We start from the raw sequence: 144,179 nt of genomic DNA on the forward strand, positions 1-144,179 counted from the left end.
TCCGGATGCGCAGGCTCAGCGGCCCTGGCTCACGGGCCCAGCCTCTCCGCGGCATGTGGGATCCTCCTGGACCGGGGCACGAACCCATGTCCCCTGCATCGGCAGGCAGACTCTCAACCACTGCGCCACCAGGGAAGCCCTATTATTCCCATTCTTCATGGGGTTTTGAATAATGCATTTTTCCTCAGCCCTTAAAAAAAAAAAGCCTGTGCTTAATAATACTAGAGTAATGACCTTGTGTCACACTTGAGCCACTGGGGCTCTTAATCCACCGCTGCATTCAAATATTATGAAATGTGTTGCCTCTGACATTAGTTAGCAGGAAAAATACCGTGCCAGAGAGGAGGAAGGAGGATCTGTTTTGCGGTCTACCTCGTAGCCTGCAGCAGCCCCAGCAGAACATCCTCTGTCATAACAATGTTGTACGGGCAGGTGACTTTCTGCACGCCTGCTGTGCACCAGGGCCTTACACATGGGCTCTTGTTAATGCTCGAGACAGACCAATGTCGTAGTCACTCTGGATTATAAAAGCACCCACCCGGAGGCAGATTGTGAAAATTCAGTGGGATGTAAAATGCCCATAAGGGTCTTGGAATAGACCAAGTGCTCAGAAAGAGGGATTTCAAATCAGTGCCATCATCGCCATTTACAGAGGAGGAAAGTGAGGCCTAGAGAGACCTCAGGACTCAAAGCCAGGTCCACCGGACTCCAGGGCCCAGACTCACTCATCACCAGTGGGAATAATTATATGTTACAGAGCTGCCCCCCCAACCTGCCCTCGCCACCCCCCCCCCCCACATCTGAACTCCTCATTGGCTATGGGGCCACTTGTAAAGTCATGTGGGCCCTGTGTCCTTCCCCTTCCCCCTCTGGGCCCCATGTCCTTCTCTGACCCCCAATGTCCTCTAGTCTCCGCTGAAGGTCTGGGCACATGCCAGTCCCCTGCCAGGTCCACGTGACCTCCTTCCTCCTGCCAGTTCACACCTCCCTGGCTCCTTGGCTGCCCCTGACCATTTCCCCCTTGCTTGTGGGGTGTGTTCTTTGGGTAATAATTACATGAAATGGCTCACTTGCCAGTTAGATCAGTAAATAAAATAATTCCCCCCAGTCCTAGTAGGTGAAGCTCAGAGTTAATGATTGCCAGGAAAGATTCTTAGGATGCAGATCATCTGAGGAGGTCAAGCTGAGCTTGATGGCTGGGAGGAGGGGTGCACCCAGGGGCTCCTGTGCCCCCCTCCCTGCCCCCTGCCGTCCTCCCATCTCTTGTGTCTGAATTCAGCACCAGCAGGCCTCCCTGTTTGCAGCCAGCCCATTTCCCCGCGCGGGGTCTTTGCTCTAAAGCTCGTCTCCTTTCCCATCTCTCTGCCGGAACAAGTACTCCCCCTCATTTGGGGTCCACTTCTAGCGCTGCCTCCTCCCAGGGGCCTTCACTGACTGTGCTGACATCCTTGCTCTGGGCCCCTTCTCTGGGCTCCTCGGGGCCATTGGGCAGGTCTTTTCTGAGTGTTCTCCACCGTGTCAGGGGCAGTGCTTGGTTCTGGGGACCCAGCAGTGGGCAAGGTGGGGTTGGACATGCTCCCAGAGTACCCACACAGCTTGAGGTGTGGCAGGGAGGCCCCGAGGACCTGGGGGCAGTGGGCAGGTGAGGGGCACTGGAACCTGATGAAGTGGGGCTCGGGCAAGGATGAGGTGGAACTTTCCAGGCAGACACGGAGTGAGGGCAAAGGCATCTCGAAGCCGAGGGAGGGGTGTGTACTAAGTACAAAGGCATGATCTGGTGGCTGGATGGGTGATGCCTCACCTGCAAATGTGTGGCATTCCAGACACCTGGGAATCGCCCAGGTGGGTGTGTCCAGGAGGCTGTTGGTCCCTTGGAGAAGTCTGTTTCCCTCCCTCCTGTCGCTCCCTCATGGTTTCACTACTGGACATGTCTGGTTTCTCAGAAAGAAGGGATTCTCTGTGCGGGCAGCCGTGCTTTCCTATACCCTGCTCACCAGGGACCTGGGGTTGTAGCACCTGCTCACCGAGCGATGTGGATTTGAACCTGAGTTCCTTCAGTGCACAGTGGATTCTGGGCCACGTGAAGGTGACCGATCCCAGGAGCTCAGGGCAGTTGCTTACCCCCTTGGCCATGCGCGGGAATCCCCACCGGCGCTTGATACTGGGGATGATTCCCAGGCTCCCACACTGGGGATTCTGATTGAAAAAGCACGAGGCACGGCCCCTGGGTTATTTGGATGCACGGTTGGGTTTGGGACTTACTGTTTTTCCAGGCTCCTGCCTCTATCCCTAACTTCACCCCGTCCCCAGAGTCAGCACCCCAGACCCCACCTGGACAGTTTCCGGGTGGGGAGCTCAGTGCCCATAGAGCAGCCCTTCCTCATTGGGGGACAGTGCCTCTGTGGCTTGAGCTGACGCCTGCCTCCCAGAAGCTCCCATCTGGGGGGGCGGGGCTGTCTTGGTTATGTATGGCCTCCTCCAGGCTTCCAGGGCTGCTTCCCCAGGATGTGGGAAGGCGTTCACCCTTGCCCGGGGCCCTCACTGGGTCTCTCTGCCTTCCTTCCTCTGTGGTCTGGGCTCCATCTCACAGGCTGACAGCCTTGTCTCAGACTTTAAGCTTCTGATCAAATTAGCAGCTTGGGAGGAGGGTGGAGATAGGATCGTGCCTTCCTCAGCAGCCTGACATTTCCTGTTGCGGGGAGGGGAACGCCAACAGTCAGGGCCTGGTTCACCTTGCATCAACCTGGCAGGGACTCACCATTTCCCAACTTTGGGGGAGGGAACTGCCTGCTGCACCCACCCTGGAGGCCAACAAGCTGTGTAGCCTAGGCACCCTGGTCCTGATTCTCCAGGGCTCAGTGGAGGACCAGCTCAGCTCTCACCTTGGCCTGGAATCTTAGCGGCCTCACCCTGGCTGTGCTGTAGAGTCACCTGGGCTCCTCCTTTGCTCCCTGATCTTCGGAGGCCTCAGTTAACTGAGTAGTGGGTCCAGGCATCAGTATGTTTTCAAACTCCCTAGGAAAATAGTCCTTTATATTCTTTATCATATCACTTCTTGTAAGTACTGAATATATTCCTGTTTATTTTTCTATGTTGTTTTGTAGCCTTAAGAAGTGTTTCAAACATATCTGAATGTATAAAATAAGAGTAAATGCCCTACATGGTGTGATGCTGCATTATATATAAAACTGTGTGCATATATTAAATTTTGTCTCTTGAAAAAAACCCGGAAAAACTCTCTGGGTAGTTTTAAGGTGCATCCAGAGTTGACAACCATTGGGCTAGGTGCCCAGCACCCACCTGTCCAGCTCCTACAATGTGTGGAAATAGTTTCACTGGAGTAAAACAGCCAGGGCCGTCTTATTATGTATATCACCTAATACTAAAGTACGTCTTTGTATTTTGTTGTTGTTGTTGTTGGAAGATTTTTAATCACAGTTTCAATTTCATTACTTGTGATTGGTCTGTTCATATTTTCTGTTTCTTCCTGGTTCAGTCTTGGAAGGTGATACCTTTCTAAGAATTTGTCCATTTCTTCCAGGTTGTCCACGTTATTGGCATAGAGTTTCTTGTAGTAGTCTCTTAGGATGCTTTGTATTTCTGCAGTGTCTGTTGTAACTTCTCCTTTTTCATTTCTAATTTTATTGATTTGAGTCCTCTCCCTCTTTTTCTTGATGAGTCTGGCTAGTGGTTTATCAATTTTGTTTATCTTCTCAAAGAACCAGCTTTTAGTTTTATTGATCTTTGCTATAGTTTTCTTTGTTTCTATTTCACTTATTTCTGCTCTGATCTTTATGATTTCTTTCCTTCTGCTAACTTTGGGTTTTGTTTGTTCTTCTTTCTTTAGTTCCTTTGGGTGTAAGGTTAGATTGTTTACTTGAGATTTTTCTTGTTTCTTGAGGTAGGCTTGTATAGCTATAAACTTCCCTCTTAGAACTGCTTTTGCCGAATCCCATAGGTTTTGGATCGTCGTGTTTTCATTGTCATTTTTCTCTAGGTATTTTTTGATTTCCTCTTTGATTTCTTCAGTGATCTCTTGGTTATTTAGTAACATATTGTTTAGCCTCCATGTGTTTGTGTTTTTTATATTTTTTTCCCTGTAATTGATTTCTAATCTCATAGCGTTGTGGTCAGAAAAGATGCTTGATATGATTTCAATTTTCTTAAATTTACTGAGGCTTGATTTGTGACCCAAGATGTGATCTATCCTGGAGAATGTTCCGTGCACACTTGAGAAGAAAGTGTAATCTGCTGTTTTCGGATGGAATGTCCTATAAATATCAATTAAATGTATCTGGTGTACTGTGTCATTAAAGCTTCTGTTTCCTTATTTATTTTCATTTTGGATGATCTGTCCATTGGTGTAAGTGAAGTGTTAAAGTCCCCCACTATTATTGTGTTACTGTCAATATCCTCTTTTATAGCTATTAGCAGTTGCCTTATGTATTGAGGTGCTCCTATGTTGGGTGCATATATATTTATAATTGTTATATCTTCTTCTTGGATTGATCCCTTGATCATTATGTAGTGTCCTTCCTTGTCTCTTGTAACATTCTTTATTTTAAAGTCTCTTTTATCTGATATGAGTATAGCTACTCCAGCTTTCTTTTGATTTCCATTTGCATGGAATATCTTTTTCCATCCCCTCACTTTCAGTCTGTATGTGTCCTTAGGTCTGAAGTGGGTCTCTTGTAGGCACCATATAGATGGGTCTTGTTTTTGTATTCATTCAGCAAGCCTGTGTCTTTTGGTTGGAACATTTAATCCATTCACGTTTAAGGTAATTATCGATATGTATGTTCCTATTACCATTTTCTTAATTGTTTTGGGTTTGTTTTTGTAGGTCCTTTTTTGTTGTTGTTGTTGTTGTTTTTGTTTTTTTTTGCTGTACGCGGTCCTCTCACTGTTGTGGCCTCTCCCATTGCGGAGCACAGGCTCCGGACGCGCAGGCTCAGCGGCCATGGTTCACGGGCCCAGCCGCTCCGCGGCATGTGGGATCTTCCCAGACTGGGACATGAACCCGTGTCCCCTGCATCGGCAGGCGGACTCTCAACTGCTGCGCCACCAGGGAAGCCCTGTAGGTCCTTTTCTTCTTTTGTGTTTCCCACTTAGAGAAGTTCCTTTAGCATTTGTTGTAGAGCTGGTTTGGTGGTGCTGAATTCTCTTAGCTTTTGCTTGTCTGTAAAGTTTTTGATTTCTCCATCGAATCTGAATGAGATCCTTGCTGGATAGAGTAATCTTGATTGTAGGTTCTTCCCTTTCATCACTTTAAGTATATCATGCCACTCCCTTCTGGTTTGTAGAGTTTCTGCTGAGAAATCAACTGTTAACCTTATGGGAGTTCCCTTGTACATTATTTGTCATTTTTCCCTTGCTGCTTTCAATAATTTTTCTTTGTCTTTAATTTTTGCTAATTTGATTACTATGTGTCTCAGCTTGTTTCTCCTTGGTTTTATCCTGTATGGGACTCGCTGCGCTTCCCGAACTTGGGTGGCTATTTCCTTTCCCATGTTAGGGAAGTTTTTGACTATAATCTCTTCAAATATTTTCTCGGGTCCTTTCTCTCTCTCTCTTCTCCTTCTGGGACCCCTATAATGCGAATGTTTTTGTGTTTAATGTTGTCCCAGAGGTCTCTTAAGCTGTCTTCATTTCTTTTCATTCTTTTTTCTTTATTCTGTTCCACAGAAGTGAATTCCACCATTCTGTCTTCCAGGTCACTGATCCGTTCTTCTGCCTCAGTTGTTCTGCTATTGATTCCTTCTAGTGCAGTTTTCATTTCAGTTATCGTATTGTTCATCTCTGTTTGTTTGTTCTTTAATTCTTCTAGGTCTTTGTTAAACATTTCTTGCATCTTCTTGATCTTTGCCTCCATTGTTTTTCGGAGGTCCTGGATCATCTTCACAATCATTATTCTGAATTCTTTTTCTGGAAGGTTGCCTATCTCCACTTCATTTAGTTATTTTTCTGGGGTTTTATCTTGTTCCTTCATCTGGTACATAGCCCTCTGCCTTTTCATCTTGTCTGTCTTTCTGTGAATGTGGGTTTTGTTCCACAGGCTGCAGGATTGTAGTTCTTCTTGCTTCTGCTCTCTGCCCTCTGGTGGATGAGGCTCCATCTTTGTATTTTATAAGAAGTTATTTAAAAATTTAAATCAGTAAAAGTAAGTATTTAATAATTTTAAAGACAAAAAATGTGTAACATTTTGGAACCTCAAGTAAATATAAACTTATAAAAACACACCTTGTAATTCTGGTCTATATTAGCAGATAAACAAAAATGAAGTATTCAAAACATTGAAATCTGCACACTTCAAAAACATAAAATCTGGGGCTTCGCTGGTGGTGCAGTGGTTAAGAATCGCCTGCCAATGCAGGAGACATGGGTTTGAGCCCTGGTCCGGGAAGATCCCACATGCTGTGGAGCAACTAAGTCCGTGCACCCAACTACTGAGCCTGTGCTGTAGAGCCTATGAGCCACAACTGCTGAGCCCTTGTGCCTAGAGCCCATGCTCCCAACAAGAGAAGCCACCACAATGGCTTGCACACCACAACGAAGAGTAGCCCCCGCTCGCCGCAACCAGAGAAAAGCCCGCGTGTAGCAGCGGAGACCCAACGCAGCCAAAGATAAAAATAAAAATAAATTTATAAAAAAAAAAAAAGATCTTAAAAAAGGGTAGATATATGTATACGTATGACCAATTCACTTTGCTGTATAGCAAGAAACTAACACAACATTGTAAAGCAACTATACTCCAATAAATTTAATTAAAAAAAACAAAACAAACCCCAAAGCATAAAATCTAGTCATGAAAAATGGAAGATGAATTATTTGATCCCTTTTAGAGGAGAATCTTAAAATCAAAGTTAGCAGTATAATTATGTCACAAGTATTTTTCTTCTGTAACATTTTCTAGAAAAAGATTTCCCTGACTCTACCCTAGTTTGGGAATGGTAAGAAGATATATTTGTGAGATATCGTCGAACATTTTCCACTGACAAGGCCTTTTGGCTTTTTTTTTTCTGGGACTGCAGTCTTTTATTTATAAGGAGCCATAGTTTTTGTTTCTAAAGCATTTCTGGTTTGTCCTTAAGTTCTTTAGTTTTATCTTGTTCAGATGGAGATTCTGATGCAATACTTCCTGTGTCAGTTTCAAAACTGTCGTGTTGATATTCCACACGTTAGGAAAGTCTGTGAATAGAGTAATAATTATTCTTGCAACAGCATTTTGCTTTGTCTACTGCTGTGCAATGTCTGAAAAGGACTTAAGACATATTTCACATTTCAGCGCTTTTTTGTTTTTTTTTTTACATTGTGATTGTCTCTTTTAAGAGCATACCAAAATTGAGAGATGAGTATAATGAATTTCCATGCCTGGCCTCAACAGTTATCAACTCATGGACAACCTTATTTCACCTATACCCATACCCATACACCCTGCTCCTGCCAGATTCTTTTGAAGCCGATTCAAGACATCATCTCATCTCTTCTGTGACTACTTCAGTATACATCTCTAAGTGAAAGGGCCCTTTAAAAAATTTAACCATCATCCTATTATTATATCTTACAAATTGATCATTTCTTGTTATAAAAAATTCTGTGTTCAGATTTTTCCAGTTGTCTCATACATTTTTTTCACAGTTGGTTTGAGATTTCAGATCTTAAAAATTCTGAAATACAGCAGAAACTAACACAACACTGTAAAGCAATTATACTCCAATAAAGATGTTTAAAAAAAATTCTGAAATAAAAATTTTAGACCAAGCAAAAGAGACCATTTTGGCATGGAAGTGCAGGATTCACCAACAGAGCCTGCAACCACTGGGTAGAAGTTTCTAGACAAGTGGGTCAGACCCTGTCTCTAGGTTTCAGAGTGCAGTGGACGGCAGTATCGTTCAGTCATTCAGTAAACATGTGTTCATTCCACAGTGACGCGGGGCCCAGTCCTGCGCTGGGCACCTCGGACAGAGCAGTGAACAAGACAGACTGGGCCAGTCTTGAGGGGAGCCAAAGCTCATTTCACCGTGAGGTTTGCAAAGGGGATGATATAGACCCTTGCAGGTGGTATTGAGTGTAGCCCGGAGCAATGGGTAGAATTCCCTCAAGAAGAGAGTGTGGAGGGAGTGGTGTCTCTCCCCGAGTAATCAACAAGGGCAAAAGCATGGAAGTGTGAAAGCCCGGTGCATGCGAGGAGAGTGATGGGTGGTGGGCGTCGGGGGTGTCTCAAGGCTGGGGACGGGTGAGGCTACTGCGGGCTCGAGGATATGCCTTATAAGGAGCGGGGGCCTCTGGGGCCTTCCAGAAGGGACCCCACAGTTTTGTGGTAGGAGCCTAAGGTGTGGACCATGAGTCTGGGAGTCTTGCAGGAACTCTGAGGAGTTACTTGGAGTTCCTGGCCCTTTGCGGGGCGGGGCCTCCGCGAGACTGGAGCCCCTCCCCTGGGGACTGCCAGTGTCTGCCTGGACCTCCACGTGCCTCCAGGGCAAGCACGGTGCCCTGCACGCAGAACGGGCTCACTGTGTGTCTACTACTGATGACCTTCCGGCACTCCCAGTGCAGGGCACCCCTGTCCCCCTACCCCTTCACCATGGCCGGCACATAGGGAGCCCCCTAAGGCCTTCGGCTTGGGGAAACGTGGTGGCTTTTCCAAAACGTGTCAGCTATTTGGCTTTGGAACCTGGGCCCCAGCGACCCTGAATGGGGGACTGCAAGGCCAGCGTTGCCCCAGGGCCAGCAGGCAGGCGGGGGGCACGTGGAGGAACCCCTGGGCTGGCTCGCATAGCTAGTTTATCCAAGACTGGCCAACGGTTGGAGGGCTCATTCATTTATTTCATTTTAATAGCATTGGCGCTTTGGTAAAAAAAAAAAAAAAAAAGAATGAATTAACAAATAAATAAATAGTTTGTTTGGTTTTTTTTTTTCGGTACGCCGGCCTCTCACTGTTGTGGCCTCTCCCATTGCGGAGCACAGGCTCCAGACGTGCAGGCTCAGCGGCCATGGCTCACGGGCCCAGCTGCTCCGCGGCATGTGGGATCTTCCCAGACCCGGGCACGAACCTGTGTCTCCTGCATCGGCAGGCGGACTCTCAACCACTGCGCCACCAGGGAAGCCCACAAATAAATAAATAGTAATGCACATGCTCATTGTGGGCAAATTCTAATGTTACAGAAAAGTAGAAGCGAGAGAATAAAGCAAATCCCAAGAGCTAAACCCTACCGTCTAGAGAGAACAACTGTGAACACTTTGTGGAATCCTTTCAAACACTTTTCTGTCCATAAATACAAGCACTTAAATGGAACACAGTTTTATATAGATGGCATTACAAGATTTATGCTGTTCCATAACCTGCTTTTTTCATTCAATAGCATGTCACGACACCGTTTCCTGTCCATAACCACAGATCTGTAACATTTTTGTAGCCCACAGTACAATTTACATGGATGTACCATAACTTACCCAGCCAGCTCTCTATTGCCAGAAATTTGGATTGTTTCCAGTTTTTCTCTACAACGTGCTAAAGAGTATCATTCAGCTTTTTTTAGATGTGCAATAATTGCCTAGCAGTAAATATCTAGAATAGCTGGGATAGCTGGAACAAAGGAAAGATTCCTTTCATGCTGCACAGGAGGTCACCATGGCAACCCCACCCCAGCGTGGCGCACCCATTAGCCTAAGCTCCAGCCAGGGAGGTAGGTCAGAGACAAGGGGAAACAATCCATTTTCAAGCAGAATTATAAGCCAACACAGAAGCAGCATGAAGGAGCATTAATGCAGAATTGAGATGGTTTAGGATGCAGTAGTGGTAGACACCTTGGCTTTTCATTCTCACAAGAGCCATCAATACTTTTATTATCCTCATTTAGCTGATAAGAGAAATTCAAGTTGAAGAGGTTAAGTAATCTGCCCGGGCTCACAGTAAATGATGGAGCCAGGGTTTGAAAGTGGCCTGCATCCACTCCTCGTAATTCTCGTTACCTGACCTAGGGTCGCCAGCCACCCTCTCTTCCCTTACCATCCCTGAGACTTCCAGTCCTGACTCCGCACCCCTCCAGTGCGTTCATTCCCACCGCATCAGACGGGGTCCGCACTGAGCCTTCATCTGGGCTCTTCCCAGGCTCCGCCCTGGCCACCTGCCACTCCACACCCTATGCCACCTCCACACTGAACTATAGACAGCTCTTTCTTCCTCCATGCCTTGGCTTCTGCTACACCCTCAGCTTAGAATGCTCGCTCCTCCGTGGCTGCTGGGCTCCTGTTTATTCTTTTTCTTTTTTAATAAATTTAGTTATTTTTTATTTTTAATTTTGGCTGCATTGGGTCTTTGTTGCTGTGTGCGGACTTTCTCTAGTTGTGGTGAGTGGGGGCTATTCTTGTTGCGGTGCGTGGGTTTCTCATTGCGGTGGTTTCTCTTGTTGCGGAGAAAGGGCTCGTGCGCAGGCTTCAGTAGTTGTGGCTCGCGAGCTCCAGAGCGCAGGCTCAGTAGTTGTGGCACATGGGCATAGTGACTCCGTGGCATGTGGGATCTTCCCGGACCAGGGCTCGAACCTGTGTCCCCTACGTTGGCAGGCGGATTCTTAACCACTGCGCCACCAGGGAAGCCCTCCTGTTCGTTCTTCAAGGCTTAGCTCAAGCTTCGTTTCTTCAAGAGGTCTTTCCTGACTCCCTAATGTGATGTCTCTTCTCTGTGTTCCCCTGGAAGCATCTGGTTCTAACTACAGTTTGACCATCAGATGTACTTTGTGTCAGTTGTCAGTGCCGAGCTCCGAAAACGTGAGCTCTTAAGGGGTGGAATCATCATATTCGTTTCTCCATCCCCACATCCTACCATAGCCTTGGACACAGAGTGGGTATTCAGTAAATGTATGCTGAGTGAATGAGTAAATAATCAAGCATCTTCCCGTTCACCCTCCATTTCTGCTTCCAGCCCCAGGGACTACTTTAACCCAAGCAGATTGGATGAGCACCCTGCCCACCAGGGGCCGCTCGCTGCTTCCCCGCCTCTCACCTGGCTGGTTCCCCAGTGTTGCCCGACAACAGCTAGCCCCAAGCTCCATCCTCCTTAAGCCCCAGTCACCTCTTTTCCTACCCTTGCCTTGCCAGGGACACTGAGGTACTGGGCGAATCCTTTATATCACCGCCTCTGCCCCACCTCCCCATTCCAACTTTGTTAGTTTTGCCCCATTAGTCCTAGGAACCCTTTTCTCATTCCTTGGGCTCCTCTGCCTGTGGCTCCTCTCCTTGAGAAACCTCAAGTGCTTTGCAAGTCACCTGTCTCTGCCTCCTAAATTGATATGTAGCCTCAACTTCTCCTCCAATATGTGGTCACATTTTTAAATTGCAATCTATGCGAATCCAACTTGACTGAAAACTGCCCTGGTCTTCCTCCCTCCCTTCATGGGTGTCACCATTTCCCAGCCCTTGGGACATGACCCTCTGAGACCCCTGTGATCAGAAACCTGACCCTTATCACCAGGTCTCCAAACGCAGAGCTCCCGGCCATGCCTGGTTGGCACATGGGGGCTACCGTGAACCTCAGAGGCTTCCCTCGCTTTCCCCATGGGAAGGGACAGCCAGCTGCTGCCATGGGCGAATTTGAACCAGGGCTGTAGATCTTTAGATTTGTCAAGAGAAACTGGAGTCCAGGTTTTTACGTGAGGTCCCTTGATTTTTTAATATTGGCCTAGGTTTTTTTTTTCTTAATAGACTTTTTTTTTTTTTTTTTTTTTTTTTTTTGCGTTACACGGGCCTCTCACTGTTGCGGCCTCTTCCGTTGTGGAGCATAGGCTCCGGATGCGCAAGCTCAGCGGCCATGGCTCAGGGGCCCAGCCGCTCTGCAGCATGTGGGATTTCCCGGACCGGGGCACGAACCCGTGTCCCCTGCACCGGCAGGTGGACTCTCAACCATTGCGCCACCAGGGAAGCCCTAGACTTTTTTTTTTTTAAGTGCCGTTTTAGATTTCTAGAAAAACTGTGCAGAAAGTAAAGGGTTCCCAGTGCCCCTTCCCTCCCCCCACAGTTTCTTCTATTATTAATATCTTGCATTAGTGTGGTACATCTGTTACAAGTGATGAACCATATTGACACATGACTGTTAACTAATGTTAGGGTTCACTCTTTGTGTTGTATATTCTGCGGGCCTTCACAAGTGCATACTGTCATGTATCCATCACAGCAGTGTCATGCCATTTAAGTCTGCTTTCCACACTCTCCTCCCACTATGCCCCTCCTTTGCATTGTCTCTACCCAGCCCTGTACGCAGGTCTTCTCACCTCTCTGGACTCCTTGGAGCTCCCTATCCCTGATCATGGACAGTTTCCTGTCCCTCTCACCTTTCCATCAGACTGTAAGTTCCCTGAGGCCCTCAGAGAAGGCTAAGAAGTCTAGAAGGCTGAGTCTCCCCAGCGCCTGGGGCAGGGGCTTGAATGCTTTGGGGACTCACTATAGCCTGTGTCAATGCTTGCTTATGGGCCGGGTCTGGGGCTTCCAGGGAAAATGCTTTGGGTGCAGTTGACGACAGGGAGAGGGCAGGGGGCAAGCAACGGAGACTCGGGCAAATCTCAAGTGTCAGTGGCTGCACGGAGGGGAGGGAGAAGAGATGTCCCAGTAAGTCCGGTTTTAGAGAGGGGAACGTTGAGGACAAACACAGCTCTGGGTGGTGGGATGTTCGAATACTTAGCAGGAGTGAGCAGAGGTCTCCAGGGAGCAGGGAAGGAGATGCCCCCAGAGAATGCCCCCTGCTCCCCCAACCTGTCCCTTCCCCTCCCGCCCAAGCAGCTGCCTCCTGTGGGAAAATGGGTGAGCAAGCAAGTATGGGAAAACAGATCAAAAACACCTCCCTAGGGAAGCTGACCTTCCCCCGACCCCTCACCCCCAGCTGCGATGGCAACCCTGGGGTCCCTCCTACTGGCACCTGCCCAACTCTGCCCCCAGTTAGGCAGAAGAGGACACACACCTCCCACTCCGCTGACGGAGCCCAAAGCAGTAACTTACTGTTCCTGTAACATGCCTCTGGGCCTTTGCACGAGCTGCTCCTCCTGCCAGCTGTGCCCTCTCCAAACTGACGGATCCTCTCTGACCTCTTATGCCCCAAACAAACATCACCTCCTCTGTAAAGTTGGCCCTAACCTTCTCCCCAAGCCTGACAGCACCCCATCCTCCCCCAGATGCTTCCACAGAATTGTTTCCATTATCCACGTAGCATCTAACCCACTGGGTTACTGGTTTGTGCGCCTCCCTTGTTCTGTGTGTGCCTCCCACAAGGCGCAGCTTGTGGTTACACCCTGCATCCCAGCTCTCAGTGGAGTGCCAGCACCTAGCAGCCTCATTTCATGGATAAATGGATGGACACATGAATGAATGGACCCCTTCTTTTGGTTTGTTTTTGGGCTGTGCCATGCGGCTTGCAGGATATTGGTTCCCTGACCAGGGATTGAACCCGGGCGCAGTGAAGACGCCAAGTCCTAACCACTAGACCGCCAGGGAATTCCCAATGGACCACCTCAGAGTAGAACAGTCAACATGCTTCAACATGCTATTACTGGGTCTCTTCTTTTATATTAAAACAGATCCAGGCCCTGTCTTCAAGGAATCTAAATTGTGGCTGCCTAAACAACCACACCTAAAAGAGTCAGAGGGCTTCCCTCTGGTTGAGAGTCCGCCTACCGATGCAGGGGATGCGGGTTCGTGTCCCGGTCCGGGAAGATCCCACATGCCGCGGAGCGGCTGGGCCCGTGAGCCATGGCCGCTGAGCCTGCGCGTCTGGAGCCTGTGCTCCGCAACGGGAGAGGCCACAACAGTGAGAGGCCCGCGTACCGCAAAAAAAAAAGAATCAGAGAACAATATACAACCGGGCGCTGGGACTGGAGCCCAGGTCTGCCTGAGCCCAGAGTCTGTGATTGCCACTCCCTCACTTCGACTAGAGGTGCTCAGGGAAAGGAGCGAGAGGGGGTGGGCGGCGCGGTCTGGGGAAGGCTCCTTCCTGGAGGAGCCCTGCTGTGGCGATGCTTGAGGCTCAGGGACGGGCCTGAAACCTAGACAGTGTGGAGAGACCCCAGGAGTTTCAGGGCCTGGGGTCGGAGTGGCCCCGCCCCAGCCTGTGCTCACTCTGGGGGGCCCACAGAGGTAGCGGTACTAGCAGTGCCCTGCTGGGTCCTGGTGGCCTTCCCCTGGCCGGGCCCCGGGGAGAGCCGGGTCTGTGTGAGCGGCACACTCCCTGCGCCCGTGGGGTGGGGCTGTGTGTGTAGGTGTTCCCACGTCAGAGGCTGCAGAGCCGGCTCCTCTGGGGAGCACACCTCCTGAGGGGGTGCCCTGCCCAGCCCATGGGGCCAGTTTCCAGGGTGGGGCGGCGGGAGCAGGAACAGCTTTCTGGAAAGAACACGGCCCTCATACACTGACTGGTAGACACACCCAGAGGGTCCAACTGTTTCCTACGGCTTGGAGCCACTCCTGGCCTGCGGAGGGAGGGGGCGGATCCTCTGAGGAGCTGGCGTGCAGCCTTCCAAACATCCATCAAGCTCAGGCCGTCCAGGGGGCTTGTTACAGTATATCAAGGGGGGTGGGATTCCCTGGTGGCTCAGTGGTTTAGAGTCCGCCTGCCGATGCAGGGGACACGGGTTCGTGCCCCGGTCCAGGTCCAGGAAGATCCCACATGCCGCGGAGCGGCTGGGCCCGTGAGCCATGGCCGCTGAGCCTGCGCGTCCGGAGCCTGTGCTCCGCAACGGGAGAGGCCACAGCAGTGAGAGGCCCGCGTACCGCAAAAAAAAAAAAGGGGGGGGGGCGCTTCTGGTCCAGCTGTTCTTCTGTCTAGAAACCTGGCAGCCTTGGTCCCCCCTAAACTCCATGGACACGTCACGGTGTGTGTGACTCTAGATGAAAAAAAGCCATAGCTCCCCAAAATCAGTACAGGTGACCTGTGACGTTAGAAACTTTTTTGACTGTGACCTTCAAGAAGAAATACCTTTGTGGCTGGGCTGGGCGGTGGAGAGAAGACATGAGGATGTGTTTGTCAAGGGCTACAAATTTTCAGTTATGCAAGATGAATAAATTCTGGATATCTACTGTGCAATACTGAGACTGTAGTTAACAGTACAGTATTGTACACTTGAAATTTGCTGAGGGGAGATCTCGTTAAGTGCTCACATCATAAAAAAATATATGGTAACTGTGAGGTGATGGATATGTTAACTAGCTTTATTGTGGTGATTATTTCATGATGAACATGTAGAGCGAATCAAGTTCTACACCTTAAATATATATAATTTTTAATTGTTAATTATACCTCAATAAAGCTGGAAAAAATAATTAGTAAAAAAAAGAAATACCTTTTATGTTACAACCCAGTACACACATATGGTCATATGTAATACCACAAATATACATAACATACATAACAGAAATATCACAAAATGATACTTATCTGTACTCTATGCAATACGCTGATATTTTCTGTTCTTTTATTTTGCAAACTATTCTATTTTTAAATGCTAGTCATGATCCACAAAATTGATTTTATGATCTACTGACAGGTTGTGACCTTCAGTTCGGAAAACACTGCATTAACAGACTCGGTAATCGTGGTTTTAATTACTAGCGAGCTATCTGGAAGTTGTGTGTATTTTGCTGAGGTGGGCATGTGACCCTGGCCGTGGGCAGGCTGGAGTTCAGGTACAAGTCATCCAGCTAAGGAGAGACGCTCTCACTCTCCTGGGATTTGGTTCTCCTCTCCCTGTGCTGGGTTTCGGAACTGGCACTGGGACTGCTGGTCTTTCAAATCCTGTTGTCCATCTATGTATGTGTTCCCACTGTTCTTTACAGACCTCTTTTCATCCTGACCTTGCCAAGCCTACGTTGAGTGACCTCAGACAAGTCATTTCCTATCTGGGGTCTTTATCAATAGAATAGGATTAAGGGTGGTTTTACTAGTCTGTGCTTCTCAAAGAAGGAGGGATTTTGCAGCAGTAAGTTGTATATAATTCCTCTGTATGTATATGTGTGTGTATGCATGCTATGGTCTGAATATTTACATCCCCCCAGAATTCATATGTTGGAATCCTAACGCTAGTGTGTTGGTATTAGGAGGTGGGGCATTTGGGAGGTAATTAGGCAGAACCTTCATGAATGGGTTTAGTGCCCTTATAAAAGGGGCCCAAGAGAGCCCCCTTGCCTCTCCTGCCATGTGAGGACACAGCACGAAGTTGGCAGTCTGCAACCTGGAAGAGGGCCTTCACCAGAGCCCAGCCATGCTGGTACACTGGTCTTGAACTTCCAGCCTCTAGAACTGTGAGGAATAAATATTCGTTGTTTATAAGTTACCCGGGTAATGGTATTTTGTTATAGCAACCTGTAGGGACTAAGACAATATGTATATTTATGATTTATACTTTTTCTGGAAGATTTGGAGAAAATAAAATTTTATATTAATACAAACATAGCTAGGTTATGGAGCAGACTGTAAAACTCACAATGCTTTTTAAAAAATATACTTCTTTTTATTGCAGTAAAATATACACAAGATAAACTTTAACATTTTAACTTTTTTTTTTTTTTTTTTTTTGCGGTACGCGGGCCTCTCCTGTTGCAGAGCACAGGCTCCGGACGCGCAGGCTCAGCAGCCATGGCTCACGGGCCCAGCCGCTCTGCAGCATGTGGGATCTTCCCGGACCGGGGCACGAACCCGTGTCCCCTGCATCGGCAGGCGGACTCCCAACCACTGCGCCACCAGGGAAGCCCTTAACTATTTTTAAGTGTACAATTCAGTGACACAAAGTACATTCACAGTGTTGTGCAACCATCACCACTATCCATTTCCAGAACTTTTTCATCATCCCAAACAGAGACTCTTGTACCCATTAAACAATTACTCCCCATTCCTTCCTCCCCCTAGCCTCTGGCAACCACCATTCTACTTTCTCTCTCTATGGATTTGACTTTGTACCGGATATAAGTGAAGTCATACAATATTTGTCCTTTGGTGTCTGGCTTATTTTACTTAGCATGGTTTCAAGGTTCATCCATGTTGTAGCATGTGTCAGAATTTCACTCCATTTTGAGGCCGAATAATATTCCATTGTATGTATATACCACGTCTTGCTTATCCATTCATCTGTTGATGGACACTTAGATCGTCTCTACATTTTGACTATTGTAAGTAATGCTGCTACGAACATGGGTGTACAAGCATCTGTTTGGTCCCTGCTTTCTATTCTTTTGCATATATACTGAGGAGTGGAATTGCTGGATCATATGGTAATTCTATGTTTAACCAGTTGAAGAACTACCATACTGTTTTCCACAGCAGTTACACCGTTTGATAATGCCATCAGCAATGCACTATGGTTCCAATTTCTCCATATCCTCATCCACACTTGTTCTTTTCTTTCTTTCTTTCTTTCTTTTTTGTAATAGCCAACCTAATGGGTGTGAAGTGGTATCTCATTGTGGTTTTGATTTGCATTTTCTTAATGACTAGTTGTGCTGAGCATCTTTTTGTGTACTTATTGGCCATTTGTATATTTTCTTTGGAGAAAGGTCTATTCAAGTTCTTTTGAACTGGGTTGTTTGATTTTTGTTGTTGTTGCGTTGTAGGAGCTTTTATATATTCTGGATATTAATCTCTTATCAGATATGTGGTTTGCAAATATTTTCTCCCACTCTGTGGACTGTCTTATTACTTTCTTTTTTTATCTGTCAGTATTTTTTTCTTTTTTTAAAAATTAGTTATCCATTTTGTACATATTAGTGTATACATGTCAATCCCAATCTCCCAATTCATCCCACCACCACCACCCCAACACCGCTTTCCCCCCTTGGTGTCCATACGTTTGTTCTCTACATCTGTGTCTCTATTTCTGCCTTGCAAACTGGTTCATCTGTACCATTTTTCTAGATTCCACATATATGTGTTAATATATGATATTTGTTTTTCTCTCTTTTTTCTTTAATAGATGTTTATTGGAGTATAATTGCTTCACAATACTGTGTTAGTTTCTGTTGCACGACAAAGTGAATCAGCCATATGCATACACATGTCCCCATATCCCCTCCCTCTTGCATCTCCCTCCCATTCTCCCTATCCCACCCCTCTAGGTCATCTCAAAGCACCGAGCTGGTCTCCCTGTGCTGTGCGGCTGCTTCCCACCAGCCAACTATTTTACATTTGGTAGTGTATATATGTCGATGCTACTCTCACTTCGCCCCAGCTTTGCCCTCCCACCCCATGTCCTCAAGTCCATTCTCTGTGTCTACATTTTTATTCCTGCCCTGCAACTAGGTTCATGGGTACCATTTTTTTTTTTAGATTCCATATGTATGTGTTAGCGTACAGTATTTGTTTTTCTCTTTCTGACCTACTTCACTCTGTATGAGAGTCTCTGGGTCCAACCATGTCTCTACAAATGACCCACTTTCGTTTCTTTTCAAGGCTGAGAAATATTCCATTGCATTTATGTACCTCATCTTATTTATCCATTCATCTGTCAATGGGCTCTTATTGGTTTCTTGATAGTGTCCTTTGATACTCAAAAGATCTTAATTTTCACGTCTGAAGGTGGTGTGGGGCCGCTTCTAGGTTCTGCCTCTCACCCTCTTCCCCAAGGGCACGTTAGTCCTCTGTGGTACTGAGGACCTTTGGTGGTCCTCTGGTACAGTGATGGGATGGAAACTCTGCCCAGTCACCTCCTGGGCTCAGGGCTGTTTTCTGTTTAACATGAAGGACATCTCGACAGGCCTGGAGGAGGCAGAGGGTCTGAAGTGTGACTCAGACCCCGAGCCTCACCAGCAGCTGCCCCTTAGCCAGCAGCCTCCTGCCACATCCAGGAAGCTGGGGCCTTATCAGGACCAGTCAGCGTTCAGACAGCTCTGGGGCCCACCCAGCCTAGGACGGACCGATGAGTAGGGGCAAAAGGTGACTCTGGTCCCCTCTCCACTTACTCCCCACTGGCTTCTCATGGAACCTGAACTCGTGCTGGTAACCTCACTTCTTTGGGTCAAATGTATGACCTCTTGTCTGAAATGCCCTCGGTGACATCCACGCATCCGTTGGTAATTTGGACTAGATGGCCTCTCCTGAGCTTCCTGATCTCATGCTTGTAGTTTTCTAAAAGCAAGCAATGGAGAGATTCCCTACCAAACAGCATTCTTTGCCTTTGCTATGTATGCCCAGGAAGGAATTTTATGTTTTCCAACATAACATTTTTCAGAAAAGAGGGAGCTGGGTCCATCCAGAGTTCTTCCTATTTAGGGTCACTCTGTTCCTGTATTTTGAACAATGGGCTGTATGGGCTGCTTGAAGGAAGTCACGGTCACCTGAAACTCTCGCTGTCAATGCTCGTTTGGGATCCTTTCAGAAGACACCTGACATACACAATCAATTTAAAAAGAGAGAGCTTCCCTGGTGGCGCAGTGGTTGAGAGTCTGCCTGCCAATGCAGGGGACATGGGTTCGTGCCCCGGTCCAGGAGGATCCCACATGCCGTGGAGCGGCTGGGCCCGTGAGCCATGGCCGCTGAGCCTGCGCGTCCAGAGCCTGTGCTCTGCAACGGGAGAGGCCACAGCAGTGAGAGGTCCTTGTACCGCCAAACCAAAAAAAAAAAAAAAAAAAAGAGAGGACAAAAAATGTAATACAGATTGAGATTTATTCCCAGGAATCTGGTCTTCCATTTGCAAGTACTGGTTTTGTTGTAAAGGAGCTTTTAATGATCCCTGTAAAAAGCAGAGTAGTGGATCTGGATAGAGTAGCTATGCAGACTGACCTGAGCCAATCACTCGTTTACCCTCACTGTATTTCATCAATTACTATGTGCACTTTTTTTTTTTAAACATGAAAACAGCTCTGAAATCAGGATTCATTTCCAGTCACTGCTGTCTCATGATTATAATTGGCGACAATTTCTTTTCGGTCTTAGTGGTACACGAAGTGGTGGTGTGACTTCCAGCCGAGCACATGTGAAGTTCCTGGAAATACAGTCTCAGGCACTATCAGTACTTCGAGGTCCACGAGGGCTAGAGGACCTCCAACCTGACCGGCAGGTGGCGCAGCACAGTGGGAGTCTCAGGCTGAGTCCCACCCCCCAGTCCCCTCCCCCCATTCAAATATTTTCCAGCAAGCGGGCACAAAAACATTAAGATGACCTGTTTTGTTGGCAGAAGTCCCTGCAACCTACACTCTTAGGGGCTCTTACGCACCTTTCTTGAAAGTTCGTGTGAGCTGATGTGAGAGCTGTCTGGTGGCATGTGTCAGCTGAACTTCTTGTGGGTTCAAGCCCAGAATCCTCCTTATAGGGCTCATCTGGGCTCATTCAGAGGGGAAGCCACTTTGGGGCACCCTCTGCTCATGCAGGAGGGAGGGTGCCTGGGCAACACGTCTCATCAGTGTACATATCTCTAATTCCACTCATTTCTCCAATGAGACAGCATCCATCTGGCTAATTAGTAAACCCTCTAGTGTTGATCAAAAATAACCCCAACTGAACCAAAGTTGTGGCCTCTGGAATATGAGCTTAAGGTTTGTCTTTCAAATGCTAATGAACCACCACCCCAGGGGTATGGGTTAAAACTAACATTTTCACATCACACTGTCTTGTGTGAAGTGTTTGAAAGCAAATTGCCTACAGTGTCATAATAGCAAATGAATACTTGTGACTTGGGTACATTTTTAGCAATAGCATTAAACACAGCTTCAAAACGTGTAGCTTTCGAATAACTTAGATGGAAATGAGAATATTTTACTTAAACTGTGTTAGGTGACTCCAAAAAGTGGCTGTGTTATGAAGATGCTGTTGTCAAAGATGCATGCAAAGATTGTGAACACACATTTCTATGAACTAGGAGTGGAAAAACAATATTTTAAAATTAATACTGGGACTTCCCTGGTGGTGTGGTGGTTAAGGATCTGCCTGCCAATGCAGGGGACACGGGTTCGAGCTCTGCTCCGGGATGATCCCACATGCCGCAGAGCAACTAAGCCCATGTGCCACAACTACTAAGCCTGTGCTCTAGAGCCCACGAGCCACAACTAGTGAGCCCACGAGCCACAACTACTGAACCTGCGAGCCACAACTACTGAAGCCCGCGCGCCTAGAGCCCGAGCTCTGCAACAAGAGAAGCCCTCATACCACAATGAAGAGTAACCCCCGCTCACCGCAACTAGAAAATGCCGGCGCACAGCAACGAAGACCCAACGCAGCCAAAATAAATAAATAAATAAATAAATTAATTAATTAATTAAAATAAATAAATAAAATTAAATTAATACTATGTTGGATATGGTAAGGGATTCTAAATAGGTACGTATAACTAAATTAATAAATTAATGTGATGAAGAGAGTGTGTACCATTTGCATCCCTAGAAGTTGTATATTTTTTTGGACCCTCTCATTGGGGAAACAGCCCATCAGTTTATATTCAGCCACCTAATATGTAAACATATTCATTTGGGAGGTGATAAGTTTTGCTGGCTATGTCCTTTAAGGCCTGAGATACACAGTGTGTAGGCTAAAGTTTACTGGGGGAGGGTCCGGGAATATGGATGGAGCACTAGCCTGAAACAGGTAAGAAGTCAGGTGCAAATTTCACCTCTTGTTAATTTCCCTTGGTTAAATCTGCGAGGACTAGCCTGAAACCTCCTGGTGGTGGTTTTGTTGTGATTTGTCTTATTATTATTATTATTTTTTTAGGGCTAAATCAGGAGAACTTGGCAGGTCCCTGAAAGTGTATAACAGCCCATTTTCCTTTTTTTAAAAAAAAGCTGCTTTAAAACATATTTTAAAGCTGTGGATCCTCTTTTAAATGAAATCCTATATGGAACACCAATATACTGTTGAAATATTAGCAAAGCTTCACATTGTGGGTTTTTAAAAATATTTATTTATGTATCTGGCTGTGTTGGGTCTTAGTTGCGGCTTGTGGGATCTTTTCATTGCAGCATGCGAACTCTTAGTTGCGGCATGGATGTGGGACCTAGTTCCCTGACCAGGGATCGAACCCAGGTCCCCTGCATTGGGAGCATGGAGTCTTAGCCACTGGACCACCAGGGAAGTCCCTCACATTGTGTTTTGATTTCAGACTTCTCTGAAGCCTTTTGTTTTATTCAGTCTTACTTCTAGACCTCTGTGAAAAGAGACAACAAACCAAGCTGCAATTTGAAATACTGGAAATTACACTCTGGTTTTTACAGTGTTGGTGAAATTAAGAGCTTTAGCTTGTGATGGCTAAAAAGACCAGTGAGTTCATTTTATGTGCAGTTAATCTGAAATGATTAACAATAGGCACAACATACAAATCATCAGCTATGCTTTAATCACTGCCCATGATCATCCATGGATGTTTCACAGTATTGACAAACATAAAGGTTTACATTTTACATGCAAAATAACAATGTATTAATGGGAGAGTCCTTATTTCTTTGAATGGTGGAAAAACACCACACAAGAAATCTCCAACTGTTGAAACAGCAAGGTCAAGTTTGGTCTTACCTGAGAGTTTGTCTCAACCTGATTAATTGGCAAAGAGGGTCATTGTTTAGCATCTAGGTTATAAACATCATAGTGAACACTGTATTTTTCATCTTTTCTCAGTAGCAAAGAAAAATTAAGTCCTAGTGCTTTGTGCTAGGACTTAATTCCCCTTAATCAAAGTTACTTCTCTTCTTAAAAGGAAACTTTTGCCTCTTATATTTTCTTTCTCAAAGAGAGGACTTGTGTTATTATATTTTTACTATAATTCAGAAAAATTTCAACCAAGACATTCTTCTGGTTGAAATAGGGGTAGAAGTAACCTTTCTGTTTCTCCTAGTGACTGCAGCGTCCACCCCCAAAAAAGTGGTCCCTGGAATGTAACTTCGGGTCCTACAGAATGCAGTTTCGAAGTCTCCAATCTCTCTACGTAGTCTGTAGTCCTCAGATCAAATAACACAACTGCAGAAGCATCCCCATCCCCACCCCAACCTCCCTCCACAGACATCCACGCAAACCGGAAATCAAGTGATAGCATCTTTGGCAAGCCCCCTAACTTTCCAACGCCTCGGTTTTCCTGCCTGCAAAGTATAAAATCAGTTTCATATCTGAAAATGAATAACAATAGCAAGTGTTTGTTGGATCTTTACTTTATGGCAGGCCCTTTACATAGGCTCTCTCTTTTAATCATAACCACCACCCTATGAAGAAAGTAACTGCTGTTATTTCCATTTCACAGATGGGGAAACTAAGGCACAAGGAGTTAAGTTCCTTGCCTGGAATTGCACAGGAAATGGCAAACCAGTCTTTAAACCCATGTGGCTTGAATCCAACCCCGAGGCCCTTAACTGCTCTGCCTTAATTCCTGAGACGGGAGTGGTGAAGGTGAAGGAGACCAGGTGGGCAGGCAAGGTGACCAGCACAGGCTTGGCACAGAGTGGGTGAGGGTTCCTGTCCTTTGAGGGTGACTTGTCCTGGTTAGTTGGGTGCATATCTGTCTCATCTTTTCCTTTATACATTTCTTGGGGACAAGGACTGTCTTTTCATCTTTTTAAAAATTTTTTCCTGTGCAACATAGGAATACAATGGTATGGAGGACACCTATTTTCCTCCATTCTGTGTGTCACAAACCTATGCAGTTTTTATTTCAGTTAAATTCTCCTTTTCCCTCCAGCTGCTGCAACTCACAGTGTGTAATCAGCTCTACATTGAGCCCTTAACCTTATTCGTCACATGATAAAAATGCCAGACACACTGGTTGAATGAAGTGTGTGAATTGTATGCTACTAAGTATTACCCTCCTTTTGTATGTTTCGTCGGGTCATCCTTCCTGGATGGTGTGTGCTGTGAGAGTAGGGACCATTTCTTTCCTTTTTCTTGCCCATGACATTGAAATCCAGGGAGAACCAGGGGACCAAGGTGGGCAAGTCCGTGGAAACCCAACCTTAGTCCCATTATTGCTAGAGGTTTTTCTGATGTGCCTGAGTCTCCCCTGGTAGCAGACCATTGCCTCTCATCCTGCCACCAGGTGAATTAGTGGTACATCTGGGAGTGAAAGTGTCTTGGTGATTTAGATCAGAAAACCAGGAGGACCAAGGCGTGCCAGGCCCACTTACATCAGTGTTGTTCATTTGTTTGCAAAGTATCAACTTTTATTTTTTAACCTGGGTAAAATGTACATGTGCTTTAAAAATTATTTTCTTTATTATTTTGCATTCAGAAATATTTTGTAACTTTTTTTATTGTGGTAAAATATACACAACACAAAATTTATCATTTTTAAGTGCATTTTACGTTTACAGTAGTGAGCAACCATCACCACTACCCATTTCCAGAACTTTTTATCCTTCCAAACAGAAACTCTGTACCCCTTAAACAACAACCCCCGTTCCTCCCTCCCCCCCAGCCTCTATTCTGTCTCTTCGAACTTGCCTATTCCAGGCCCCTCACATAACTGGAATCATACAACATTTGGCCTTTTGTGCCTGGCTTATTTCACCTGGCATAATGTTTTCAAGTTTTCATCCATGTTGTAGCGTGCATCAGAACTTCATTCCTTTTGGGGCTTCCCTGGTGGCGCAGTGGTTGAGAGTCTGCCTGCTGATGCAGGGGACACAGGTTCATGCCCCGGTCCGGGAAGATCCCACATGCCGTGGAGCGGCTAGGCCCGTGAGCCATGGCCGCTGAGCCTGCGCGTCCGGAGCCTGTGCTCCACAACGGGAGAGGCCACAACAGTGAGAGGCCCGCGTACTGCAAAAAAAAAAAAAAGAACTTCATTCCTTTTGAAGACTGAGTAATATTCCATTGTATGTGTAGACTGCATTTTGCTTATTTGCTAGTTTCTCTGTTCACCTGCTGGTGGACACTTGGGTCGTTTCTGAAGCACTCCTTCTTGGATGGTACTCTAACCCAGCCGCACCTCGGATTGGGACTTGAACCCACGAGCTCTGACTTAGGAGGGGTCTCGAACCCACTGTCTTTTTTTTTTTTTTTTTTTGCGGGCCTCTCACTGTTGTGGCCTCTCCCGTTGCAGAGCACAGGCTCCGGACGCGCAGGCTCAGCGGCCATGGCTCACGGGACCAGCCGCTCCGCGGCATGTGGGATCCTCCCGGACCGGGGCACAAACCCACGTCTCCCGCATCGGCAGGCGGACTCTCAACCACTGCGCCACCAGGGAAGCCCCAGCGCTGTAATTTTATGATTGCCCTATTATGATTTAAGTACCTCCCTCTATCACTCTCGGAGTGAATGACTCAGCAGTCTGAGAGTTTCACTATTGTTTTTAAGGAAGCCTGGTTATTTTGCCATCACAAGCAAGGGTATGTTCCTTAGGTAAACAATCTGACAGTCTTGATCCAGCTGGAGTTAGGCTGACACTCACTGGAGTTCTTCACGCTGTATTCTTTCAGTGAAGCAGCTCGGACACCGGCTGGCCAGAGGCATCCGGAGCCATGTCAGAACTTTGAGCGAGGCCTGGTGACAGGGACCGGCTGTCACCCACCAGTCTTCCCAGCTCGGCTTCAAGATGCTGAGCCTGAAGCTCCCCAGGCTGTTCAGCATAGAACAGGTGCCCCAGGTACGTGCTGTTGTTCCGGTGGTTGAGTTCCAGGCTGGGACTAGGGCTTGGCCTCTGCAACATGGCGACTGCTATGTCTTCAACCAGTCTGCCCTGTGTACACCCACTCTCTTCAAGGAGCCCCTCCCAGACTCCCTTGGGGAATTCGAGCCTCCTGTTTCCCTCACCTACACCAAACCTGGAAACGGAAGTGATCCTAAAACCGTTTAAGTTGTAGCCCTTCCCTGTGACATCTGTATTTTTTCCCGAAGCAGAGTCATTATTGAGACTACTGATTCAAGCTACAGAGGTGAAGCTAGCAGCACTTGTCTGAGTGACAGTTTTTTAAGGACACTCCCGTGGGTGCTTGAAAGCAGGCCAGGGGCAGAGTCACCTCAGAGTGTGGCTTTGTGGTTGTCCTCATCCCTTGCAGGAGGCCCAGGCCAGGTGTGTGTTGAGGCGATGAAGGGAGTTATTGATCCGCCTGTGCCTGGGTGCTCAAGGGCAGCTACCCCGAAACACCTGGGATGCATTGATAATCTGCGTTTCTAATAAGCCTTAGGTGAGGTCATGCTGCTTGTGAGCTGTGCCAGTGGTGCAGCTCCTCCTTCCCTTGCAAAGTAAACGTCATCTCATTACACCCTTGTTTCGGTGTTATGTTTCCTTCTTCTTTGACTGAACAAGAATAACTTGTTTCGTGGATGTTTCATCTGGAGGATATCACGGAGGGAGGGGAGATCTCCTTTCCACCCAGCCGACCGCCAAGCCCTTACGACTTTCCCCAGAAAAATAAATCCCAAATGATCTCAGCATCATGAATGGAAGGTTAAGAGGAGACAAACCACCAAACCCTCTTCCTAAAAGCCTGTGCGGCTAGGTGATGCCAGCTAGATGGCATTGGGGGAAAATCAGAAGGATGTGGAGCTGTTGAAGGGCAGAGATGAGGATGCAGCAGGTAACAGACACACTGGAAATGAGACCAGGTTCCCACAATGCTGTTGGGCAGGTGGCCCACCTCTGTTCTCACAAGGCTGTAGGCATCTCTTCCTGGTGCACTGCCCCGGTTGGTCCTACTCACAGAGAACTAGTGGCTGTGATTAGCGGGGACACAGTGATCTTTTGAGTCATTCACTCGTGACATTTTTATTGACTGCCTACTATGTGCAAGGTGTTACTCTGTGCAGGGCCCAGAGAAGAATCACATACAAATCCTGCCCTTAAGGGGCTCTGTGTTGGTTGGGAAGATTTAAAATTGTGCAGGAGCACTTCCGTTGCAAAGTGGATTAGGGTGTGTGCTCAGAGAGGGACAGATGGCTTCAGAAGAGGGATTGGTCACTTCCATCATGGCGGAGGAGGGAATCAGGGATGTCTCCACAAAGGGGGCGATCTGTAAGATTGGGTTTGAGGATGGGTAGAATTTGGGAGGCGGGGAGAGCACTCCAAGTGAAGAAATGGCACAAGTAAAGGCCTGGAGCTGGGAAACTAGGGGGCAAGTGTGGGAACTCTTGGGGCGGGGATTATGGGTATCTGCTCGGGTAAATCCCTGGGAGTTTTGGTCAAGGTTGGGTTCAGAGACTGTGCCCAGGAAGGAAGTGAAGGAGAGAGAATGGTCTCACTGGGGACCTTGGGTAAACTGCCAGGATTCTGAATGTATGGGGTTTCTGAGGGTGAGGACCAGACGGCCCCTGAGGGCTGAAGATTAATGTGTCTTCTCTGTCCAGTTTTTCATAAATGATGGAGATGACAATTTTCTTTTTAGTAAAATGGCACTAGTCAGAGGCAGAGAACCAACATTACACCTCACATCCGTTTACTTCAGAACCTTCCTTGGGCTCCTGCATCCGCTGCTGGGTTTCCCAGCATCATGCCCAAGGTTCATGTGGCCACGGAGGAAACACAGTGGCTCTGCCTGCCTGGAGGGTAGTTTTATTTGAGGATTTAGTGGGGGAGGGGGAAAGGCATTTTAAAAATATTCAAACAGATGCAAACATATTAAGGAGAAAATGTGTAATTTTCATGAGTATTTAAAATAGGAGACTTCATAGAAATATTAAGTTTACTTTTGGTGGTCTCTGTGGGTTCCAGTACTTGGTCTGCAGAATGACCTTGGGCAGAGTGCCCTTAGTCTCCCTACCTCAGTTTCTGCATCTGTAAAATGGGGTGGTGCTAGAATCTGCTTCCTCGGGTAATGGTGAGGATTAAATGAGGTAACCCATGGGAAGTGCCTGGCATATGGTGAAGTCAGTAATGTTGGCCGTTATTATTATTATCAGCTCTCCTGTGCACTCCGCACTTGGAGGGGTGGTGTGTGTTGGGAGGAGACATTAAGCAGTACCTCCCACAGACTCCCACCCCAGCTCCCTGCCTGGTATTCACAGGCCCAACCCCAACCCACCTTCCCCACTGTTTTTCATCTGTAAACCCTCTTCTCCAGCCACACTGGTGCTCTCTCTAGACTTCCCACCAGATTGGACATTCACTTCTCTTGATCTCTGTTTGAAGAAGGCTTACCTCCCCTGCCCCTCCATCCCCCTTTCTGGCCTCCTCCGTGGAGCTGCAGGTACCCTCTCCCTTCCCTGAGCCCCTTCAGCTGTTGGTTGGCACCTCCGCAGGCTGCCCTATATGGCCACCTCTCCCTTCGTATATCAACCAGCTGTGTGGCCTGGGCCACTTCCCTACCCTCTCTGAGCCTCACCCATCAGAGGAGAGTGGGGCACCGCCTCTTGGCATCCTCAGGGTTCTAATTCTGGTGCTTTCTTCCTAATGGACTACTCACAGGAAAGGACAGTTCTCCCTTCCCGGAGAAGGTAGGACTTGGGTACATACCTCACAATTTCAACTCTCCCTGTGTCTAACAACAGACCTGGGTACGTTAGGGAGTTGTGAAAGATGTGAGCAAACAGCTCAAGGAATGGAATAAATATCTAGGTGTTGATTCCTACACAGACCCAAGCTAGAGACAAACAGGGAAGTCTAGACAGCAAGTTCATATGGAACATGGCATGACAGTTGGCCAGGAAACAAGAGTATTTTGTGTCAAATTGAGAATCTTTTGTTAACGGTAGCCTTGGCCCCCAGGCTACAGGTAAACTCACCATATTGTCCTGGAAGCCTTAATTTAGGGGCACAGGCAGGAAGATCCCAGAGATGCTACAAAGCATTTCCCAGCCTGGCACTGTAGCTCTGCCGCTTACTGTGGGAATTTGGACAAGACTTGTAGCCTCTCCAAGCCTCAGTTTCCTTATCTGTGAAATGGAGATAATATCTGTCTCCCAGAGCTATTGTGAAGATCCAAGAAAAATGAAATAGAGTAGTGGGATAATTATGAAGGAACGGAAGCAGAGCCAGATCAGTGGCTGGGAGTGGTGTTGGGTAGATGGGCTTGGGCACCTGAAACAAGAAGCCATCTCAATAGGCAACTGATTTCTCCAGCCGAGAATTTCTCAAAATGGGCGCTTAGATCACCACCACGAGAAGACCTGGGAGCTTACGAAAGGGAGTCATGATTGCAGGCTTTTTGTATTGTTCTTGATTTTAATCCAAATGAATGCTTTCAACATTTCATCATTTAATATAATGTTAGTTCTTTCTGTGTGTATGGGTGTGTATGTGTGTTTGTGTGTGTGGGTGTATGTGTATAAATAACCTTTATCAGGTTAAGAATATTCCTTTCTATCCCTAGTTTCCTAGGATTTTTTTTCCCTCTAATCAGTAATAAATTCTTTTTTCTATCAGTATATCTTTTGAGATGGCCATATATGATTCATTTAAGTTATTAACGTGGTGAATTACATTGATTGATTTACTAATGTTAAACCAACCTTGCATTTATTTATTTATTCTTTTTATTTTTACTTACTTACTTACTTACTTATTTATTTATTTATTTATTCATTCATTCATTCATTCATTCATTCATTTAGGCCGCACCGCGCGGCATGTGGGATCTTAATTCCCTGACCAGGGATCAAACCTGTGCCCCCTGCAGTGGAAGTGTGGAGTCTTAACCACTGGACCGCCAGGGAAGTCCCCAACCTTGCATTTAAATATTACTTGGTCATGATGGAGTATCTTTTTAATCTGTCACTGAAATCAGCTGATATTTTGTCTAGGATCCTTAAAGCTATTTATTGAGTTGGCCTGAAATTTTTCCTTCTTATACTGCCCTCCCCTGGACTGGGGATTAAGATGGTGCCAACCACAAATGAGTTGGAGAGTGTTGCCTATTTATTCTATGGAAAATATATGTAATATTTGTATAATATTAGAATTATACATTCCTGACAGCTTGGTAGAATTTACCTGGAAAATTGTCTGATCAGGGCCACCATGTTGCCCACCCAAGGGAGCATCGTTTATCTCTTAGTCTACGTGAATGACAGACTGTGGAATTGTGCAAGGAGCAACTCGATGCTCCAGCTGCATTTTCTCTGTAGAAAGTTTTTTTTATAACAGTTTTGTTGAAATATAATTCACATACCATAAAATTCTCCCTTTAAGAGTATATAGCTCAGTGGGTTTTAGTGTGTTGACACACACAAAGTATGTTGTACAAAACCATCACCAAATTGAATTTTAGAACATTAACACTGCAGAAAGAAACTCTGTACCAATTAGCAGACATTTCCCACTGCCCCCACTTGCAGGCCTATGGCGACCACTTATTTACTTTGTCTCTATGGATTTGCCTCTTCCGGATATTTCATATAAATGGGGTCATGCAGTAGGTGGCCTTTTGTGAATGCCTTCTTTCACTTAGCATAGTGTTCTCAAGGTTCTTCTGTGCTGTAGCGTGGATTAGTACTTCATTTGTTTTTATGGCTGAATAATATTCCATTTATGGATATACCAGTTTGTTTATTCATTCTTCAATTGATGGACACTTAAATTGTTTCCATTTTTTGGTTATTATGAGTAATGCTGTGAACATTTGTGTACAAGTTTTTCAATTCCCCTAGGTACACACCTAGGAGTGGAATTGCTGGGTCACATGGTAACTGTATGCTTAACTTTTATTTTTATTGTGGCAAAATATACTTAACATAAAATTTACCATCTTAACCATTTCAAAGCGCACAGTTCTGTGGTATTAAATACATTTACCTTGTTTGGCAACCATCACCACCATTCATTTCCATTCTTTTTATCTTGTAAAAGTGAAACTCTGTACCCATTAAATAAGAACTCCCCATTTTCCCCCACCCCAGCCTCTGACAACCACCATTAATACTTTTTGTCTTTATGATTTGACTACGTTAAGTACTTTATGTAAGTGGAATTATATAATATTTGTCTTTTTGTGACTGTTTTATTTATTTTACCTAGCACAATGTCTTCAAGGTTTATCCATATTATAGCATATACCAGAATTTCCTTCATTTTAAAGGCTGAATAATATTCCATTGTATGTACATACCACATTTTGCTTATCCATTCACCCATCAATAAGTACTAGGTTGCTTGTATGTTTTAGCTATTGTGAATAATGCTGCTATGAACATAGGTGTAGAGATATCCCTTCAAGACCCTGCTTTTAATCCTTTTGGGTATGTACCCAGAAGTGGAATTGCTGGATCATTTGGCCATTAAAAAAAAATTGTTTTTTGAAGAACCACCCTGTTGCTTTCCACAGTGGCTGTACCATTTTACATTCCCACCAACAGTTCACAAGTGTTCTAGTTTCTCCACATCTTCACCAACACTTGTTGTTTTCTGTTTTTTTTTTTTATAGTAGCCATCCTAATGGATATGAGGTGATATCTCATTGTAGTTTTGATTTGAATTTCCCTAAAGATTAGTTATGTTGAGCATCTTTTCATGTGCTTATTGGCCATTTGTACATCTTCTTTGGAGAAATGTCTACTCAAGTCTTTGGCCAATTTTTAAGTTGGGTCATTTGTCTTTTTGTTGTTGAGTGGTAAGTGTTCTTTATATATTTTTGATACAAGTCCCTTATCAGATACATGGTTTGAAAATCTTTTCTACCATTCTGTGTGTTGCATTTTCATGTTATTGATGGTATCCTTGGAAGCACAAAAGTTTTAAAATTTAATATTATCTATTATTTTTCTTTTGTTGCTTGTGCTTTTGATGTTATAGCAAAAAAACCTTTGGCTGATCCAAGGTCATGAAGATTTACTCCTATATTTTCTTCTAAGAGTTTTATCCTTAAAATTTAAGTCTATGATCCATTTTTTTGCATTAGTTATTGCATGTGATGTGAAATAGGGGTCCAACTTTATTCTTTTCTTTTTTTCATGTGGGTATCAAGCAGTCCCAGCACCATTTATTGGAAAGACTATTCATTATTTCTTCACTGAATTATCTTGACACCTTTATTGAAAATTGATTGACTATAAATGTGAGGGTTTATTTCTGGATTCTCAGTTCTATTCCATTGATCTGTTTGTCTCTTCTTATGTCAGTACCACATTGTCTTGATTACTGTGCTTTGTAATGAGTTTTGAAATTGGGAAGTGTAAGTCCTTTAACCTTGATCTTCTTTTTCAAGATTGTTTTGGCTGTTCAGGGTCCCTTGAATTTCCTTATGAATTTTAAGATCTATTTGTCAATTTCTGCAAACAGACAGACCAACAAAAAACCAGGCAGGATTTTGAGAGGGAATTGTACTGAATCTCTTGATCAATTTGGGGGGCATTACCATCTTAATTATATTAAGTAAATTAAATCCATGAACATGGGCTGTCTTTCCATTTGTCTAGTTATTCTTTAATTTCTTTCAGTGATGTTTTGTAGTTTTCAGTATACAAGTCTTGCACCATTAAAATGATTTGTTAAATTTATTTCTAAGTATTTTATTGTTTTTGATACTGTTGTAAGTAGAATTGTTTTCTTAAATTCATTTCAGATTGTTATTGCTAGAATATAGAAAACTGAGTTTTGTATATTTATCTTATATCCTGCATGCTTGCTGAACTAATTTATTAGTTCTAATAGTATTTTAGTGGATCCTTTAGGAATTCCTGTATGTAAGATCATGTCATCTGCAAATAGAGATAGTTTTTCTTCTTCCTTTTAATTTAGATGCTTTTTATTTCTTTTTCTTGTCCAGTTGACCTAGCTAGAATCTCCACTACAATGCTGAATAGAAGTGGTGAGAGCAGACATCCTGATCATAGGGGAAAAGCATTCCATTAAGTATGTTAGCTGTGGGTTTCTTGTAGATGGCCTTTGTTGGTTTAAAGAAGTTCTATTACTATTTTGTTGAGTATTCTCTTATCATGAAAGAGTATTGGATCTTGTGACATGCTTTTTCTGTGTCTATTGACATGAATATGTCATTTTTATTTTTCTGTTCTCTTCTTGGTTAATCTTGTCAGTTTGTCTTTTTTTAAAAAAAATTTGAAAAGAAGATGATTTGGGCTTCGTGGAGCCTCTTTATTATGAATTTTATATCTCTAATGTCTTTTTGTTATTTTTATTATTTTCTTTCTACTTTGGGTTTATTTTGCTGTTACTGCTCTAATTTCTTAAGTTAATCACTCTACCATTGTAATGTAAGCAATTAAATATATATATATATATATATATATTTCTCTCTAAGTATTGCTTAACTACAGTCCACATATGTAGTTCTAATTAAGTTCTAACTTCCATTTTGATTTTTTATGCAACTTAACGATTGCTCAAGGTATCCATAATTGAAATGTGTTAAAATCTTTCCTAATGGTGTCAGATTTGTGAATTACTCCTTGTAGGTAAGTCAATTTTTGCTTTATATATTTTGAGCCTGTGTTTTTTAGTTCCATCCAAGTTTGTAATTGTATCTTTCCGGTGAAGTAAAGTTCTTATTATTTCTAAAAAGTGATTCTCTTTATATCTAATAATGCTTTTTGTCTTAGCATCTGTCTGATAGTTGTACAGTGACTCTAGTTTTGTTGTTTTTGTTATGTGTCTGGTTTATTTCTTTCCTTACTTTGACTTGTAATCTCTCCCAGTCCTTATATTTTAGTTGTTGCTCATGTAAATGACACATAGTTGGATTTCATCTAGATTGACAATATTTGTCATTTAAAGGGACGGTTTAGTCTGTTTATATTTGTAATGAGTATTGAAATGTTTGCATTTATTTTGATCATCTTATGTGCTTTCTATTTGTCCTGTTTTCTCTGTTGCCCTTCCCTTCCTGCGCTCTTTGAATTGAGTTTTACATTCTTCTTTTCTTTTTCCTTTTGAACATGCTGTTTTCTCCTGCCCTTGTTTTATAATTAATATACTAGAAATATTCTCTGAATTTATCAGCTTAATGGTTACTCCAGCTATCTTTACATGAATAACTACAGGAAGCAGGAAGGGCTAGGCTATGCTGAGTTTAAACATTACCCCAGATAGCTCAGTGACTTAACAGAGCAAAGGTTTATTTCACCCTCACATTACATAGCTAAGTGGTCAGTGAGGAACTGTGAAGGGCCCAGGCAGATGGAAGGTCTGCCACCTCACAGATGCTCCATCTGGAATATGTGGCCTTCTAGGTCGCCACAGAAGGGGAAGAGAGAGAGGTGTCTTAGGTTGGGTCTCCCAGAAACAGGCTCTGAGACAAAGATATACATGCAGGAAGTTCATGAGGGAGTGTTCTCAGGAACACCTGTAAGGAAGTGGGGGAAGCAGGCTTGGGTAGAAGGAGAAGTTGCATGAGAGGCCTCTGCTGACCACCCAGGGAGCTCTGGAGTGGGGTTGACCCTTCAGAGTTGTCCCCAGTGAGAAAAGAAGGCCAGGACTTTGTATCCATCCTTAGTGGGTTTGTGCTGCCCCTGGACAATGAGCATAATGTGGTCAAGGTAGCAGCCTTTGGCCAAAAGTGATTCCCAGAGAGGGATAGTGTCTCAGTTCTGAAAAGGGGAAGAGTTGCATCCCCAGTCCATCATGACGTCTCCTACAAGAAGGCATTGTTCTTCAACTGCCCTGGCCTGGAATTAACTTTAACTAGAAATAGTCAACATGGCCCCAACCTAACGACAAGACAGTCTGAGAAATGTAAGAAAGCACATGTGATATTTGGTGAGCGCCAATTGTCTCTACCATGCCTCACTTAACTTCTTGGATCTGAGGACTGGTGACTTGCAACAGTTCTAGACATTTACCAGTTATCTCTTCAAATATCACATCAGAGCCATTATATTTTCTCCTTCTAGAGAAATATTCATTATGTCTCGTTTGCTTTTTCACATCTTCTGTCTCTTAATCTCTCTGGACCGCATCCTGGATACTTTCTTTGGATCTACTTTCAGTTGACTAATTTCCTTGTCAGCTTGGTCTGGTCTGCTATTTATCCTTTCAGTGACTTTTTATTTCAATTATTATTATTTTTAATTCCTAAAAGTTATATTAGGTTCTTTTCAAATCTGCTTGCTTATTGTTCATATTTTTAAGCTCTTTCTTTAAACATATTGAACACAGTTATTTTATATTTCAGTATCTGTTCTTTGATCTCTCTTTCTGCTCTCCTATTTTTTGCTGTTTCTCATTCATGGCATCTTGTTTCTGGGTGTGTGCATGCTTGTTTTAACGTAGAAATCCTTCAGAGAGGATTTGCATTTGTTTTGTTGCTTACCTGAGGGAACTACAAAACTTTGACCTCTATCTATTTGTAACCACTTTAAATTTTCCACTTGAGAGTTCTTGGACTGCAGTGGTAGTGTGGATTTAGGCCACAAACCCCTGTGAAGATGAACTGATGGTTCTGAATTCTTGACAGAGATTTTTTTTTCAGAGAGACAACTTTTATAATTGTATTGTTCTGTCTGGTAGGATTTATTTTACATTCACTTATCTTGAAAGTCCTAGCTTTATTGATGAGGTCTCCTATTAGATTCCCTGCCTTTGATGGGCCTTGGATTTCATCTCTCATTTGCAAAGGCTGGCAGCAGATAGATTTATCCAGCATAGAATGTAGGCTTCATCCAGCATTTTAATTGTTTTCGTTGGAGGGATCCTTCATGACATCTAATCGACCATCATTCTGCCAGAACCAGATGTTCTCCAGCTATTCTTCCAGGTCCTTCCTGCATCACATGGGTCCAGTGATCCCTTCCTTCTGAAAACTCGTGTAACATCTAGTATATCCATGAAATGTTTGTAGCAATCCTTGGTTCCACTAGGCTGGGTGCAGTGAAGCATCCTGGGCTTTTCAATCTAACAAACTAGGAGTTGCATTTTGGTTCTACTATTTCTTATGAAATAGCAGATGAAGCTCCATCTCACTGAGCTTCAGTTTCCTTATCTGTAAAATGGGCTTGACAATCCCTACCTTTCAGTGCTCTCACGATGAGCAAATAAAATCGGGTCTGCCCCTGCCATGTGCTGGATCTGAATCAGGAGAACAAATAGAGGCCACAGACCATATGCCTAAATATGTAAAAGTCACAAATGAAGCTCATAGTTATATAAATTCTACCTTGGCAAATATTCCTTCATAATGACAAAAAACAATATGTAAAGCTCTGATTTTTGTATAGCTAACGCCAGCAAAATGTCAAAGACAACTAAACTTAATTATTATTGCACATGTCTGGATATAATGTTGATGGATTAGTGATGTTTAGATGGGCATAACATACATAATTCATAAATTTACATGTTTATTCTATAAAATTTATTTTTCTTGCCTTCAGCAAAATTTTGAGATGTTGTAATCCACATTATCACATAATTTGTGTTCTGTTAACAGTGATGCCAAAATAGACCATTATTCTTGAATCACTGTAGTTCTTAGATTTTTTTAAATTTTAATTAATTTCATTTGGGAGAAACTTCTGTTGAGTTTTTATTCAATTCTGCTGAGGCAGAGCAACTGGAATTATCAAAAAATCTTCTTAAAGCCACATTTAGAATCAGGAATGAGTATAAAATTTACATGCCAAGGGCTTCCCTGGTGGCGCAGTGGTTGAGAGTCCGCCTGCCGATGCAGGGGACACGGGTTCGTGCCCTGGTCTGGGAGGATCCCACATGCCGCGGAGCAGCTGGGCCCGTGAGCCATGGCCGCTGGGCCTGCATGTCCGGAGCCTGTGCTCCGCAACGGGAGAGGCCACAACAGTGAGAGGCCCACGTACCGCAAAAAAAAAAAAAAAAAAAATTTACATGCCAAGTTCAAACATTGTAATGAGGTTTCGTATGATAGTTAGAATTAAGCAGGAAAATTATAAAATATTTTAATTTCATATGGATCACCATCTTTTATGTTGCTGTTTTCACTTTCTTAAAACAATATCTAGATCTATATAGTACTTACTTGATTTTTCTTTTTCCAAGAAAAAAATATAAAGAAAACAAAAGAGCATCTTGCTCAGTCAAAATTATACCTCAGTCTGCAATGGCCAGAAAAATAATTTCTGTGGGAATCAACTTCAGGATTGTTTGTATGTGAATCTTCTCTTTCATAGTCCACGGACATTTTTGTTTCCTTATTTGAATTTTATTTTATTGGAATATCATTTTTGTTGCATATTTCATGTGTGGCTCCTTTAGAAAAGTCCTAGACATATTTAAAATAATAAATATGCATTTTTAATCCCTTTAAAAGTGAAATAGCCAAACTAGATTTTTTTTTTTGTAGGCTTTTGCTAACAACATCCCATAACATATATCTGTGGACAGCTCAGGTTCAAACCTAATGCCATATCCCACCAAAGATGGAATTTGCTCTGTATTTGAGAACCTTCTGTTGTTTCAGTGATTTCTTTCAGTCATCTTGCATCTTGCCTAAATTTTACCTAAGTGTTTAATGATATTTATTTGGCATTCCCATTGCAAGAATAAGAGTAGTTTGTGGTCAAATTTGATATGTGTTTCAGGAAGATATCCCATATTGGGGAAGATTCTGTGGATGTCATATATAATCTTTGAATTGTTCCAAAGGAAGGCATCGATTCTCCTAGTAAGAAATTGAAACCATGTGCTGCCATCTCCAGCTCTAAGAATGCTTTTGGATTTTTGGACAAATCCTGACCTTGTATTAGTTTTCTGTTGTTGCCATAACAAATTACCACAAATTTGATGGCTTAAAAAAGAAGATAAATTGATTATCTTACAGTTCTGTAGGTTAGAAATCTCACATGGGTCTCACTAGGCTAAAATCAAAGTGTCGATGGAGGCTCTCTGGGGAGAACCTGTTGCCTTTTGCAGCTTCTGGCAGCCACCTACAGTCCTTGGCTCCTGGCCTGCTCCCTCCATCTGCAGAGCCAGCAATGTTGCATCTCTTGATCCTTCTTCATAGTCACATCCCCTTCTACCTCTCCCTTCCACTTTTAAAGGTTTAAAAAATTTTTTAATTTATTTATTTCTGGCTACATTGGGTCTTCGTTGCTGTGCGCGGGCTTTCTCTAGTTGTGGTGAGTGGAGGCTACTCTTCGTTGCGGTGCGCGGACTTCTTATTGTGGTGGCTTCTTTTGTTGCGGAGCACGGGCTCTAGGCGCGCCGGCTTCAGTAGCTGTGGCTCGCGGGCTCTAGAGTGCAGGCTCAGTAGTTGTGGCACATGGGCTTAGTTGCTCCACGGCATGTGGGATCTTCCCAGACCAGGGTTCGAACCCGTGTCCCCTGCATTGGCAGACGGATTCTTAACCACTGCACCACCAGGGAAGTCCTCTCACTTCCACTTTTGTGTGTGTGTGTGTGTGTTACGCAGGCCTCTCACTGTTGCGGCCTCTCCCGTGGCGGAGCACAGGCTCCAGACGCGCAGGCTCAGCGGCCATGGCCCACGGGCCCAGCCGCTCCGCGGCATGTGGGATCTTCCCGGACCAGGGCACAAACCCATGTCGCCCGCCTCGGCAGGCGGACTCTCAACCACTGCACCACCAGGGAAGCCCTAGACACTTATTTTTTAAAGAACATCACCCCAGTGTTCTAAATTGACCTTTATCTGTAATTGCTTAATACCAACAATGGTTGGCTATTAATTCAGCCAACTTACAGTTCTAGTAATTGCATGTGGGTTGTGTACCAGTGATGTTTTATGTGTTTTAGATTGAGAACCTAAGGCTTCTCTTTTACCAGGACCAAGCATGGTCCGTCCTGCATGAGACAGTGGCTTGGTGTCCGACCCAGTGTCAGGCACGTGGCAGATACTCACTAATGACGGTAATACTCCATACAGCAATTTGTGGCCTGCTCTCTTCCTCCCCATTCTATCCATGCCTCTGCCTACCAGCACCTCACCAGACTCCTCGCTGGTCTCTCACTGTCCCCTCCCTTGCTTTTCATGCCTGTGTCTTTGGGTTCATCTTAACATACCTAAAGGGCACCTTCTCTTCTGTGATGAACTACAGATTCTGGACAGGGAGGTGACAGCGCGATGCTGAGGCAGGAGCCTGGGCTGGGAAGCCGGAGATAGCTGCAGAATTAGCATGTGCTGGGAGCGTGTTGGAAATGCAGACTCACCCCAGCCCCACCGAACTGCAGTAAGATCCCTAGGTGATCTGCAGACACCTGCAGAAGAAAGCTGGAGAGGCACTGGCTTCGAGACTTTGTCCCCCAACCTTACCACTTGCACTTTGTATTAGCTCGAGCTGCTGTAAAAAGTACCACAGACAGGGTGGCTTAAACAACAGAAATTTATTTTCTCACAGTTCTGGAGGCTGGAAGTCCAAGATCAAGGTGCCGGCAGGGTTGGCTTCTTCTGAGGCTTCTCCTCAGCTTGCAGAGGGCCACCTTCTTGCTGTGTCCTCACATGGTCATCCCTCTGTGCACGCACATCCCTGGTGTCTCCCTCTGTGTCCAGATTTCCTTTTCTCATGAAGGACACCAGTTAGATTAGATTAACTGTCTTGTTTTGACTTAGTCACCTCTTTAAAGACTATCTCCAAGTACAGTTATATTCAGAAGTGCTGGAGGTTAGGGCTTCAACATATGAATTTTGTGGGAGATGCAATTCAGAACAATGACACCACTTTAAAGAAGAAGCAACTAAGGTTCAGAGATGTGTGTGACGGTCCACAATCACACTGCAGGCTGAGAGGTGAGAGCTTCATCTCTGACAAGCCCTCTGGAGTGGCAGGTAGGATAGTGTGAGAGACCAGGACATGGAGTCTGATGTCTCAGCTTTGCTCCCACTCCTTCTGTGATCTTCGATAAATGCCTTAACATCCACAGACCTTAGTTTCCTTTTCTGTGAAGTGGGGACAGTAAAAGGCTGTCCCTCACGAGGCCGTGAGGATTCAATGAGATCTAGATGGGAAATGCAGATTACCACGCCGAGGCCAGTGGCCTGCTGACCCCGCTCTGACAGCCTCTGTGCTTTGCCTGCCATCAAAATCCTCTCTTATTTACTGCTAGCCAGAATGCCGGATTATTTTCCCCAGGTGATTTGCAGTTTAATAGCTGGAAAAACCAAGGGTTTAAAATGGTCACAGTGGAATTTCAAGCATCAGCTGGCAGGGGCACAGGGCTGTTCTTGGAAGCCGAGTTCGTGACAGGCAGTAAGAGAAAAACCCGCTGACATGCCCTTCCACCTGGCTGCCTGGGGGTTCTTGCTCCTAAATTATAGGCCGCGCGCAATTTGATTTCATTTCATTCTAAATTGCCCAGCCTGCAACCTGGGAGGCAAGGTGGAGTCAAATCAATTCTGCTGTGCAAATATGCCAGCGCCTGCTAACTTTGGGCTGCTTACAAATGAGGCCTAGCTACGGAGTATTAAGGCAATGACCACAGTTTGCCTTTGGGGGGTCAAACTAGGCATGAATGCAAAATTGCTTTCAAGTGTTTTGCTGTTCAGATTTATGTAGCATGCATCCTGTAAGGATCTACTCTATGCAAAGTGCTTTGATAAGGCTGGAGCCGGACAATGGAGAGAACACGTCTCCCTTCCTGTGCTTGGAGGGGCTCAGAGCAGGAGTGGACATAGCAATGCCGGCTCATGAGCGGTGGAGAGGCAGGAGGCAGAATCACTCTTCTGGGACAGAGGGGCTCCCTTTCTTTTATCCATCCTTTATCCATCTGTCTGTTTTTTTTTTCTTTTTGGAGGGGCTGCTTAAAATCCTGCCCCATGTCTGGTGTCAGGATAGCCGGTCAGAGGGAAGCAGGTTCTTTTAATCTGCGCCAACCCTGGCCTTGGTGGTAAGGCATTCTCCCCAGGTCTGGGGCTAGATTCTTCAGTGTGGTCAAGTTGTCCAGTTTGTGGACTTCCCAGCCCCTCCGTTCCCCTCTGGCTTTTGACTCTATCAGCATCCTCTCTTGCCTCCTAGAATGCAGGGTCCAAAGAGAGAGGGGCAATAGTCATATCCTGAGTCACCGTGGACAAAATGTGGGAGACTCCCCCCTGCTCTGGGTCCCATCCATCCACCATCCAGCTGTGGCTGTCACTGCATCTGAGCTGTCCTGCAGCCCCACCCTGCTTCCTCCCTGTGTGTCACCCTCACATGCCCAGGGCTCCATAGGCCCCTTGTCGTAAGATCTCCTGCTACACGGGATCTGCTGAACTTATTCACATGAAGCGGTGAATAATTAATAACAGTTGCTCCTTTCTGGAGTTCTTGCATTTTAACAAGAGGCCAATGCTTTAATAAAAAAAAAAAAAGGCGGCTTCCCTGGTGGCGCAGTGATTGAGAATCCGCCTGCCAATGCAGGGGACACGGGTTAGAGCCCTGGTCCAGGAAGATCTCATATACTGCGGAGCAGCTAAGCCCATGCACCACAACTACTGAGCCTGCGCTCTAGAGCCTGCGAGCCACAACTACTGAAGCCCACTTTGCCACAACTACTGAGTCCACGCGCCTAGAGCCTATGCTCCGCAATAAGAAGCCACCACAATGAGAAGCCCACGCACTGCAACGAAGAGTAGCCCCCGCTCACCAAAACTAGAGAAAGCCCACGCGCAGCAGCAAAGACCCAACACAGACAAAAATAAAATAAATAAATTTATTAAAAAAATTTTTTTTTAGGAAGAAATCAAGAAACATTAACAGGTAGAATGATAGACCTGTAGTTTCTGCTGGAGGGCCTTACGCGTGCCTGCCAAGCACGCGCCATCCTCCTCACTTGAATCAAAGGCTGAAGGCCATCAGCCCGTTTGCCGCCTTGTCAGCAACCCTGGTGGGTGGGCAGCTGCAATCCGAGATGCCTGCTGCCCATTAGAGAAGCTTGTCCACTAAAAGCCGGGGATGTCAGCAGAAATGCACAGTGAATCAAAAACTGGAACAAATCGCTTTAATTAGCTAAAACCCAAACCTAATTCAAACAGTATTTCTTCACTGGACCATGAACCAACTTCATTCTCCCCCTCTCCCTAGTTGACTAGTTTCACCCGGAATTGAACCAAGATGGGAATGTGCTCACCGTCTGGTGAGCAAACGCCCCCCATTTCATAGGTGAGGACACTGAGCCCTGAGAGTTGTGGCCCAGCTCAAGGTCATAGGGCACCTAATGGGCCCAGATTTGACTCTTTACTCTGATATCCCCTTACTAATTTCTCCACTCTTCCATGAGACCTGTTGACTCAGAACCTCAAGAGATAGTCCAAGTTATGCCATACATTGTGTATTCTTTAAAAAAAAATTTTTTTTTATTTTTGGCTGCGTTTGGTCTGTGTTGCTGTGCACGGGCTTTCTCTAGTTGTGTTGTGCCGGGGCTACTCTTCCTTGCGGTGCACAGGCTTCTCATTGCAGTGGCTTGTCTTTGTTGCGGAGCACAGGCTCTAGGCGTGCAGGCTTCAGTAGTTGTGGCTCACAGGCTCTAGAGCGCAGGCTCAGTAGTTGTGGCACACAGGTTTAGTTGCTCCGTGGCATGGGGGATCTTCCCAGACCAGGGCTCGAACCCGTGTCCCCTGCATTGGCAGGCAGATTCTTAACCACTGTGCCACCAGGGAAGTTCCTACGTTGTCTATTCTTGTGGTTTTGGTTTTTGTTTTGATTATTTATTTATTATTTTTTAAACCATTTTTAAAAATTGAAGTATAGTTAATTTACAATGTTGTGTTAGTTTCAGGTGTACAGCAAAGTGATTCAGTTATTATCATATATATTCTTTTTTGGATTCTTTTCCATTATAGGTCATTACAAATATTGTATATTTTTGAATCAAGATCCTCTCTTAAACTAAGAAGTTGGTAACCCAAATGGGAAATGGGTGGTTAGGTAGGAATTCTCGCAGCCTTCCATTCCTCCCACAGCCCTAGAAAATCAGAGGGAAACCTTTAAAATTGATTGTGATTCAATTTACATCACGATTACTAATATTGTCATTGTTATTATTTGCCTCAGTTAATCTACTCATTTTTACTTACCTCTCAAAGGTTATAACAACATTTGACTAAGTCAGTGGTTCTTAACTGGAGGAGATTTTGCCCCCAGGGACATTGATGATTTCGGGAGACATTTTTGGTTGTCACATTACTGCTAAACAATGCCTAGGACAGCTCCCCACCAGCACAAAGAATTGTCTGACCCCAAATGTCAACAGGGTCAAGATTGAGAAACCCTGATCTGATCAACACAAAAGGGGGAGAAAATCTCCTGCAAATCCTGCTAGTTCAACAAATAAATCTCTTTCCTTTTCCGTGTTTCTCCCAGTCTCCACCCCACTATGTGTACTTAAAATGTCTATAGTTCTAATCATCATGGCAGGAATACAGTTGACATTCCACTTTTTTTCACTTAATATCGCATCCTGAGCTTTTGTCCCTCGTGCTTCCTTGTCTCCATAATTACCATTTTTAATGGATGTGATGCAGTCCTCCAAGCAGGTTGACACCCCCTATTTTACCTGACCCGTCCAAGTTCTCATCCAGGATGGTTACTGAGAGCCTTGCCAGGTGGGCTGCGTGGGGTGGGGAGCTTGCGTGGGCCCTTCTGTGACCAGCCTTCTCCTCCACCTGCAGCACAGGCTGATGCCATCATAGTTTTCATCGTCAACAGGCCTTTATGAAGCGCCTTGGTGAATATATCCTGGCCCCGGCGGGGAGGGATCTTCCGCAGAGATCATCCTACCAGCCCCTGGCATCCAAGGCTTGTTGGCTTGAACAGGCAGCATATATGTCAACCAACCACAAAGGCATCTGAAGACTGGGCTGTAGGCCCCAGGCAGAGGGTGCAAAAGCAGATTCTTAGGCAATATTCATGACAGGAGTAAGTGCATCTGGAATGCAAAGCCAGGCTGGATTCCCAAAGGGAGTCAGGGCCTTGAATCCTCTCCTCCCCCTGACTGCAGGCTTCTGGAAGGACATGGGAGTTTAGAAGTGATGGGAGGGAGGCAGGAGCAGCTTGACAAGGACTTGGGGTCAAGGACTCAGAGTCAAGTGTTCCAGGCTCCAGTGTACAAGTGCACAGCCTGGGAGAAAGCTAGAGACTACCGGAGATGTTCCTCCTGAGACCTTCCCGCCACCCTCTCGTCTCACCTCAGCGCCCCTTTCTCTTCCCCCTGCAGGTGTTCCACGAGCAGGGCATCCTCTTCGGCTACCGACATCCACAGAGTTCCGCCACGGCCTGTCTCCTCAGCCTTTTCCAAATGACCAATGAGACCCTCAACATCTGGACGCACTTGCTGCCCTTCTGGTACCTCCCAGCCCCCTTGACCAGCTGCTCATTCAGAGCCTGGGAACTGGGGCTTCTTTAAACACAGCTGGGGTGGAGAGAGCTGAGATTCCGTGATGGGATTTGGGGGACTCCCCCGTGGTGCTGGGAGGCGTGGCGGTCTGCTGCTGGGGTGAGCTCTAGGACCCAGATTGTAGTAGGATTCGAGGGGCTCCTGGACCCTCCCTGGTCTTTCCCTGCTCCCCTGCTTTGGGGCCTGATCTGAGAGGATTGTCTTATTCAGTCTTGGAGGCTTTCTGGGTCTTCTGGAAGCCCTGGCTAAAATTCCCTAGCTTGAGCAAGTCACTTAACCTCTCTGGGCTTCGCATTTTCCCATATGCAAACAGGATAGTCTGCGCCTTTCCTGGGGTTGCCCTGAGGGTTAGGGGATGAGGCATTGGAAAAGACATCGGGCACAGAGCTGTGGGTGCCTGGGACCACAGCAGCTGTGAGGCATTTGGTCAGGTAGCACTTTAATGGAGCCAGCCAAGAGAACGCTCCGGCACGTGCACACGCACAAATGGGAACTGCCAGGAAGGTGAGGAGGGACCTGGCTGAGAAAGGTGGGGACCGAAGACCAGCTTCACATACCTGGTGCCTGTGCAGAGCGAGTGAAGGGTGGAGATGGGGTCATAGCATACGAGAGCTGGGAGGACCGTGGGAGTCATGCAGGCCACCAGCCGACTCAGACCACCACTGGCTGACACAGATGCGGCCCAGAGAAAGGAGTGACTTGCTTACATCCCCTGGCAAGTTCTGGCCCAGGTTGGTCTCTGGACTCCCCCTCCCAATCATATTGAGAAGCCAAGAGAGTAGGAAGGACCCCAGGGTGTGCTGCAGGCAGAGAGGGGCCCGAGGACGGCGGCCTGCCTGGCCAGCGGTCAGAGACAGACCCAGGGCAAAATGCAGGGGAAGGCTGCTTGGTGCCAGCAACGTCGCCAGTGGAGAAGAGGGAGAGCTCAGGCTTGGGGTGGGATAGGACCACCTGGAAAGAAGCCCTAGAGCCTGCAGACCGGTCCAGGTGGCAGCAAGATCTGCTCACGGAGGCTGTTTGTTGTTTTAAATGTAAGTAAACTTAAGTAAAAGGTCTAAATGATGATAAATTATAACATTGTAGCAGGGAGTAGAGTCGGAGTCTTCCCCCGGCCCCTCTTCGTCCTCTCTGGAGCCGCCGGGGTGACCTGCTGCTTGTGCATCCTCCCAGAATGCTTTTCTAGAGACTCGAGCATCTGTGACGTGTGTGTACACCCAGCACCTGGTTCTTTCCTCCCTTGCTTTTCCCTCAGAGATCTCTGTCTGACCTTCACAGAAGCCTCTCTGGCTTTTGAACAGCTGCGCGGTGTTCCATTTTCTGGATGAACCACAGGTGACTTAGGCTGTTTTGAAGTTTGTGCCACTACAAAGTGCCAGCCTGACCATCCCTGTTTGTGGGGCTTGAGTTGCTGTGTGCAGATCCCATTGTAGCTGTTTTACAGCTGAGACACGCTGGCAGGGGCACCCCACTGGGCATGACGCCCCTGTACCGCCAGGCCCTGAGAGTGCAGCACAGAGCAGCAAGGGGGGTTTGGGAGAGCCGGAGAAAGATGCCCCAGGGAAGTGGGACTCGGGCGTAATCTCGAGATGATAAAAGGGTACATTTTGAAAAATGGCAGATAGCTTAAGCTTGATTTCTGCTGGGACAGGAGGGAAAAGATCACAAATGTAGCCAGAGAATTTAGCGATGCTCTTGGGGTTCCTGCGTGAACAGCTTTTAGTCCCTTCCCTGGGAGAGTTTGTGGGCAAGGGGCCTGGCTCTCCAGTAGAGGTTTGTGGAAGCGGGCAGCTCTACAAGCAAGAACCCCACACATGGGTTATAGGTTAGGCAGATCTGACACAGAACTGTGCAGTGTCTCCATGTAGAGAAGAGTCTGGAGGCCCAGGCTTAGCCGAGACTCAGCCGTGGGACCAGGCCCCTCAGAAAAGAGATGGTGATATTAGTGGAGGAATAGCATGGAAGAGTGGGGAGAGAATCGTCCTGTTGTCTTCCAGACTTTCCAGACCCCACAGAGGGGATTGCTTCTCTTTGAGGCGCCCTCCTGCAAGGGGAACTTGGACCAACCACAGAGATGAGGACAAGGCCAAATTTGGATCCCGTGAGGAATGGTTGAATACACTGAGGTTTTCTAATGTGAAGCTCAGAGAGGTGTGAGGGATTATGAAGACAGCCTTGAGATATTTGATGGGTTTGTTTTCTGTTGTGCTGATGGGGAGAACTAGGGCTGATCCAATGGAGAGAGATTCCAGGGAGACAGATGGAGGCTCAGTGAAACTTTGCAACACTTAGAGCTGCCTCAAGAGATGGTGAGCTCCCCATCCCTGGAAGCGTGCAAGCTGAAGCTGGGCAAGATGCTGTAAAAGGGATCTGTCACCACATGCGGGGGTGGGGACTGGACCATTGACCGTCCTGCATATTTCCAACCAAAAAGGACCCCACTCTCCCTTCCTCGCTCATGGCACGTCACCAAAGCAAGACCATGTAGGAGCCGGTCATCTCAGGGAAATGGAAGGCAGACGACCGTCGGCTGAGGACTATAAGAGGAGCCCCTGTCTTGGAGGTTGAGGGTGTCCCCCTGTGTTCCAGGTTCTTCATGTGGAGGTTTATGAGCACCCTGCGTGTGACGGACGTCCTGAATGACAGCTACTCCTGGCCTCTGCTCGTGTACATGGGCGCCAGCTGTGTGTACCCCCTCGCATCCAGCTGTGCACACACCTTCAGCTCCATGTCCAGGAACGCCCGGCACATCTGCTACTTCCTGGACTACGGCGCCGTCAACCTCTTCAGCCTGGGTACGTCAGGCCCTGCTCTTGTCTCCTCTTTCCTGGGACTGAACCACCTGCATCTTCCCCTGGGAGCTGGGGTCACTGTGAGGCTCTGGTGGGCTTCCAGAAGAGTCACCGCAATGCCAGTGCCCCTGCCCGGGCGCCTGATGAATGTTTTATAAGAAACTTGTCCAAAGGCGTGCTGGCAAATATTTAACAACTGGCTCTCTGTGGACGAAAGTCCCGGTCTGTGGTGTTGGCAGGTTTGCTGTGGTGTAAATACTCCTGCCACAGCCGGCTTCAAGCCACCAACATCACTGAACACAGGGCTGTGGAGAGATGCATGGTAGGTCCCCATTATGTAGCAATTCCTCTGTACAGATACAGCGGGTGCATTGACTGAACAGTTGTTACTCTTGTTAATATGATGCATATCATTGTAAGTTTATGTCATTCAATTTTTTTTTATAAATTTTATTTATTTATGTATATATGTATGTATGTATGTATTGGCTGCGTCGGGTCTTCCTTGCTGTGTGCAGGCTTTCTCTAGTTGTGGCGAGCGGGGGCTACTCTTTGTTGTGGTGCACAGGCTTCTCATTGCAGTGGCTTCTTTTGTTGCGGAGCACACGCTCCAGGCGTGTGGGCTTCAGTAGTTGTGGCACGCGGGCTCAGTAGTTGTGGCCCGTGGGCTCTAGAGTGCAGGCTCAGTAGTTGTGACCCACGGGCTTAGTTGCTCCGCGGCACGTGGGATCTTCCTGGACCAGGGCTCGAACCCGTGTCTCCTGCATTGGCAGGTGGATTCTCAACCACTGCGCCATCAGGGAAGCCCTGTCATTCAATTTTTAATGATGGCTGTGTTTAATAATTGGCTTGCGAGTTCTCTGACACTAACAATCTGCTGTCACAGGCCAGGGTGAGCCAACTCCACTCATCAGTGCTGGTCTTTATTGTGCCCCACAGAGAAGGAGGTGGTCACAGACCCCATCGGTCTGGAGGCTTGTAGGGGTTAGAGCTGCAGGGATAGAGTGAGGGGAGGTGGGGGGTTGACACCCTCTCCCCCTGTCTCCTCTCCTCTCCCCCAGTTGTGAGCATCCGTCTGTCCCCTTGCATCCCAGCTCTAGCCGCTTCCTCCCTCCTGGTCCTGCTCCAGGTGTGAAAACAAAGTCACCGTCTTCCCTTTGCCCAAGAGGGGGTGTGAGGAACCTACCTCCATCCTGTTCTCCCGCCCCTCTCCCTCTCTCTTCACTAGTAACACACACGTGCATACATACACACCAACACACATACATAGACAAACATAGACACGCATGCACACACACACACACACACGAGTCTCTACATGCTCACCAGTCCTCTGTGCTCTGCTGCTCAGTCCCCACCGTTCACTAAAACCTGGTTGCCGAGGCCCCAGCCTCCTCCTGACTTGCAGGCCCCGTGGGCTCCCTCTCCAGCCTTTGATGCAGGGGCACCCCCATGCTCCTCAAAGCTCCCCCGCTTCCTCTGGCCCCTGTTACATCACTCCCTCCTAGTTTTCCTCCCACCCATCCACATGCTCATCCTGCTTGGCCAGTTCCCCTTCCTCCGTCCCCCCATGGGTGCACAAGCTGGGAGTCCATTCTGGGGCCTCTGCTCTTCCATGGTCAGGCTCCCTGGGAGATCTCCTCTGCACCCACACCATCCCCCAACACCTCTGGGGGACACTCCCAAACCCCACCTCTAGTAAACTGCTCACCCAAGCTCCACACCACATCCAGCCCCGGGACCGAGACTGTCTACATCCTCCCCGCCCCTGCCCTTGCATGTACTCCCCTTCGAGTCAGAAATCTGTGAATAATCAAGTTCCCCCTGCCTCTCACTCCCCACCCATCCCACTTCACCATCCTGTCTAATCGGTTGGCAAACTCAGTTGAGTTTCTCCTACATACTTTTCAAATCGGCCGTGCCCCCATTGGTTTGGCTCGGCTCAGTCCCTCACACCTCTCCCCTGGGCTTCGCCCAGCTGCCCTGCGGGGTTTCCTCCAGGCCTTCTGACCATGGCACCCCTCCCAGTTAAACTTTTCCAGGTTCCTGGTTACCTGGGATGAAGTCCAAGCTCCTTAACCCGGCAGCTTCCATCACCCTCGATCGCCTGCCCCAGACTCCTGTATGATAAGGGCAAGCGTTTTGGAGGCATCACGGCAGGCTCCATGCCGAGCACCCGACCCACATCCCACATCACCAAGGGGTGGCATAACGCGGGGCTTAGTGGCCTAACTGCACCACCCCCTAATACTTATATATGCTCATAGGCAAGATACAGTTGGCATAGTATCTTCCTCATAGGAGTGTTATAAAGATTAAATGGGTTTTGTAAGTGAAGCGTGTTGGACAGTGCCTGGCACTTAGTAAGCAACAGAAGGTAGCGATTGCCACGATTACCTAGTTAACCTTGACAGCAGGCCCCTGAGGTGGGGACCATCATTATACCCATGCTACAGGTGAGAACACTAAAGGTAAGTTACCCAGGTCACGCAGCTTGTAAATGGCAGATCCAGGGCCTGGGAGCCTCAGGGCCCCTGCCTGTGGCTTCCTCCAAGTCCCCGGGCCTGGATCCACCTCCATGGAGCTCAGTCTGATTCCTTCATTTCTGCTCTGCACTGGGAACAACTCCCTGAGGACAGCCATGCATCTTTCACATCTGGTTTTCCAGTCCGTAGCCCGGGGGTGTTCAGTAAACCTGGAAGGAAGGTCTAGTCAGTCGAGAGAGCCTGTGGGATCCACCTGGGACTCCCTTGTCTGCAGCCATCTCTCCTCCTCCCCGACCCCGTGGAAACCCTCAATCCCTGGAGGGTGGCGTTTGCTCAGCTTCCTCCCCGATGTCCAGCTGTTCCCCCCCCTCTTGGACCTCCTGCGCACTTTCACTAGGCTTTGACCATCTTAATCCCCTGCTCAAAAACCTTCAGTGGGCCCCCTATTGCCTGAAAGGGGACGTTCACTTTCCTTAGTCTGGCATCCAAAGGTGTCTCCTGGTCCTGCTCCCTGGAAAGCCGTCCCTGCCCTCAGGCACCCGTAAGAATCCCCCATCTTCCAAGGATGCTTCCAAGGTCAGCCGCTTGACTGCATACCTGCCCATCCTGAACGCCCACCTCACCCTGGAACCCGCCTGGAGGCACTCACCAGTTTCCCTTTCCACTGCGGTTTTTGGCAGGGACTGAGTCTCCTTCACTCTTATATCACCCATGGAGCTTGGCCCCAGTCAATACACACAGAGCAGATGCATCCTGGTCCACATGGGAGCTTCCCCATGGTATCAGACTGAGTCAAGAATCTGTCCCCCTGGAGGCACTTCCTGCTGAAATCTCACAGGTAGCCTGCAGGAGTGGGGAGCACTGTACCAGGAGTAGTGTTCCTGGCCCTTTCTGCCTGTATGACCCTGGGCACATCCCTGGGCTTCACTAGATTTCACCAGTCACATGGGATCAAAGGCAGAGGTTGAACTTGCATGGCCTGAGGTTGAGTTCAGCCTTGAACTAGCATTCCAGGGTTCTTTTTTTTTGGATAACAGGTGTCCTTAGGCCTGATCTTAGGCTCTGGGCTGACAGGCCTGCAGCTGCCTCTCCCAAAAGGGACCTCAGCAGGTGAGGGTGCCTGGAGAGGCCATCCGGTCCAGGCTCCTGGACACATCTGTCCCCTTTGAAAAGGACAGTGATCTCCCCTGTTCTTTCAAACAAAAGCTGCAGCAGACAGGTCTCTAAAAGGTCCTTCAGTAACCCTTCTCTCACAGACTCCAAAACCTAAAACAAAATGCTGAGGCTAGCATCTCACGCCCAGCCTCTCAGCTGGCCAGTCCCCCCCAGCCCGCTGATATGACACACCTCGCCTCAGCAAGGGCCCTCCCTCATCCCACCCCACCTCCCCTGCAGCCTTGATCGTTCCACAATGGACACCCATATCATCAGGCAGGTGAGATGTGCACACTCAGAGCAAAGCTGAGCACGCTGGGGTGTCATCGTGGACCATAGTTAAAAGCAGGGACTGTTGCTGAACTGCCTGCGTTTGAAGCTTGGCTTTGCTGCTTTCTAGCTGTGTGCCCCTGGGAGGCTTACTAAACCTCTCTGTGCCTCCGTTTCCTCATCTGTAAAGTGAGGATAAGTGCAGGATTGATGTCAGAGGGTGGTTGTAAAGTTTACGTGAGTTAATGCATGTCAAGCCCTTGGAGCAGCGCTGGGCTCACAGAGCATTCTCATGCTACGGGGGTGATGCGTGATGGCATGAGCAAGGGGGCAGCGGCAGGACTGCTCATGGTCTGTGGGGATGATGGGGGGCTCAGCCACATGTGGGGGGGTTGGTCTTCCCAAGGAGTCCAGACAGTGCTGAGTCCTGGCTTATTGCCCAAGGCTGGTTTTTCTCCCCAGGCTCGGCCATCGCCTACTCTGCCTATGTGTTCCCGGACGCGCTGGTGAACACCGTCTTCCACGACTACTACGTGGCCCTGGCTGTGCTGAACACCCTCATTAGCACCGGCCTCTCCTGCTATTCCAGGTACTTGGCTGCTCTGTCTCAGGTGGGATGGGGTTGGGGACGGCACAGAGCACGCAGCTCCCTGGACTGTTGGAGGGAACAGTGGAAAAGACGCTCCGGAACCTGGGACTCAGTTCCAGATGGACTTCCAGTGGCCGGGCAGGACCAGCTTCACAGGCACACACCTGTGCAGGCACTCAGGGCCCTGTGATCAAGAGGGCTCCCCACTTGGTTTAATTCCCTGCTGTTGTTGTTTCAAAACACTTAATGAGTTTTGAACAAGGGGGGTCTCCCTACTTCCCTTCTGCCCTGGGCTCTACAGGTTATGTAGCTTGTCCTGTTGCTGAACAAGTCACTTACCCTCCTTGAACCTCAGTTTGCTCATCTATAAAATGGGGTCAAGGGAGTTCCCTGGCGGTCCAGTGGTTAGGACTTGGTGTTTTCACTGCTGTGGCCCAGGTTCAATCCCTGGTTGGGGAACTAAGATCCTGCAAGCTGTGTGGCGTGGCCAAAAAAAAAAAAAAAAAAAAAAAAAAGTGGGGTCAACACTGCTACCTTGTGAGACAGATGTAAGGATTACAGGTAATGTATCCAGAACACCTAACACAAGCCTGGCCCATAGGAGGTGCCCCATAAATGGGCCATCTGCTAATAGGGGCAGAGGGGGCCGGCCTCTTGATAGAGGCACACCTTGGAGATACTGCAGGTTCAGTTCCAGACAACTGCAATAAAGCCAACATCACAATAAGGCAAGTCACACAAACTTTTTGGTTTCCCAGTGCATATAAAAGTTATATTTACACTATAGTCTATTAAGTGTGCAATAGCATTATGTCTAAAGAAACAATGTGCACACCTTTATTAAAAAATATTTTATTGGGCTTCCCTGGTGGCGCAGTGGTTGAGAGTCCACCTGCCGATGCAGGGGACACGGGTTTGTGCCACGGTCCGGGAAGATCCCACATGCCGCAGAGCGGCTGGGCCCGTGAGCCATGGCCGTTGAGCCTGCGCGTCCGGAGCCTGTGCTCTGCAGCGGGAGAGGCCACAACAGTGAGAGGCCCGCGTACCGCAAAAGACAAACAAACAAAAAAAACAAACTTTATTGCTAAAAATGCTATCATCTGACAACACAGTGTTGCCACAAACCTTCAATCTGCAAAAACCACAATAAAGCAAAGTGTAATAAAACAAGATATGCCTAGCTGTGTGGTGGGTGATGGATGATATTCAAATGTCCAACACATCCCCAGGGGAAGACTGGTGGCCATGAGTCATGCCCAGCTCACTGGCTCTTACTCCTTCTATTTTTTTCCTTCCATTCAAGGAAGCTCATTGGAGTATGAGTACAAGAGGCATTTTTTAGGATAACTACTCTAGTTTATTCAGCTCTTGGTAAAAATGAACTACCCAAAATTACTTGGGAAACCTCTGGAATGGTGGTGTTGGGGTAACATCCCTGTGTAGATGGTGCTGGGAGCTGGGGGCCTTTCATGGTGGGTTAGGAAGAGCGCCAAGGAAGGCTGGCGGTCACCCCTGGCCATCTGTCCCCCTACCCGCGACTCCACTGAGCCAGTCTGAGTCTTCCAAATAGACTGCTGCTGGCCTCATAGAATTCTTATTCCTGGCAGCCACCACCTCTTCCCTCCCTAGGAGAAAACAGGGAGGGAGAGGTATGCTTCTGCAACTTCCCTGCAATGATTTTGGCTCCAGCTTTCTCTGGGTGACACTTTGGTTTTGTGGGATTCAGAGGTAGGCAAGTTCCCCAAACCTGACAGGTTGGTTTTCTTTAAAAACCAAAGGATAGAGCCTTAAACAGCATCGAGGATGCTTGTCCCAACTTGCCTTCCACTTACCTGTCCTGAGGCAGGTGGTGGGAAGCACAGAGCTGCTTGCCATGGGGGTGAGTCTCATTTCCAGGCTCAGTCTCAAGACTGGGCTTTGTGTTGCTTCGTCCCTGGGGTGGGAGTGGGGGGTAAACTCCCCCTTCCCTCTTCCTGGAAATCAGAGCGCCCCTCCAGCTGTGAGGAGATAGGGTCTGCCCAGAGGGTAGAAAACTGAATCAGACATCGTGGGGTTATTACTTCCTTCTCCCCCAGTTCCTCAACGGCTCTGGCGATTAAAAGCTCTTTCTGAAGTGCAACCTCTGTGCCAGGCCAGAGCTGTGAGGGCTGCCACGGATGGTGGAGAGGAGATCGGGTCCCTGCCTTGGGTGAGACAAGGCGTAACATACATAGAAAAGTAACACTGATGCTAAAAACAGCCCAAGAGAGATGAAGCATGGCCTGGAGGTACAGTGTCTGGATGTGAGGGCTCACCGACAGGCCTGGGCCAAAGACACACCTGGATCAGGTCCTTGGACGAGCCACTGTCCTGCCTGGTTAGCTTCTGCGGGGCTGTGTGGCTCTGCTGTTGCGAACTTAGGATCAGAGGGAGGCAAGCGCTGCGGACTGGTGGGGTAGGTGGGCTTCATGGGTGGAAGAAACAGTTCTGCCATTCATGATCCAGGACTGCTTTCCCATGAACTCCCAACGCAAATTCTTGGAACTTTTTTTTTTTTTTTTAATCTTCCTGAATCACCTATAAGCCACGAGGGTATATTGTTTTCTTCTAGCCAGGAATCCTCCCTGATTGTTCGGGTACAATGAATGGGTCTTTTTTGTCTTTATTTGTTTCTTTTTAATTTATTAATTTTGGCTGCATTGGATCTTCGTTGCTGCGCACGGGCTTTCTCTAGTCATGGCGAGCGGGGGCTACTCTTTGTTGCGGTGTGCGGGCTTCTCATTGCGGTGGCTTCTCTTGTTGCGGAGCTCGGGCTCTAGGCGCACGGGCTTCAGTAGTTGTGGCTCGTGGGTTCAGTAGCTGCAGCGTGCGGGCCCTAGAGCGCGTGGGCTTCAGTAGTTGTGGTGTACAGGCTCAGTAGTTGTGGCTCGCGGGCTCTAGAGCGCAGGCTCAGTAGTTGTGGCGCACGGGCTTAGTTGCTCCGTGGCATGTGGGATCTCCCCGGACCAGGGCTCGAACCCGTGTCCCCTGCATTGGCAGGCAGATTCTTAATCACTTTGCCACCAGGGAAGTCCCTGAATGGGTCTTTTGGATGTGACATGCCTGGCACCTTTAGACAAACTTGTTTGGCAGGGCAGGTTGGCCAAGAATCTCTTGAATGTCCATTTGGGGCTTCTCCCTTGTCAATGAAATGGATTATTTCTGTTTATGGGGCACATCTGTGGCTGTTTCATCCATCCATCTATCCATCCATCTACCTACCTATCCATCTTCCCACCCATCCACCCATCCACCCATCCATCCATCCATCTATCCATCCATCCATCCATCCATCCATCTATCTATCCACCCACCCATTCATGCATCAGTCTACCCACCCAACCACCCATCCTTCCATCAGTGCATCCAACCAACCACTCAACATTCCTTAAACGCCTGCCATGCTCCAAGTGTCATGCTAAGACCTGGGAAAACAGGGATGAGTGAGGCTCAGTCCTTGTCCTCAGAGAGTGCCCCATGCAGTATGAGAAACAGACTGCAGACCCTCAAAAAGTCCAGATGGAGTCATCATTTCCTTTAAAGGCCAGAGGAAAAGGCTTTCAGTGTGTAGCATTATAGGATATAACATAAGCAAATAATGATAATACAAAATGACACCTGCTTGGATTCCCAGGCTTCTGCGAAGTGGCCTTAGGAATGAGTATTGAGGAAGGTTGAACACTTTAGCTGGAGAGGAGGAAAGGGCCTTTTGGACAGAGCCAACAGCCTGGACAAGGGCGAGGGCCTGGAGAGGATGGGATGGCATTGGGAGGCAACAAGGAGCTTCAGAGTTGCCAGAGCCTGTGGGGCTGGAAGGGGGGAGAGAAGCTAGAGGGGGGCTAGAGAGAGGCGGGGGAAATGGAAGCACCTCGTGTGTCCTACAGAGGACTGGCCCTGTCCTTGTGAAGGACAGTAAACTTCCTAAGAAGACAATTCTGTGGATTCAGCTCCCGTGCCCTGCGGGGCTTAAGTGGGGGCTTGGGGAACAGAAAGAGAGAGAGGGGACAAACGCCGCACAACGCTGAGAGTCCAGGATAGAGTGGACGTCCCCCCGTGGGCCCGTCCGGCCTCCTTCGCATCTGGTCCGCTCTCCTTTCCATGTGTCGGTGGATCCCTGCTCTTACAAGGCCCGTCCCCTTTGTTTTCGTTCTCTGTCTTTGTCTTCAGTGTCTGAGGAGTGAGGAAGGGGGCTCGTGTGTGGGGAGAGGCTCTGGCCCTGATTAACTTCAAGAGAAGCAGGCGGAGGAGGGTGAGGGCCGTCTGGGGTCCCGATTTCACAGACTTGCTGTGCTGCCTCTGGCCGATCACGGCCTTTAAACAGGGGCATCTAAGAAGATGTCCCCTGGGTTCCTTCTGGTGTGGGCATTCTATGATGCCCGCTCCAGCGCCTTTTCCAAGATTTCTCTCCTTGCCTTCTTCCCTACCCCCCAAGCCCACGTCTGCCTCTCCCCCCTTCTTGCTCTATCCGTCCGTGGTATGGCCGGGAGTGTGAGAACCACCTCCTTCCCTGAGCAGCAGACCGTGGAGCTCAGGAGTCATGCTTTAGTTATCCACATGCTTCCCAGAGTAGCATGGTCCTAGTGGCGTTCATTCCCTTACGATACATGTCCATTAGGTAAAGTCCACCCAGGGAGACGTGGCCTCCCCCAACTGTTCTTTCGATCCTTATTATCATGGAATTCAGTTCAAAGGAACACGTTCCAGAAAACTGCTTTCTTGTTCTGCAGCATTTGAGGGGGGGAATGACAGAACGTGTGACCTCTCTGTGGCTCTCGGAGCCAGGTGAGGGTGACAGAGACCCTGCCTGCTCATACCCGCCGACAGCCCGAAAGCCCAGGAAGGCACCACCACTCTCTCAGGAATGGTAGTTACACAGTATTTGCTGTTTACCACAAGTCACTCTACGCACTTTTCCGTTCATCCATTCAAAGCATCCAACCGTTGGTTTTTTGACACATACTTGCTCAGTGAAATGCCTTGTGGTCGGTGCTGTGAGGGAGAGATGAATTTTCATCCTTGGTGGATAGTGAGCTGTGCTCTGAGAGCCTTGCCGTGGCAGTGCTGTCGTGGCAGCTCAGAGGGGCATGGGGCAGGCCTGGAAGGGGGTTTGGAGGTCAGAGCTGGAGACAGGAGGCTTAGCAGACAGTGGTTCTCAGATACATCTGGAGGTCAGAGAGCTCAGTCAGATGACAGAGTGCTGCTAGGGCCAGGGGCCAGCACGTGCAAATGTCCACATTCCTGCTGTGTCACCCATACAACAACCAAACTACCATAACACCCGCCCCCAACACACATACAGACACACCTCCGCAACAGTATGATGTTTCCAAAGGCCCACTTCCTTCAAGCACTAGTTCTAGAATTCACCTGCAAATCTTTCCAGCTTTGTTACAACAAGAATTTATCAGGTTTCAGAATAGACTGGTATTGTATCAACCCTCTCTTGCCGGAGGCTTCTCCCAAAATCCAGTGTTTCCTGCCCACCTGGTTCTAGGCAGAGGAGGCCTGGCTCCCTGACTCCCAGCTCTGGGGTGCAGGGATTGCCTTACCAGGCGAGACTTTGGAGACTTTTGGGTTTGGGGTGCTTTGGAGGATGTTGTGGCTCCCTCCCGTCCCTCTCGGAATCTCTGGCTGTGGCGACACCCTGTGGCCTGATTTGGAATTGCACCTTGGTAGTGGGAGCACCCCCCCACCCCCTCGTCTCTGTGGCTGCTGGCCCTTCTGCCTCTTATTCTTTGTTGCTGTCTCTCTTCTGTTCTGCTTTTTCTCCTTTCCCCCCCTGTAGACTCGGCTTTGCAGCTGGAGTGGCTGGTTCGTTTGCCCTTGGGGAAGTACTTTATCAGGCCGGGCGAAATGTCTCAAGTCGCAGGAAATCCATGGTTTGGGGTATGGCCCTCGTCAGCTAGAGCCAGCCTTCTTCCTGTGTAAGTGGCCGCAGAAAGAGCGTGCTTTAATAGCGAGTCTCTTTGCACCCAGAGGTGATAGGCGGTGGCAGTGCATGGGGAGGGAGGGAGTAGGCTTGCCGTGGTTGGACAGGGTCTGCCAGCGTGGACTGAGAAGGCCATCGAGATGGGCCCTGGTTCCTGGGGCAGCGGGAGTGTGTTCCGATTGCCTCCTGGGGCAGAGGCGTGTCTGTAAGGTAAGGACAGAGGCTGGGTAGTGGTCAGATGCCTGCTCTGCCTGCACGAGGGGAGAGGGTGGGAAGCCAGCCAGATGGCCCTGGCTGTAAATCCTAGCTTTGCCTCTTATTAGCTCCTGTGATTTTAGGCAAATCACCCAGAACTCATCTGGTCCCTCCTGTTCCTATTTTCTGGTACGACGTAGCTACAGGATGGGGATGGGGAGAGGATAGCTCCTATAACACACATTCTTTTTAAAGGCTGCCATTTCGTGAGTGTTACTCTGTGCTGTGCACAGCTGTAAGTTCTTTGCGAGCATCATTTTATCAAACACTTGCAACAATCCCTTGCAGGGATTCTGTTGTTGTCCCTATGTTACACATGAGGATTTGGGGGCACACAAGGGTTACATCACCTGCTGGATGACATGGTCACAAAGGGCAGGGACAGGATCAGCCTCAGGGTGTCTGCCAGATCGTGACCCTGTGCAGCCTCACCAATCCCGGGGGTTGTGGTTCCTTCCAAGGCTGGGGTTCTGTTCTGGGGGACGATGAATTGAGGTCCCTTATTTCTCCTCCTCCTTCTTGAACTTCTCTTCCATCTCTGCCCAGTGTCCACAGGGTCAGGAAAGAAGGAGGGACATGCCCATGGGCTGGAGCAAAGTTGGAGCTGATCTCTGGAGGTTATGGGGCTTCTCAGGGTCCACGGTGGCCGCCTCTTACCCAGAACAGGGATCCCCAGGCTGGGCTGCCCTGAGAGCTGGACGGCACACAGCAGCCTGGTGATGTCATGTCCTCAGACACGATTCTGAGCGGGATGCTGGGGATGGAGAGCTGAGCAGACCCAGCTCTGCCCTCGAGGAGAGTTCCCCGACCACTCAGGAGGCAGATGTGGGTGTCTCTGCCATTTTCCACGCCAAAGGATGTGGGCGTAGTGGGGCTTGTAGTCAGGTGACTGCACTGGCTTGTAGGGGACGTGAATAACCTGGAGGGGGAGATGGGCCTGGGCTGCAGGGGCAGCAGACTATGTCTGGTGGAGAAAGGGCAGGCCAGTGGGCTGGGACGGGGTATCTGGGGAGCAGAGGTGAAGAGCAGTGGTGGGACATAGACTCCATCCCCGCTGGAGAGTGTGATGAGGGGCAGAACTGTCGACGGGGGGCTGAGATGGCCCCAGCGCCTCCCTCATCTTACGGGCTGCACTACCCCACGAGCCTCGGCACCCGGGCTCTGCACACCACCCTTGGGGGTCCTCTGGCCTCGCAGCCCTGTGGGCACCAAGGGAGGATCCATCCCCCACAATACCCTGTGCTGCTGAAGCGGGTACCTGCCCTGCCTCCCGGCCCAGCCTGGGCGTGTGAGCTCTCCCTCGCCTGAGCCCCAGTTCAGGGCTGTGGTTTCACGTGGAGCCTTTCCTTACCCCTCCCCTCCCAGTACCCAGCCTGCCATCTGTGCTGCCCGGCTCCGCACACCCTCAGCTGCTGCCCCTTCCTCAGGCTGGGCCCAAGCCAGCTGAGGCCCCATCGTGTTCCATCCAGGAAGAGCTGCCTATCTTTGCGACAGTCAGCACCACTCATTTTAATGCTGGCTTCATCTGTCTTGGAACCGGAGGCAGGTGGGGGTGATGATGAAAGAGAGAAGGAAGGACCATGCTTACTTAGTTTCCCCAGCCCAGTATCCCTGTGTGTGGTATTAAATATTCCAGAAATCTCTTAAGTAATTAAACACCTAATTGCACCCAGGGCTTCTGCAGGGTAATCAGCTGGCGCCTCTGACTAATTAAGCATCTCAACCTTCGCAGAGGTGCTCGCCCCAGGAGCCTCTCAGGATGCTGGGAGATGGTTGCCCCCTCCCCGCCCACCCTGAGCTCTTTCCACATCTGAGACTGAGCCGTTCCCATCAGGGTGGGACAAGTGGAGAGCACTGGGGGAGAAGCTGCTGGCCCTAGGAGGAGCTTGTGCAAAAATGCTTGTCCTTCGTGGGTTACTCGCCCTTGGTTTTTGTTTTGTTTTTTTTTTTTTGCGGTATGCGGGCCTCTCACTGTTGTGGCCTCTCCCGTTGCGGAGCACAGGCTCCGGACGTGCAGGCTCAGCGGCCATGGCTCACGGGCCCAGCCGCTCCGCGGCATATGGGATCCTCCCGGACCGGGGCACGAACCCGTATCCCCTGCATCGGCAGGCGGACTCTCAACCACTGCGCCACCAGGGAGGCCCCTTGGTTATTTTTAATGTGCATGTGTGTGTTATTTACTGAAACTCTTTTTTCATTCTCATTTCTCGCCCCTTTCCTTCCCTGATTTAGGTTTCTTGAGGTCCAGAAGCCCAGGCTCTGTAAGATGCTTCGTGTCCTGGCCTTCGCTTATCCCTACACCTGGGACTCCCTTCCCATCTTCTCCAGGGTAAGGGCCCGGCTCCAACCCCTCTCTGCCTGTTGGCAGCATCAGGGAATCAATTGTGTCCTGAGCTCTGGGGGTCAGAGCGCCGTCCTGGTCACAGTGGGACACACAGGAGTAGCGCCCCAGGTGCTCCTTTCATGGCACTTGGAGACTAGTTAAGAGATGGCATGAACACAGAGGCCCTGATGAACATAGGAGATGCACCAGTGGCCAGTGCTGACTGGGGGCTCAGGAGCAATCGCAGAGGGCTGGGCAGGGGAGGTAGCCTGGGGTTCAGTAGAGTGACCAGGAGAGCGGGCTCTGGAGGCAAATCTGTAATATTTACTCACTGCAAGACACTGGACGAGTTATCTTCCACCTCTGTGTCTTGATTTCCCTCATCTGTAAAATGGCCTGGTAATAACACCTCCTTTTGTCAGGCTATGGGGAGGATTATATGAGGCAATGTGTAAAGTGTTAGCTGGTGGTGAGAGTCCAGTAAATGCAGTATTATATATTATCATCAATTAACATAGTAGTAGTAGTGAAGGAAAATATATGAATGAAGGTCTTAAAGGATAGATGGGAATTAGATGGAGAACACAAAGGAAGAGGGTGTAGGAGGAAAGATAAAAGGGGGAAAGTTCATGCACGTTCAAATCCCAGTCCCACTGCTCACTGGCTGTGTGACCCTAGGCAATGAACATAAGCTCTCTGAGCCTCGGTTTCCTCATCTTTATTTTTTTTTAATTTTTTATAAATTTATTTTATTTATTTATTTTTGGCTGCGTTGGGTCTTCGTTGCTGTGCGTGGGCTTTCTCTAGTTGCAGTGAGCCAGGGCTGCTCTTTATTGCGCAGGCTTCTTATCGCAGTGGCTTCTCTTGCTGCGGAGCATGGGCTCTAGTTGCCCGGGCTTCAGTAGTTGTGGCACGCAGGCTCAGTAGTTGTGGCACACGGGCTGAGTTGCTCCGCGGCATATGGGATCTTCCTGGACCAGGGCTTGAACCCGTGTCCCCTGCATTGACAGGCGGATTCTTAACCACTGCGCCACCAGGGAATTCCTCCTCATCTTTAAATGAGGCTGACATCCTGTCTTTCACAGGGGGGTAGAGGAGAATAATCAAATAAACAGAACTGATGGGCTCAGCAATGCCAAGCCCAGGCCCAGTGGGTGGCATTCCCCTCCCAGAGGCAGCGTAAGGCTGCCTTACACTGCTGCATGAGGCCAGGATGGCAGGGCCCAGGGATAAAGGAGAGGTGTCGAGCTGGCTTCATTAGCTGAGGCACTGAGCGTGTGCTCCTGCTGAGTTCGTGTGGGCCTGGGGGGTACCCAGAGATGGGGATGCAGCCCATTTCCTTGAATCCTTCTTCAAGGACACAGACCACACACAGAAAACCAGAGCAAAGAACAAGCTGGTCCCACAAGGCCACCAAAGCATACAGCACAAGTTCTTGCTATTATGAGCGCTGGGTGCTCCTGGCACTGCACCAGCCAGTGGGCAGCGGGGGAGGGGAGGGCTTACCCTAAATGGCGATGTGGCTGAGCACACAGGTTCTGGAACCAGCCTGACTTCACTGCTAGTTAGTGGTTTGCAAGTCACCCTCCAGCCCAGTTTCCTCATCTGCAAAATGGGGGGAATAGTGTCTGCCTTGTGGTCATTGTTGAGGCTCTGATGAAGTGATGCACGTAAAAGGCCTGGCCTAGTATCCTCCGTAGTGGTGGCTGCCGCCGCTGTTTATAACAATCGTACAAAAACCGTACTGAACTCCACACCAGGGTAATGTCCATAATTAATAGTTTGTGATGATTCAGAAGGCCTTCCAGGGATTTTTAGGCCTTAAAGCCTTAATTAGGAGCATCAATTCAGGGGATGTGCTGGTTAGAAGTGAGTTCAAGTGTGAATAGGCCATGTTTTACTATACTTACGTTTTAGCCCCAGGAAAAATGTAGCGATATATCTAACTGGATTTTTCTTTTCCTTTAATTTTGTCTTCACTTCTGTTGTTTTCCTTTTCTTCCTTCCTTCCTTTCTTTCTTTCCTTTTTCTTTTTTTGGAATTAAATAATCCAAAGGCTCTCATGAGCATGAGGGGGATTAAACTACAGTTGCCTTGGGTCTCAGTTGATCACACTCAGAACAGGAAGCCTGCTCACACAGTCCCTGCGAGTTCCGTTTCCAAGCCACAGAACTGGAGAGGGAACGGCCTTGGCCCACAGAGTCCACACATATGCATGGGGATGTCTGCAGGCCTCCTCTCAAGACCTGACATACGTTCCTACCTTCCTTCCTTCCTTCCTTCCTTCCTCTTTCTTTCTTTCCTTCTCTTTTTAAAAATTTTTACTTTATAATGAATATAGTTGATTAACAATGTTGTGTTAGTTTCAGGTATACAACAAAGTGATTCAGTGATACATATACATGTATCTATTCTTTTTCAAATTCTTTTCCCGTTTAGGTTATTATAGAATATTGAGTTCCCTGTGCTATGTAGTATGTCCTTGTTGGTTATCTATTTTAAGACCTGAGGTTTCTTTAAATACCTGCAGCTATGCCTCTTCCCCGGGGAGACTGCACAGAACGAAGCCACCTTGTACCACCAGAAGCACATGGCCGTGACCCTCCTGGCCTCTTTCCTCTACTCTGCGCATCTGCCGGAGCGCCTGGCTCCTGGACGCTTCGACTACATTGGTGAGTGCCTGGTGGCCCTGATGCCCCTTGCCCTGCTGTCCAGGGAGGGTTCCCATCCCTGACACCAGTGCACACAGTTGCAAAGAGAGGCCGGGGCAGGGAGAGAAGCAATTCTTCAGGAAGTTCTCCAGGCACAGACCAAGGTTAGTGAAATTGTAAGGTGACAGAGGCCAGGATGTACGTAGCCAGTGGACGACCAGGGAGGATGGCGGAGGATGGAGAGGAAGTGGATCTAGGATTCTAAAGCATTTCCAGCAGGTATGGGGACAGGAGAGTCCCATTATTACCTAGAATGTGAAATCCCGTTATTCAATGAACATGTAAGGCAGCCGTAAAGAGGAAGAGGAAAGACAGAGTACAGCTGGCTCTGAGGGTACCAGCTGGCAGGGGGCTGTGCTGAGGAGAGGAAAGTGTCTTTGTCTCGTTCAGGTGGGTACGATGGGGCCAGGAATTGTGGTAGAACAGTGGTTCTCAGGTATGGCCCCTGGACCAGCAGTCTCAGCATCACCTGGGAACACACAGATTCTCAGCTCCCAGCCCCCAGACATCCCGTGTCTCAGAAGCTTGTGTGATTCTCCAGGTGAGCCTGAGCTCATTCAAGTTAGAGAAGCCATGTGGTGGAGAGGAGGTGTCGGAAGCACAGGGGTTTACACCTGCTGGCAGGGTTCCTTCCTCTCTGTCTAGGGAAGTGGGTGGCACTGCGGAACATGTCTCCTCCACCCTGGCTCTGGGACTGGCTGGAGGAGGGACCCTTGGGCCACTTCTGGTGAGGCTGATGAGTCCTGGGATGAGAGCTCCTTAGCTAAGCTATCAATACCACGGGGATTCAGAGCCTCATCCCCAGGTGGCGGGCAGGAAGCTTGGTTCTCCCCAAGCCCATTTTGTCCATGGGTTTCCATCTTCTGCCCAAGACACATGGCCAGATTTTGCTTTGTTTGCTCTGATTAGAGTTTCATCTCCTTTACTTCTTTACTTCTTCTCTCCTGCCAGAAGGGATTACAATGAACAAAATGCTTAGAGGGCAGATTTCAAAAAAGGAGGAAGATGAGAGGGCCAGGGGATTGGAACCTGCCTAAGGAACTGCCCAGCACGTCCACCGCCCCAGCTCCAGCCAGATGAAATAGAGGTGGTAGTGTACGAAGTGTGGGGGTGGGGGTGGTGGGCAGGAAAAACAGCCCTGGGCCTTGTTTTGCCAGCTCTGCCTTCTTAATAACATTTTATTTACTCGCCTCTATCCTGTCCTCTTGGGCCCAGAGCAGAAAGACACTCCTATAGGGGGAAATTGGCCAGACGGGCAGTTAGTAACAGATCTTTAACAGGGGTTTGGAAAGTTCTCCTTCCCTAAATAACAGAGCCAGTCAGATGCTGGGCTCCCTCTCCAACGCCCACAGGAAGTTCCTCCCTATTCCTGCCAGGAGGGATTGTTGAAATCGCTCTTCCTGCTGCAGGCACATTTCACATCTGTTCAGTGCTCGTGGCTCTTCTGTCTTTTTATCTCCTTCCCTAACAGAGACAGGTTTGTGCCTCAGTTGGTGAGCACAGCTGGTCACCTCCTTCTGCTTGGCCCTGTGTCCTTGGAGTACACGGCTCTCGCTGGATAAGGAACCACATCGTTGCATCACACACAGATTTGGAAATTGGATACAGCCCAGTAGTATGGCTTGAGTGAGGCAAGGGTGGCTCCTCCAGGCACACTTCCTCCCTGGGGGATGCAGGCTGGGGTGCTGGCAGCTCCCTGCCCTAAGGAACTCATTGGCCACCTACTCAACTCTCCTACATCCTCATTCCTGACTCTGCTCTTGCTCAGTTGGGCAGATGGCCAGGCTGTTTCCTTCTGTGGACACATTTATTGAATACTTACTCTGGGTTAAGTCCTGTGGGTACAACACTGAATTCTTTTTTTTTTTTTTTTTTTTTTTTAACTGAAGGAGAATCTTTAACTCTTGTGTCGTATTAGCTAGGGCTGCCATAACAAAGAACCACAGACTGGGTGGCTGAAACAGCAGCAATTTATTTTCCCATAATTCTGGAGGTTAGAAGTCTGAGATCAAGGGGACGGCAGGGTTGGTTTCTTCCAAGTCCTCTCTCCTTGGCTTGCCCATGGCCATCTCCATTTCTCTTCACATGGTCTTTCCTCTGTGTACGTGCATGTCTGTGTCCTAATCTCCCCTTCTTAGAAGGACACCAATCAGAGTGTGTCCCACGCTAGTGGCCTCATTTTAACTTAATTGTCTCTTAAAGACCTTATGTCCAAATATGATCACATTCTAAGGTACTGGGGGTTGGGACTTTCAACATATGAATTTGGGAGGGGGAGATACAACTCAGCCCATGAAACATGGTTTCTGCAGGCTGTCCCCCAAAGCAATCCCCAGCCGTGGGCAATGGACTCCTTTTCTCACCAGTCACCAAATCAGCACATCCCTGCTCACTCCAACCACCCTCCACTGGACTCCCACCCTCTGGGGATGCATACATGGTGACTGGGGTCCTGTAAGTTATTGGAGAGGAAGAGCCCCTGGTTGTGTCTGGGATTAACCAGCAATGGGGCGAGGAGCACCTCGTAAGAGGCCAACAGAAAATTTGGCTGCCTTCTCCTTTGGGATTGAAGTCAGAATCTGAGCTGATCAGTGACAGCTCTCAAGAGGTAACCTTTGGCAGAACTTTTTCATGTGAAAAACAGGACTGGTGGATAAGTTGTTTTAAAAATGGATTTGGTTTGCTCTGATGGCCCTTTTATTTTTCTCATATTACATTTTAAAAATAAATTTTTAAAGTATATATTATATATTACATAATACCCTAATTTCAAGTATATGAGTCAATGATTTTTTAGTAAATTTACTGCATTGTACAACCATCACCATATATGAGTTTTAGAACATTTTTCATCACTCCAGTAAGATCCTCTGTGCCCATGTACTGTTAATCCCAACTCCCACCCCTGCCTGAAGCAACCACTAATCTATTTTCTGTCTCTGTGGATTTCCCTTTTCTGGACATTTGATATAAATGGAATCATACAATATATGGTCTCTTGTATCTGGCTTCCTTCACACCACATAGTGTTTTTAGCATACATGCCATAGCATGTATCAATCCATTCCTTTTTTATTGCTGATCTTGGTGGTCTTTTGTGTGTTTGCTATAGGTCATAGTCACCAGCTGTTTCATGTGTGTGTGATCCTGGCCACACACATGCAGATGGAAGCCATCCTTCTGGACAAGACTCTAAGGAAGGAATGGCTCCTGGCCCACTCCAGGCCCCTGTTGTTCTCTCAGATAGCTGGAGCCATACTTCTGTGCCTCATCTTCAGCCTCAGCAACATAATTTATTTCTCAGCTGCTCTGTATCGGATTCCTGAGCCAGAGTTACATAAAAAAGAAACATAATTCAGACCATAAGCTTTTTGTGCCAAATGTCAACATTAAGCTACAACTTCCTAACCACCATAAGCCAGTGTCATGGTACCAGTTTACAGTGGCCTAAAATATTTATAATGGTTGGTGTCTTGGCATTTTTGAATGGGTTCATGTCAATAAGATATTGACATGGGGACATTTCTCTGGACGTGCATTGGTTCCATATGTGTGATTTTAAAAGGGGAACATGGATTCAAGTAAGTCCTCATTCAGGCAAATCATTAATATTTCATTTAGTTTTTAATTTATTTAAAGTGAGTTCTCCAATCCTATTTAAACAATTGGATTAAGCATACCTCCCTTGTAGCTTTACTATGAAATAGTTGGATTAAGCTTTACTACCCTTGTAGTATTACTCTTGCAGAATGCAGTGTGCTTCATCTGATGAGTTTCATGTAACAAAGCCTCTCCCAAGAGCTCCCACAGTGGGAAGAGAATGAGCTGGAAAGGTCAGTAGGGGAACCTGAGAAAGAGTAAGTTGGGTCTGTGGGAGCCCTGGGGGCTGGGAAGGCATTCCGGAATGAAGAAACCTGGTTTGGGGAGTGGTCTTCTTCCTTTCCCCACCTAGTGAAGGGAATGAATAGAAAGAGAGTCCTCTTTTCCTACAAGTACATTCTTTTTCACAATGCAGGGTTCCCATGTCATTATAGATTTGGATTTTCTTAAAAGTCCACAGCCTGTGGCTAAGTGTTATGTGTTCTGTTTTGCTCTGTTTTCTTGTCACCAGTTTGATGGTGCCAAGTATTATGCAGCACAGGTAAAATGTGTTACCCAGTGGGCATTGGCTGAGTCAATCCCAATTGGTTGTGCTTGTCTGTCACCTTTTAAGCCAATGACATCACGATATTTGGGGAGGTTATACATTTGATGTTGCTTCAGCATTTCATATATGCTGCTGAGTTTAGTGTTCATGTGCAGAGGATGCTAAAGACCTTGCCAAAGGGATGGAAACACTTGGTGAGCTTGTGACAAATGTAGATTCCCCAGGCGAATCAGGAGATGCTGCTTTACTGGTTTAAAATGTTGGTTTCCTGGAGAAGATCTACACTGGAGAAAGTTCCCCAGGTGATTCTGAGTCAGGAGGGCCGTGGGCCAAACTTGCAGAAATGCTGATGTCACAAATTCCAGAAGGTACTGGGCCTATCAGCTTTGTTTTGATTGGTCTAACTTTTAGCAACTCACCACCTAAGAATGTGTCCCCTGCTTTCTACTCTGTGGAGTATTACAAAACACTGAGTATTTTCTCATCTGTTGCATTACTAATTAAAGTTCACTGTTTCATGATGTTTTCAGAGAGTACAGAAATGCTGACACAAAACAGTTTTTAACAGAAGCCCATCACTCCTGTTGTGCACTTGCTAATGACTTAAGGGGCCATCCATCACAATGCAGGATCCTCTTTTGCTGACTCAGCAGCACCCCCATATCTTAGTATACTGCCTCTATGGTTTACTGGCCCAGACACTCGAATGGCCTTATAAATAGATCGTCCAACCTTCTGAGCACAAGTAACAATCTATATTGGATGCGAGTGGTCAAGAAATACGATTTCATTCGTTTTATTATCTGTTTACTTCCTCTGGGGAAGGTAGACTGATAAAATAATCTGGGCTGGTAAATTTTTGGCACATTAATTGCTAGCTGCATGACAAAATTTGTTTTTTTGGCAAGAGGCTGACATTGTTAGTGGAATCTTACTCCAGCAGGGTCTGCGGGCTTCCATTTCATGTTATTGTAACTTCAGTCTTATGGTGGACAAAAGTATAAAGTTTAAATACTCCATTCTAGTAATGCCAAAGGCATGAAGGCTTTTAAATTCTCTTGTTTATAGAGAGTAAAATAAGGTTCTTCATTTAGCTCAGAAGTAGTTGAAAGATAACGGGTGACTAATTTGAAGGACTTTTAGATTATTTAATTTAATCTTTGGTTACGTTGCTTTTTCAGCATGCTTAATGATGAAAATGAAATGTTAAATCAACAAAATAAGACCAGGTGTTTCATAATGTTTTTATAAGTTTGGTAAACTTAGTCCCATTGTATACTTTTGGACAGTGTTACAAATTAAAATTTTATAACAGTTTGCAGTACACTGATTTGGAAGGTTCTAATGTTGAGTGAGAATGGGTTCAAATATATTAATTATCATTAAGTATTATGAAGTCTAATGTGAGTATAGTTTTGCCTAAGCCATTCCGGAAATTAAAAAGTTTGGCAGTGGGTCAGTTGAAACCTCACTGGGAAGATGTCTTTTAATGTAGCAGTTCTCGCATTTTTTTCGTGTCTCAATACACTTTAGAGATGTACCATATTCCCACTGCTGTCTCCAAAGGCAGCGGGGGAGCGACGGGGGAGAGAATTCCTAAAGAGATGTATTTCTTCCCCCTCCTCCTGCTTGAGAAACACTACTGTAAAATTTGCCAGTCACTTTTGTTGTGATAAAACTCAGATATGTTTGAATGAGGCCATTTAGTCAATTGCCCCAGAGTTTCATTTTCCTTTGCTCAGTTCTTAGAAAGGAACTCTCCCTCTTCTTTCTAAAGACATGAATTTGTCATTGTTGATTAGAATTAGAAGTGGGATGTTTAGAAGCCTTTTGAGTACAAAGTGATTTAAATGTTTGGTCTGCTGCAATCTTTCTCAAAGTGTTTTTTGTGGAAGGAACTCAGCTCCCAGGAGATGTTCTGAGGAAGGCAGGGTGGGGAAGAATGCTGTTTTCGGATGCATTGGAGAAAACTTTCCTTTGGATCTGCTGTGTCCCAAGTTTGTTGTGGTTATGGTACCCTTTTTATATGAAACACCTATTAACACTGTATAACAACACTTTATAACATATTGTTGAATGCCAGCCTCTGATTTTCCAGTCGACAATCCATTATGGATGAAAAGGCAGAGACCTATGTCCAAACTCAGAGATGTGGGCTTCCCTGGTGGCGCAGTGGTTGAGAGTCCGCCTGCCAATGCAGGGGACACGGGTTCGTGTCCCGGTCCTGGAAGATCCCATATGCCGTGGAGCGGCTGGGCCCGTGAGCCATGGCCGCTGAGCCTGCGCATCCGGAGCCTGTGCTCCGCAACAGGAGAGGCCACAACAGTGAGAGGCCCGCGTACGGCCAAAAAACAAAAAACAAAAAACAAAAAACAAAAAAACAAAAACAAACTCAGAGATGTTCTTCCAACTTATACTAATGTCTGGTTTTCTTAAACTGTGTGGAAGAAAAAATAAAATGTATTTATTATAGGACGGTCCTTCCGTTTCTCACTTGACTTGGTTATATTTCACCTACCCCACTGCAAACATGTTCATTCATCATGAGAAATAGATTCCTGTACGTGTGTTTTGTTAAGTCATTCAGTGAACATTTATTTAGTGCTTGGTATGTATAGAACAAACACCGTCCTAGGAGTTGGGGATACAGAAGAGAACAAAACCCAAGCCATCCTTCCCTCATGGAGCTGATGTTCTACGTCAGTCAGTAGGACAAGAGATATAGATAAATTCAGATAATGGTAAGTGCTTAGAAAATAAGCCTGGGACTTCCCTAGTGGCGCAGTGGTTAAGAATCCACCTGCCAATGCAGGGGACACGGGTTCGAGCCCTGGTCCGGGAAGATCCCACATGCTGTGGAGCAACTAAGCCCACGCGCCACAACTACCGAGCCTGTGCTCTAGAGCCCACGAGCCACAACTACTGAAGCCCGTGAGCCACAGCTACTGAAGCCCGCACACCTAGAGCCTGTGCTCCGCAACAAGAGAAGCCCACGCACCGCAACGAAGAGTAGCCCCTGCTGGCTGCAACTAGAGAAAGCCGTGTGAAGCAACAAAGAACCAACACAGCCAAAAATAAATAAATAAATAAATTTATAAAAAAAGAAAAGAAGCCTGGTGAGGGGCTAGGGAGGGGTGGGGTGGGGCAGCTGAGATAGGATGGGCACTCTGATAAACTGGTATTTGAGGAGAGACTTGATGGGTGAAAAGGAGCCAACTTTGCCAGCATGTGGGGGAGAGTATTTCAGGTCCAGGTAGCTGTAAGTGCAAAGGCCCTAGGGCCAGTAAGCGTTTGTCTTATTGGAAGGATAGAAATCAGGCCACTCATTCCTGAAATGTATAGCTCCAGAAGACATCGGCGTGACTCAGAGAATTATGAAATTTCTCCTGAATGTTCCTCCCGGGAGATTGCCCAAGGGGTTTTCCTATGGCCTTGGTATTTGTATGAATTCTTCAGCTCTGTAATAAACATACTTCAGCAAATGGTTGTCACACACATTCTCTCCGTGCTAAGAAACGGGTTTCTAAAACTGGCTTACATGTTGTCTCCTCCAGAGCATGGAACCACGAGCCTCAAAGAAAATTTAATCTAGCCTTTAAAAAATGTGTGTGATGATGTAAAATGCACATGCTCAGGGCCCAGATGCACATATGTAGAAGACTCACCGAGGGTGCTGGGGGTGGGCGTGGTCCTGGAGTTTTGAATTTTTATCAGAAGCCCCAGGTGATTTTTAATACCATAAGGGAGTTTAGGAAGCACTGATACAGTCCAACCATTCCCTCTCTCTCTTTTTTTTTTTTGGACATAATTTCATAGTTAGAAAAGTGTTGCTAAATAGTACAAAGAATTCCCAGGTACTTTTCACCCTTCCCCCTTTCAATATTTACATTACTGTCTAACAGTGAGAAACTTGGTTCCCATTATCCACAATGTATTTACTTGCTCAATCCTGGAATGTACAGAATGTCCTTTCAGAACTACTAACCATGTCTTCAAAAAGGCCAACTAATTAGAATTCAATATATGTTTCAAGGTTTTTTTTTGTCTTGAGCCTGAGGGCATATACTTAGTCTAAGTAGTCTAAATACCTTGGTTAAGTGATAGCTCCCCTTCTGTGTATGTTATTCATTTGAAGTTCTGTTCAGATCTTTTGTGTGTTTTTTTGTATCAATTGTACACCCTCCCCCAAGCTTGTTGATTTTACTAATTTGTTGTTGTTGCTTGAGCATGTAAGGCATTAACATCCAATCATTCATTTTACAGATGGCCTGGGGAGAGAGAGTCACAGGGCCTGGGGATGTGAGATTATGTTGCCAAAGCCACTGAAGCCTTGGGTGTGCTAAGTGGATTGGATGCTCACAGGCATCCTGTCTCCAGCTTACCACCTTTCCTCAAACACTCTGGGCTTTGGTAATTTCTGGTGCTTGCTGGTTATTAGGTTCCCACAGCTGGATGTGTTTAGCTGGGAGATTGGATTAATTACGGTTTCAAATCTCTGTAGTATCAGCCCCTCTTCGGTGATTTGCATAAGATCCTCCCAGTCCAGTTTGGCAGTTTCTTATAAAGTTAAACTTACGATTACCACAAGATCAGCAATCCCACCCAAGAGAAGTGAAAATATCTATGTCTACATAGATAACTTTACGCAAATAATTATACCAGTTTCCTGCATAATCGCCAAAAAGTGGAAACAGCTTAAATGTTCATCAACTAGTGAATGGGTAGATTGTCATACAATGGAATACTAATCAGCAATGAAAAGGGAAAAAGTTACTGACAGATGCAACACATGGATAGAATCTCAAAAGCATTATGCTGAGTTAAAAAAGAGACATTCTGGAAAAGACAGAAATCTAAGGAAGGAAATCAGAAAAGTGGTTGCCAAGGGCTGGGGATAGGGGAAGGTGATTGCGAAGGGTCAGCACAAGGAATTTTCAGTGTGATGGGAATATTATACATTTGATTATGGAAGTGGTTACAGGATGGTGTATGTTTGTCAAATATATACATGGGACAAATAAAAAGGGTGAATTTTATTGCATGTAAATTATACCGCAATAAACCTGATCTTTAAAAAAGCCTCCCAGTTGTACTCTCTATCCCTCTTCTACCCTCACCCTGGTCTGGATCTCTAATTCTAGGGGAAAATGCAAATCTTTTACCAGCTGTGGGGAGTGCTTGACCATTTTTGAACAGAGAAAATGGTATAATGAATTGGCATTAAAAATTAAGTCAGTGAGCTTTAATAAGGATATAGATGAGTGAGAAAGAAGAAACTGGCCAAAAGAAAAGCTGGGGGTGGTGTATTGTAACTGGGCCCTCCATTGGGGTGTTCTGTGCAGGGATGGGTTCATTCATTCCGTCAAACATGTATGGAACATCTTCATTGCTGGGCACGGGGGATGCAACAGCGCCATCTATTGAGGATGTGGGGGTAAGCTGGTAGAGGAGAAAATTGGGATGCGAGCTCCGAAGCAAATCAATAGGTGCAGTGACTGGGGGAGTGCAGGGCACTGTGGATAGAGAACAGGGGTCCAGCATCCAGAGCAGGGTCGTTGGCAGAAGATCTGCTGAGAACTTAGGGTAAGGAGGCATCGTCAGAGGAAGGGAGGGAGGAGAGCTTAACAGCAGAGGGAATGGTGTGTGAGCCCAGTGTGTTCAGGGCACTGAAGGTCATCATGGCTGGAGGGATGCAAGGGGAAATGATAGGTGATGAGCTTGGAGAGGAAGAACCCCAGGGCCTGTTGAGGGTCTCCAGCAATGGGAACTACTGTAGTATTACAAGCAGGGGAATGATGTGATCAGATCTGTGATTTAGTGGTGAGCTGGCTGCAAAATGGAACCAGGATTGGAAGATGGCAGCAGGGAAGCCTGTTAGGATACTGTTGCAGTCATCCAGACAAGACATGGTAGTGGCCAAGGAGACAGAGAGGAGGGGTTTGAAGGTTATTTAGTTGGTAGAATTGTCAAGATTTGGTGATTGAACGTTGGAACAGAAGGAGAGGCAGAATGCAAAGATGGTACCTTGCACTTGGGCTTGGGTGGGTGGATAGATGGTGATGCCATCCACTGAGGGAGAATAGGTTCAGGGGAAGAGATCAGGATGTATTAGGTGTGAGGTGCTTGTGGAGCACCCAGGTGGAGAATTCAGTAGGCTGTTGGACATATGACTCTGGAGCTCAGAAGAGCAAATGTGAGGTCATAGGAATGGCTGGGAGTGCCTGCAGAGAGGGCATAGCTATTGACCACCAGGTGAAAACCCTAAGCCACAGTATTTAAGGGAGAAAAAAGAACTCACAAATGAGGCTGAGAAAGAGGGGTTAGAAAGCTAAGAAGAAAAACAAAGGCACAGGAAGAGAGGAATTGGAAATTTTTTTAGTGTGTTAAGAGGTCAAGTAAGATAAGGGTGGGGAAGGATCAAATAGATTTAGCATCAATGAGGTGGTGTTCTTGGTGAGAAGAGTTCCAGTGGAAAGACTGAGGCCAAAGCCAGGCTACAGTGTAATTAAGAGGTAAGTGGGGCCTCCCTGGTGGCGCAGTGGTTGAGAGTCCGCCTGCCGATGCAGGGGATACGGGTTCGTGCCCCGGTCTGGGAGGATCCCATATGCCGCGGAGCGGCTGGGCCCGTGAGCCATGGCTGCTGAGCCTGCGCATCCGGAGCCTGTGCTCCGCAACGGGAGAGGCCACAACAGTGAGAGGCCCGCGTACCACAAAAAAAAAAAAAAAAAAAAAAAAAAGAGGTAAGTGGCCAGCAGCCCAGCCCAATTCCTAAATAATACAGACCTCTCATTTGACAACAAATAAAGTTCTAATGGTTCAAAGACTTAAACATAAAAAACAAAGCAATAAAAGCACTAGGAAAAAGAAAAGATTAAAAAAATTTATCTTAGAGTGGGGAAGACTTTTTTCTAGTATGGCACAAAACAGAAGCCCCAAAAGAAAAGGCTGATAAATTTGGCTACCTTAAGTTTTTTCTTAAGCTGTCACAAAACAACATAAACTAATTAAAATAAAAACCAAGTTATGAACTGTACAAATCTTTGAACTCAGATTTTGGATGAGGACCAATTTTCTTAATATGTGAAGAGCTTTTACAAATCAATAAGAAAAACAACCCAATAGAACAAGAAGGCAAAGGATATGAACATAGTTCTCAAAGAAGGAAACACAAATGGCTATTGAACATAGGCACAGACACCCAACCTCATTCATCATAAGAGAAATTTAAATTGGTGACTTTTTTTCATCTATTAGATCAACAGTCACAGAAAAGTTTGGTAACACTTTGCTATCTGAGAATTGTGGAGAAACAGGTGCTCTCATACATGGCTGGTGGGATTGTGCCTTTGGACAACCTTTATGGAGGGCAATTTGGCAATACCTGTGAAATATTACATACACATATACTCTTTAACACAGCCATCTGTGTAAAATGATGAATTTCCAAGTTTATTCACTGTGTTTGTAACAGCAGAGATTGGAACCATCTTTATGTGGAACATTATGGGCCGAGGATATTAATTATGTGTATCCTTAGTGGTGTCTGGTCCTATAGGAAGTTGAGGAGATGGGACTACAGTTCCATGAGAGCACAGATGTAGATGCACATTTGATAGTCATTGGTTTAGGCGCAAAGGTCGAAGTGAGAATCAGTTCATCTTAGAAAAGACTGGTTCTGGAAAGAGCTGGAGGTTTCAGAGAGGGAGATCCCAGGAAGGGTGAAGAAGAGACAGAAAGGAAGCCAAGGTGTTGTGATGCTCTGGAAGCTAGAGAGGGAGTCTGAGACTCTGCGCAGGGTACAGCCCAAGGATAGGACACTCCTGGGCCGGAACGACATTGCTGACTTCTGAATCAACCCTGGATTTGCCCTTCCATTGGACTTCTTGTGCTGTGGGAGAAGAAACTCTCAGTTTCCTCCTCAGAAAATTCAAGGGGTTGTATTTTCTAATATTTGAGCTCCGCTTCCCACTCCAGCCCTGAAGCTCAGACACGCAGACAGCCCTTGCCCTTTCTGCGTCGGTCGCCTAGGAGACGAGCGCCTCTCCCCGAGACGCAGGCGTTTCCTGAAGCCCCGCCCCCTTCCCCGCGGGCGGGCGCTGATTGGCCCGTTTGAAATGCGCCGGGCGCGAGCTCACCTGGTCCCGGAGCTGCTTCTCCAGGCGTCTCTGAGCGCCACTCCTGAGCTGCCGAGTCCCGGTGCCCGTGGCCTGTCCCTGCGGCCCGCCGTCCTCGCCAGCCCGCCCGACCGAGTCTGGCGTCCCGCTCGCACGTCTGGGCAGCGCGGAGCCTGCTGCCATGAAGCCAGCGTGAGTACCAGGCCGCGGAGCCGGCGTCTCCTCACGCCGCAGCAGGCCCCGGGACACGCGGTCGGCACCGAGCCCCGCGTCTCCCGGGCCGCGGCCCCCAAAGTGGGAGGGAGCCCCCATCAGGACCGCCCAGGGGGGAGCCCGGGCGCGGAGACCCTGTCCGGCTCCCCGCCGCCCGGAGTCGGGCGCCCGGCTCGCCGCCCTAGCTTCACTCGGCCAGGAAATATCTGCCCCAAGTTAGGAGGAGGGGGAAGTTTGGGCGGCAACCCCAGTTCGGGTTAGCCAGGTCGCCCTCCACCTGGCTCCGGGACCGCCGCCTCAACCCTTTCTTAAGTTTCCCTTTCCATCCCCTGCCGCCCGCACCCGCGGGTTGCATTTTGCGGAGTTAGTGCGGGCCGGGGGTCCTCTCGCGGGTGCGCCGAGTGTTGTGTCCTGGGGTTGGGGTTGGGTAGGTGGTCTCAGCCCCCCCGGAGAGCCCCGGCGTCCGAGCGCACTGCGTGATTTTCTTAGCCTAGCGCGGTAGCCTGGGGGCCGCGACCACCCCCGGATGAAGGCCAGTTATTTTGCTGTGTTCTTGGGTCTCAGACAGCCCCGCCGCCGACACAAAAGCCCACGCCCACATTCCTCACGGGGTCGGTGACATTTGCAGCTCAGCCTAATTCCTTGACTGCTGCTGGGTAACGAAATACTTGTGCAAAGAAGAGGGCTGCCTTTATAATTAGCACCATCACGTAGCTAGTCGTTTGCAAAGGCAACTTGTTTTCTTCTTAAGAGGCTAAAGTTAAAATCGTTGGGGAAAAATGTTGAGTTTAAGTAAACCTACAGTAATGTTCTACACTTAAAACACGAATTTGCTTGTTTCATCTGGGAAGGGGTTGAAGAAGTATTTTAATAACCTAAAATCCAAGCCAGCAATTTCACTTAGTGTTACGTGTTTTTCTATAGATAAATGGGGGAAAGCGGGGAGTGGCATGCTAGAGAAACGGTGAATAAAGCAAAATATCTTTCTCTACTGTCCTTACTTAAGAGAGCACGAAATTGCAGTTTGGGGACCACACTTTGAGGACAAAGGATGATAGTTTTGAGAATTCAATAATCCCTTGTTCCTTGAAAGTAAAGACAAATCTTGATGAAAGGATGGATTCCTCCATCTGCATTTTTATAATTTATTGAAGTTAATCACTTGTCAGTCTGCCTTGGCAGTGGGCTGTTGGCACAGCGTGTGTGCTTATGTACCTACATAAATGACTTTAGAGATAAGTGTGGTCAACTCTCTGTAGATTTTTCAAATTTGTAGTGTCTGTAAAGTTGTTGCTGAAGAAAATAAGCTATTTTACATACAGAACTATAAATAGATATTAAAAAACAGAATTCAACTAGATCTTACCGGCTTTTTTCAATGATTCATGAATCAGGCAGCATCCTATCTAGCACACAGAAAGGTGCTCCTAAGAGCTGTACAAAATGGAAGTTTTTTTATAGGCAGAGGGGGATGGAACAAGGGAATTATACTAGCAATGAGTGGATTGTCTGTGGCAAGGTGAACATCCTTTAGTGGATGGCAGGGGTCTTATCAGGCAGATTACCTCACTAGCGCTGACCGGGTAATTCCAGATTGACTGGTTTAAGATTCTACTCCTGGGAGAGGTTGGAACTATAAGTTAGGTATGAAGTCTCAGTTTGGTGATTTGGGGCCTAGCACAAGTGACCCCGTTTTGGGCCTGTTATCTCTATTTTTTAGTAGCAAAAATGTCTCCTAAGCCAAATTTTAATTACTTTTGGGTTATCCATGCCACAAACATTCTTCTACTAAGGAAATTTATTCTTATTCATGTTATTTGGGATATAGTGTTGTGGAACTGCTAAAGAATAATTTTATAAACCCTAGGAAGGTCGGCTCTGTATGAATTACAGGTGAAGTTTTTATATGTTAGTGTTGAACTGAAATGTTTTTGTATCTATGACCAGGAGAACTAAGACACCCAGGAAACCACCAGTGAAAAAAGGATCCCAAACGAGTCTTAAAGACCCCGTTGGGGTAAGGTCTCCCTGTGAATTTGTGTGTGTCTTTCTTCAGTCCTTTTATGTCTTATGCTTATGCTTGGAAGGGATGGAGAAGTGGAAGTGGAGTCAAAGAACATTTAGCTAAAAGGATTGATACTAAATTGCTTAGGCTGGTTCCAGCTTTGAAACTTTGTTTCTATGTAGGATACATTAGCCCAGTAAAATGAAGTGTTTGGTTGTCAGTTGCATACTTCCTATAACTAATTATATTTGAAAAGTTAGATAATGAAAAAATATTCTTCAACTATCTTGGAGAATTCTTCATGCAGGCTTGGGAACTTGCTTTTAAAAGCAAATGGCAAATAAAAGAAAGATGGTTTGGTCTGGGGTTTTTAAATTTTCCCTTCATTGGAACCAGGTGCTTTGCATTATAGTGCTGAACAGGTTTTCCTCAACCCTATCACTGATTAAGAAGACCATATTTCGGGCTTCCCCGGTGGCGCAGTGGTTGAGAATCCGCCTGCCAATGCAGGGGACACGGGTTCGAGCCCCGGTCTGGGAAGATCTCACATGACGCGGAGCAACTAAGCCCGTGCGCCACAACTACTGAAGCTTGCGCACCTAGAGCCCGTGCTCCACAACAAGAGAAGCCACTGCAATGAGAAGCCCGTGCACCACAACGAAGAGTAGCCCCCGCTTGCTGCAACTAGAGAAAGCCCGCGCACAGCAACGAAGCCAATGCAGCCAAAAATTAAATAAATAAAAATTTTAAAAAAGACCATATTTCAGATCTCGCACTTTAGTGTATTAAGTGTTAAGCTGGCAAGTTTTAATTGACATCCAATTCCAGACAATCCTAACAGCTTTTTAAATCTCATTGTGTGATATGTTTTTGATTTTTAGAGAGAGTTTTGATATCATATGCATTTAAAATTCTCTCATATCTAAAATATCTGTTTGCATTTGACAATCAGCAAATCGGGTAGCAGGGTAGCAGATCTTGGCTTTCACAGCTCTAAGTATATATACTTAAGTTTAGAGGCCAAATGTTTGAATGAATGAATGAATGAATGAATGAAAAGTCAGGTAAAAAGTCAACCTTTGTTCTTTAAGCACCTTCATGTATTTTCAGGTGTACTGCAGGGTACGCCCACTGAGCCTCCCAGAGCAAGAGTGTTGCATAGAGGTGATCAGTAATACAACAGTTCAACTTCATCCTCCTGAGGGTTACAGGCTCAACCGAAATGGAGAATATAAGGAGGTAATTCCTATTGGAAGCAGCTGTTTTTAATTGATAGGTTCTTTCCTGAATGGCTTTTCCATGTTTTCCATTTAACAACATTCATGTGTTTCCACTTTATTGAAAGACTTATTTACTTCACTCTAACCACCATATCAAAAGTATCTTTAATTTCTGGGCTGTACAGACACACCTTTGGTATACTGGAGTTAGAAGATTGCTTTTAGATTAATTTCTTGTATTGGATAATTATTGCTTTTTAGAGCATATATTAGGGATAGTTTAATGTGGAATGATATCTGATTGTGCTAGGCAGTTACATGTATATATATAGTTTCATGTGTGGGATTGAAATAACATTTAATAGGCATTGTATACTTGTATTGATCTCTTATGAAGTGTTTTTATTTTTAGTAAAATGTTAAACAAAGAGAGTTCAATTCAGTTTGACAAACATGTGCTAAGCTGGAGCATAGAAGGAGACTTTAAAAACTGAGTAAGACATGGTCCTTGCCTTTATGGAGCTTACAGTTTAGTTGGGAGCACAGATGCTAAGCAAGTGACCCTCATTGGTAAGACAGAGGTGTGTTTAAAGAAATAGACTCTGGGAATGCAGAAAAAAGGATTAATTCAGGGTGTCATCTCTTTCAAGCTGCCTTCACTCTTTTGTGTACACTACTTGAGGGAGATTGCTAGTCAAAAGCCCACCAGTGGCCTCTTTGCTGCTAGATGTGATGGACACCTCTTTGTCTTCATTATGATCTATTTCTCAGCAGCACTATCCTGTCTTCTCCAATTCTCCATGTTCTGTCTTTCACTGGCCACCGTCTGCAGGCTTCTCCTCCTTTTCCAACCTCTAAATACCAGGTTGGGCTATACCCAGGGCTCTCTTCCCTATCTATACTTTTCCATGGCTTTACATGTTGATGATATGGTAATAATTTTGGAATTTTTATCTCCAGACTAAATCTTTTCTCTAACTCTCAACTTGAACGTCCACTGCTTGGATGTCACACAGGCATGTCCAAAAGAACTCTTGAGTTTTTTCCCCTCTAGATTACTTCCTCCCTTGTTTTTTCTTGTCAGTAAATAGCACCACCACCATCTATTTGCTCAAACCAGACACCCTGTCCTTACCTTTCTCTTGTCCCCCCTCATATCCCATTCATTAGTAGATCCTATCAGTTCTGCTCCAGTGTGTATCTTGAAACTGTCCTTTCAGTTCTCTCTCCACTGCCACTACCCTCGTCTGAGGCCTGTTATTAATTACGGAGACAAGTGCTTCTCAAACTGTGGTGAAGAAGCAGCTTTTTTATTTTCAATGCATGGTGACTGATACTTTTGTGCAGCTTTGCCACAAGAAACTGTCAGACAACTGTTAGGCAAAGTTAGACAGCAGAGGACTGGTTTATAATCTGTTCGGAGATAAGCCCCACTGATCACATGCTGGGATGTTGCAGCCGTGTGAAATGGCTACAGAGGTTCTAAGCATTTACCCTCCATCTCTGTAATTACCTACCCCTGGACTGGAGACAGACAGCTCTCAGAGGGGCATTGGCCTGCCTGCTGACCACACTTTGAGTAACATTAACAAGACTGCTGAAGCCAGCTGGACCACCTGCTTCCACTCTGAATCTTCTCTAATCCATTGCCACAGAGCAGCCAGTCATCTTTTAAAGCAGAAATCAGACCTCACATTTTCCTTTTTCTTTTTTTTTTAACTGAAGTACCATTAATTTACAATGCTGTATTAGCTTCTGGTATACAGCAAAGTGATTCAGTTATACATACATGTATATATTCTTTTTCTTATTCTTTTCCATTATGGTTTACTACAAGATATTGAATACACTTGCCTGTGTTATACAGTAGGATGATGTTCATCTTTTTTTTGTTGTTGTTTTTTGTGGTACGCGGGCCTCTCACTGCTGTGGCCTCTCCCACTGCGGAGCACAGGCTCCGGACGCGCAGGCTCAACGGCCATGGCTCACGGGCCCAGCCGCTCCGCGGCATGTGAGATCTTCCCGGACCGGGGCACGAACCCGTGTCCCCTGCATCGGCAGGCAGACTCTCAACCACTGCGCCACCAGGGAAGCCCAATGACACCTTTATAAAGAAAAATAGATAGCAGTAAAATAGTATATTAAGTAATGCTTGAGGATTTTCACAAGTCTATGACTGAATCGTTGTAATACCTTTTGAACTCCTTTGTCACTTAATTAAAACAAAATCGGCCTTAGTCTATGGAGCATTAGTAGACAAGACTTTTCTACAGTCTCTTTAGTAGTTATAACTGTAAATGTTTACCAGTTTATAATTGGTATAATTTAAGTATGTCATGAATTTTTTAAAGATTCCAAGTTTAAAGACTATTGGTATTTTTTTTTCAGGTCTAGATCTAATTGTTCAGAAGTAAACATCTGAATATGTTTAAACAGATATATTTCTAGCCTAGCTATAGTGGAATTCCATTTATGTGCTTTTTATTTTTTTTCTTCTCCACAGACTCAGTATTCATTTAAACAAGTATTTGGCACTCATACCACCCAAAAGGAGCTCTTTGATGTTGTGGCTAATCCCTTGGTAGATGACCTCATTCATGGCAAAAATGGTATGATTCTTGGAGTTTTGTTGAACTTTTCTTTTTCTCTCCCTCTGATAAAACTTTTTTGATACTTAGATATTTGGTTTATGTTCAGCCTTGAACCCATTTAATTTGCCAGAGTAGTGTTAAACCTGCTTTTTTGAGCAGTTATTTTAATTTTTTTAATTTGCTTATTTTTTCAAATTTAATTTTTATTTTGCATTGGAGTATAGTTGATTTACAGTGTTGTTAGTTTCAGGTGTACAGCTAAGTGACTCAGTTATACATATACATATATCCATTCTTTTTCAGATTCTTGTCCCATATAGGTTATTACAGAATATTGAGTAGATTTCCCTGTACTATACAGTAGGTCCTTGTTGATTATCTATTTTAAATACAGTAATGTGTATATATCAATCCCAAACTCCCAATTTATCTCTCCCCTTTGGTAACCATAAGTTTGTTTTAGTCTGTGAGTCTGTTTTGTAAATAGGTTCATTTGTATCATTTTTTTTATTTTTTAGATTCTGCATATAAGCAATATCATAAGATACTTGTCTTTTTCTGACTTATTTCACTTAGTATGATAATCTCCAGGTCCATCCATGTTACTGCAAATGGCATTATTTCATTCTTTTTAATGGCTGAGTAATATTCCATTTTATATATGTACCACATCTTCTTTATCCATTCACCTGTCGACGGACATTTAGGTTGTTTCCATGTCTTGGCTATTATAAACAGCGCTGCAATGAACATTGGGGTGCATGCATCCTTTTGAACCATGGTATTCTCTGGATATATGCCCAGGCCTGGGATTGCTGCATCCTATGGTAGCTCTATTTTTAGTTTTTTAAGGAATCTCCATACTGTTCTCCATAGTGGCTATACCAATTTACATTCCCACCACCAGGGTAGGAGGGTTCCCGTTTCTCCACACACTCTCCAGCATTTGTTATTTGTAGACTTTTTGATGATGGCCATTCTGACTTGTGTGAGGCGATATCTCATGGTAGTTTTGATTTGCATTTCTCTAATACTAAGCAATGTTGACCATCTTTTCATGTGTCTCTTGGCCATCTGTATGTCTTCTTTGGAGAAATGTCTGTTTAGGTCTTCTGCCCATTTTTTGATTGGGTCTTTTTTCTTTTGTTTTTTGTGATGTTGCATGAGCTGTTTGTATATGTTGGAAATTAATCCCTTGTTGGTCGCATCATTTGCAAATATTTTCTGCCATTCTGTGGGTTGTCTTTTCATTTTGATTATGGTTTCCTTTTCTGTGCAAAAGCTTTACAGTATAATTAGGTCCCATTTGTTTACTTTTGTTTTGGTTTTTATTACTCTAGGAGGTGGATCCAAAAAGATCTTGCTGTGATTTATGTCAAAGAGTGTGCTGAGAGTTTTATAGTATCAGGTCTTACATTTAGGTCTCTAATAATCCATTTTGAGTTTATTTTTGTGTATGGTGTTAGAGACTGTTCTAATTTCATTCTTTTACATGTAGCTTGTCCAGTTTTCCCAGCACCACTTATTGAAGAGACTGTCATTTCTCCATTATATATTCTTGTCTCCTTTGTCCTAAATTAACTGACCATAGGTGCGTGGGTTTATTTCTGGGCTTTCTATGCTTTTCCATCGATCTATATTTCTGTTTTTGTGCCAGTACCATACTGTTTGTGTGTGTGTGTGTTTTTTTTTTTTTGCAGTACGCGGGCCTCTCACTGTTGTGGCCTCTCCCGTAGTGGAGCACAGGTTCCGGACACGCAGGCTCAGCAGCCATGGCTCACGGGCCTGGCCGCTCCACGGCATGTGGGATCTTCCCAGACCGGGGCACGAACCCGTGTCCCCTGCATTGGCAGGTGGACTCTCAACCACTGTGCCACCAGGGAAGCCCCATACTGTCTTGATTTCTGTAGTTTTGTAGTATAGTCTGAAGTCAGGGAGCCTGATTCCTCCAGCTCCGTTTTTCTTTCTCAGGATTGCTTTGGCTATTCGGGGTCTTTTGCGTTTCCACACAAATGTAAAAATATTTTTGTTCCTGTTATGTGGAAAATGCCATTGGTTATTTGATAGGGATTGCGTTGAATCTGTAGATTGCCTTGTAGTATAGCCATTTTGACAATATTGATTCTTCCAATCCAAGAACATGGTATATTTTTCCATCAGTTTATGTTATCTTCAATTTCTTTCATCAACATCTTATAGTTTTCTGTGTACAGGTCTTTTGCCTCCTCAGGTAGGTTTATTCCTAAGTATTTTATTCTTTTTGATGCGATGGTAAATGGGATTCTTTTCTTAATTTCTCTTTCTAATCTTTTGTTATTAGTTATAGAAATGCAAGAGATTTCTGTGTATTAATTTTGTATCTTGCAACTTTACCACATTCATTGAACAGCTCTAGTAGTTTTCTGGTAGCATCTTTATGATTTTCTATGTATAATATCATGTCATCTGCAAACAGTGACAGTTTTCTTCTTTTCCAATTTGGATTCCTTTTATTCCTTTTTCTTCTCTGATTGCCATGGCTAGGACTTCAAAACTATGTTGAACAAAAGTGGTGACAGTGAATATCCTTGTCTTGTTCCTGATCTTAGAGGGAATGCTTTAGGCTTTTTACCATTGAGTATGATGTTAGCTGTAGGTTTGTCATACATGACCTTTATTATGTTAAGGTCACTTTCTGGAGAGTTTTTATCATAAATGGGTGTTGATTTTGTCAAAAGCATTTTCTGCATCTATTGAGATGATCAAAGGATTTTTATTCTTCAGTTTGTTAATGTGGTGTATCACACTGATTGATTTGTGGATACTGAAGAATCCTTGAATCCCTGGGATAAATCCCACTTGATTATGGTGTATGATCCTTTTAATGTATTGTTGGATTCAGTTTACTAGTATTTAGTTGAGGATTTTTGCATCTGTATTCATCAGTGATACTGGCCTGTAATTTTCTTTTTTTGTGATATTCTTGTCTGGTTTTAGTATCAGGATGATGGTGGCCTTGTAGAGTGAGTTTGGGAGTATTCCTTCCTATGCAATTTTTTAGAAGAGTTTCAGAAGAATAGGTGTTAACTCTTCTCTAAATGTTGACAGAATTTGCCTGTGAAACCATCTGGTCCTGGACTTTTGTTTGTTGGGAGTGTTTTTTAAAATTTTATTGAAGTGTAGTTGATTTACAATGTTGTGTTAATTTCTTCTGTATGGCAGAGTGATTCAGTTATACATATATATATATTCTTTTTCATATTCTTTTCAATTATGGTTTGTCACAGGATATTGAATATAGTTCCTTGTGCTATACAATAGGACCTTGTTGTTATCCATCCTATATATAATAGGTTGCCTCTGCTAATCCCAAACTCCCACTCCTTCCCTCTCCTACCCCCACTTCCCTTGGCAACCACAAGTCTGTTCTCTATATTTGTGAGTCTGTTTTTGTTTCATAGATATGTTGATTTGTGTCATATTTAAGATTCCACATAATAAGTTTTATCATGGTATTTGCCTTTCTTACTTTGCTTACTATTATACCTAGAGTGTGATAATCTCTAGGTCCATCCATGTTGCTGCAAATGGCAGTATTTCATTCTTTTTTATGGCTGAGTAATATTACATTGTATATATGTACCACATCTTCCTTATCCATTCATCTGTCAGTGGACATTTATGTTGTTTCCATGTTTTGGCTATTGTAAACAGCACTGCAATGAACACTGGGGTGCATGTATCCCTTCAAACCATGGTTTTCTCCAGCTATATGCCCAGGAATGGGATTGCTGCATCTTATGGTAGCTCTATTTTTAGTTTTTTAAGGAACCTCCATACTCTTCTCCATAGTGGCTCTACCAATTTACATTCCCACCAACGGGGTAGGAGGGTTTCTCCACACCCTCTCCAGCATTTGCTACTTGTAGACTTTTTATTGATGGCCGTTCTGACTGGTGTGAGGTGGTACCTCATTGTGGTTTTGATTTGCATTTCTCCAATAATTAGCGACATTGAGTATCTTTTCATGTGCCTATTGGCCATCTGTATGTCTTCTTTGGAGAAATGTCTATTTAGGTCTTCTGCCCATTTTTTATTGGGTTGTTTGTTTTTTTGTTATTGTGTTGTATGAGCTGTTTGCATATTTGGGAAATTAAGACCTTGTTAGTCACATCATTTGCAAATATTTTCTCCCAGTCCGTAAGTTGTCTTTTCATTTTGTTTGTGGTTTCCTTTGCTATGCAAAAGCTTATAAGTTTGGTTAGGTCCCATTTGTTTATTTTTGCTTTTATTTCTATTGCCTTGGGAGACTGACCTAAAAACCCATGGGTATGATTTATGTCAGAGAATGTTTTGCCTATTTTCTCTACTAGGAGTTTTATGGTGTCTTGTCTTTTTCTTTCTTTTTTATTTTTTTCATATTGGCCACGCCACGCGGCATGCAGGATGGTGCTATCCAGGGATCGAACCTAGGCCTCTGCAGTGAAAGTGCCAAATCCTAACCACTAGGCCACCAGGGAACTCCTGGTGTCTGGTCTTATAAGTAGGTCTTTAAGCCACAGGTGTGTGGGTTTATTTCTGGGCTCTCTCTTCTGTTCCATTGACCTGTATATCTGTTTTTGTGCCAATACCATGCTGTTTTGATCCCTGTAGCCTTGTAGTGAAGTCTGGGAGTGTTAGGCCTCCTGCTTTTTTCTTTTTCCTCAGGATTGCTTTGGCAATTCTGGGTCTTTTGTGGTTCCATGTAAATTTTGGTATTATTTGTTCTATTTCTGTGAAAAATACCATTGGTAATTTAATAGGGATCACAAATCTGTAGATTGCTTTGGGTAGTATGGCCATTTTAGCAATATTAATTCTTCCAATCCAAGAGCATGGGATATCTTTCTGTTTCTTTGAATCATCTTTAATTTCCTTTAATAATGTTTTGTAGTTCTCAGCACTAAGTCTTTCACCTCCTTGGTGAGGCTTATTTCTAAGTATTTTATTTTTTTGTGGGAGTTTAAAAGGGACTATTTTATTTATTTATTAATAAACAATTTATTTATTAATTAATAAACAATAAAAACAAATATTATTTATTTACATTCCCTTTATGATATTTCATTGTTAGTGTAAAGAAGTGCAACCTATTTCTGTATGTTAATCTTGTATCCTGCTACCTTGCTGGATTCATTTATCAGTTCTAGTGGTTTTAGTGTGGAGTCTTCAGGGTTTTCTACATATATTATCATGTCATTTGCGTATAATGACAATTTTACCTCTTTCCTACAAATTTAAATACCTTTTCTTTTTCTTGTCTGATTGCTGTGGCTAGGACTTCCAATACTATGTTGAAGAGAAGTGGTGAGAGTGGGCATCCTTGTCTTGTTCCATATTTTAGCGGGAAGTCTTTCAGCTTTTCACCATTGAATATTATATTGGCTGTGGGTTTGTCATAAATAGCTCTTATTATGTTGAGATATGTTCCCTCTACCCAGTTTCATAAGGGTTTTTATCATGAGTGAATGTTGAATTTTGTCAAATGCTTTTTCTGCATCTATTGATGATCATGAGGTTTTTTTCCTTTCTTCTGTTGACGTGGTGTATCTCATTTATTGATTTATGTATGTTGGATCATCCTTGGAACCCTGGGATTAATCCAATGTGGTCATGGTGTGTGACCTTTTTTATGTGTTGTTGGATTCGGTTTGCTGGTATTTTGTTGAGAATTTTTGTGTCTATATTTATCAAAGATAACTGGCCTGTAATTTTTTTTGTGTTACCCTTGTCCAGATTTGGTATCAGGGTGATAGTGGCCTTTTAGAATGAATTTGGGAGTGTTCCTTCCTCTGCAATTTTTTGGAATAGTTTCAGAAGGATAGGTGTTAACTCTTCTCTAAATGTGTGATAGAATTTGCCTATGAAGCCATCTGGTCCTGGACTTTTGTTTGCTGGGAGGTTTTAATCACAGTTTCAGTTTCAGTACTTATGATTGGTCCTTTCATATTTTCTATTTCTTCCTGGTTGAGTCTTGGGTGCTTGTACCTTTCTAAGAATTTGTCCATTTCTTCTAGGTTATCCATTTTATTGGCATACACTTGCTTGTAGTAGTAGTCTCTTATGATCCCTTGTATTTCTGTGGTGTCTGTTGTAACTTCTCTGTTTTCACTTCTGATTTTCTTGATTTGAGCCCTCCCTTTTTTTTGTTGATGAATCTGGCTAAAGGTTTATCAGTCTTGTTTACCTTTTCAAAGAACCAGCTTTTAGTTTCATTGCTCTTTTCTGTTGTTTTCTTCATCTCTATTTCATTTATTTCTGCTCTGATCTTTATGATTTCTTTCCTTCTACTCACTTTGGGTTTTGTTTATTCTTTTCTCTTAGTTGCTTTAGGTGTAACGTTAAGTTGTTTGAGATTTTTCTTATTTCCTGAGGTAAGATTTTATTGCTATAAACTTCCCTGCTAGAACTGCTTTTCCTGCATCACATAGGTTTTTGATTGTCATGTTTTTGTTGTCATTTGTCTCTAGGTATTTTTTTTTATTTCTTCAGTGATCCATTGGTTGTTTAGTAACATCTTGTTTAGCTTCCACTTACTTGTTTTTTTTGACAGTTTTTTTTCTTGTGATTATTTCAAATCTCTTAGTGTTGTGGTCAGAAAAGATTCTTGATATGATTTCAGTTTTCTTAAATTTACTGAGGCTTGTTTTGTCATCCAGCATGTGGTCAGTTCTGGAGAATGTTCCATGTGCACCTGAGAAGAATGTGTATTCTGCTGCTTTTGGATGGAATGTTCTATAAATATCAATTAAGACCATCTGGTTTAATGTGTCATTTATGGCCCGTGTTTCGTTATTGATTTTCTGTCTGGATGATCTGTTTATTGATGTAAGTGGGCGTTAAAGTCTCCCTGTTGTGTTACTGTTGATTTCTCCTTTCATGGCTGTTAGCATTTGCCTTATATATTGAAGTGTTGAGCAGTTATTTTAAGTGTTTTCTAATACAAAAAATATTATACGTGGAGGACTTTTAAGATATAGCCAAGTGTGACATTTAATATATAACTGTGACTTGTTACATTGTAGGTCTCCTTTTTACATATGGTGTGACGGGAAGTGGAAAAACTCACACTATGACTGGTTCTCCAGGGGAAGGAGGACTGCTTCCTCGCTGTTTGGACATGCTCTTTAACAGTATAGGGTCGTTTCAAGCTAAACGATATGTAAGTTTAAATTTTTGTATGTTGTGACTCACTAGAGGGCATAGGTGCCAAAATACCTGTGGATACAGTAGTATTAAGGGAGAACTAAGGCATCGGATACCTTTTGGAACTTTAAATATTTTTAAATATTGTTTTTTATTTCTTAAATATATTTCTTACTATTTAAGTCAAAGTCTAAAAATTATGGTCTGATTTTTGTCCCCACTTTAAGGTTTTTAAATCTAATGATAGGAATAGTATGGAAATACAGTGTGAAGTTGATGCTTTATTAGAACGGCAGAAAAGAGAAGCCACGCCCAATCCAAAGACCCCCTCTAGCAAGTAAGTAATTACATTTCTAACACTGGCCTCATGGGAACCCTGTCCAGTGGTTTCCTCAGGCATAGGGAACGGTGAACAGAAGTGGAGAAGTTGGTCTGACCGTTGACTTTAGAGAGGTCAAAGTTGAGAGATGTTCTTAGGTAAGTTTATTTGCTCAGATGTTCTGTTTGGTTCTGAGCACACTGTCCTTGAATCACTGTTTAGGGAAGGTGCCACTCTTGGTGAGAGAGGGTGTAAAAGCCTGTGCTGTGTATCTGGGGAGATATGGGAGAACTGTCGGCCCAACCACGAGTATGAATAAAGTTGCTCTGTGCATTCCTACTTGTAATGGAGGTCATTTATTTACTTACAGTGTGTAAGATGAGACTTTGGGGCTTTTTATTTCTTTTTTCAGACGACAAGTAGATCCAGAGTTTGCAGATATGATAAATGTACAAGAATTCTGCAAAGCAGAAGAGGTTGATGAAGATAGTGTCTACGGTGTATTTGTCTCTTATATTGAAATATATAATAATTACATATATGATCTATTGGAAGAGGTGCCGTTTGATCCCATAAAGCCTAAGTAAGTAGTGGAGAGAGTCCCTTAGCTGCTTAACCTTGGTGAAGTCACTTCACATCAGTGAGGTTTAGTTTCCTCAGCTATAAATGGGGATAAAGCTTACTTTTGTTTTCAAAATGAAATATAACTCATGTCATGCAGTTGGTGCTTGGTAAATAGTTCTGTATATTAACTAGATATGTAGCTGTATTAGGAAAACCATTGGGTTAAGGCATCCAAGGAGAATATTCACCTTAGACTTTACTTCTGAAAAACTCTTGGCCCTGGGCTATATATATATATATATATATATATATATATATATTTAACATCTTTATTGGAGTATAATTGTTTTACACTGTTGTGTTAGTTTCTGCTGTATAACGTAGTGAATCAGCTATATGTATACATATGTCCCCATATCTCCTCCCTCTTGCATCTCCCTCCCACCCTCCCTATTCCACCCTTCTAGGTGGTCACAAAGCACCGAGCTGACCTCCCGGTGCTATGCAGCTGCTTCCCACTAGCTATTTTACATTTGGTAGTGTATATATGTCAGTGCAACTCTCTTACTTCATCCCATCTTACACTTCCCCCTCCCCATGTCCTCAAGTCCATTCTCTACGTCTGCGTCTTTATTCCTGTCCTGCCCCTAGGTTCTTCAGAACTTTTTTTTTTTAGATTCCATATATATGTGTTAGCATACGGTATTTGTTTTTCTCTTTCTGACTTACTTCACTTTGTATGACAGACTCTAGGTCCATCCACCCCACTACAAATAACTCAACTTTGTTTCTTTTTATGGCTGAATAATATTCTACTGTATGTATGTGGGCCCTGGGCTGTATTTTGACAAGGACCTTAATTGTATAAAGAAGTGTCCCTGTAGATGTGCCCTGGGGCTACCTTTAAGAACCTGACACTTAATGTTGGGAGTTTGTAGCCTCTAATCCGTGTTCTGGTGATGCCCACAGAATGGAGCCTAAAGCTGTTGTCTGCACAACTAATAGTCACAGACCTTCCATCACTGACCAATAAGAAGTGACATCTGTATTGTCATTCCACCAGAGTTAAAAGACTATTACTTAGATTTCCTTGGGTCTTGCCCTGCTGAGACTGAAGAGCAATTACAATCTGGCATCACAAACTACATCTGTGCCAGAGCTGACTCTGGTATCTTGTTCCTTGATGGTTTTGTTCTTAAGCTAAATGCTTATCTTCAATGCTGTCTTTGTCAGGGCCTCTCAAGACAAATAATATGAAGACCTGTGTTGTATTACTTAACTTTTGTGTATATGACTCAGTGAATATTATTGGAGGAACAGCTAGATTTGGAAAACCATTAGACTGAGAACAGCTGTCTGTATACCCACTTTTATTTATATTAAACAATTTATAGACTAATTACTTTGCCATTTGTTTCAAAGTATCAGTTGTATGTACCCATTTTCCTAAACTTTTGTGATGTCATTCACTGCTACCAATCACTTTCATGTCTGCACATGTGCCAAGTTTCTGTTTGATTTGTTCCAAATGAGATTGTTTTCTAAGAAGCCTATCTTGGTTTTGTTATGTAAATGAAGACTGACAAATGTGACTATGCCTTGCAACCTTTCTGGTAACTCCTTGAATGAACTCATAGGGTGCTTATTTGGCAGTGAATTCAGATTTTATTTGTTAGGGTGGTGATTAACCTGCTTTTTTGAGCTGGTTTAAGGTTTAGTTTTTAATACAATGAAGAAATATTAGAAGCAGAGGATTTTTAAGATACGACTCATTGTGACTGTCAGATACTCTGGACTGAACGTGTTGCTGTGAGATGGCTGCTATAGAAACAGTAACTTCTACCTTATTCCTTTGGTAGGTGGAATAGTTGCAGCACGCCCATGAGGAACACAGATTTTGTGTATGTGATGGTGCTCTTTTCTTAAGGAGAAGGGTGCAGTTATACTAGTGGTTGGCATCTGTGGCATGTTTGCATGTAGGTGGTTTTTCATTGGTACTGGGCCGGCTGCTACTTCTAAGCCCCTCCTTGGTCCCTGAGGAATCTGCCATTTGCTGAATAATGGTGGCTGGTAAATGTTTCTACCCCCACCATTCACAAGACTGAGGCCAAACAGGCAGCACCTTTCCCATCCTCATCCTACCTTAGACTAAAACTTGACCAGCCACTTTGAAGGGATTGCCACTCCTGGTATATACCAAACTCCTTCTGAATTTTGTTTTTTGTTGACACTGAAGTCAGAACCAGCTCTATCTGCTGATCTTTTAAAATTAAGAAAATGCTAGATTTTGATGCTTAACCTGTGTATGTGATGGTGCTATACTACTACTTTGATCTCTATTTGTTTAGTAAGTGTTGTTTCATGTGCTTTGTTAGAACAAACTAGAGCAAAGCTTTTAAAACAAAATAGATTCCTGTTATCCTGTTATGTAACTAATCTTTTTACTATATATCCTTATTCTTATCCAAGTGTAATATGCTTCTGGAGTCTTGTTTAGGCTTATTACCGTTATAAGAATGGATGTCATGTTGCCTGACATTTTAGTCCTTGTCTTAAGTTGCAATATCAGTATCTCGTAATATAGGAAACCAATGTTTTTTCTTTCCCATAGACTTCCACAATCTAAGTTGCTTCGTGAAGATAAGAACCATAACATGTACGTTGCTGGATGTATAGAAGTAGAAGTGAAATCTACTGAGGAGGCTTTTGAAGTTTTCTGGAGAGGTTAGAAGCAGAGCTAGAATTACAGATATATACAGTGATAAATATAATCCTGAAAGTTGCTAATCTAATTTGACAATACTTTTTGGTTTGGTAGAAAGTATGTACACTGAAATGACTTGGTAGAGATTTGATCAATGATTTCTCTGTCACTGTAGGCCAGAAAAAGCGACGAATTGCTAATACACATTTGAATCGTGAGTCCAGCCGTTCCCATAGCGTGTTCAACATTAAATTAGTTCAGGCTCCCTTGGATGCAGATGGAGACAATGTCTTACAGGTAAAGGTTTAACGTGTGGAGTGTTTTCTTGTTCTGAATCCTTAATTTTGGGAATCAGAGGTAAACCATGGAGGTTTCATTACACTGAATATTGCTCTAGAATTATATGAGTAGGTGATGACATTTTAAAAAAATGTTCCATTAATTAGATAGTATAGTTTTGGGAAACTGGCTATTAAATCTTAGAACCTGGAATTTTGTTGTTAAAAAGGTTTACAAATCTTTATAAATGTCTAATAGAGGGGATAAAACAATGAAGACATATTTTATTTTATCTCTGAAGACTCATTTTGTATGTAGAAATTCAGTTAATGGTTTTTAAATGTTAGCAGTTAACTTTCCAGGCTAGGTACAGTTCAGGAGTGGCCAATTCTAAATTGTTCTTCTCTTGGCTGATAGGCCAGTAGGGCCCTCCATCTGCTGATCACTCTTTACTGCTGGGCCTGTCATGCTACAAGGCTTATATCAATTAGTAACAGCATTTGAGCGTGAATATATAAATCATTTAATAACTTTAAGCTATTAAAATGTAATTCCATTCAAAACATATCGTGAAATTGTGGTATATCACGAAGGTTTTCAGATGGCAGGAGTAGATGGTACAGCATGGTACTAAAGACCACCAGGATTTGAATTCTGATTCCAAGGCATTTACTAGCTTGTCTCACCTAATTGTAATAAACTCCTTGTAATGCTGTGAGGGTTAAAGGAGGTGAGGCATGTAAAGTTTTTAGTCCATTGCCTGGCTTACAGTCAGCACTTGATAAATGTTAGCTAGAAAATCCTTTTAAGTCAAGTCTCTATACACTTGCTTTCCATTGAATCATATCTAATATTATAGTATCAGTTATGTATCTCTTGACTTTCATTTCTTATAAGTTATTAGAGTATTATGAAATTATTAGACTGTTAAATTATCAAATATCTCATTATACAAATATTTAGCCTTGTTGTAGACTCACTATTTAGCAGACATTTATTGAGCTCCTGCTGAGTGCTAGGCACTGTGCAAGGTGCTGGAGATGAAGTGGTTAAAAGGTAGAATTCCTATTCTTGTGGAGCTTACAGTATAATGTAGAAGACCAGACAATGGGCAAGTAATGTCATGAGGATATTTATCATATGCTTTTAGCAAACTCTTCCCCCAAAACATGTATCCTTCACCCCTACTATACATTTTGTATTGTGCAAACATTGTATTCATAAGACTTGATTTGAATATATTTAAAGAACACTGTAAACCAATTATAACTTATGTTACTGGCATTATAATCTTCCCTTCAGGAAAAAGAACAAATCACTATTAGCCAGTTGTCCTTGGTAGATCTTGCTGGAAGTGAAAGAACTAACCGGACAAAAGCAGAAGGGAACAGGTTACGTGAAGCTGGTGAGCAAAGCATAGTACTTAATTATTGCTACAACTTTCAAAAACTTGCCATGCCAGTTTATCGTCACTTATTGATAGGTGGTTTATGCATAACTGTCTTCAATTTGACTAAAAATTTAGAGGCTAAGTGACCAGTGCTTTTTCTTTAGTTATGGTGGTTTGGTATTGATTACAACACATTGATTTCTTTAAGAATGAGGAAAAGTGAGTAAAATAAATATAAAATAGGTTATATTCATATTGAAAGTGTCTATTATATCTACGGCTGGTGTGTCAGTACTGGGTCCATTAAATTAAGTGATTGAATAGTTACTCCAACATTCAAAGTGGTAAAAATTGGCTTCTGGAGATAGGAAAAATCTTTGAATACAAAAGCCAGTTGAAAGGAAATCTGTGTGTGTGTTTTTCTCTTTTAATCTGTCATTTAGTACAGCCATTCATGTTATGTTTTATGTTAATAACATTTATGGAGTACCTACTGTGTTATAGGAGTTGAACACAGATATAAAGGATGACACCCTGCCCTAGAGAGCCCATCTAGTACAAGAGAGGCAGGTAACTAGAGTGTCTCAGTAGAGTATGAAGGAAGTGAGCACGAGGTGCTGTGGGAGTACAGAGCAGGGCTGCTCCATCCATTCTGGGGCTGTGTGTGAGAGGGGGGGCTTTGGGGAAGAATGCGTGGAGTTGACACTTAAATTGAAGCGTGAGCTCTTGAAGGATAGAATTAAAGGCATCGTTCCTGAGAGAACATGGCGGTGTCAGGGTAGCTGGAGTGTAGGGTGTGGGTTGGTGAGCCATGACCACTGAGGCAGGAGGGCAAGGCAAGGTCATTAAGACCCTTGACTATCATATTAGAAAGTCTGAATTTTTTCTTGAAGGAATAATGGTGACTACCAATTAAGGGACTAGTGTGTGTCATAGTATCTACTATACGTGGGCTTGATTTCTTGATTGTGACTTTTCAGGATTGTATCATACCCAGTTTTCTGATTGGAAGAGGTTAAGTAATTTTCCTAAGGTTAGAGCCTGGTTCAAACCCAGGTTGGTTGAACTTTCAAAACTTGTATCTTTCTGCTGTTACACAATGAAGGATTAGTTTTAGAAAGACCATTTCCCCAGTGTAGCAGATTAATTTACCAGAGGCAAGTCTAGAGAGATGAAAAGCAGTCAGGAGCCTTTTGCAGTAATGCAGATGAGCAATCGTGTCACCTGGAGGCAAAGGTCAGCCAAAACTAAGAGCTAGTTCGGAAGTAGGCCCATCTGGATGTGGAGAGGAAGGAAGAGAAGAGGGTAAATCAAGGAAGATCTTGATTGAGGAGAAGTAGCTTGAGGTGCAGGTATGGGCAGTTAAGAGTTTTGTGTTGGATATATTCAATTTATTCAAGTGTAAGTGCCTAGTAATTGGATGCAGACAGGTACATGGATTTGGAAGAGAGATTTGACTTGAGGTTTATAGGTTTAGGTTTTGCCAATAAAAGCATGATTTAAGCAATGGGGAAGGTAAGATTATTCATGGAAAACAAAGAGGAACAAACTGAGGGAAGGGCCTTGAGGACAACAAATCCTTGAGATGATTAATTTAGAGAGACTGCGAAGGAGAGAGTGGAGGGCTAGCTAGGTGACTTGAGGGAGTATGGGATGACTAAACACACACACACACACACACACACTCTCTCTCTCTCTCTCGCGCGCGCTCTCTCTCTCTCTCTCTCTCTCTCTCTCTCTCTCTCTCTCTCTCTCTCTCTCTCTCGTTATATAAGTCTTTATACGCAGACAGAGCATCCGGAATCCAGATCACAAGAGGAAGGATTAACCTTGATGGGAAAAGAGGTTTAGCTGGATTGGGAGGAAAGTAGAAACCTGAGGGTTCTGATGCTTTGGGGAGAAAAACAGAAAGGACGATCAGTGTTGATATGGATGGGGAACAGGTGTGACATGGTTAGGGAGTGAGAACTAGAAGAAGAGGATATTGTGCCTGGGGTACAGTTTAGCCTCAGGTTTCTAGAGGTGCTGCAGTTCTGAGTGACAAGGTTCAGGGCGTGGTTACAGTGGTAAAGAGAGAAAGATCTACTGGACTTGAGGAGGCTGGGGCCCTCCAATGGCAGGTCAGAGTGACCTTCCTCTTAGATCCTGAAGTTGACCCAGGAGCTGGCATGTATGGGGAACATTTATTTGAAGGCAGCATTAAGAAACTGGGAAAATGTTGCTGGCTTCCCTCTACTCACCATCCTTATAAAATGTCAGGCTTTAGAAAACAAGCAACTTTTATTCACAAGACTACAGGGCTGCAGGGGAAGCACCACCCTTCTGGGAAATAAAAGTAAGCCTGCAGGGCTTTGCACCATGGGATGGGGTAAAGCTTGTGGACACTACTCAGAATGATATTTTAGAATGTATAACATAAAATACAGGATTAAAAAGGAAACCAATTAGACTGAAATGTGTTTTTTAAAGTATTCTTAAAATCTGTCATATAGTAATTTATGTGCTTTATTAAGGCCTTAAATAAAATCCCAACAGCATGTCTAATAACTGCATAATTTCAAAGTATCTTGAGATCAGCAAAAAACCATAGTGTTATAAAAGTATCTGACTTCTACTGATTAAAAATCACAGGTGGTAGTACTACCACCACTGTAGGTTTTTGGCCTACATTCATAATGGAAGAAATGGCTAAATTTCAGAGATCAATAGAAATAAGGATGTAATTTATTTCCCATCCATGTATGCAGACTCCCTGAAGTGTACCCATGGACAAAACAGACCCCAGGTTAGGAACCCCTGGCATTAGGGAAAGAGGTGAATGGATCATTCTGTGAGAGGCCTGAGGATGAGGGAAGTCTGTTAACAGGAATATCGATTTTGGAGACACAATGTAAGAAAAGGAGGAAGGGCAGTGGGTGGTGGGGTCAAGAAAAATAAAGCATGCATCATGGAATATCATGGAGGTGCAGATGAGCTCTGTGGTTTTGTTTTTTTAATTTTTATCTATTTTTGGATGCGTTGGGTCTTCATTGCTGCACGCGGGTTTTCTCTAGTTGTGGCTCGTGGGCTCTAGAGCGCAGGCTCAGCAGTTGTGGCACATGGGCTTAGTTGCTCCACGGCATGTGGGATCTTCCCGGACCAGGGCTCGAACCCATGTCCCCTGCATTGGCAGGGGGATTCTTAACCACTGCACCACCAGGGAAGCCTAAGCTCTGTGTTTTGAGAGGCGGCTGAGAATGAAAGCATGGTAGAGTCAGCTGACCTTAAGGTTTCAGGATGAAAAAATTCTCAGGTACTTCTGGGGTCTATGCAGGTGAGCTCTCCTGTACTGTTGGCTTGATAGATCTGTCAGACTTGCCTTGACTGAGAAATTCAAATGAGTGGCCAGGACTAACAGGTATGCTGCCTAAGAAACCCTTGTTTAGATATTGAGGGAACAGATTTAGTTGGCTCTTAAGATACTTGACTGGTAGAAACAGGAGCTCCTCCTGGTGCAGGGGAGACTTCAGTGTCCGGATGGAGCCAACTGGAGCCTGAAATGGTCATGCTTTAGAGAAAATATTTTATTATGAGGATATTAAACATCTGTATCTAATATACTCTTTCACATCACAGTATTTAAGATTTGGAAGAAACTTTATGGGTCATGAAGCATAATGTTGCATTCAGTGGAGGGTCTTTATGATACAGTCCTTGAAGGACGGTACTCACCTTCTCCTGCAACACTGCCAGATAAGGACAGCTCTTTAAGTTGAGCCACTAAAATCTGTCATTTGTAATTTCCATCTAATAGTGCTATGAAGTAGGGATTTCACAGGCAAACAGACCACACTCTAGCTACTCAATTGTTGTCTTCAAATGTCTTCTGTGTACATTTTTCTGCCAGGTAACATTAATCAGTCACTAATGACGCTAAGAACGTGTATGGAGGTCCTGAGAGAGAACCAAATGTATGGAACTAACAAGGTAAGCAGCAGCCTTTGAACATTTGTATAGTTTTGTTTGTGTGCATTTTCTGCCTTATGTATTTGGATTTGAATATATTTATAGATGGTTCCATATCGAGATTCAAAGTTAACCCATCTGTTCAAGAACTACTTTGATGGGGAAGGGAAAGTACGCCTGATCGTGTGTGTGAATCCAAAGGCCGAAGATTATGAAGAAAGCTTGGTAATTTTAATGCCTTTATAAAGTCTGACTTTCTATAGAGAAAACAACCATTTGGATGTGAAGAATAACATTTTGAACATTTTTTAAACTGATACAGAACCATTAGTTACAGAAGTGAACTAATGACCAATCTATTACCGTTTCATTTACTAATTTCTTTAGAAAGACTTGGATATGCTTATTTGTTTAAAAAAACAAACCCCATTTATTTTGTGTCTTAGCAAGTCATGAGATTTGCAGAAGTGACCCAAGAAGTTGAAGTAGCAAGACCAACAGACAAGGCAATATGTGGTTTAACGCCGGGAAGGCGATACAGAAACCAGGCCCGGGGAGGTCCTGTTGGAGATGGTATGAGCTGCTGTTATGTCATTTGCCCACTGATGAGTCTGTCTGTCTGTCTCTTTTTTTTTTTGCGGTACGCAGGCCTCTCACTGTTGTGCCCTCTCCCGTTGTGGAGCACAGGCTCCGGACGCGCAGGCTCAGCGGCCATGGCTCCCAGGCCTAGCCGCTCTGCGGCATGTGGGATCTTCCCGGACCGGACTGGGGCACGAACCCGTGTCCCCTGCATTGGCAGGTGGACTCTCAACCACTGCGCCACCAGGGAAGCCCCCATGTCTCTCTCTTTTAAAAAAAAAAATCTGTTTCACATAAGAAAACTGTTTACTTCCTTTCCCCTCGAAAATCAAGTGCAAAAAAAATTCTGAATCAAAGTATAAGTGACATTTCTTTTATTATATACCTTTTTTTCATTTTTCCTTCTTTATAACACATTTTTAAGGAAGTATTATGACAGCCCAACAAGGTACAATGTTGACTGGGGATCTTATCACAGTGTTAAAACTTGTTTGAGTAACTTTTTTCCTGTGTAACTAACTTTTTATTTTTAATAACTCAATACAGAACTGCTGGTTTCAGAAGTGGTTTTGCAGAGTTTTCCACCTTTGCCATCCTGCGAAATTTTGGATATCAATGACAAGCAGACTCTTCCCAGGCTGATTGAAGCACTAGAGAAACAACATCACCTACGACAAATGATGACTGATGAGTTTCACAAACAGTGTAAGGGCAAAACTGCAGTCATTTTAACACCAGAAATTTGCAGGGAATTGAGTTCTTTGTTGGGATAGAATCTTCAAGGAAGGGTTATTTTGTCTCTGAACTTAGTAGTCCCCAAGGCATCATTTTATATTCCAAGAAATTAAAGCAAAAGAGAAAAGTGGGTATGAGTTTCTCCCTTTCAGAAATCAATAGTGATGATCAAAGGGATAACAGCTACTTTTTAGTTCCTACTACTTACTTATTTGCAAGGCATTTAACATGTATTACATTATAATAACTATCTTTGAGAAAATCACTTAATCCTTTATTTCTAGTTTCCATCCGCAAAATGGGGATTGTAATTGCTCCTACATCAGGGTGCTGTAAGGATAAATGAGATAATGTGTGAAAATCATGTAGGACAGGAACAGCTTGGTACATAGTAAGTGCTCAGTGAATGTACTTACACTTATCATCTTCATAAGAAAAATGTGAGATAAGTGGTATTTAAATCCCCATTTTCAAGTGAGGAAATGTGCTCAGAAAAAATGCCCACATCACATAAATGTTGATTTCATTGGTTATTTTCGAATCGGAGTAATCTTGGCCTGCATGCTCTTGTTTCAGCTATTACTTTTAAAGCTTTGTTGCAAGAATTTGACAATGCTGTTTTAAATAAAGAAAACTACATTCAAGGAAAACTAAATGAAAAAGAAAAGGTGATCTCAGGACAGAAATCGGAAATTGAACGACTGGAGAAGAAAAACAAAACTTTAGAATACAAGGTTGGCTTTGGTATTATCATGGATGTATATTTAGCACTGGTCTCTGACTTAGCCGTTCTGCTATACTGGCCAGCAGCTGCTGCTTACAGGGAGTTATCATTTGGTTATTTACTAATCTTCATCCCATCCCCAAAAAGAGGAAATATGAGTGAAAAGCATAAAAGGGGTAATACACTCTTTAATTTTATGAAATAGACTTTAGCAATCGAAGAGAATGTTCTACAGTTTAGCTTTGATTATAGCTTGCTTTTTGATTTACTAATGTGTAATGTTTGTTCTCTCATTCACTGAGGATCATTTAGAGAGTACACATTCATTCTAGAGAGAAGCTAATCTCAACTGATATAGTGTTCTCTATTCTGAAAGTAGCCTAAAAATTAAATTTTAGGCCTTAATTTTCAGGAAAAGTAATTTTCACATGAAATCAGTTATAACTTCATCTTTCAGTGAGGAACTTGTTTAAAAGTTCTCATTTCTAGGAATGGAGGTGGGAATTCAGATGAAATTTTAGAAGAAAATGCTTTCTCCATGATTTTTCTTTCCGTAACTATGCTTGCATAAGATTATGAGAGAGATTTTTTTTTTTTTTTTTTTGGTGCGGTACGCGGGCCTCTCACTATTGTGGCCTCTCCCGTTGCGGAGCACAGGCTCCGGACGCGCAGGCTCAGTGGCCATGGCTCACGGGCCCAGCCGAACCCGTGTCCCCTGCATCGGCAGGTGGACTCCCAACCACTGCGCCACCAGGGAAGCCCGAGAGAGATTATTTTAAACCTACTTGAAATGTTTACATACCAAATGCTGAACATAATGGTCTACTTTCCCAGGTTGAGATTTTAGAGAAAACAACGACTATCTATGAAGAAGACAAGCGCAATCTGCAACAGGAGCTGGAAACCCAGAATCAGAAACTTCAGCAACAGTTTTCTGACAAGCGCAGACTAGAAGCCAGGCTGCAAGGCATGGTGACAGAAACAACCATGAAGTGGGAGAAAGAATGTGTGAGTGTCATTCATACAGTGCTCATGTCAGGGATGATTCATCTCTAATTGGAGCATTCTGAATCCCTTGTACTTGGGGTAGGGTTTTAGTGGTGGTGGCCACAGCAGCCCCTATTCAGTTCCTCTTCCTTCCTTCCTTCCTTCCTCTGCCCTTACAAGTCACAACAAATTAATAAGCATTATGAAGAACTGGAGAACTCTCATCTTTAGGAAGTAAAGCTTTCAGGTAAACTAGTGCACTTGTTTGCTATAACTGAATTAGAATATTTATCACCATATATAATCTTCAGGAGCGTCGAGTGGCAGCCAAACAGCTGGAGATGCAAAATAAACTCTGGGTGAAAGATGAAAAACTGAAACAACTGAAGGCTATTGTTACTGAACCCAAAGCTGAAAGGCCAGAGAGACCCTCTCGGGAGCGCGATCGAGAAAAAGCTACTCAAAGACCTGTTTCTCCATCACCAGTACCTGTAAGTTATTTGTAGTTGTGTAGTAACTTAGTAGTACTAGAGAAGGTTTGTTCAGATTAGGTGACTATTTCTGTGAGAATCAATTTTTTGTTTTATATTATTGTATTTCTCAAATTTCTATTTATAAATATTTTCAAATTTAGTATAAACACAAATTTAGTATAAAAATTAGTAATTTAGTACAAAAATTATGTCTTCCTGTGCTAATATTAATGAATTGTTTCACTTTTTCAAGTCTTGCTCATTAATTTCTCTTCAATTTTTTTAGCCTTCTAGTAACTATATTGCTCAGATTTCCAACGGCCAGCAACTCATGAGCCAGCCACAGCTACATAGGGGCTCTAACTCTTGCAGCAGCATTTCTGTAGCTTCCTGTATTTCGGAATGGGAGCAGAAAATTCCTTCGTACAACACACCTCTCAATGTCACATCTATTGCAAGGCGTAGGCAGCAGGAGCCAGGACAAAGTAAAACTTGTATCGTGTCAGACAGAAGGCGAGGGATGTACCGGACTGAAGGCAGGGAGGTGGTTCCTTCACTCAGAAATGAGATAGAAATAGAAGAGGATCACTGCAGCAGGGTTAGTGCCAGTATTATTTTAAAGCATTGTAGCAATAGATTTTAATCTTCTGTGTTTTTTTAACTAACTTGGTTCAGAAAGTTCAATGGAAAGATGGGTGAGCGCTAATATAAACAAGGTCTAATTTTTCTGTTACTTTGAAAGATCAAATCATCCTGAAACTGAGGCCTAGCTCTTCACCTGAAAAACCCTAAACCCATTTGGCACAGAAATACTGCCTCCTGTTCAGTGAAAGCAGGTCAGTGGGGCACATCCCAGAGTCACATGTGCTTTTCAGCTGCATAAACTGATGAGCATCCACAAAGTCAGTGACTGAGTGTCTTAGAGCACATTTTCCATTTCTGATTTTGGTTTCTCTTCCCCAAATTAAGACTTTTTGCTGTTTTCGAACTTTCATTTTTAAAATTGCTTTCCCAGACTTTTATTTTGAAAAATAGATTTGGATATATTTTTTTTCTTGAACCTTTGACAGTAAGTCATAGACTTCGTGTCCTACATAACCACAATCTTCATCACACCTAAGATGTTAACCCTGAAAAGTACCTTCTAACATACAGTTCATGTTTACATTTCCCCAGTTGTCCCAATAATGGCTTTTCTTTTTTCAAACCTTGGTCTTATCAAGGTGAATACATTCTATGTGGTTATTATCCCTCTTTAATCTCGTTCAATATAAAATAGTCCATCCTCCCCTTTTTTGATTTTCATGACATTGACTATTTTTTGAAGAGCCCAGGCCAGCTGTTTTATAACTGCTGAAGAAAGGTTTCCATCTCCAATACATTGCTTTTAATCTCAAGGCCTTTATTTCAATTTACAAGGGCTCTGCCTCATTCAAGGGTGTTTAAACAAATTTATGTCTATATTTTCTTCTTAAGGATTAAGGTAAAGTTTTCCTTTGAATCTGAGTAAGTGGACAAAGTTAATATTGTGAATTTACATTTAGTAAAATTTTAATATATCTCTTTAAGAATTTTTCTTCTAAACAACTTAATCTTACAGTAATTATTTGCTTTAGATTTTCTTGTGGTATAATTTAGGGTGCAGAAAAATTTCATTCAGGTGGCCTGCATTCCTGATTATTAAGGGATGATGATGAATTACAAGGTATTTACCAAGGCAACGGATAATTCTAAAGTCGCTTAAGTTCTTTACTTTGCAGATTTTGCTTTAAACCTTTTTAGGGAGCAAATCACGGTGGCTGGTCTTTCTGATCAACTCTAATAAATCCCCCTTATTTCATGCAACTCTATAGACTGAAAACTATTCAAGGCCTACTTATGCCTGGTCAACATTAATGTAATATCTAATTTGGCTACGAGATATTTAAGAGGATTTACTAGAGGTCCTTTAACTTCTTCATTTGAAATCAAAATCTCTTTAGAAGTGCAGCAGAGAAAAGTTTAGGCTAGTATCTATGCATCTGGGTTTGTTGGTCAAAAATTAGGTCAGGTGGACTGAATTTATAATACTTCAGTGAGGAAGAAATTTAAAATATCATATATTTCATAAACGATAGTAGAATGTAAGGACTGTCATCTTTCCAAAGCTTGTTTCAGAATGTATTTATTGCTAAGTGTGTTTGAGAAATCTGTCACCTTTGCTAAATGGTAGGACATGAGAGCCACATTCTTCCTTTACAACATTAAGCTATTTTAAGAATGGGAAGTTTCCTGCTTGTTGTGAGGTTTGGGCATCCAGAGTGGCAAACTCTATTGCCCATGTTTTGGTATCATGATTTGTCACTAGTGCTTCATTTGTTTCTTGTACAGGGAAAAACACTTCAGTTCTCCGCATACGCATTTTAAATTAGATGTTCATACTTGACCAGCTTTGAAGGATTTGGGCTGTGGCAGACTGTTTCATTTCCTTTCAGTTTTGTAAACAGAAAGATGTTTGCAAAGTTACAAAGAAACTATTAACTATGTTCTGTATGTGATTTTTTCCCCCCCTTAGGCTGAATGTGCTAAATTTAACTGTCCTAAAGTTATGTAACATTTTACTGGAAGCATCTAGTTTTTCATTGTATGATAGAGGCTGATTTGACAGTATATTCTTTATCGATAGTTCTTGGAAGCTTTATGAAACGTTTGGGGGAAAAATGTTGGTATGTTTTAGCCATTATTGTTTTTGAACTTTTCAAAAAGTTGTTTTGAGATTTTTTAATAGTACTCAGAAGTATTTTATTTACATTCTTTTAATCATTTTATACACAAGGTTTTCATTATACCTTATGTTCTTTAGCAGTCTGTAGTCTACAGCTCCATCAGCTTTGGGGAGGGTCCTGTTTTGTAACAGCAGTATTTTCTCTCTTGTTTAGAGGCTTATGATATATATTTAGGGCTTCTGCTGGTCTTTCTGAAGCTTTTAACTTAGTCATGGACCTAACAGATTACCTCACAATAGCAGGCACAAATACTGGTTTTTGATTAAGAATGCAAAATGAATTACCTGTCCTGAATACCACCTATGCAGGAAAGACGAGCGGCATTACCAGAACTTTTCCTTCTATTCTTTGTTGAAAGGGAAGCTCCCTAGTAGAATATATAATACATATACACAAGCTGGTGTTAAAAGATATTCGTTGGTTTTAAATACAAAGAGAACATTTAAATTGCTTGAGTAACGTTTAGCTTTTGAAAAGGTTCATGCATTTGTTTTGATATTGTCACCAACTAATGTAGCCCAAACCGCTGCACTTCTAATAGCATGCTTAAATTAATTCTGGGTTATGTTTGTTTCTTGATTCCTCTTTCAACCTGATCAGAATGCACCACCAATTCGTCTGCGACACAGACGATCACGCTCTGCGGGAGACAGATGGGTAGATCATAAGCCTGCCTCTAACCTGCAAACTGAAACAGTCATGCAGCCACAAGTCCCTCATGCCATCACTGTATCTGTTGCAAATGAAAAGGCACTAGCTAAGTGTGAGAAGTACATGCTGACCCACCAGGAACTAGCCTCCGATGGGGAGATTGAAACTAAGCTAATTAAGGTAAAAAATTTACACAAGAGAAGGTCAGCTTAACAAAAAACCATTTACTCTTCCTGTGTGTCAACACAGGAAGTGTCAACTGGAACTTAAATGGGTATTGATAAAACCCTTTTGTTTGTTAGAAAACTAAAGTAACTACTTAGATTATGACTCTGCTAAATTGGAACTAAATCTGCTACTTTCTGTCAAATGAGGCTTAGAGTCTCAGGTTTGTTAGAGGAACTCCAGATGTATTACGTACTTTTAATTAATATGTATTTTGTTTTAACCCCTACTTAAGAAGTAAACCAAAGAACTCCTACCTTTGATTGTACTGTCACTTGAGGGAATTCCCTGGCAGTCCGTGGTTAGGACTCTTTCACTGCTTTCACTGCCGAGGGCCTGAGTTCAATCCCTGGACCAGGAACTAAGATCCCACAAGCTGTACAGTGCAGCAAAACAAAAACAACTGTACTGTTATTTGAATATGAGAGGAGGGGTACATCCAGAGAAGAAAGTATACTGCCTTCTAACGTTTAGAAGTTTCTGACAGATTTCTTGATCTCTAGTGTAGTTTTTAAATTATAGGTTGAATAAAAAGGAATGCTATTTTCTGCAATTAAGAATGCTACTAATTATATTACATTGGACTTCTTTTGTTTAGTGAGAGATATGTACACAAATCTTTAAAGTATTTTAATGGTACAGACCCAGCAGTCCAAACACCATCTGGTTTTGTGGATGGGAGTTTCCATAAAACAGCAGAGTCTTCAATTTAATTTGAAATATATATGTATGTTTACCCTTTGGATGTATAAAAAGTGTAATGGTGACCTTTTCTCTTGGCTGTAGGGTGATGTTTATAAAACAAGGGGTGGTGGACAATCTGTCCAGTTTACTGAAATTGAGACTTTGAAACAAGAATCACCAACTGGGTGAGTGATCATCAAATTCCTTTCTTTAGAGGGCTGTCATTTTCTTAGCTGCTCATTCTTGAGGAACTGACTAGCCTGTAAAATGTATCAATTCTCTGAAGGAGTATATATGGTATTTCCCTATTTCTAATATATTTCCTGTTCTTAGATACAAAAAATAACTGTTGCATTCTATTTTCCCTTTTTCTGTAGTCGAAAACGAAAATCTTCCACAGGAGCACCTGCCCAACCAGATGGAACAGAGTCTGAATGGACCGACGTAGAAACGAGGGTAGGAGTAAAAAATATTTGCTAGGGATGTCATATTTTAAGCCCTACCAGCTGTAGCTTTTCATGCTCTTTGAAACAAACAACTAAGGTCTGATCCCACATGGCCAATGCAGCCTGTAGGCCTGTCCCCAGCACATCTGAGAAGGTATTTGTATTTCTGCTCTGGTTTTACTGGAGCTCTTCAGCTCAAAGCCCGTTTTTAGTGTAGAGGGATAAGGCCCAAGAATCAAGTCAGAGAGCATCACCCTAGAATAACAAGAATGCCCATCAAACTGATGGGAATCTTCTCAGGAGAAGAACTTCCCTGTGGAACTGTTATTCCTGAGGAGAGAGTGACATAATAAAGATCATGGGAAGGTGGGGGTCAGCCGACCAAGCTCTAGCCTTTGCCACTTTCTTCTTCCTGATAGAAAATGAGGAAATTTACCTGAATGATCTCTAAAGACCCTTCCACCTCACAATTTTTGTGGCACATCAAATAAATTTCAAGTACCTGATTAGTATTTTAACATATGTATCTGCGCTGGACTAGAAAGCAATGTTGGATTTCACCTTGGTTGAATCTGTCTAAATAGATCTGTTTAATAGACTGCAGAGAGGAGCTGATCTTTCCCCTCTCTGGTTTTTCTCTCAGTGTTCTGTGGCTGTAGAGATGAGAGCAGGGTCTCAGCTGGGGCCTGGGTATCAGCACCACGCACAACCCAAGTGAGTACTGACCACGTGTGGCCTTTCTCTGTGTTTTCCCTCCCCACCACCCCTTCTCCCTACCAACCACTTTTTTTTTTTTTTTTTTTTTTAAAGAGGACTTATGTGGTTTTTGTTTGCCCGTTGGAATATCTGGGCCCTACTGGCAGACGACGCTAGGCAATAGCAGTGCTGAGAACCGGGGTTGGGGGGGGCGGTGGGGGGTGCTGAATAAGAGCAATTAGAGCTGTAAGAACATTCGCTCTTGTTCTTTTTGCCTGTGCTCATAAAGTTTTCAGAGGCTGAACTGAGATCACCTATAAGGAGGGGAGGCTGGAGTCAGGGATGGCAGCTCCTCGTGTAATTCATTCTTTCCTAATTCCCCTCTTGTTACAGCAAAAAGTGTTCGCTAAAATAAAACGGAATGGCAGAATTTATGGCCCATTTTTCTCCCCATATTAATCAAACCCACTGCTTTTCAAATATCTACCTATACAGGTCCATGTGTCCATTTTTGACACACGTATTCCTTAGGCAGTTTGGAAAATCAATGCAACAGGATAAAGATGGAAAGTTCTGTTTTTTAAATTTAATACTAGATAAGCATATTTTATAAGTTATTTGCTTTCTTAGAAGGACTTTTAACTCTTCCCATGATAAAACAGGAATTCTCTCAAAGCCCTCCTAGAGATTTATTGCAAAATTCAGCACTAAATGCTGGTTTTCATTTTTTTTCATTTTAGGCGCAAGAAGCCATGAATTAACAGTCCCAATAACAAAAGAACATTTTCATTTGTGTTGATTTCTCCAAAGCAATGCCAGAAGGAGTCTTCTGAATGAATCATCTTGTAGAACTCCAGCTTTGTTGAATACCACAGACCTCAGATATGTCATCATACACTGGCCTACATAAAGATTCCCCTATGGCTCCAAAGATATCTAGGATTCTACAAACTTTTTATATTATACACCTTGCCATATTTAATATTAATAGCAGAGAAAGACCCCTCTTTCTCATGCCATATGAATTTTTTTATAATGCTATTTTTTGTATATTTCTTGTATACTTATAAACTAATTCATGCATGTATTTGTTTTAGGTGATTAAGGAAAATATATATCTAGATCACGCTTTGCTTTTTATTGTGACATTTCTACTTCTTGTCTGAATATTTCTTAAGGGTTTATAAAAAAACAAATGCTGCTATTGATTAGCTGCAAGAATGCACTTTAGACATATTTGACAATTCAAACTTCCAAAATAAATAAAGATGTCAGAGACTGGCCAATACTAAAACCATTTTAGGAAGGTGTTCTGAATTTTGTATATATGTACTTTCTGACATTTAGCTATACCAAAAGAATTGAAATAAAAAGCACTAAAATACAAGGTTGTGTGATAGTAATTTAACACTTAGTCCCAGAACCTAGCATTGTGCCTTGCTGGCACATTTGTGGGATGAATTAAAAGAAAGCACTAGAAATTTCTCTCACCACATTGAGGATACTTGTTTCAGCATGCAAAGGAACAGCTTCAAAAGGGGCTATTTCCTCTGTTGAAAACCAGGAACATTCTCCCAGCCCACTGGGTGTACTGCAGCCCCTGGGCAATCCTTCACACACAGACTGTGTTTGATTTGGAATCTTCCTTTTACTTCATTCAACTTAGGGTTTCAAGACCAGCACTCAGTCTCCAGGTATGAAAATTTTAAATTATTGATATTACACCCAACTCACATGCATAAGGTAGAGGAGCAAGTGATGGCAGCATCATGGCAGTGTGAGTTGTAAATAAAAGAGGGAAAAAAATGGAACAACTAATGGGTCATTCATAACTGAACAAAAGTATCTCTGTACATTACACCAGAACATCCAAAAGATTTCTACCGATAAGCACTTCAGAACGTAGGTGGATGGACCTTGGAGAGGGCTGCAGATCCAAGGGAGCGCCTCAGCCCCACTCGCTGTGGGCGCGGTGGGAAGCTAGACTGGGAGTGCAGCACCGGGTGGACAGGAGGTCCAGCCAGCCCGACAGAGAACCAGGAACACTGTGGGGAGCGGGACGGAGACCAGTTTGGAGGCAGAGGAAGAGCAGGAGCACACTGGGTGTCCACTGCCAGGGACAGCAGCCACCTCCCTCACAGAGGTCTCTAAGGGACTGCCTGGCTGGTCACAGCTGGAGGAACCTGTTTCTTTCTCTCCAGCAGCACGAATTCCTCAGGAGCGACCTCCCTGACTAGTGGAAGTGGAAAGAGGGAGACAAGAACAAAGGGCACTGAAGTATCTCACTCCCTGCCCTCTGCCTCAGATTTCAGCAGGAGGTCCATGCATGGCCCTCTGGGGGCTCCCCGCAGTGGAGGCTCTCCCTGCCAGGCTGTGGGCAACCACAGGTGCTGAGCCCACACTTGCCCACTCTGCTGCCAGCTTTTTTACAGGCACTCCCTAGCACAGCCCCAGAGCCAGCTCAGGTAGAGAAACCGAAAACTTGAGCTATGGTGCCACCTTCTGGAGAATAAAAGCAAGGTTTCTAATTGCCAGTGTTGAACAAAGCAAGCAACTAATAGAAGAAACGTGTGCTACTTCAAACTCAATGGCAGGGGCACATTTTACCAAGCACTATGAAAAATCACAGTGATATGGTATCACAATGAGAAAAATAATAATTCTTCAGCAACTGAACCCAAAGGCACAGAATACGGTGATCTGATAAAGAATTAAAAACAGCTGTGATGAAGGATTTATTTGCTGAGCTACAAGAAAACTCAGGCAATTCAAGAATATAGAAATAAAGTTACTGAATGTAAGGTGTTGTTTACCAAATATACTGAAATTTTTAAAAAGAACCAAATTCTGGAGCTGAAGAATTCAATGAATGACATCAAGAATGTATAGAAAGCTTAGGAAATAAGGCAGATGAGATCTGGGAAAGAATCTGCAACTCAGAGGGTAGAAATTTAGAAATGACTCAGGAGGAGAGAGAACTAACATTTTTAAAAAGTGAAGAAAACCTACGAGAACTCTCATATATGACGACAAAATAAATGTAAGAATAACGGTCTACCAGAAGGAGCAGAGAGGGAGGGGGAGCAGAGAGTGTGTATTTAAAAAAAGAATAGCTGAGAATCTCCCAAGCCTGGGGAGGGAATTGGATATAAAAGTCCAAGAAGCTAACAGGACACCCTATTATCTCAATGCAAAAAGACCTTCTCCAAAACACACTATAATGAAACTGTCAAAAGTCAAAGAAAAAATAAGAAAAAATCTTAAAGGCATCCAGGGGTTAAAAAAATAGTAGCCTACAAAGGAATCCCCACAAGGCTATCAGTGGATTTCCCAGCAGAAATTCTATAGGCCAGGAAAGAGTGGAGTGACATATTCAAAGTGTTGAAGATAAATACGGCCAGCCAAGAATACTTTATCCAGTGAAGTTAACCTTCAGCTATGAAGGAGAAATAAAGGCTTTCCCAGACAAACAAAACCTGCCATGCAGGAAATGCTGAAAGGAGTTCTTCAGCTGAAACAGAGTGATGCTAATTAGTGACATAAAACAAATGAAAGTACACATAAAAAGAGGTAAATTGGGACATCAAAAGTATAAAAGGGGAGGAGTAAAAAGGGTTGAATCTTTATAGGCGAATGAAAACAAGGTGCTATCAACAGCATGAAAAGGACTATTTTACCTATGAGATATATTATAAGCCACAAGGTAACCACAAAACAAAAATCTAGAGGCATGAAACATTAAAAAAAAAAAGCGGGAGTGGGGGGAAGACTGAGCAAATCACTAAGGAAAACCACCACTTTACAAAGGTAGACAGAAACAACAAAGAAAGGAGACAGAAAGGAGTGATATCAATAATCACTCCAAATATATGATATCACTTATATGCAGAATCTAAAAAAAAAAAAGATACAAATGAACCTATTCACAAAACAGAAACAGACTAACAGACTAAGAAAATAAACTTCTGGTTACCAAAGGGGAGGGATAAGTTGGCAGTTTGGGATTGATGCATTCATGCTGCTATATTTAAAATATTTAAAATGAAAAGACAACCCACAGAATGGGGTTTGTAAATGATCCTACCGACAAGGGATTAATCTCCAAAATATACAAACAGCTCACGCAGCTCAATATCAAACAAAAAAAACCAAAACAACCCAATCAAAAACAACCCAGATCTAAATAGACATTTCTCCAAAGAAGACATACAGATGGCCAAAAAGCACATGAAAAGATGCTCAACATCACTAATTATCATTAGAGAAATGCAAATCAAAACTACGAGACATCACCTCACATTGGTCAGAATAGCCATCATCAAAAAATCTACAAATAATATATGCTGGAGAGGGTGTAGAGAAAAGGGGATCCTCCTACACTGTTGGTGGAAATGTAAACTGGTACAGCCACTATGGAGAACAGTATGGAGGTTCCTTAAAAAACTAAAAATAGAACTACTGTATGACCCAGCAAACCCATGCCCAGGCACCTACCCAAAGAAAACCATAATTTGAAAACATACGTGCACCCCAGTGTTCATTGTAGCACTATTTACAATAGCCAGGATATGGAAGAAACCTAAATATCCATCAACAGAGGAATGGATAAAGAAGATGTGTACATATATACAATGGAATATTACTCAGCCATAGAAAAGAACAAAATAATGCCATCTGCAGCAACACGGATGGACCTAGAGATTGTCATACTGAGTAAAGTAAGTCAGACAGAGAAAGGGACTTCCCTGATGGTCCAGTGGGTAAGACTACGAGCTCCCAATGCAGGGGGCCCAGGTTTGATCCCTGGTCAGGGAACTAGATCTCTCATGTGTGTCGCAACTAAGAGTTCGCATGCCACAACTAAGCGTCTGCATGCTGCCATTAAGAAGTCAGCATGCCGCAACTAAGAAGTATGCATGCCGCAACTGAGAGCCCACATGCCGCAACTAAGACCCAGTGCAGCCTAAATAAATAAGTATTTTTTAGAAAACCCAGAAAGACAAATATCAGATGATATCGCTTATATGCAGAATCTAAAAAAAAAAAAAAAATGATACAAATGAACCTATTTACAAAACAGAAAGACTCTCAGACTCAGAAAACAAATTTATGGTCACCAAAGGGGAGGGATAAATTGGGAGTTTGGGATTGACATATACACACTACTATATTTAAAATAGATAACAACAAGGACCTATTGTATAGCACAGGGAACTCTGCTCAATGTTCTGTAATAACCTAAATGGGAAAAGAATTTGAAAAAGGATACATATATATGTATAACTGAACTACTTTGCTGTACATCTGAAACTAACATGACATTCTTAATCAACTACCCTCCAATATAATATAAATTAAAAAAAGACTAAATCAGGAAGAAATAGAAAATATGAACAGACCAATAATAGCCAACTAGATTAAGTCTGTAGTCATAAACTTCCCAACTGAGAAAACCCCAGGACCAGAGGGCTACACTGGCGAATTCTATCAAACATTCAAAGAATAATCAACATCAATCCTTCCCAAACTCTTACAAAAATTTGAGAAGGTAATACTTCCAAACTGATTCTATTGATATGAGGCCAGCATTACCCTGAAGCCAAAGCCAGATAAGGACAACACAAGAAATGAAAATGATAGATCAATACCCCTGATGAACATAGGAACAAAAAGTCTCAACAAAGTATCAGCAAACTGAATTCAAGAACTCTTAAGGATTGTACACCATGACCAAGAGGGATTTATGCCTTGTATGCAAGGATGGTTCAACATATGCAAATCAATAAACATAATATATATTCATAAAATGAAAGATAAAAGTCACGTGATCATCTCAATAGATGCAGAAAAACCATTTGACAAAATACAACATCCTTTCATGATAAAAAACCTTTAGCAGGTTGGGTATAGAAGGAACATACCTAAACATGATAAAGGTCATGTATAACAAATGCAAACCTAACATTATACTCAATGGAGAAAGATTGAAAGCTTTTCTTCTAAGATCAGGAATAAGACAAGGATGTCCACTCTCACCATTCTTATTCAATATAGTATTGGAAGCCCTAGCTAGTGTAACTAGGCAAGACAAAGAAATAAAAGGCATCCAAATTGGGGAAGAATAAGTTACTCTTCCTGTATATAGAAATGAAGGTGATATGATCCTGTATAAAGATAATCCCAAAGACTCTACTAAAAAACTGTTGGAACTAATCAATGATGTCAGTAAAGTTGCAGGATACAACATCAACATACAGAAATTAGTTGCATTTCTATACACTAAGGAGAAAACATATGAAAAAGAAATGAAACTATCCCATTTGCAATAGCATCGAAACAATAACATACTTAGGAGTAATTTTCTTTTCTTTTTTTTAAATTTTTTTGGTTGTGCCTCATGGCATGTGGGATCTTAGTTCCCTGAGCAGGAATCAAACCCACACCCCCTGCAGTGGAAGTGCACAGTTTTAACCACTGGACTACCAAGTAAGTCCCAGGAATAAATTTAATCAAGGAAGTGAAAGATATGTACAACAAAAATTATAAGACTGCTGAAAGAAATCAAAGAAGACACAATAGAAAAATATCTGTGCTCATGGATAAGAATTAATACTGCTAAAATGTCTATAATATTCAAAAGCATCTATAGATTCAATGCAATCCCCATAAAATATCAACAGTATTCTTCACAGAAATAGAAAAAAAATCCTAAAATTTGTATGGAGCCACAAAAGACCCCAAATAGCCAAAGTAATCCTGAAGAAAAAGAACAAAGCTGGAGGTATCACACACTTCCTGATTTCAAACTGTACTACAAAGCTACAGTAATAAAAACAGTATGGTACTGGCATAAAAACAGACACATAGACCAAGAACAGAATAAAGGGCCCAGAATTAACCCCAGCCTATATGGTCAACTAATATTCAACAAGGGAACCAAGAGCACCCAAAGTGGAGAAGACAGTTTCTTCAACAAATGGTGCTAAGAAACTGGATTAACATATGTCTAGCACTGAAATTAAACCCATACCTTACACCACTCACAAAAATTAACTCAAAATGTAGCACAGACTCAAACATAAGATCTGACACTATAAAACTCCTAGAATGAAACATAGGGAAGAAGTTTCTCAACATTGGTTTTGGCATTGATTTTTTTGGATATGACAACAAAAGTACAAACAACAAAAGCAAAAATCAACAATCAACAAATGGGAGTACATCAAGCTTAAAAGCTTTTGCACAGTAAGGTACAATTAACAAAACGAAAAGGCAACCTACAAAATGAGAGAAAATTTTTACAAACTGTGTATCAGATAAAGGGTTAATATCCAAAATATATTAAAAAAAACTCATCCAACTCAACATCAGAAAAACAAACAAAAACCCCCCAATCTAATTAAAAAGTGAGTAGAAGAACTAAACAGACATTTTTTCAAAGAATACTTCCAAATGGCCAATGGGTTCATGAAAAGATGCTCAATATCACTAATCATCAGGGAAATGTGAATTAAAATCACAGTGAGCTATCACCTCATGCCTGTTAGAATGGCAATCATCAAGAAGACAAGAGATGTGGCAAGTGCTGGCAAGGATGTGAAGAAAAGGGAACCCTGATGCACTGTCAGTGGGAACGTAAATGGTGCAGGCACTATGGAAAACAGTATGGAGGTTCCTCAAAAAATTAAAAGTAGAACCACCATATGATCCAGATATCAAAGATAAATAATACATAAGTACTTCTAGGTATCTATCTAAAGACAACGAAAATGCTACCTTGAAAAGATATCTACACTCCTATGTTCACTGCAGCATTATTTACAATAGCCAAGACATGGAAACAACCTAAGTGTCCACCAACGAATGAATGGACAAAGAAAACATGTTATATATAATAACAATGGAATATTATTCAACTATAAAAAGGAATAAAATCTTGCCATTTGAGACAACATGGATAAACCCTGAGCACATTTTGCTAAGCGAGATAAGTTAGATAAGTACTGTCTGATGTCACTTATATGTGAAATTTTAAAAAGCCTAACTTGTAAAACTTGAGAGTAATATGGTGGTTACGGAGGACAGGAAAGATGTTAAGTTTACTTGCAATAAGTATAAATAAGCCCTAGAAATATAATGCACAGTACAGTGAATATAGACAACAATACTGTATTATAAACATCAAACTTCCTAAGAGACTAGAACTTGATTATTCCAACTAGTAAAAAGAAAGAATAATTATGAAATGTGATAGAGGTGCTAAGTATTGCTACAATGGCAATATTATAATATATAAATGATCTAACTATACATTATAAGGTGTTGAACACCTTAAAATTACACAATGTTATATGTCAAATATATTTCAATAAAAAATGAAAAGTAGATTTTTGCAATTGTAAAAAAAAGAAAGCAGTAGATAATATAAATTAATTTGCCACTGAATTCACAAATTCAACGAATTGCCTGACAACCATAATATATATGTATTAAGTATGCTCTTCTAGACATTTCAACAAAAAACAAGGTTTGGGGACAACATAATTAGAAGTAATATTGAACATCATGGCGAAATATCCATTCTTATCTGGGTGAACATACATTTTTCTCGAAGCTAGTTTTTTTTTTTTTTTTGAGGCTGAACCTTTTTATTACTAAAATTATAGTTTATCTGTTTTTTATTAATAGTGAAGGCATGATATTACTCCTAGCCAAACGCAGATTCAAAGGTTGAGGAAAAAGACAAAATCTACTTTCTTGTCACTAATAGTATAGTAGTAAGCAGTGTCATAGGTGTGTTTCTAGAATGCTTCAGAGCACCTCTCTCAATAGATGCTACTGTATTTCATCTTTCTATTTCTTGACTATTTTTATTTTTTTTAAATATCCTATTGCTTAGTCTTTTGAAATACTTTTTTTTTTTGGTTATACCATGTGGCTTTTGGGATCTCAGTTCCCTGACCAGGGATCAAACCCGGGTCCCCAGCAGAAGTGTGGAGTCCTAACCACTGGACTGCCAGGGAATTCCTGTGAAATACATCTTAACAGGAAGTTTTTACTATGATACGGGAACGTGGGGTAGTAGAATTTGTCTGAACAGTATGTTGAATCTAGTAAGCCCCTGAACTACACAAAATAAAGGGAAATGCAGGGGCAGTTGATGTTTTGCTTAAATAGTTCTCTTAAATAGTCATGAAGAATAGCTGTGGTTAATTGGGTGCTCAGTCTCTGATGCCCTGTAAAGGTGTTACTTATCATTTACAGGTGAAGAAATAGATGGAAAGAGTTAATGACCTGCTCAAGGACCCCCCAAAGTCATAAATTATGGAGCTGATTTTAAACCCATGTCTGACATCAAAGCTGTTAACTACTTTGTTAATGACTGACTCATTTTTACAGTTTAACTAAAAATTTCTTAGCCCTAGTCAATTTTACCTGATAATTTTTGATGTTTTACAAAACAGGAATAGTTTTTAGTCTTTTCTTATTGGTTTGTAGAACTTTATATATCCTTTGGGTACTATGGGCCTCATATCTTCTCCCAATCTGACTTTCTTTTCCCACTTTGGTTACAGTATTTTTTTTAAAAAAACTTAAGGGACTTCCCTGGTGGACTTCCCTCCACTCTCCCAATGTAGGGGGCCCGGGTTCAATCCCTGGTCGGGGAACTAGATCCCGCATGCCGCAACTAAGAGCCAGCATGCTGCGACAAAGATCCTACATGCCGCAACTAAGACCCGGTGCAGCCAAATAAATAAATAAATAAAGACTTAATTTTTAGAAAAGTTTAAGACTTACAGAATAATTGTGAGGATAGTATAGAGTTCCCACATATCTCACAGCTAGGTGTCCCTACTTTTTTTTCTTTTTAATGATATCTTTATTGAAAAAATTTTGAAGTTTATTGAAAAAGTCATTAATTTTAACAATCTCTTTATATTCTCTATTTGATGAGACACTGTCAACACTTCTTCATTTGTTTCTTTAAGCATGGTTTCCTTTGGTTCTTTGAACATATTTATAATGGCTACTTTAAGGTCTTTATTAAATCTAATATGCGATTGTTCTCATTGGCAGTTTTTGTTGCCTGCTATTTCCCCAAACATGTAGGTTTTCCTTTCTTTGTATGTCTTGCATTCTTTTTTTTCCCTTTGGAAACTAGACATTTTAGGTAATATAGCAAGACTAGGTATTGGTTCTCTGGCTTTTTGCTTACTTGTTTAGTGATTGGCTTGATGAGTTTAGTGAAGTCTGTTTTCTCCCCACATTGCGAAACATCTAATGTTGCTCTTAGATGGAGCAGCCTTGAGCACGCTCAGTCACTCTGGGATGGCAGTGATTTTGGCAGGGCTCTCTGTTTCTTTCCCTGGCCACAACCAGTGGTTAAGCCCCACTGATTGACAAGCTGCCCCTATTTTTTTAACACACCAATATGATATATTTGTTACAATTAATAAACCAATATTGATATATTAACTAAAGTCCATATTGTATTTAGATTTCCTTAGTTTTCACCTAATATCTTTTGTGTTTCACAAAATTCCATGCAGGAAACCATATTACATTTAGTCATTGTGTTTCCTTAGGCTCTTCTTGGCTGTGACAGTTTTTCAGACTTGGTTTTTTCAGACTTTTGGCTTTTATTGGGTTGGCCAAAAAGTGCCTTCGGTTTTCAAGTAAAAATAAAAGACACATTTTTCATTTCCACCAAGAACTTTATCCAGTGAGAAATCTCCAGCATAAAACTTCGCAAACCACTTTTAACGTGTTCGGTCAGTCACAGCACCTTCTCCATATACTGCACAAATCTTTTTTTGCATTTCAGTTGTGTTTTTAGCTTTCTTGAAATAATAAAGCATAATATGCCAAAAATGTTGCTTTTTTATTCCATCTTCAATATTAAAATGACTATACAAAAATTCACCAATTTTGGTAAATCTTTTTTTAAATGCATGCTGACATTTCTACTGCATGCTGATATTTCAACTGTCACATACAATCTAACAAAATTGTTTTGAATGAAGTTAAAGACAACTAAGTGCTACTAGAGCCATCTTACGGAAAAAAACTAATGAACCTTTTGGCCAACCAAATAGTTTTCAATTTTAATGTTATCAAACACATCAATCTTTTCCTTTCTGTTCTGTGCCTAATGAAAATTTTCATCCATTGATATCACAGAAAAACTCCTATGTTTTCCTCTAAAATTTTATAGTTTTGCTTTTCACATTATGTACGGTATGAGGAGGGAATTAAAAACATTCTTTCCCCACTCCCATGCAGATAGAAAACTAGTTGTCCCACTGCTGGATTTTGAAAAGGTACTCTTCCCCCTAACCACCTCTTTCCGATTTATAAAGCCATACCTCTGACCTTACCAAGTTCTCTTACAAATAGAGTGTACGTCTGGGTTCTCTGTTCTGATGGTCTGTTTATTTGTATGTCAATAACACTTTTAATTCATTCCATATGCATTTATTTGAGTACCTCCTACATGCCAGACACTGTTTTAGGAATAAGAAATGCAGCAGTAAACCAGTTTGTGCCCTCAGTGAAATTTACATTAAAGTTAATCCTCCCTTATAACTTAGAAAGTTATTAATGGCCTTTGATTCTTCCATTAAAATTTAAGGTCACTTTGTCAAATTCCACTGAAAAGCATAATGGAATTTTGACTGAAATTACACAATTTGGAGAGAATTACCCACTTTAAGATCCTTCTGGACTTCCCTGGTGGCACAGTGGTTAAGAATCCTCCTGATAATGCAGGGGACACGGGTTCGAGCCCTGGTCTGGGAAGATCTCACATGCCACGGAGCAACTATGCCATGCACCACAACTACTGAGCCTGTACTATAAAGCCCACGAGCCACAACTACTGAATCCCTCACGCCTAGAGACCATGCTCCGCAACGAGAAGCCACCACAACGAGAAACACGTGCACCGCAACAAAGAGTAGCCCCCACTCGCAGCAACTAGAGAAAACCTGCGCACAGCAACCAGGACCCAATGCAGCCAAAAATAAATAATTAAAAAAAAAAAAGATCCTTCCATCTGTGAATATATCACTCTTTTTAGTTTACCTTTGATGTTGTTCCATAAAATTTTATGACTTTTAAAATGATGGTCATCCACATCTTGTTAGATTTATTCCTAGAAACCATATGACTTTAATTGCTATTGTATGAGGTATATTTTTAAATATTGTATCTTCTAACTGACTTCTGCTGAGTACAGGAATGCTGCTGGGTTTTGTATATTGATCTTGAATCTAGTAACCTTGCCAAACTACTTATTAATCTGAACTGTTTGTCTATCGAACCTCTTGGAACTTCTCGGTAAACAATCATATCATCTATGAATAATGAAGTTTACGACTTTCCAATTTTAATACCTTATCTTACAGAGATGGCTAAACTCTAAAATAGTAATTGGAACAGAAGCAGAGAAAGCAGGCATCATTTTTTGTTCCTGATTTTAAGGAGTTTCTAAAGTTTCATCATTAAGTATGATGTTTGCTGTACATTTTTGGTAGATACCTTAGGATATGGAAGTTACCTTCTATCCCAGCTTTCTACGATCCATGGGAATAGTTACTTAATCTTATCAAGTGATTTTTCTGAGTCTATAAGAAGTTCATGTAGATTTTCCTCTTTAATTTGTTAATGAATTATTTTTAATAGACTTCATTATGTTTGAACTATCCTGTTTAGTAATGATATACCATATTTTTACATACAGTAGATTCAGCTCATTAACTGTTTTGGCTTTGTTCCCCCCAGTTTAATTGAGATATAACTGACATTAATATTTTATTTTGGAATGCATTTACATTCATAACTGAGACAAGCCTATAATTTACCTTTCTCGCACTCTAAGGTTCAGGTTTTGTTACTACGGTTATAAAACAACTTGTGGAACAAAATATTAATTTAATTCAAAAAGTATTTCTTAGGGACTTCCCTGGTGGGGCAGTGGTTAAGAATCCGCCTGCCAATGCAAGGGACACGGGTTCGAGCCCTGGTCTGGGAGGATCCCAACTAAGCCCGTGCACCACAACTACTCAGCCTGCACTCTAGATCCCGCGAGCCACAACTACTGAGCCGGTGCGCCACAACTACTAAAGCCTGCGTGCCTAGAGCCCGTGCTCCGCAACAAGGGAAGCCACCGCAATGAGAAGCCCATGCAGCGCAACAAAAGAGTAGACCCCGCTCGCCGCAACTAGAGAAAGCCCATGCGCAACAATGAAGACCCAACGCAGCCAAAAATAATAAAATAAATTCATATATATATTAAAAAAGTATTTGTTACACAGATGGCCAATAGGCACATGAAAAGAAGTTCAACATTGCTAATTATTACAGAAACGCGTATCAAAATTACAATAAGGTACCACATCACATGGTCAGAATGACCATCATTAGAAAGTCTACAAATAACAAATGCTGGATGTGGATGTGGAGCAAAGGTAACCCTCCTACACTGCCTGTGGGAATGTAAGTTGGTGCAGCCACTACAGAAAACAGTATGAAAGTTCCTCAGAAAACTAAAAATAGAATTACCATATGATCCATCAATGCCACTCCTGGGCATATATCCAGACAAAACTGTAATTCAAAAAGATACATGCACCCTGGGACTTCCCCGGTAGTCCAGTGCTTAAGAACCCACCTTCTAATGCAGGGGACATGGGTTCAATCCCTGCTTGGGGAACTAAGAGCCCACACGCCACGGAGCAACTAAGACCATGCGCACCGAAACTACTGAGCACAACAAGCCACAACTAGAGAGCATGCGTGGCGCAACTACAGAGCCCATGCGCTCTGAAGCCTGCACACCACAACTACAGAGCCCACGTGCTCTGGCGCCTGCACGTCACAATTAGAGAGCCCGTGTGCCGCAACTACTGAGCCCACATGCCACAACTAGAGAGAAGCCCGTGTGCTGCAATGAAAGATCCCCCATGCTTCAGTGAAGATCCCATGCAACAAAGATCCGACGCAGCCAAAAATAAATAAATAAATAAGTAAATAAATATTTTTTTGAAAAAGAGAGAATATCGGAAGTCAAAGAAGCTATTAGAGACTATTGGGATATTAGAAGACTCAAGAGACAACTGGAGGGCTTCCCTGGTGGCGCAGTGGTTGAGAGTCCGCCTGCTGATGCAGGGGACACGGGTTCATGCCCTGGTCCGGGAAGATCTCACATGCTGCGGAGCAGCTGGGCCCGTGAGCCATGGCCGCTGAGCCTGTGCGTCTGGAGCCTGTGCTCCGCAACGGGAGAGGCCACAACAGTGAGAGGCCCGCATACCACACACACAAAAAAAAAAAACAAAAAGAGACAACTGGAAATGGTTCCCACCAGTCAGAAACAAGATAATTAGAGCATCAAAAAGAATGGCAACTGTAATGTACTAAAATAAATAAAATATATATTTAAGAAAAAAATAACTTCTCCCTTTGATTAAAAGAAAAAAAAAAGATACATGCACCCCTATGTTCATAGCAGCACTATTCACAATAGCCAAGGCATGGAAACAATCTAAATGTCCATCAACAGATGAATGGATAAAGAAGATGTAGTACATATACACAATGGAATATTACTCAGCCATAAAAAAGAAAGAAACAATGCCACTGGTAGCAATATGATGCAACTAGAGATTATCATACTAAGTGAAGTAACTCAGAAAGAGAAAGAGAGGACAGACAGCAGAAGCAAGAAGAACTACAATTCTACAGCCTGTAGAAGGAAAAGCACATTCACAGAAAAACAGACAAAATGAAAAGGCAGAGGACTTTGTACCAGATGAAGGAACAAGATAAAACCCCAGAAAAACAACTAAATGAAGTGGAGATAGGTAACATTCCAGAAAAAGAATTCAGAATAATGATAGTGAAGATGATCCAGGACCTTGGAAAAAGAATGGAGGCAAAGATCAAGAAGATGCAAGAAATGTTTAACAAAGACCTAGAAGAATTAAAGAACAAACACCCAGAAGAGTTAAAGAACAAACAAACAGAGATGAAAATACAATAACTGAAATGAAAAATACACTAGAAGGAATCAACAGCAGAATAACTGAGGCAGAAGAACGGATAAGTGACCTGGAAGACAGAATGGTGGAATTCGCTGCTGCGGAACAGAATAAAGAAAAGAGAATGAAAAGAAATGAAGACAGCCTAAGAGACCTCTGGGACAACATTAAACGCAACAACATTCGCATTATACGGGTCCCAGAAGGAGAAGAGACAGAAAAAGTACCTGATAAAATATCTGAAGAGATTATAGTCGAAAACTTCCCTAACATGGGAAAGGAAATAGCCACCCAAGTCCAGGAAGCGCAGAGAGTTCCAGGCAGGATAAACCCAAGGAGAAACACGCTGAGACACACAGTAATCAAATGGACAAAAATTAAAGACAAAGAAAAATTACTGAAAGCAACAAGGGAAAAATGACAAATAATATACAAGGGAACTCCCATAAGGTTAACAGTTGATTTCTCAGCAGAAACTCTACAAGCCAGAAGGGAGTGGCATGATATATTTAAAGTGAAGAAAGGGAAGAACCTACAACCAAGATTACCCGGCAAGGATCTCATTCACATTCAATGGAGAAATCGAAAGCTTTACAGACAAGCAAAAGCTAAGAGATTTCAGCACCACCAAACCAGCTCTACAACAAATGCTAAAGGAACTTCTCTAAGTGGTAAACACAAGAGAAGAAAAGGACCTACAAAACCAAACCCAAAACAATTAAGAAAATGGTCATAGGAACATACATATCGATAATTACCTTAAACGTGAATGGATTAAATGCTCCAACCAAAAGACACAGGCTTGCTGAATGGATACAAAAACAAGACCCAGACCACGGCGGTCGGAAAGAACAAGCGCCTTACGAAAGGTGGTAAAAAGGGAGCCAAGAAGAAAGTGGTTGACCCATTTTCTAAGAAAGATTGGTATGATGTGAAAGCACCAGCTATGTTCAATATAAGAAATATTGGGAAAACACTAGTCACGAGAACTCAAGGAACCAAAATTGCATCTGATGGTCTCAAGGGTCGTGTGTTTGAAGTGAGCCTTGCTGATCTGCAGAATGATGAAGTTGCATTTAGAAAATTCAAGCTTATTACTGAGGACGTTCAGGGCAAAAACTGCCTGACTAATTTCCATGGCATGGATCTTACCCGTGACAAAATGTGCTCCATGGTCAAAAAATGGCAGACCATGATTGAAGCTCACGTTGATGTCAAGACTACCGATGGTTACTTGCTTCGTCTCTTCTGTGTGGGTTTTACTAAAAAACGCAACAATCAGATTCGGAAGACCTCTTATGCCCAGCACCAGCAGGTCCGCCAGATCCGTAAGAAGATGATGGAAATCATGACCCGAGAGGTGCAGACAAATGACTTGAAAGAGGTGGTCAATAAATTGATTCCAGACAGCATTGGAAAAGACATAGAAAAGGCCTTCCAGTCTATTTATCTACTCCATGATGTCTTTGTTAGAAAAGTAAAAATGCTGAAGAAGCCCAAGTTTGAATTGGGAAAACTCATGGAGTTACATGGTGAAGGTAGTAGTTCTGGAAAAGCTACTGGGGACGAGACAGGTGCTAAAGTTGAACGAGCTGATGGATATGAGCCACCAGTCCAGGAATCTGTTTAAAAATCAGACTTTTAATGGTGACAAATAAAAGACCTCATTTGTGATACTTAAAAAAAAAAAAAAAAAGAAGACCCATATATATGCTGTCTACAAGAGACCCACTTCAGACCTAGGGACACATACAGACTGAAAGTGAGGGGATGGAAAAAGATATTCCATGCAAATGGAAATCAAAAGAAAGCTGGAGTAGCAATACTCATATCATATAAAAATAAACTTTAAAATAAAGAATGTTACAAGAGGAGATAGGGGAAGATGGCGGAAGGGTAAAACGCAGAGATCACCTTCCTCCCCACAGATACACCAGAAATACATCTACACGTGGAACAACTCCTAAAGAACACCTACTGAACGCTGGCAGAAGACCTCAGACCTCCCAAAAGGCAAGAAACTCCCCACGTACCTGGGTAGGGCAAAACAAAAAAGAATAAACAGAGACAAAAGAATAGGGACGGGACCTGCACCAGTGGGAGGGAGCCGTGAAGGAGGAAAGGTTTCCACACACTAGGAAGCCCCTTTGCGGGTGGAGACTGCGGGTGGTGGAGGGGGAAACTTTGGAGCCGAGGAGGAGAGCGCAGCAACAGGGGTGCGGAGGGCAAAGTGGAGAGATTCCCACACAGAGGGTCGGTGCCAACCAGCACTCACCAGCCAGAGAGGTTTGTATGCTCAGCCGCCGGGGCGGGCAGGGTCTGGGAGCTGAGGCTCAGGCTTCGGAGGTCTGATGCAGGGAGAAGACTGGGGTTGGCAGCGTGAACACAGCCTGAAGGGGTTAGTGCACCACGGCTAGCTGGGAGGGAGTCCGGGGAAATGTCTGGACCTGCCGAAGAGGCAAGAGACTTTTTCTTCCCTCTTTGTTTCCTGGTGTTCGAGGAGAGGGGATTAAGGGCACTGCTTCAAGGAGCTCCTGAGACGGGCGTGAGCCGCAGCTATCAGCACGGACACCAGAGACGGGCATGAGACGATAAGGCTGCTGCTGCCGCCACCAAGAAGTCTGTGTGCGAGCACAGGTCACTATCCACACCTCCCTTCCGGGGAGCCTGTGCAGCCCGCCACTGCCAGGGTCTCATGATACAGGGACAATGTTCCTGGGAGAACGCACAGCGCGCCTCAGGCTGGTGCAACGCCCTCTGCCGCCGCAGGCTCGCCCCGCATCCGCACCCCTCCCTCCACCCGGCCTGAGTGAGCCAGAGCCCCTGAAGCAGTTGCTCCTTTAACCCCGTCCTGTGTGAACGAAGAACAGACGCCCTCTGGCGACCTCACGCAGAGGCGAGGCCAAATCCAAAGCTGAGCCCCGGGAGCTGTGCAAACAAAGAAGAGAAAGGGAAATCTCTCCCAGCAGCCTCAGAAGCAGCGGATTAAAGTTCCACAATCAACTTGATGTACCCTGCATCTGTGGAATACATGAATAGACAACGAATCATCCCAAATTGAGGAGGTGGACTTTGAGAGCAAGATTTATTATTTTTTCCCCTTTTCCTCTTTTTGTGAGTGTGTATGTGTATGCTTCTGTGTGAGATTTTGTCTGTATAGCTTTGCTTTCACCATTTGTCCTAGGGTTCTATCCGTCCGTGTTTTTTTTTTTGTTTCTTTTTTCTTTTTAACAAATTTTTTCTTAATAATTATTTTTTATTTTAATAACTTTATTTTATTTTATCCTCTTTCGCTCTTTCTTTCCTTTCTCCCTCCCTCCCTCCCTCCTTCCTTCCTTTCCTTTCTTTCTTTCTTTCTTTCTACTTTTTCTCCCTTTTATTCTGAGCCGTGTGGATGAAAGGCTCTTGGTGCTGCAGCCAGGAGTCAGTGCTGTGCCTCTGAGGTGGGAGAGCCAACTTCAGGACACTGGTCCACAAAAGACATCCCAGTTCCATGTAATATCAAACGGCAAAAATCTCCCAGAGATCTCCATCTCAACACCAACACCCAGCTTCACTCAACGACCAGTAAGCTACAGTGCTGGACACCCTATGCCAAACAACTAGCAAGACAGGAACACAACCCCACCCATTAGCAGAGAGGCTGCCTAAAATCATAATAAGTCCACAGACACCCCAAAACACACCACCAGACGTGGACCTGCCCACCAGAAAGACAAGATCCAGCCTCATCCACCAGAACACAGGCACTAGTCCCCTCCACCAGGAAGCCTACACAACCCACTGAACCAACTTTAGCCACTGGGGACAAACACCAAAAACAACAGGAACTACGAATCTGCAGCCTGTAAAAAGGAGACCCCAAACACAGTAAGATAAGCAAAATGAGAAGACAGAAAAACACACAGCAGATGAAGGAGCAAGGTAAAAACCCACCAGACCTAACAAATGAAGAGGAAATAGGCAGCCTACCTGAAAAAGAATTCAGAATAATGATAGTAAAGATGATCCAAAATCTTGGAAATAGAATAGAGAAAATGCAAGAAACATTTAACAAGGACCTAGAAGAACTAAAGATGAAACAAGCAACGATAAACAACACAATAAATGAAATTAAAAATACTCTAGGGCTTCCCTGGTGGCACAGTGGTTGAGAGTCCGCCTGCCGATGCAGGGGACACGGGTTCGTGCCCCGGTCCGGGAAGATCCCACATGCCGTGGAGCGGCTGGGCTGGTGAGCCATGGCCGCTGAGCCTGCGCGCCCGGAGCCTGCACTCCGCAACGGGAGAGGCCACAACAGTGAGAGGCCCGCGTACCGCAAAACAAACAAACAAAAAAACTCATACAACTCAATAACAAAAAAACAAACAATCAAATTTAAAAAACAGGCAGATCTGAATAGATATTTTTTCAAATAAGACATACAGATGGGCAACAGGTACTTGAAAAGGTGCTCAACATCACTAATAATCAGGGAAACACAAACTTAAACCACAATGAGCTATCACCTCCCACCTGTTAAGAATGGCTATCATCAACAAGAGCTAACAAGTGTTGGTGAAGATGTGGAGAAAGGGAACCCTTACGCACTGTTGGTGGGAATGTAAATTGGTGCAGGTGCTACGGAAAACAGTACGGAGGTTCCTTCGAAAATTAAAACTACTATAATCTGTCCCACGCCCCAACCCACAGCACTGGATTCCGAACACGGCCCGGGCAGCTGTGGCAGTGCCCCCTTGTCATGAAGCGGCCTGCGTGGCCATGGAACCCCATGGCTCCCTGTCAGGACAGTGTGGCATTGCCAGCCAACTCTAGATATAGTGTACCAGGTAGTGCCCCATCCACTTGCCCCACTGCTGGGCAGGAGATGCACTTGTTTGGGGTTTACCGTGTCTGGGCACAAACAGCTCCTCTTAAACCGCCACCCGAGGGCACAGCAGGACAATGGCCTCTGCCCTGTGCCCCTCATTCTCCGACTCCCTCAGTGGCCCAGAGGCTGCCTCCCACTGGGCTCTCTGGCTGCATCTCCACACCTTGTTGGGGAGCGCCTTCTCACTTGGCCTGTTCCCGCTAGTTGCAAAGAGCTGCACAGATCAGTCCCCGTCAAGTTTGTACAGTCCGTGTAACTCTCCCCCACAAACCCACCCCCTTCGGTGCTGGCTGGGACTGGACTGGGTCCGCCATGCCAGCCCTTTTGGACATAACTCCTGTAGTGTCTGCTTTGACCCCCGCCCCAGTCTCTGCTCCCTGGGTCCCCTGTCCTCTGGACTGGAAGTTAAGGAAGGCTGCATGGAGGAAGCAGCTGCTCTCACTATTCAGTGTAAGTGGGAGGGTGTCTTGGCAGAGAGGGGTACTTCCCTACGTACGGGCTTACCAGCAGCCCTGGCCCACTGGGACAGCTTCGATGCAGGAGGGTGGGGTGCGGGGCCTCCTCGCCAGTCTGGGCTCCCTTCCAGGCACTTGCCTGCTGCATTAGCAGCTATTGTTTGGGCCCGCGCTGCCCTCCCTTCTGCTCTTCAGCAGTCCTGCCTCCATGCCCACTCGTGCACTTGGCTGCTTCAGCACTCACGCCCAGTACTGTAAGACTTGTGTCTCTGGATGGACTGTGAGCCCCTAGGGCAGGGTTCCATCACTCAACCTTGTGTCCCCACTACACATCGATGCTATTAAACATGAGTTTGATCCATGGGGGGAAAAAATCCAGAAATTCTACTTCTGAGTATTTACTAGAAGACAACGAAAAACACTAACTTGAAAAGATACCTGCACTCCCATGTTCACTGCAGCATAATTTACAATCTCCAATGCATGGAAACTACCTAAGCGTCCACCAACGGATGAATGGATAAAGAAAATGTGATGGAATACTACTCAGCAAAAAAAGAATAAACTCTTGCCATTTGAGACAACATAGGTGGAACTTGAGAGTGTTATGCTAAGTGAAATAAGTCAGAGAAAGGCAAATACCGTATGACCTCATTATATGTGGAATCTAAACAAACAGACAAAAAACAAAAAGAAGCTCATAGATACAGGAAACAGATTTGTGGATGCCCGAGGTGGGGATGCGGGGCTGAGTGAAACTGGTGAAGGGGGATCAAAGCTACAAATTTCCAGTTATAAAATAAATAAGTCATGGGGATGTAAGGTACAGCATGGTGACTACTGTTAATAATGTACCACACGCTGAAAAGTTGCTTACAGAGTAGACCTCATCACACACAAATAAATTTGTTCTCCATGTATGATTGATGGATGTTAACTAGACTTACTATGATGATCACTTCCCAATATAAACAAATATCGAATATTATGTTGTACACCTGAAACTAATATATCAATTATACCTCAATTAAAAAAAATTCTAAAGAAAACCTCTCAGCATGAACCCAACACCCGTTTCATTAGCTTCAAAGGACACAAAAAGGCAATACAGGGCTTCCCTGGTGGCGCAGTGGTTGAGAGTCCGCCTGCCGATACAGGGGACACGGGTTTGTGCCCCGGTCCGGGAAGATCCCACGTGCCGCGGAGCGGCTGGGCCCGTGAGCCATGGCCGCTGAGCCTGCGCGTCCGGAGCCTGTGCTCCGCAACGGGAGAGGCCACAACAGTGAGAGGCCCGCGTACCGCAAAAAAAAAAAAAAAAAAAAAAAAAAGGAAATACAGCACCTAGCCAGACAGCCGTTACATCAAGAGGTCTTTTAACATCACAAGTACAGTTTCAAGGCGTTTACATCCAACCACGGGGTCCCTTATTTAAAAAAAAAAAAAAAATGAAGCTGAAGTGGAAAGTTCCCCTATATTCCTAATATATCTTTTATGCTTTGGGGGAAAAAAAAAAAGACAAAATTTACTCATAATCCCCAGACCCATCCCTCTCTGCACACACAAGAAGGAAGCACTGAATTTAGGTTCCTAGATTCCAAATCCAGGCTCGGCCTCGTAGTAACTGCGGAATCTTGTGTAGTTACCGGGCCTACACCTTAGTTTTGCCACCCACAAAATGGAGATAATAGTACTTACCTCTTATGCTGGGTGAGGATTAAGTGAATCAGTGCCTGGGTCACAGTAGGCGCTCAAGTGCCTCTGCTACAGTAACGTTGCAGGTTTCTCATTTTCTCCTATATTCACTTAGTATTTTATCCGAGAAGCTGCGCTAAGCACCGGGACCTCCAGGTTAAAACCTGTTTCCTGCTCTTCAGCAGGTCACTGCCTGCTTAAACACTCTCACAGGGCTACAGCAGGTGGGAGTGATACCTATTTATCTTGGTAACTTTTTGCTAAAAATATTTTTACTGTTCACAAGCTCTGAGTTTTTACCCAAGCCACAGGAATTGGCGTCTGCAAACACCTAGCAACTTTTTGAACCCGCAAACGCGCGAGATACGTGTTTGCGCAGGCGTCTTTGGTGTGTTGTCGCGATAGGCTCTAGTCCCGCCTCTTCCGGCAGGCTCGGGCGCCGATTGGTCCGCGTGGCAGGTATAAGAGGCTGCGCGAAGGCGGGCACTTCCTTTTCCTCAGCTTCCGCTAAGGTGCTTGGTCCTTCCGAGGAAGCTAAGGCCGCGTTGGGGTGAGGCCCTCACTTCATCCGGCGACTAGCACCGCGCCCGGCAGACCCTGCCTAGCCCTCGCCCGCACCATGGCCTCCGTCTCGGAGCTCGCCTGCATCTACTCGGCCCTCATCCTGCACGACGATGAGGTGACGGTCACGGTGAGTGCGGGCCTGGGCCGGTGGCGGGGCGCAGGTTTCCCGCCCTCACAGGCGTCCGGGGCGGACTCTTCTGGCCGGAGCCGCGGCCATCGACACCCCGACGGAGGGGGACGGGCGCCCATCGGGTGGTCCCCTGTGAGGGCGGCCTGGGGCCTCGGCCACGTGCCCGCCCCGGAGGGAGTGGCTTTCACTTGGCGGCGGCGCGCTCGGGCTTTTGACAACCTGTATTTAGAGTAATTTGTGCAACACGTGGGCAGCCTCATCCGCAGCTAGAAAATGCCCCAGGACGCTTTATACCTCCATTTGGTGTGATTTCCTTTCTTGCTCTTGAGAAGACCCCCTGGGGCCTGGCTGCGTGGTGTGGAGGCTCTGCTCCACCTCTGGCCTTGCCTCACAACTTAAAATAGCTGCGTGACTTGGGCAAGTCCCAGCCTGTGAAGTGGCAGCGATTAACTCGAGGCCGTGCAAAGTACCTGGCACACAAGAGAGAGGCTTTTTAAATTTTTTTTGTCTTTAGAGTGGAAGAGTCGTCTTAAATTAGCATCCATACGATGCCGATTGAATATTTGAACTGGGTAAACGTAGTTTTGTACCCACGTTAAGAGTGATTTGCTTTCAATTTACAGTATTTCGGAGACATTTACGAAAGCTAAACTTTGCTGTCTGATGGATTGCCGTTTTTATTTGTTTTAGGAGGATAAGATCAATGCCCTCATTAAAGCAGCCGGTGTAAATGTTGAACCTTTCTGGCCAGGCTTGTTTGCAAAGGTAAGGTGATGGTGGCAATAATTTGGAGAAGCAAATTTTGGAAGACCAGTAAATCAGGTGCTCATGCTAAACTCCAGAAGTGCCAGAATTCCACTGGACTTGTCCAAGTATGAGCAATAATTTCCTCACATTTCTATCTCTGGGAGCGAATTAAGGTTTTGCTTTGTCATGTCTTTGTCTCTTTCTCTTGGTCTCAGACTCTGCTTTCTCTTTCCTTCTGTTCTAAAATCATGAGGAAAATATATTAACCAGGTCATTCCTTCATAAAAGGGTCACCCAGGAGGTAATACCACCTGTGCTGTTCCAAGTAAATCCTGCCAGCATGGTGATGGCCTTTTATTGACCACTTATTCTGTGTTGGAATATAAAAGACTAATGAAAACCGGGTTCCTACCCAAGGAACTTAGCACTGGCTACCTTCCATTGTGTAGGTAACTTAATCTCTGGCAAGTGAAACTGATAGCCTCTAACTATTCATCTTGTGTCCTTCAACCTTGAGACTTGAAAGATTGGACACACTGTTCGTAAATCAGCTTCAGTGAATTCCCTTGGGAAAAGTCCTAGAACTACATAGTATAAAAAAATTGAATTCACTCTAAGGAGGAGACATGAACTGTGGAAAGCATCCTGGTTTGAGTGTTTAAGGAAGCTTGAAATTTCTCCTAGCAAGTTAAGCCAGCATTTTGGTGCTGGAACAAAAGGACAGGACTAAGCATTTACCTATATATGCGTATGTATTGCAGGCTTTGGCCAATGTCAACATCGGGAGCCTCATCTGCAATGTGGGGGCAGGTGGACCTGCCCCAGCACCTGGTGCTACACCAGCAGGAGGTCCTGCCCCCTCCACCACTGCTGCCCCAGGTAGGAAACTTGGTATCGGAGTGTGGAGATTAGAAGTATTATAGGCAAAATTGTTCTTCATTTGCTAAGAGTAGATGATGTATAGAAATCTTAAAACCAGAGGCATAGTTTGATGAGGGAAATGTAGGGTATTTTTGACCACGAAAGTTGAAGGGCCTGGAGCTCTTTGGAGTTTTAGAGAGGTAACTGACTATTTTTTGTTTTGTTTTTAGCTGAGGAGAAGAAAGTGGAAGCAAAGAAAGAAGAATCTGAAGAGTCTGATGATGACATGGGCTTTGGTCTTTTTGACTAAACCTCTTTAGTAGCACGTTCAATAAAAAGCTGAGTTCTTTGCTGCTGTTTGTCTTACTGATAGTTCTGGGGATGTGTTGTGTAAAGATGAACTTTGCTTTCAGTGGTCTCTTCCTGGAAGAAGAAGCTGGGTGCAGCATTGAGAACTGCATGGAGAGGCAGGAGGAGAAAGGTTAGAGCAGACACCTTGTCCAGACTACCCGCATGACTTCATGATTACAGGCTCCGTCCTCTAAACCTGAATAAGAGTCACTGTTGGGGGTGATCCAGGCCTCAGATTTTTGAAAAACTTAACAAATGAAGTAGCTTTGCGGGGAGAGGTGATTGAATGGTGATGTGAAGTGGAAATTGGTTTGCTTTTCAAAATGCCAGGGCCACCCTAGAACTTAGATTTATATCACATGATTCTTGTGTATTCAGAGCATGTTAGGTGCCAGGCACTTGGGACTTCTGTGCAATTAATAGATGGGGACATGGGATTGAGGAGTTGAGCAGGACTTTCTGGCCCCGACTGCCCTCACTCCAGCGTACAGGACCATTTGTACATGTTACTATAGCCATTTGGGCAAGTGGCTGGTGTATCTTGTAAAATTGGACATCCAAGATACATCTCTGGTAATGTTTAAAGCAGTGCTGAAAAATAAAAATCTCAAAGGTCCGTCAAATAAGTGGCCCTCAGTTATCAGTGGTGAATACTACAGATATGGAGGAATTCTTACAGGGTGAGATTTAAAAGCAAGTCTTAGTAAATAACATATATATAGTTACCCTTTTTGTAAAGCTCAAATTTTTAAAGGGATTAAGGCATTCATATCTGATAAAAAAGATAAGGTAGGGTAAATTAGGGCCTGAGGTGGCTGGGGTACAATGAGAGAACACAATTTAGACATGGAAAAGGGCATTGCGGAGCACTAAAGAATGTGTCATAAAACAAAGGTTATCTACATCCACGTGGTAAGTGCCTACTTTTCCTCACTTTCCTCATCCATAGCTCACCTAAATGAAGGTCACCACTGTGCTAATCTCAGGCGTACAATAATCCCATGCTGGTAAGACCCCATGTCAGGTGGGTAAGTAGAAGCTCAGAGGTTTTCATGCCTTTGGTTACGAAGTAGTAAGTGTCTGGAAGGACTAAAGCCAGGCAATGACTGCAAAGCCTACTTTAACTGCATCTCTCCCCATGCTCCTGCCCCTTAGCTTTCTTCTCTGTAGTGCTGAGAGTACATCCTCTAGAGTTCTGAGATAACGGGTTCCTTACATTTAGCATTCAAGAAGGGAACACCCACGTTTAATTTAGCTGAAATATTTTTTGGACGGGTTAAAGAGAATACAAGGTAAAGGAAAGCACAGCATCTAAAACAGCTGAAAATTAGTGGTAAATTGGGATATTATAAATTTAAGTTAGCCAAACAATATAATCGCAAATGTTCACTCTAGCAAGACTCATGTTAACATGGCCTAATGGATGGCCCAGCTTTTTAAAAGAAACCTTTAATACAGTAAAAATCTAATACAGCTAAAAAACCTTCCCAAAGAATGATCTGATAATCAAATTAGGGGACCCACATCCACATGTAGGAATGCCAGTCTTATTCATTTGATATCAGTAATAAAGCTTGTCCAGTTCCACCCACCTTTCAGTTCTCTGAGCCTCAATTTCCGCTTTGCAAAATGGAAATCATATCTACTTCATGTTAGAGAATGAACAAAGTAATGCTTGCTGGCATGCGAATATTATTTTCCTTCTGCATAAGGCCCAAGGAGCACAGCTGGCATCCCTGGTTTCCAGAATCCCAGGTGCAACCTTGTGCTCCCCAAGCCCCCTCCCTGCCGATCCTGCCCAATCATGGTTTCTTTACTATGACACTTGAGGGCTGCGTACCTGCTTGGTTTCTTAGAACTAGTTTCACACTTCTGATGTTCACCAAGCATACTTGTTACTTTTTAAACAGTTCCTTGTTCTTAAAATTCGATTCACATCTGTGGCTACTGAAAGCATACCTAGGTCCATGGCCAGCTCACTCACCCCTCTAATAATCCTGCATTAGCAGGAAGCCAGCATTAAGTATATGGGCTCTAATCCTCATGTTCTGAAGAATCTTGGGAACAGACATGTTCATTGACAAACCACCTAAGAAAACTTTTAAGTTCTCAGGGGCTTCCCTGGTGGTGCAGTGGTTAAGAATCTGCCTGCCAAGGCAGGGGACATGGGTTCGAGCCCTGGTCCAGGAAGATCTCACGTCACGGAGCCACTAAGCCCCTGTGCCACAACTACTGAGCCTGTGCTCTAGAGCCTGCAGGTCACAACTGAGCCCGTGTGTCACAACGACTGAAGTCCACATGCCTAGAGACCGTGCTCTGCAACAAGAGAGGCCACAGCAATGAGAAGCCTGTGCTCGCCGCAACTAGAGAAAAGCCCACGCACAGCAACAAAGACCCAACGCAGCCAAAAATAAACAAAAATTAAAAAAAATTATTTTAAAAAGTCCACAGAATGTGTTGGACAATGGGATAGGTTTAAAAAAAAATCCGAAGTGCCTATCAACTGTTTTACTCTAATTGTTTTTTTGTTGTTGTTCTTTCTTCTCAGCTAAAAATGGTAAGGAGAGATCCATACATGAAATGTGAAGTTTTAAAACCACCTTTTGGAAAAGAAAAACCAATTGAAAGAATTCAAAATATTTATGCAACAAGACAACTTGGTATATTGCTACAACTTCAAATAAAATGTGTCAGATCCTTTCTCTCCCATAATTGGAAGGGGCATATACAGTAAAATTCTGAGGGAACAATGTGACCAGGTGATCATTGTTTTGGTTGGGTAGCACTTTATAATTTAGAAGTAACTTTCACACATTCTCCCATTCTGAACTTTACATGTCAGGATAACTTAATTAGCCCTGTTTATATATCAAGACCCCATTGTTTGGAGGGTTTGAGAGCTCTGTCGAGTTCACACAGCTAGTGCAGGGCCTGCCACCTCAGTTGTCTCAAATCAGAATTTCTTCTACCAGACCTGGTGTCCCCTCCATACATGTGCTATGTAAGGTACAGTGACCAGCCCTTGATTTTTTTCTCTGTCACTTTGCAAGCCACTTCTCTCTCATCTCCTTATCTTTGCAATCAAGGCTGGACACTTAAGCTTGACACAGATGGGCTGCTTTTAAGAGAAGACTGACGTTTCTAGTTCTGAAATAGCCAGGAGATGCACCTCAAAGTCAGAACACAGACACCACAGAGCATGCATCATGGAACCTGGACTGTTCAGGTCAGATTCAGCTATCTTATGGAACACTAATGTCAGGACACAGGCTCAGGGGCCATCACATAGTTTCACAGGATTGCTCAAATAGTTATGAGCTTCCAAAGAATCCTCCAAGTTCTACTCAATTTAACTCACTGAAACTTCCACTCCTCTTACTTGTATACTTTGAGGGTTATTGTGATGTCCAATTAAGGTAAGAAACGTCTGTCTTTCACCTTCCAGATCTTTGCACTTGGCTATATCCCCCATCTCCCTGGGTCATCTACTACCTACCCCAGTTAATTCTACTCCTGGCCTCAGGAAGCACACCCCAGGCTATGTTAAATCTCTGCCCTAAGTTCCCTATATACCACTTCTTAAAAGTAAATGTGTAATTGTGCATTTTTGACAGTTTGTTCAATATCTTCCTGGCTCCATGCACTGAGTTCGGGGATCAGGGCTGTGTTGCTCACCTGCATCCCCAGTACTTATCACAACGCCTGGCTTATTGTTGGCATTACTATTATATTTATCAGAGCCAAACCCTCTCCTTTCACACGGAAGGTAATCAGTGCCCAGACAGAAGGAGGACCTTGCTCAGCAGCAGTGACTGGCCAAGCCAGAAGTGAAACCCAAGTCTCTGGACTAGCGGATGCCCTTTCCACTGCAGCAGGCCTGCCCCCTACCACAAGCCTCGTTAAGTCAATTCACACTTAGTACGCACCTGCCAGGTTGCCAGGTACAAATGTAGGTGTTCAGGCCCTGAGATGGGAACCCACGGACCCACATGAGGACTGAAGGCGCAAGACGCTGGTACCCGGTCTGGCTTTACACATTCCATAATCCTAAATCCGCAAGACCCGGGTCCGCGGACTCAAACGAGAGCGTCCCGGCATTCCCCCAGGTGATGCCAGAGCCACGCCTTATTGATGAGCGTGGAATTCTCAGCAGGTAGGACAGCAGAAGCAAGGAGTGGCGCCCCGCAGCCCGCAAACTTCCGTCTGGACATTGTGACCTGTCACCTCCCCCATCACGTCTACATCGCCTAGCATGAGGGGAGAATATGCAGGAAAACTTGGGGACTGAGACCAGGCGACCGGGTGAAGTGTTCTCAGCTCTGCTCAGCCGTACATTCCGGAGAAATCACGCTCCTCAAAACTGGCACTGGGCTTCCCTGGTGGTGCAGTGGTTGAGAGTCTGCCTGGCGATGCAGGGGACTCGGGTTCGTGCCCCGGTCCGGGGGGATCCCACATGCCGCGGAGTGGCTGGGCCCGTGGGCCATGGCCGCTGGGCCTGCGCGTCTGGAGCGTGTGCTCCGCAGCGGGAGAGGCCACAACAGTGAGAGGCCCGCGTACTGCAAAAAAAAAAAAAAAAACTGGCACTGATGCCTGGGCTTCGGACACCCGCGCTCAAGTTCTTATAGTGCGCCTCTCGCCAATCAACGTCCGCGCTGGGAGGAAGGGGCGGGACGGGAGGCGGGGTTAGAAGCCGAGTGTGGCCAAGGGAAGCGAACTCCTCAATTGCACTGAGGCATAATGACCGCTAGGGGCGAGCGCGCCTCGGGGCTTTTGCGCGTGCCCGTTACCATCTATCCAGCTAGTAAAAGTTTTTAAGTCTGGTTTGGCGGCGGCATCGCAGTCGCGGGCGCCAGTGAGTGGATCAAGGCAACTAATCTGTTGTGAAACCTCTAAGTCAGGAGATTCCTGCTCTATCATTAACCAACAGGAATGGGATGGGGCATATTTGTAAATTGGGAATAACGAGCCCGTTCCTGCCATAATGCTGTTTCTTTGAGGGGTGAGGAGCAACAATAGATTTCGGCGCTTGGACATTACTAATTAATATCACGGAGTTAGCTCCCTGTTCTTTTATATTGGGGGCAGTGGATCCTGCCTGTTCCCAGCACCTTGGTTTCCAGAAAGCGGTTTTTTGCCCAGAGAAAGAAGCGGGAAGATTTGTTCTACTTTTGACTGCTTATCATTAGCTGAGTCATCTGGGAAGCTGTTAAACAAAACGAAATAAAACAAAATACCCGAATGAAACAAACAACAACTAAATAGCTTCCTGGGCCCCTCCACAGGTCGATGAACCAGGACCTCCCAGAAGGCGGCAGGGAGTCTGCATTTTAACTAGCTCTCCTGAGGAATTTGATGAGTAGGGTTGGGAACTCCTGGTTTAGGGCAAACCCGCCTCCTCAGCAGTGCCTGCCATGTAGGTGGTGCATAATAAGCATTGTTTGAAAGAATGACTGTGTACACCTGAAACTAACCCAACATTGTAAATCAACTATAAAATAAAAATTAAAAACAAAACAAAAAGGACAATTAATAACTGTCTTCAGATACTGAAGGAAGATTTAACAGTTGAATTATAAACCATGTTGTCAACACTTGGAAGATGGACCGTTGCTTTCAGTGAAAATGACTACAACTTTTTAAGGAGTGTAATTGGTTTCCATCTCTCAGAATTTAAAGTGCCCTTACCTTCCACTCAGGAATTTCACTTATAGGAATCCATCCAAAAATATATGTACAATTTCACTGAAGCATTATTTGTAAGAGGGGGAAAAAAAAGTGCATGAGAGGAGGCTTTCATGTAGCCATTAACAGGAGTGCTGCTATTGAAAGATATCTATGACACCTTGTTAAGGGAAAAAGGTAAATTACAGACTATTATACATAATATGACCCCAAAAGATTCACATGCATATGTTTATATGTGTAAATAAAATTTCTGGAAGGATTCAAAAGTAACAACAGTGATTACCTCTGAAAGGAGAGATTGGACAGGGCAGGAGAGAGATTTTTTTTCCATTTCAGTTTATCCTTTTCCATATTGCTTGCATTTAAAAAATCCATGACCATGCATTACTTTTAATAACTCTTAAGTCGGGTTTAGTAATGGCAATGTGGTCTCTGACGCTGGTGAGTGGATTAAAGCAACTAATCTGTTGTGAAACCTCAATGTCAGGAGCATCCAGCACTTTCATTAGCCAGCAGGAATATGGGACATATTTGTAAATGGGGAATAATGACCCTGTTCTTGCTGTAGGGCTGTTTGAAAGTTGGGGAGCAACAGTGAACGTTATTATTAATTTTTCAAAAATTGGAGGTGCTTTCATATGAAAGAGAAGCTCACTTTATTCCAAGGAGGTATGGAGGGAAGAACTCTGACCAATTTTGAGAGCGTTTTAGCTCAAAATAGGGAAAAACTTTGCTGGGCATTAGGCAGAGGCTGGGATAAATAAGACAATAAGTCTGTTTACGGAATGAGTGTGGACTAGATATGTCTTCCACCGGTGAGATCCCATCAGTCTCTTGGGATAGAGGGTTAAGGCCTCTGATGTCAGACTACCTGGGTTGACTCAAATCCCACTCTGCCACTAAATAAGGCTGTGTGACCTTAGGAGAACTGTCTAACCTCTCTGTGCCTCCGTTTCTTCATATGCATGGTGGGGTTAATGATGAGATCTACCTCATAGAATTCTTGTAGAATTCAATGAGATGGCACATGTAAAACACTTAGCACAGTTCCTGTTCAAAAAATGTTAGCATTTCTTTGCTATCTCATATGATGAATTGACATTTAAAAAATTAAAAAGAGCATCAGAGAACAAATGTCTACTATTGGAGCAGCTGTTTTATTTTTACACCATTTAAATTTTCATGGAAACAGCCACATACTGGATTTTCAGGATTAATGGAATTAGTAGATTGGTAGAATTGCATTCATGTCGGATTGCTTTGCTTACAAATGGAATTTTTGAAAGTTTCTTTCTTCCAGATGCTTGCTCAGTGCTGCCCCTGCGTGGTGAGGCAGGCAGGTAGGGGTGCGGGCTGTCGGCCCAGGGGTGAGCAAGGCAGTCCACACATTTGAAAGGAAAGGCATGTTTGTGTGCCCACCAGTGATCCAGTCAGGAAGAAACCAAGTGCATTTTCACATGGTCTTGCCTCCTGTGTAATTTACTTAAGCATATTAAGAGGAAAATTCAAATGTGCTAAGTTCATTTCTTGTCTAAGAACAAGGAAGAACTTTACTGAGCTGCTGTGCAAGCTGCTGTACCCTTGGCTTTCCTCCAAGGTTGCTGGAAGAAACGGCCACGTGAAAACCACTTCTGCTTTTTCCATAAAACTTATGGAGGCTGTTGTGTTGTTACTGTCTCCTAAATAAGGTCTTGTGTGAAAAATTCTTTTAAATTTAGGACCAGAAGTGGCTCCCCTGGTGGTGCAGTGGTTAAGAATCCGCCTGCCAATGCAGGGGACACGGGTTCGAGCCCTGGTCTGGGAAGATCCCACATGCCGCGGAGCAACTAAGCCCGTGCGTCACAACTACTGAGCCTGCACTCTAGAGCCCGCGAGGCACAACTGCTGAGCCCGCGAGCCACAACTGCTGAGCCCGCATGCCACAACTACTGAAGCTCATGTGCCTAGAGCCCGTGCTCTGCAACAAGAGAAGCCACCGCAATGAGAAGCCTGCACACTGCAACGAAGAGTAGTCCCCGCTTGCTGCAAACAGAGAAAGCCCACACGCAGCAACGAAGACCCAACACACAGCCAAAAATAAATAAATTTATTAAAAAAGAAAAAAAATTTAGGACCAGAAGAAAGTTTATATCCTCCAGGGAATTGGTAGCCAGGCCTCCTTTATAATAACAAGAGCTCTGTGACTTATCACGCTCTCTTCTCTGCCTGAGAAACAGCACCAGGCTTAATGCCCAATCTCAGCTATTAAATTGACCTAAATGGATAATGGATTTGCTTCCTCATCCTTTGCTTGGTACTGATTTTTAAAAAAATTTTTTTTCTTTTTTTGTGGCTCTTGTAATGACTTCACGGCATACTTGTACTTTGATCTATGTTCTCATATCCTTTCAAGAAAGAGGAAAGGAATCCATAAATTAAACAAAGAGTGGAATGTTTCAAGTTGGTTGGTATGTGTGTGTGTGTGTGTGTGTGTGTGCGTGTGTATGAAAAGTTATTTGAGATGATTTTAAGTCGGTGGTTGCACTTGGGTTTTTGAGACTAACAAGTTTATGGGTCAAAGATTTCAGACCCAAATGTTTTTTTACTTGGGAAAATGAGAAGCTCATGTAAACAAGGCCATCAAGGAAGTTATGGTGTGGGCAAAGGACCTGAAGCTATTAAGGTTTGTTTCCTTAGCCACTACCACTAAGGGCAATATTGAATCAGCATTAATATTTGCAGACAGAAAGTTCTGTCACCTATTTGGATGAAAAATACTTTCTCACCTCTGTCTTCATTAGGGCTTCACTTCCTTGAAGTGGTCTTTAAGTATAAAAATTGTCCTGGGAAGGTTAAGACATAAGTTCCTTGATGCCTCCGAGCAAATGGATGGACTCCCAAATTCTCCTTTCTGAGGGTCCTTTCAGAGTCTGGTTCTGCTTCAGCTGGCTGTGTGACAATCAATAAGTCCCATGACCTCTCTGGTCCCCACACCCCACACCCCTCCCAGCATGAAGGGCTTACAAGGAAGCTTCTGCCTCACGCAAGGCCAATGCCGGCTCCCTCCCAGGGCCCCGCGAAGCAGCCGGTGCCAGAGGAGTCGCCTTCCAGTCCTCAGGCGCACCACAGCTCCTGGCTCTGTTTACTCTCAAGTAAAGCCTTCCTTCTGTTTACTCAGCAAAGATTCTTTTAAGACAGGCTAAGCACACGGTTTACTCTGCTAAGAAGCCTTGCCATTTACTGTGAGGACGTGTGTTGACTTATTCTCGAGTCTCCGTTGACATTCACTGGGAAACGTTAACGCAAACACAAGGAGACATCCTGGGAGCTCCAGGCCTGACAAAGTGCTCTGGAAAGGGCCATCCTTTCTGTTTTGGTTAGAACCACCTCGATAGTTAAAAATAACAGTCATGTACCACACGACGAGATTCTAATGATCTCCTTTTCGGTTTTAGATTTGGTTTCTGAACACTTAGGCTAAAGGGCTCTGGAAAGCTTGCAGCATTAATTCTGGACGAGACCGTGTCTGTGCCAACCTCATTCCGGGCACAGCTGCAAAGAACCTGGGCTGGGGGATCAAGTACAGCTCGGCCTCTAGGTGGCCCTGTGATTTTGAGACAGTTGCTTCCTCTCTCTGGCTCTTGGTTTTCTCATCCATAGGGTGGGGGAAGTGGTTTCCTTGCTCATCTCCCCAGCTAGACTGGGCCCGGGGCCTGAGCACTGATCCTAAGAGCGCTCAAAAATGTTTGTTGAATAAATGGATGAATAAGACACGCCAGCTGATCCCTCCCGCTTTGCTCTTGTGCCTGAATCCTCCCCAAAGACCGGCTTGGCCTTGAGTCATTGTCTGACAAGATCTGCTAATGGGGTCATTGCAGACAACCACAAACCCCCAACGTCTGAATCAGCCGTTGTGGCTGCCAAGGGGTTTCACTTGCCTCCATCTCCATCTCCTCCCGGCTCCCCATCCAAGCTGATGCTTGTAAAGGAAACACCTTTGCAGGTGAGGGGACTATGTATTTGGTTTGTCTTCATTGCCTGGAAACTGTTGACATCCCAAGACATTCTGTTGCCTTCACTGGCTCATGAAAAATTGATGACTTTTTTCTCTGTCAACAAACTCGCGGTCTGTTCACCTGGGCTGGGAAAGAGTGGGAAGCTTGCTCCTTGCTCTGCAGCTGTTTGCTTTCTTTCAAGCTGTTGGGTTACTTTTCTTAGAGGTGGCGGTGGGGACCAGAGGCAGTGGGGCCGGTTGAGTGCAGCTGTGTGCAGGTAGCCGATGCTAACGTGGAGAGGGCTGGTTTTACTTCCCTCAAGTGCTCCTTCAGTTCCACCAAGCGCCTTCCCCAGCTGATCAGAAGCATCCCTCCCCTCCAAGGCATCCCCTGGGTGCACCCTGCCCAGAGGCCTTCTCTGGCCTTTCCGGCCCTGGATCCTCCTTGCCCTCTGGGGGCAGCCTGCAATGCACAACTACTGTCCATTTTCCTTCCGCTTGGTCTGGTTTCTCCTCTTGGCAGTGGAACAGCCTTGTCGCCCCATCCCTGAGGGCAGGCAGTTGATCTTCCCGGACAAGCATAGCATATTAGACTTAGAAAGGATCTCAGAGAGCATCTGTGGAAGAGGAAGCTAAGAGTGGCAAGGTGATGTGACCATCCAATTTTGGACTTAAGCTCAGGGTGTCTATCACCCTTACCCTACAGCAGGTCAAGACTCCTACCCCTACCTCTCAGCTTGCCAGGGGAAGGATCTGCCTTCCCATAGGCCTCCTTGGCTCTGACAGTGTCAGCTTTCCTGCTCATGTCTCTCACAGATGGAGAGCTCAGAACCCAGGATCTGGCTTCTGACCGCTGTCTTTGGGGCCCTGCCCCTGGGGATTTCTCAGGCCTATGCTATCCCTCTGGCTCCAGCTGCAAGTCCAGGGATGCACCCCGAGTCAGCATCAGGACCCAATTCTGAGGATGGCACAGAGTCCCTGCCTCTACTGAGGCAGTGCCCTTGGGAATGGATTCCTCATAACTAGCCATGGGACCTCAGGCAGACATTTTGCCCAGTGGCCATTTGGACCAGTGCCACTCAAAGTGTGATCCCTGAACTGTGCTGGCTCACAAACTATTGTTACCTGAAGACAGGTACAGGAAGTACTCACTGAGAACTTGTGAGGAAGCATTTAGAAACTTTTATAGCAATTTGACAGTGCCACATCATTCAAGCAGCATTTCATTTTTTAAAAGTAATTCATTTTTATGAATTTTAACAAAAAGTATTGGTCCATGACAGATTGAAAGTTGGAAAAAAAAATGACAGCATGGTCCTTCTCCACGGATGTCTTAGGAAGCGCTGCACCTGACCTCGTTTTCCAGCCTGCACGGGGGTGCTCCCCAAAGAGCTGTGGTCCTGTGAAGTTCTCCTTTGTGGCAGGAGGGGGCGACAGAGACATAGATAATCCGTCCTTCCTCAAGCAAGGCCAGTTGATTCTCCAAGCATCCTCCATTTGACCACTTCTGGATGCTGGGACATGGGGAGAAAGGAAGTCTTTCTTCTTTATGTTTGCCTCAGCTGAGAGAAGAGTCACCAGAGAGAACGTCCAGTAGGGCTGGCCACGTGGAGATGGCAGGAAAGTGTGGATCCCAGCCAGGGACGTTCTTCCTGGGGAAGCGTAGCTGTGGCTTGGGCATGTAGGAGCAGAGCTCTGAGCCTGGGTTTGAATCCTGACTCCTCCTCTTAGTTGCTGTGAGACCTTGGCAAAGCCTCTTAATCTCTTGGAAAGCCAGTTTCTTCAAGTGTAAAGGGGCCACGATAATGGTACCTACCCCACAGGGCTCTTGGGGGATTTAAGGAGATGATCCACGTAAAGCACTTAGTACTGTGCCTGGTCTGTATAAGCAATCAATATATGTCTTCACTATCAGGACAGTCCCATTATGCCGTGTTCCCTCTCAGTCCCTGCAAGGTTGGGAAACACCCCCATTTCTAGATGGGCAGGTGGAGGGCAGCCAGGCTCCTTTCCACCAGTCACTCTGGACCCTGTGACACGGGGAGATTTGGCTCAGTCCCCACCTCCTCCAGGAAGTCTGCTGTGATAGATGCAAACTGCATGAGTCTTCCCGTCCTGGCTTCATTTTTCTAAGTACTATTTTTTCTCATTTCTTCCTACTCCACATCTCCCCAGCTTTGCACAGCCTCTGCACATTGCATAGTATCTAAGGCACCTTGCCACTGGAAGGCACCATGACACGGTGGTTACAAGCCTTGAACCCGGAGCCCTGGCTCTACGTCTTTCCAGTTGTGTGACTTTGGGCAACTTGCTTGACTCCTCTGAGCTCTCCTTATTCTACCTTATGTATTACTGTGATAACTGAGTGAGGTAATGTGGGTGAAGGTCAGGCGCCAATGGGCATCCGCAGATGAGGAAACTGAGGCTCAGGAAGGAGACATGCTCAGCTACTGGGTACTTGCTGTATATTAGACTCGAGACACCGTACAGCAGAGAGGTGGGCACTTTTGTCTCCAGTTGGCAGATCAGGGAACTGAGACTCAGTTTACACACATCCGTAGGACTATGAAGAATTGGAGTTGGGTTACTGACCTCCAGTGTCTGATACAAAGTCCAGAGTTCCTCTCTGCCTGCATTTCTTTTTAAATATTTATTTATTTATTTATTTAAGTTTATTTTTTGGCTGCTTCAGGTCTTAACTGCGGCATGCGGGCTCTTCGTTGTGTGCAGGCTTCTCTGTCTAGCTGTGGTGCGCAGGCTCAGTAGCTGCAGTGCGCAGGTTCTCTAGTTGTGGCTCGCATGCTCAGTAGTTGTGGCGCATGGGCTTAGTTGCCCCGCGGCATGTGGGATCTTAGTTCCCTGACCTGGGCTCAAACCCGTGTCCCCTGCATTGGAAGGTGGATTCTTAACCACTGGACCACCAGCAAAGCCCCTCTGCCTGCTTTGTGACAGGAGGGTAGGACAATGTGGGGGGTTTGGGCCCTTCAGGCACAGACCTAAAAGCCCAGAAATAACATCACACTTTTCTCTCTGATTTGCTCCAAACCTAGAGAACTTTCAAGAAGACAGGGGTGTTAGTGAGAGACTGGGGCTCCTATTTGGGGGAACCCCCAGAGCCTCTGTTAACAGGCAGCCCCTTGGCGTTAAACGGTCTTGCAGAAGAGAGTGGGAGCGAGCAGCAGGGGGCACTGTGACAGAGGAAGAGGGCCGAGGCTTCCCTGGGAACGGACCCAGGGCTCTGACTGCTCCTAGGCAAACTCAGCTGCATGAGGTGGGCAGTAGGACAGGAGCCTACGGGTCCACAGTGCATCCTCCACACGGGAGCTGAGAACTAGAGGGTTCTCCAGAAATCAGTCAGAACGGGCATAGTGAGCACTGACTTCGGAGCTGGCGGACTTGGATTTGAAAGTCTGCTCAGCTCTTTCTATCAACAGTTATGTGATACTGGGCAAGTCGCTTAACTTCTCTGGAGCCTCAGTGGCCTCAACAAAAACCAAAACCAAAAAATCTGTTTCATGGGGCTGTTGGGAGGATCAGTGTGATGATGTGGGTACATTTCTTAGCATGTGCCTGGCACCTCATGAGCATTCAGTGAATGGCAGCTATTACTAAGAGATATG

At 44.3% G+C, this 144,179-nt stretch overlaps 4 protein-coding genes across 4 annotated transcripts; all 4 read left to right on the forward strand.

Annotated features, from left to right (window-relative positions):
• Positions 1 to 25,469: 25,469 nt before the first annotated feature.
• Positions 25,470 to 65,927, forward strand: PAQR5 (progestin and adipoQ receptor family member 5; the record flags this gene model as incomplete). The annotated part of the gene is made up of 7 exons (XM_079699774.1): positions 25,470 to 25,520; positions 43,869 to 43,996; positions 46,635 to 46,840; positions 57,141 to 57,279; positions 59,772 to 59,868; positions 62,393 to 62,534; positions 65,686 to 65,927. The coding sequence occupies 7 exons, from the start codon at positions 25,470 to 25,472 to the stop codon at positions 65,925 to 65,927; spliced, it is 1,005 nt and encodes a 334-aa protein (XP_079555900.1).
• Positions 65,928 to 76,986: 11,059 nt separating this feature from the next.
• Positions 76,987 to 106,961, forward strand: KIF23 (kinesin family member 23; the record flags this gene model as incomplete). The annotated part of the gene is made up of 22 exons (XM_079699085.1): positions 76,987 to 77,064; positions 78,163 to 78,291; positions 80,776 to 80,881; positions 87,907 to 88,043; positions 88,255 to 88,364; positions 88,759 to 88,929; positions 91,522 to 91,634; positions 91,790 to 91,911; positions 93,196 to 93,298; positions 97,170 to 97,249; positions 97,334 to 97,453; positions 97,675 to 97,801; positions 98,354 to 98,512; positions 99,119 to 99,276; positions 100,101 to 100,274; positions 100,565 to 100,744; positions 101,013 to 101,328; positions 104,075 to 104,322; positions 105,154 to 105,236; positions 105,429 to 105,507; positions 106,141 to 106,211; positions 106,934 to 106,961. 22 exons carry the CDS (start codon positions 76,987 to 76,989, stop codon positions 106,947 to 106,949), a joined length of 2,880 nt encoding a protein of 959 aa, XP_079555211.1. The 3' UTR covers positions 106,950 to 106,961.
• Positions 106,962 to 122,075: 15,114 nt separating this feature from the next.
• Positions 122,076 to 122,907, forward strand: LOC307050222 (small ribosomal subunit protein eS1-like). The gene has a single exon (XM_079700113.1). The coding sequence runs from the start codon at positions 122,178 to 122,180 to the stop codon at positions 122,859 to 122,861; it is 684 nt and encodes a 227-aa protein (XP_079556239.1). The 5' UTR covers positions 122,076 to 122,177; the 3' UTR covers positions 122,862 to 122,907.
• Positions 122,908 to 128,745: 5,838 nt separating this feature from the next.
• RPLP1 (ribosomal protein lateral stalk subunit P1) lies at positions 128,746 to 130,900 on the forward strand. The gene is made up of 4 exons (XM_079699938.1): positions 128,746 to 128,939; positions 129,633 to 129,707; positions 130,451 to 130,568; positions 130,781 to 130,900. The coding sequence occupies exons 1-4, from the start codon at positions 128,868 to 128,870 to the stop codon at positions 130,858 to 130,860; spliced, it is 345 nt and encodes a 114-aa protein (XP_079556064.1). The 5' UTR covers positions 128,746 to 128,867; the 3' UTR covers positions 130,861 to 130,900.
• The last annotated feature ends 13,279 nt before the right edge of the window (positions 130,901 to 144,179 follow it).

The sequence above is a fragment of the Hyperoodon ampullatus genome (assembly GCF_949752795.1).
Source record: "Hyperoodon ampullatus genome assembly, chromosome: 3".
Taxonomy (NCBI): Eukaryota; Metazoa; Chordata; class Mammalia; order Artiodactyla; family Ziphiidae; genus Hyperoodon; species Hyperoodon ampullatus.

Excerpts from the sequence above, each read along its gene's own strand:
- RPLP1 (XM_079699938.1), top strand. The coding sequence starts at position 128,868 with ATGGCCTCCGTCTCGGAGCTCGCCTGCATCTACTCGGCCCTCATCCTG. Across the intron at positions 129,708-130,450 it reads GGCCAGGCTTGTTTGCAAAG|GCTTTGGCCAATGTCAACAT; the intron begins GTAAGGTGATGG and ends TATGTATTGCAG. Across the intron at positions 130,569-130,780 it reads CTCCACCACTGCTGCCCCAG|CTGAGGAGAAGAAAGTGGAA; the intron begins GTAGGAAACTTG and ends TTTTGTTTTTAG.
- LOC307050222 (XM_079700113.1), top strand. The coding sequence starts at position 122,178 with ATGTTCAATATAAGAAATATTGGGAAAACACTAGTCACGAGAACTCAA.